Source organism: Tasmannia lanceolata, unplaced genomic scaffold, assembly GCF_043159265.1.
Source record: "Tasmannia lanceolata isolate RefF3 unplaced genomic scaffold, GAP_Taslan_0.1 ptg000012l, whole genome shotgun sequence".
NCBI classification, from domain to species: Eukaryota; Viridiplantae; Streptophyta; class Magnoliopsida; order Canellales; family Winteraceae; genus Tasmannia; species Tasmannia lanceolata.
The window spans coordinates 37,124,095-37,268,273 of record NW_027518689.1 but is presented as its reverse complement, the minus strand read 5'-3'; the positions used below and the strand labels follow the sequence as shown (position 1 = coordinate 37,268,273).

Below are 144,179 nucleotides of genomic sequence, written 5' to 3'. Positions count from 1 at the left end.
CGGCCCATTTCACAAGTCGTCCGGAGATATCTGGTCGATGGAGTACTTGCCGGAGCGGCTGGTCAGTCAAGACCTTTACAGTATGAGCTTGAAAGTACGGTCTTAATTTTCTTGCAGCCATTACCAGCGCGTAAGCCAATTTCTCGACCCGCTGGTACCTTGTTTCTGCGTCGTGAAGAACCTTGCTGACATAATAGATTGGTTTTTGCTGGCGGTGCTCCTCGCGGACGAGGACAGCTGCCAGTGCCGTGGAGCTAACGGAGAGATATAGAAATAACTCCTCACCTGGCTCCGGCTTTGTTAATAATGGCGGGGAGGACAAATACCTTTTCAGCTCGTCGAAGGCAATCTGGCATTCTTCCGTCCAGGGCGCAGTTTTGAGGCCCTTAACCGCACTGAAAAAAGGCAGGCATCTCTCCGCCGATTTGGAGATGAAGCGACCCAGCGCCGCTATCATTCCCGTGAGCCGCTGAACTTCTCTGATGGTTCTTGGGGCGGTAAGCTCTATCACAGCTCTGATCTTCTCGGGATTTGCTTCTATCCCTCGCTGACTCACCATGAATCCCAAGAACTTCCCCGAACTGACACCAAAGGTGCACTTGGTGGGGTTGAGTTTCATGTTGTGCTTCTTGAGGACCTGAAATGTTTCTCTGAGATCAGACACGTGGTCCTGTGCGCTTCGACTTTTGACCAGCATATCATCCACATACACTTCCATATTTCGGCCGATCTGGTTCTGAAAAAGTCTGTTCACCAGCCTTTGGTAAGTAGCTCCGGCGTTTTTGAGGCCGAAGGGCATGACTCGGTAGCAATAAGTCCCTTGATCTGTGACGAATGAGGTCTTTGGTATGTCCGATTCGTACATCCTGATCTGGTTATATCCGGAGAAGGCGTCCATGAAGCTCAACAGTTCATGACCCGCCGTGGCGTCGATGAGCTGATCGATCTTCGGGAGCGGATAACTGTCCTTTGGACAAGCCTTATTCAGATCAGTAAAATCGACGCAGGTTCTCCACTTTCCATTAGTCTTCTTGACTAGGACTACATTTGCTAGCCAGTCCGGATATCGAATCTCACGAATGAAGTCAGCCTTCAGAAGCCTCTCCACTTCTTCTTTTATTGCCTGTCGCCTTTCAAAAGCAAAGTGTCTCCTTTTCTGTTTCACCGGTCTGCAGGTTGAATCGACACCAAGCCTATGAGTGCTGATCTCTGGATCGATGCCGGGCATATCGGCAGGAACCCATGCAAAGACATCTGCATTGCCCTGGAGAAACTCGGTGAGTTGATGTTGAATGCTACTACTAAGGGAGGAACCGATCAGAGCGACTTTCTCACCGTCCTCCGGGCACAGTGGGATGGAGAGTAGGTCCTCAGCGGGTTGAGTACCCCTGAGTTCGTCCCTTACATCAAGCAGTTCGATTGGCAGTGATTCTACTGCGTTTTTTCCTTTCAGTGCCATTGCATAGCACTCCCTTGATTGAGGCTGATCTCCGCGAACTTCCCCCACACCATTAGGGGTTATGAATTTCATTTTTTGGTGGTAGGCTGAGGCGACTGCTCGGATCAGATTCTGGCCAGGCCGTCCCAAGATAGCATTATAGACCGAGGTGGCCTTCACTACCAGGAAGTTAACCATGGCGAACGCTTGACATGGTGAATCTCCGACAAGAACAGGGAGCTCGATCTGTCCTACCACTTTTACGACCTCTCCGGAGAAGCCGAACAAATCTGAGTTCGCCGGCCTTAGACGGTCGTCGCCTATCATCATTTTCTCGAAGGCATGGTAGTATAGAATATCCGCTGAGCTCCCGTTGTCCACAAGAATTTTCTTTACCTCCCAGTTGGCAACGAGCATGGTTAACACCAATAAATCGTCGTGGGGCAAAATAAGGCTGTCCAGATCTGCGTCTGAGAAGGAGATCTCATTCTCCGTTCTTGACTTTTTGCTGGTTGTGTGAACGGCGTTAACTTGCCGTGCATATGCTTTTCGAGCAGCAGAGGAGGTGCCCCCGGCGGCTGATCCGCCCATGATTGTATTGATAACCCCCCTTGGTTGAGATCGGGGTGCCTCAGGCTGCGCGTCGGTGACCTGAGAAGTCTTATCCTGAGGAGGGGGCTGCGGTGATCTTCGAGGGCTACGGCCCTGGGGACTCTTTCCTTTGCGCCCTTGGGTGCGGCCGTCATTCTGGATGTATTTTTTCAAATAACCCCGGCTGATCAGCTGCTCAATTTCTCCCTTGAGCTGCCAGCAATCCTCTGTGTCATGGCCGTGGTCCTTGTGGAACCGACAGTACTTTGAAGGATCTCTTCTGTTTCCTTTGGAGATCATTCTAGGCGGCCACTTCACAAACTCCTCCTCACTGATCGCTGCCAGTATGTGCTTTCTAGAGGTATTGAGAGGTGTGAAGTTCTCTTCTCTTCTCTGAGGGGGTGGAGACTTCTCTTTCCTGGGAGGTTTATCCTCCCTACGCTGTTTAGGCAGATTCTTCTCTTCAGAGGTTATCCTCCGGTTTGAATTAAGAGCTGCCAGTGTTTCTTCCACTGTTATGTACTCTTCTGCCCCGGCCATGAGATCCGCCAGTGAGTGCGGATTTTGCCGAGCCACCGCTCGACGGAAATCATCAGATCTTGCACCGGTGAGGAGTGCGTTCATAGCCGCTGAGGGATCTAAATTGGGCACCTGTAGTGCCTCCCTGTTGAAGCGGCGGACGAACACCTTCAGGGGCTCATTGTCTTCCTGTCGCAAGGCCATCAGGGAAGCTGTTGTTTTCTTTGGCCTGCGGCTGCTCATGAAGTGGCGGACGAGGTCCTCTCCAAAATCGTCGAAATTGTTGATGGAGTTTGGTTTGATCCTGGAGTACCAGTCTCTTGCCGCGCCAGTGAGCGTCGTTGGGAAGGCTCTGCAGATGAAGCCGTCGGAGGCGCCGTGGAGGAGCATCATTGTTCTAAATGTCTCCAGATGATCCACGGGATCGGTAGTGCCGTCGTACTGAGGGACGGCAGGCATCTTAAATCCTCTGGGTGCTGGAGCACTCAGGACATCCTTAGTGAATGGCGTTCTGCTTGAGAACGCTCTAGAGGCGGGCCGGCTCTGATCCTTCGCCAATTCCTCTATCCGGTGGTTCATCTCCTCCATTCTCTGTAGCAGCGGATCCGTTCTGCGGTCTGGGGACCTGATTCTTCCCACAAATGGGCTTGCCGCAGAACCGGACTGACTTTCCGGACTCCTACGACGAGGTCGAGATTTTACCGGTGGCAAACGATCTTCGTGAGGCCGGCGCCTCTGCGTGGAGCGAGACCGCGATCTTTCGCGGTGATGAGGTTCTGTCTGGGCGTGCCTCACTATGGGGCGATAAACTTGTCTAGCGGAGTGATGAGTTCTGCCCTCCCCGTGACGTGATGACTCTCCCCTGTGGACTCCTTGGGCAGATCGCGGGGCCTCTGGAGGAGGTGGAGGGGGTGCTTGAAGTAGTTGTTGGTACTGACCAACAAGGGCCGTCATCTGCTGGAAGAGGGCTTGGACTTGCTCCGAGGTGGGCACGGGATTGTGATGCTCCGAGCGAGAAAGGCTTTGGTCGGCAGAAGCCGCCACTACCATCGAGGCGATTCGACCGCTCCGGGTCCTGCGAGGTAGCGCGGCTTGGTCGTTCTGCGCAGAAGCTAATCGCGCACTCTTGCGCCCTGCCATTTTGTAAGTGAGATGTAAGAACATCTTTTAGTTCTTGTCCCACGGATGGCGCCAATCTGTTAGACCTAAAATCGGTAACAGGTACAGCAGTGGCGTAAGAGCTGAGAGCGAGCGACGAGGGAGGTTGAGTATGAGTCCTGCGGTGAGTGCTTAGTCCTGCACAAGGCAAGCGAGGTCAGAAGACCAGACCGGGTTTTACTCCGGACAGGCCCTTCGACACTCAAGTCAGTATGAGCAGGAGTGAAGGGGAGATGTCTTAAGAGTTTAGGGAGAGAAGGGATTTTCGCATTACCCATTAGTCTGAGCTTTAGTCCCCTATTTATAGGGAAGATCTGTTGAGGTGTCCTGGACAGGTGTCCAGGACAGGTGGCGGCCTGTGAGAGGCTGGATCTCACCTACTCTGAACAGGTGGCAGCCTGTGAGAGGCTGAGTCTCACCTACTCTGGGACAGGTGGCAGCCTGTGAGAGGCTGGGTCTCACCTACTTTGGGACAGGTGGCAGCCTGTGAGAGGCTGGATCTCACCAACTCTGAACAGGTGGCAGCCTGTGAGAGGCTGAGTCTCACCTACTCTGGGACAGGTGGCAGCCTGTGAGAGGCTGGTGTTTTCACACCCCATCACATGGCCTTAATGTTTCAACTTTTCATTTTTCATTTAGGGCATGTTTGGCTACAATGAATTTTTTTTTACCTAGAATATTAGCTTATCCGAAGGTGAGGGACAGTCGGAGAGAGAGGAGAGGGCAAGAAAAGCCTAAAAAAATAGGAAACAAAAAGCTCCACTCAAAATCTGATCGACTTTTTCTTTATTTTTTAGCCATATCTCACCCTCAACTCATTTGTGCCCACCCCCTGTCTTCTCCTTTTTTTTTTCAACCTTATAACGTATAGCTGCGTACAACGATAAGTAGGACCTAGGACACTCCGTTGGACCATCCAATTGGAAATGGATGGTGACCCACACTTAAAAAGTAAGATGTAAAAAAGCACTCCAAAAAGGAACCACCTAATAATTTTGACCAACACGTAGGTGGATCTATCCGAAGTGGATCCATTAACACTCCTAGACTTAGTCAAGAATTCATAATACAAAGTTTACGAAAAATCGAATTTAGAGAAAGGGACAATAATATGTTGTTTGCGACCCAACTCAACATATCATATAATATATATAAAACAGAATCCTAGACGATGTGGGTGCGCCATGTGGCACCCCTTCTATACTCAGTTTCCTTTCTCCACATATTCACGATTAGAAAAAGTAGCTATTTAGATAAGAATAAGAGGAATACGATTAGAATTAGAGACTATGTTTTGTGCTTTAACGGTTTGTTTGAGAGAGATATTAGCGATAGAGTAAAGTAATGAAGCTTTATGGGAGATAAATTGTAGGAAGTTTAGAGGCTTTTTAGGATGTTAATTGGATTGTTTTTTGAATTTAACTTCGCCTCCTATGCACCTAAGATTAGATGTTGGACGCAAGATAGGCTTGATATAGAGTTTTAAGGAAAGTTTTTAGGATGTATTATCGGTTGAAAAGTGTGGCAATGTCTAATAGGAAATTTGTATTCATAAGGTTAAAATAAGGTCAGGTCGCCCAAACATTTCCACTTTACATGAGTATTCTTAAACGACCCGTGCATCGCACGGGTAGCACGGGTATGCAACTAGTGTGAGAGTGAAAAGGAAGGCATGTAAAGGAGTGAAAAAGAAGGTGGGGGCATATAACAACCAAGTTGGGTGGGCCAAAAACCACTCTCCACCTCTGGCTATCCGCATCAAGCTCTTAAGATTCGATACCAAAAACGTCTTACTAAGAGAGTTGAATTGTCTTTTATGTTTGGTTCTAATTATCAGCCATGTACTTTGGGCCTCCACAACGGATTAAAGGGATCGGAAACGTTAAGTATCGAGCGAGAGACACCCAAAAATAAATCCTACTCTATCCCCATTGACCGGTACATAAGGCAATGTTTGCCAGCAATGAAAGTTTTTTCCATGAAATATTAATTTATCCAGTGGTGGGAGAGGGGCATGGAGGGTTGGAGAAGGAGAGAGTTGAGAGGCATGAGTAAGGAGAGGATGAGAAGTGGCTGAAAAACAGGAAAACGAAAAACTATACTAAAATAGAGTTTCTATTTTCCTTATTTTCAGCCACGCTGTGTTAAAGTATAAAAGATTAAATAACGCCATCTCCAATACCTTATGCTTTTGGAGTAATTGGATGTTTCACATGGTATGAGACCAAAGGTCCTGGGTTCAAAACTCCTTAATATTAAAAATCCATATGTAATGGCCAACCCAAGAGAGGGGCCACATGTGCCACGTGTAGGCCAACACTAAAAAGAGGGGCTACACGTGAGGGGGAGTGTAAACGTATAAAAGATTAAATAACACCATCTCCAATACCCCTCTCTCAACACTCGGTAAGTTGAAGGAAGTCTTGGATCACTAGGGGCTTAATCACATGAGTATGGAGTCTCGCTCAATCGTTCTAGAATTCTTGTGTATTCTCTCTTTTCTTGCTTATTTTAAGTTTTGATTTCCAAGGGTCTCATGTCCTTGGTTGTTATGCCCCCTTCCTTAGTCATTGTTCTAATGATTGAGGAGTTGTCTTGTTTCTTTTATGCTCTGTTTGTTGCTGGTAGTTGGGTGGGGGATCAGGAGAAGAAGAAGTCAAAGGGGAGAAGACAAGAAGATTAGATTGGGAGAAGAATAGTGGAAGATTGACCGGGTGTGTTTGGTTGCGCAGCAATCCGCGAGAAGATTAGTGAAAGATGTAGGGGTGCCATTACCAAAATGGAGGGTGGAAGAGAGAGATAAAGGGGAGAGAGAGATAAAGGGGAGAGAGAGAGAGAGAGAGAGAGAGAGAGAGAGAGAGAGGCCTCAAATTTCACATTTTTTGTGAAATTTGGGGAGAAGATTTGTGTGTGTGTGTGTGGGGGGGGGGGGGGACATCTCCTCCACGTAGGATAAAATGTAATAATGATGTCTAGAAGTTGTCTGGTGGTCAAAGTTTTAAACGGCAACCAAACATACTTTTGGGAGATCTTTGGAAGATCTCAAGCATTTGAAACTCCTACAATCCCCCAAAAATGGACATAAGGGAAATGTTATCAGCACTGCTGTATTTTGATGAGGGCACTCCTCACTTCATTAAAAATACGGTATGGCCCGCACGATAGGATGATCCAAACCGTCCATTAGATGGGCCACAGCCTAAATAGGCTGTGCCTCAAAAATTATTTCCATAGGTTGATCCTAACCCTCCGATCTGAATGTAACCCTCTAACATTCAGATCGGAGGGTTAGGATCAACCTATGGAAATTATTTTTCACTCGGTAAAAAATCATTTTACCGAGTGTGGGTGGGCGCTATCCAATTGTCTTGCTTAATAATGGGAAATGATATATTCACCCCCTTTTCTTCCCAGGCCACCCCTTGTAGTGTAAAAGGAGTAACCATAAATACACTAGAAGGCTGAAAAGGGGGCGAATATATTAGCTTACCGATAAAAAAAACACTCGGTAAGCTAATATTTCGTGAAAAAAATTCATGCTCGCCAAACATGACTCAATTGTTTAGAATCATACGGTCAATATTTCGTGAAAAAAAAATTCTTGGCTGCCAAACAGGACTCAATTGTTTAGAATCATACGGTCATTCACGCAGATATATTTTTTTTGCATGGACCCCTTGTCGGTGATAATTCACAATAAATATAAAAGTGAAATGATTTCTCCCATGCGCTCCACTTGTTTGTCGTGTAGTATTTAAAGGATGTCAGAGGATAATACGGTTCTCAAAAAGCTCTTAAAACCCTTTAAATACTACACGACAAACAAGTGAGCGCATGCTTATCAAAACATGGGAGCACTGAAATCATTTCCCATATAAAATTATGTGGCTCTATATTATATTATGTATTGAAGCCTCCATCGAAAGAAACAGTGGTGCAGCTAATCATTGCGTCATCACCCCCTAAGATACAATAGTCCAACACACCGCCAATCTTTGAAAAGATTTTATCACTTTTGAAGTTTTGATGGTCAGAGACTAAGAATAAGAACAAAAAATAGAATAAAAAACAAACCCGTTGGTATTGACACTCTTAACGTTAGGCACTTAGCACCATTATAGATTCTCTTATTTCATTTTCTATATGGGCTAACATGTTCTCATGCCTAATTTCTAAGGGTAGATATGGAGTCTCCCAATTGACATGTGAGTGTGAAACACCCCAAGTCTAAGTATGGCTCCAATCGAGAAGTATAAAATAGCTCCGATGAAGACCACAAGTTGGTGATAAGGATGGCTTTGATCCTCTTTAGACTTACCGACTTTGGAAAGAAAATGACTACCACTAGTGAGTGTGAATATCTTCCCAAAATATCATTCCACTGATAGGTTGGGGGGGGGGGAGGGGATGTTTTGTCTTAGTTGTGGGGCCTACTTAAAAACGACATTACCCAATTCTCCCATCCAATAGGTTAAATTTCAAATTATCTTGTAAGGTGTTAAATGATAATCCTAGCTTTTCTATCCAAGGCCCTTTCTCTTTTGGATTTGGAGAAACAATTTTGTGATACAACCAAACTACGCCAAGAGCTTAAGCTGTTAGAGTTGGTGTTATTTAACCATTTAAACTTCATCAGTGCGTGTGGCAGTACCTTTTTCTTTCTTTTTTTTTCTTTTTGGTTTGGCCTTACAGTTGGCACATGTAGCCCCTCTTAATTTTGGGTTGGTCTAACAAGTGGATTTCTAATATCAATGAGTTGATGGGTACGGAACACACGACCTGGATCAGGCAATAACTCTGGTGCGATGTGAAACAACCACTTGCTGTATTGAAAGATGAGGACTTCCTAGATTTTTCTGTGTAGGATGGAATCATGAAATATATGCTAAAAGACAGGAAAAAATGAACACTGTGTTTTGAATAACTAAAGTGCTTTCGAAATTTTAACACCACTCTCAGTCTCTCGCAGAACAAAATAAGATGGGATATGATGGATGTACCCTTTATTTTGATATCGGCAGTCTCTTTATTTTAGGAGAAATTATATGGTGGCAAGATTCCGAAGTAATATTGAGTCCACAAATTTAGTTATCCAAAGCATTCATTTGTTTGGCCTATATAATAGACTAGAAAAAAGCCACATGCGATGTACTAAACAAAAAAAGAAGAAAAGAATTGATGCAAGGTCCAAAAGGTCAGAAAATGATACCACCTGAGTAATGAAGAACACATATACAAAATCTATAAGGGCCCGTTGGGATACCTCATGCATTTGTATTTTGATTTGGATACAAAACACATCAGTCATCTCCTTGATCATGTTTTAAGAGAGAGCGAGGGAGGGAGGGATGTGTGGCTGCTGCCGGAGCAACGACGAGGAGCAGCGATGGTGATGGAAGTTGCCACAAACGTTGATTTCCAAATAATGTCTCGCAGAAAAGATTTGAAAATCGGAATTTTTTGCACTGTTGTAACTGATTTGGAAATTCTAAGGATCTGATCTAGTTCAAAATATCAACTAAATCTAAATCTAAATCTTGCTTGTATCCAAACGTGGCCTAATAGGTGAAAAATGGACAGATTTGTGAAGGTTTTATACACGTCCGTTTTACCTCCACAAATCATAGGGTTGGGATGATCCTATGAAGCTGATTTTTGGGCACACCCTATCTATGTGAGGGCCAATCAAATGAATGCTTTGGATCACCCAAACAATGTGGCCCCCACTGTTTTTTAAGCTAGTGTGTAGATAACTTATCTACGCTAGTGTGTAGAAACTCTTTAGCATATACATTGATTTTTATTGTCTCTTTATTTTACTAAAATTTCTAAATATCATTTTTCTCTCTTTTACTTTGGTATAAAATTAATAGTAATATACACAATGCAATGACGCATACAACACAACACACAAATTTCACATTTTTTTATTTATAATAATTTTTCATGGTTATTTTAGGGTGCTTTTTATTTATTTTTATGTCTCCTTGCTTTATTAAATTTTATTTTTTAATATGTATTTTTCTCCAATTCTTTAAAAAGTCTTGAATAATTCATAAATTCTTGTATTTTTTAATTAAATGCAAATTTCTGAACTGAACCCAAAATTTCCAAATTAAACCCCAATTTGATGAATAATTCATCAATTTCTCATAGATTAATACTTGTGATGAACTCATATGTAATCTGACAAACACATGAATTTAAACATACCTCCATGCCTTTTGTTTTGCATTTAGGAGAAATTATATTCTGTGCGCATGTGAAGTCCACCATTTTTCAAACTGTATCGTTGAGCCACTTCACAGGATGATCCAAACCGTTCATTTGTTGCCCCACAACATAAATAGGTTGTATTCATTTTCAAAGGATGATACTAACCCTCTGATCTATTGAGGGACTGCACACTATAGAAACCTTTATAGATTAAAGTGTTAGTATCTAAATGAATGGTTTGGATCACACTATGTAGTGGATCCCACTGGACTTCATGCCGCCCACACATCATATATACCAACAACAGAGAGAGGTGCGAATATCAAAAGAAAGGGATATAAATGTCTAGCTTCAACCGAAAATAACTTCCTATTTCATTTCATTTCATTTCATTTCATGCATTTTCCCGTTATTATTAGGTTCACGACAAAAGAAAAAAAGAGTATTCCACGTCAGCATCCTATATAGATTCCGTCACTACTAAACACGAGGCATTGAAACCCTTCCCCTTTCTCAACGCATCATTCATTGCACAGAACCTTATAAAAAGAAGAAGATTGGTCCTCCCTTTATAAATGCATCGCTCTTCTTCACAACTTCAGCCCATAACGCCCATTTTAATTTTTCTCGAGGGGTGTGTTTAGAACACACGCCACTGTTCGATTGGACTTGTGGAAAGAATCGTCTACCATCTCCACCTACCTCACAAAATAGAAAAAAGTAGTAGGAAAAAATTAAGAAGTGGGAGAGAAAGAGTGGAGAAGAAAAACTACCATTTCAGGGTCTTATTCCTTTGAATTATAGGTGTTGAATGTTGTACTACAAATGGGTCATTGTACTTGCAGTAGTACATGTGTAAATATCTTCAATGGAGAAAAACATGGGCAATGAGAGGATGCTATTGCAAGTTTTTTCTTTTGTTTGGTGACCATTTTTTGTGTATATAAAGTAGTACATAGAAGGGATGTGAGTGAATAGAATGACAGGGAGAAGAAGACCCTTTTGAGACTTCTAGAGTATTTATATATTCTGCACTTGTTCTGCCAAAATCAGAGGAAGATAAAAAATACCCAGGTGAGTATTTTCAATTTAGACATTGAACCATTCAAATCCCCCAAAATATTCTGTAATTCTAGTTCTAAAACTTGCAATTTCTTTCTAATTCCATTTTACTTTCAGATGGTTTTGTCAAATGAATGTAGAATAGGAAGGATCTGACAATCCAGATCATTGAGTTCAAGTCATGAACATGGAAGAGGCAAAAGAAAAGAGTGAAATTGAGAACACAGATATAGAAGATAGGCAGGGGATGCAAGAGGATGCTACGAGAATTCCGCCATGGTCGAAACAAATCACGATCAGAGGACTAGTCGCGAGCTTTATTATCGGCGTCATATTCAGCATAATTGTAATGAAGCTTAACCTCACGACTGGGCTCGTCCCTTCTCTCAACGTCTCGGCCGCCCTTTTTGCCTTCGTCTTCCTTCGAACGTGGACTAAGTTATTGCAGAAGGCCGGTATTGTATCAGCGCCTTTTACTCGCCAGGAGAATACTGTTGTTCAAACCTGTGCGGTTGCGTGTTACAGCATTGCTTTAGGAGGTTTGGAGGCTTTGATTTAGCTAATTTTGCGGAGTTTTGTTACATTTATCTTTACCATGTTTCTTATGCTTTTATTTTTGTTTTTTGTTCGGGTTAAAGGTGGATTTGGATCTTATCTAGTGGGGTTGAGTAAGAAGATATATGAACAAGCAGGGGTTGATACACCGGGTAATACTCCGGGGAGTTATAAGGATCCTGGGATTGGTTGGATGACTGGTTTTCTTTTCACTGTTAGTTTTGTTGGGCTTCTGGCTTTGGTTCCTCTCAGAAAGGTAATCTGTTTACTTCTTTAATTGTTTGCAATTGGCTAGGCAAATGTTCAGAAAATTGGGAGCAGTTTGGGGGAAAAAATAAAAAAATAAGTAAATTAAAACAAAATATATTTTAGAAGTTTCTTTCTTAAACCGACGAATTATCCCAATATTATTAAAACTTGCATTTGATTCACAAAATTTTCGAATTATTTGCCAATATGAGAAGTCTCATACAGTGCATAAAAGTCACATGATCTTTTTGAAAATTTTTCAACCAAAAGCAGAATTTTTGAGGTGGTGCTTTATTTGTTTGTTTATTTTGGGAGAGTTGATATTCTGACTGCAAAATGACAAAATTTCTACACTCGTGTTATTTTTCTAACATGTTTGTTATATTTTTTTTGAAAAGGAACATGTTTGTTATATTGCTCACGGGAATCTACTGTAAATCGAATCAGATTACTTTTTTCTTAATCATTGTTATTGTTATACTAATCAAGTTAATTTATCAAAGGGATGTGGTTCCTCATGTGGATGGGGTTTGTCTTCAAATTGTCTTGATCTACATGTTTCCTCATGCAGTACTTTAATCTAAAATCAAGTGGTTCTTTCTAGGAGTTGGTTTATTACTTTATTCTGATAATGGCAAACTTCTACGAATTTCTGAAAATAGATTATCTTTCCTTTCATGAACTTTGATATGTACAATCAATTATGACAATTCAATGTGGTATTTTCTTTACCATCTATTGATGAGTTTTTCATGGACTCTTTGTTATTTTGTAGATCATGATAATTGACTACAAGCTCACTTATCCAAGTGGCACAGCCACTGCTGTTCTCATCAATGGCTTCCATACTCCTAAGGGAGATAAAATGGCCAAGTACTCATCTTACCTGACTCGTCTTCTTCTCGAAAATCAAAACCGGATGTCAGTTGGGTCTCAAAATACTGATTTCTTTGCAGGAAACAAGTCCATGGGTTTGCGAAATTCTTTACGTTCAGTTTTGTCTGGGCGTTCTTCCAGTGGTTCTACTCTGGAGCTGGAGAAGTTACATGTGGGTTCTCACAGTTTCCAACTTTTGGGTTGAAAGCTTGGAAGCAAAAGTAATTCTCAACAAGTCTATTCAATTGAATTCAGCTTCTCCCATGTTTGATTGTTCCAATTCGCTAATTCAAGTCCGTGGGTCGCAGATTTTACTTTGATTTCAGCATGACGTACATTGGAGCAGGTATGATCTGTTCCCATTTGGTGAATCTGTCTTTGCTTCTTGGAGCAGTGATCTCATGGGGCATTATGTGGCCTCTCATAAGTAAACTCAAAGGCGATTGGTATGCCGGGAGTTTACCAGAAAGCAGTATGAGAAGTTTGCAAGGTTACAAGGTTTGTTTAGAATATACCTGAGTATTTGAAATTAGTATATTGTCTAAATCTTGGCTTGTTGTTTCTCTTTCTTGATGCTCTAAGTTTTTGAGAATAGAAATATAGATCCATCTGACATGTTTGTTGTTCTATTCTGTTTGAAGAAAGAAGTTACATTCACTTCTAGCTCTTGAAACTAATTTCTTGACTGTTAAAGAAACAAAAACCGCACTTCATTTTTCATTTCTTAGTGTTGTGGCTTTTTATTTTGGTCTACAGGTTAAAAAGTAATGGTATTCTCATGGTTTTTTGCAGGTGTTTATCGCCATTTCTCTAATCCTAGGTGATGGGCTCTACAATTTCCTCAAAGTACTTTGTTTCACCAGCAAAAGCATCCATGCCAGAATGAAACAAAAGGACCTCAGAGCAGGTAAATGAGAATCCAATACCCCACTCAAACCTGCAATACCTAAAATTTCTACTAACTAGAAATCACCTCTCCAACAGTTGCAGATCACCAGAATCAAGACCTTGACGATCTTCAGCGAAATGAAACTTTTTTGACAGAGAGCATTCCTCTATGGATGGCATGTTCAGGCTACGTCCTCTTTTCGATCATTTCTATAATAGCCATCCCCCACATGTTCCCTCAAATTAGATGGTACTATGTCCTCGTAGCTTACATCTTTGCACCAGCTCTTGGATTTTGCAATGCTTATGGCGCCGGTCTAACAGACATGAATATGGCCTATAACTATGGAAAAGTGGCCCTCTTTGTGCTTGCAGCTTGGGCTGGGAAAGATAATGGTGTTGTTGCTGGTTTAGTTGGCTGTGGTCTAATAAAATCCATAGTCTCAATCTCAGCTGATCTGATGCATGATTTCAAGACAGGCCATCTCACTCTTACGTCCCCTCGCTCCATGGTCCTGAGCCAGGCGGTTGGGACAGCCATGGGCTGTGTGATCGCTCCTCTTACTTTCTTTCTTTTCAATAAGGCCTTTGATGTGGGAAACCCAGATGGAGAATTCAAAGCTCCATATGCTTTGATCTACAGAAACATGGCAATTCTGGGTGTTGAAGGATTCTCTGCGTTGCCTCGTCATTGCTTGCAGCTCTGTTATGGTTTCTTTGTGTTTGCGGTTGGAGCGAATTTGGTGAGAGACCTATCCCCACCAAAATTTGGGAGATGGGTTCCTTTGCCTATGGCCATGGCAATCCCATTTTTAGTTGGGGCCTACTTTGCTATTGATATGTGTGTTGGGAGCTTTGTAGTTTTCGTCTGGCACAAGCTTAACAGCAAGAAAGCCAGTTTAATGGTCCCTGCAGTTGCTTCGGGTTTGATCTGCGGTGACGGGCTATGGATCCTTCCTTCCTCCATTCTTGCTCTATTGAAGGTTAATCCTCCCATCTGTATGAATTTTTTGCCTACTTAGTAAAGGAGCAACCCCAATTCTTGAAAAATTATTGCCGCGAAGTTGAAGGCTGGACTAAATGAGGAACTGTTCATGGTATGTGAGTAATTCGATTTTCAACTCCAGGACAACTTCTGATCTGCTATATTAGATGAGGATACCAAAACAAAGAGATGCTTCTGGTAAAAGAACAATGCAGTCTCAAATTTTGATCATGGGTTAATCCGATTCGCATTCCAGAAGGGGTTTAGTTGGATGCAGAGCTATTCATGACATACAGGATTGGGGATCTGATTGCCTAAGGAGTAGAAACAACATTACTATGGAATAAGGATAAAAATATGTATGAAATCCCTACTCTTTCTATTTCTACTTTATATAAACATCAGTTAAATCCACATGAGTATTTGCAAAGCTTCCAGTGTTTGGTTTTCAGTGCTCAAGTCTTAGGGGCCGTTTGGATACGTGGATTTTAGAAACCAGGTTTTTAGTTTGAAATCAGTCTAAAAGAGGGTTCATGATCAGGCTGCTGTGTGCTGTCTTGGCAGCGTTTCTTGGATTTTAAGCAAGAAAATCAGGTTTTAAAAATCTCTCCTGCAACCTGAGGTTTCTAAAACCAGGAAAATGGGAGGATCTTCTACTCTCTTGCTGATGGCAAGAAGGGAGAGAAGTCAAAATGAGTCAAAAACGACGGCTGGTCCGCTTCTTCTCTCGTCTCTAACCCTCTTTTACACTGTTTTCAAACTAAAAACCTGGTTTCTAAAATCCGCGTATCCAAACGGTCCCGTACTGTATCGAGCAATCATCAATGCATCTAATCCTCAACAGAAAAGAAATAGTTCAACTATATGTTAGGAAATTATCCTAACGGTGGATGTGGCATGTGCAAGATCAACGGCCTAGATCATTTTGTTAGTTGGTTTTGTGAAAAAGGCATTAAGTGAAAAGCCATAAAAGAAGGGGTGTAAATGTAAGAGACTTTTGGGGAGGGAACCAGCGTGATGAGGAGTTGTGTTTCTCCCCATAAATGTCTATTTATTCTCTCATCCGGTCCCTACTTGCACACAACAATTTCTACATCATTCTCTTTGCAATCCACGGCAAAAAGAGAGAGGAAGTTGGTCTCCATCACCGTCTGTTGTAGAGTGAGGAGAAATACCATAATGGAATCTTTCCAGTGATAGCAAAACGATATTCGTCTTTCGACATGTTTCCTTTACTGTTTCAATTTCAATCCATATGGTTAATTGTGATTTTCTCAAAGTTGGACCGCCAAAGATCCGTTGCCCGTGTTCCTTTTATGATGAACACTTACATGTGGTATCGGAGCCATGGTTCCGGCGAGAAAATCGCATTAAAAGTGATTGAAATAGGGTTTGTGAAAATTTGTATTTTGAGTGCCGCCATCAATTCTGGAGTCAGATTGATGATTAAATGGCACTGAAACGTTGCTTGTGTTCCCATGAATCCAACGCAACAAACGGTTCGTCGATCCGATGTCTGGATTGCGTTTGGCGGCGACTGAAAGATGAAAATTTTAACTTTGGGGAAGTTTTGGACCTCGCCGGAAAACAGTGTGCTGCCGTTTTGGAAGACCAAAGCACATAGAAACCTCATTTTGGAAGATTCTAACCACTTTAACAAGAACAGATTATTGGGTTTTTTCTTGTTTGCCCAGAGGAGTGTCATTGCCCAAACAAGGGAGTGCAAAAATCAATTCCTTTACACTTGAATTAGGTTTTTTTCCCCCTTTTCAAAGGGCTACAGACCCAACTGGTGCTTCTCTTTTGCTGGACTAGTGTTGAAAATGGAAAGTAGTGTTTATGGCCTTGGAGGAGCAGAGGTAGGATTTTATGTAGGGCTGGCAATGGGGCGGGGCCGGGCCGGATGTTGCATTCCCCGTCCTCGCCCCGTCCGGAAGGACCATTCCCTGTCCCCGCTTTGGGGATGGCGGGGAATACCTAATCCCCATCCCCCCCCCATCCCCCCCCCCCCCCACACACAAAAATTCTCACTTCAAAAAAGCTTTTTAACACCCAAAAAAAGAAAAAAACAAGCCATGTGTGTGCACTTATAATAATCTGATAGTGCCAATATCACTAGCATAAAAAAATAATTACTATTAACTTAAAAAACACTAAAAAAATACTAAAATAAGAGGATATTAATAATGGCTTGCATATTAAAACGGGTCGGGGCGGGTCCATCCCCATCCCCTCCCCGCCCCCGCTTCGGGGAATTTTTTAAGCCCCCATCCCCGCCCCGAACGGGGCGGATCCCCGTTTTAACGGGTGAAATTGCCTGCCCTAATTTTATGGAGAGTAGTGTTTTTGGCCTTAATGTGTGTGTGTGTGTTTTTTTTTCCGATTAGTAAGCTGGGGTTTGGCAAGGACCCCTACCAGTTTATTTGTTAAAGAGAAAGATGATACAATAATAGGCACAAAATCATCCCTTGGTCATTTTTTCTTTTGAACCTCCTGCCATGATTCATGTGGTTTCTTAGCTTCTGGGTTCTCCTCTACACCATTTTCCTCTTGTTCGACTGGGATCATATTGACTTGATTTCGATCATTTGCCTAGGATACTTTCTTTTTTTGAAGTTCTTTGGGACCAATTTGTTTGTTGGATCATCTTCCTTGTCATAAGAGGATTCAACGGAAGAGGAAACCGCATCAGGGTCGGAGTAGTCCTCTAAATCAGTGCCCTAATACGTGTTATTGGAAGGAAAAAAATGGCAGGCTCTTCAGAGGCCTTGTTAAAAGCCCACGTTACTTATTTATAAAAGTTATATTACTAACTGAAGTAAAGACTCCCTAGTTTCAGGTTTATCTCAAGATCCGACTTATGGAGATGCCAGAGAGAGATTTGCACTTTAGGAGAAAGCATGGATGTCCCTATGCCTCTGTGGTCCCCTCCTAATCAAGTGTTTCTGAAGCTAAACTTTGACGGATCAAGTTTAGGTAAACTAGGGCCTGTAGGTGCTGGAGGAGTCCTTACGGACGATCGGGGGTCAACCAAGTGGGCTTTCTCATGTTCCATGGTTATCAAGGTCTCTAATGAAGCGGAATTGAGATCAGTATGGCAAGGTGTTAGATTAATCGACGAGAGGAAATTAAGAAGGCTGATTGTTGAGGGAGATTCGCTCAATGTAATCAGATGGTTGGATGGCAGTCGTCCTCACCCTTAGAGATTTGATGCTATGGTAGATGAGATACAAGAGCTAGTAGCAGATTTTTATGTTCACTTCCACCATGTGTTGAGATTGGCAAACAATGATGCAGACAAATTTACTCGGGATTGTGTGGACAGAGGCTCTAGAGATTTTTTTTACTTCCTTCCCCCTTGAGGGCCTATGTGGTTTTATGCTTGCTATCCTTTCTTTTTTGTCCTTTTTTCCCTCTCTTATTGTTCTGACCACCGACGACCGTTGGTCGGTGGTCTCTCCTTATTTCTATCTTTTAATAAAGCTTTCTCCACCATTTAAAACAATATATCAATACTAGCACGCACTCCTGTTTTCAACTTACAATTTACTTTGATAATTGGTAGCAAAAAGAAATAAGGATCAATTACCAATGGGAGACAAAAATTAGGTGAAATTATCAACAAAACCCATGCTTTTCAGAAATTATCAACGGGGGACAAAATATGTCTTGTCATTAAAAGCTGGACGAAAATGCCCTTTTCATAAGCAACACGTTTTGCTTTTTCACTTTTTCCTCTTCTCCCTTCTTTCCCCCTTTTTTTTCACTTTTTCATTTTCAACTTTGTTTTTTTCTACATTACCAGTCATCTTCTTCATCATTTAGCCACCATTGGAGGTGGGAAAACTCAAAAAATTGAAACGTGAGTTCATTCCCATCTATCTTTCAATATCTAGGTTTTATTTTTCATTTATTTTAGGGTTTTGCATTTCTCCTTCTCCCTTTCAATGGAGGATGAGGAAGATGAATCGTACGGTAGAAAGAAAAAAACGTGAAAATGAACGAGTGAAAAAAAACAGGAAGTAAAAACGTGTTAATAAGGGACTTGATAAGCCCATTCGGAATTTGGTAACCCCATTTTGATACTAGATAACCCCAACTCCAGAGACTTGAAAACCCCCTTCCAAAACTCCAGTACCCTTGGGCAATTTTAAGGGACTTGATAAGCCCATTCGTAAATTGGTAACCCCATTTTGATACTGGATAACCCCAATCCCACTTACTTGAAAACCCCCTTCCAAAACTCTAGTATCCTCGGCCAATTTTCAGGGACTTGATAAGCCCATTCTGAAATTGGTAACCCCATTTTGATACCTGATAACCCCAATCCTAGAGACTTGAAAACTCCCTTCCAAAACTCCAGTACCCTCTGCCAATTTTCAAGGACTTGATAAGCCTATTCAGAAATTGGTAACCCCATTTTTATGCTAGATAACCCCAATCCCAGAGACTTGAAAACCCCCTTTTAAAACTCTAGTACGCTTGGCCAATTTTTAGGGACTTGATCACCCCATTCGGAAATTGGTGACCCCATTTTTTATACTAGATAACTCCAATCCTAGAAACTTGAAAACCCTCTTCCAAAACTTTAGTACCCTCTGCCAATTTTCAAGCACTTAATAAGCCCATTTTGATACTAGATAACCCCAATCCCAAATACTTGAAAACCCCCTTCCAAAACTCTAGTACTCTCAGCCAATTTTCAGGGACTTGATAAGCCCATTCTGAAATTGGTAACCCCATTTTGATACCTGATAACCCCAATCGTAGAGACTTGAAAACCCCCTTCCAAAGTCAAAACGTGTTGTATATGCCAAAGGGTACTTTCGTCCAGCTTTTACTGACAAGACCTCTTTTGTCCCCCATTGATAATTTTTGAAAAGCATGGGTCCTCTTGATAATTTTGCCTGATGTTTGTCCCCCATTGGTAATTGGTCCAAGAAATAAAACAATATTCAATGAGGTGTGAATTGCCATTGTCAAAATGAGGAGTAAATAAATAATTACCCTACACTAAAATAAATTGTTAACAGTATAACATAGCACATGAATAAACTATCTAAATAATTTGGTTTCTCCCCATGACAAAAAAGTTTATATCATGGATTTGCATATTTTTCCAAGTTAAAATATGAGCGAGTAGAAGTATACATGGGCCCCACTCTGTCAATGATCCAAACCGTTTATCTCTTATGTCTTGCTTTGGATGGATGGGCCGTGGATCAAAATTCACTCCCATTAAGACAATTCTAACCGTCCGACTTTGGCTGTAAATATTGATCGTTAATTCCTTGTTTTCATTATTTATTTTATGGGATTCGCTACGAACCAACACAGAAGGCATTTCGCGGAGCCGCTGTTGCACGAGAGAGCAGGCAGAGTCAGAGAGGATGAATTAAATAAATAAGACAAAAAGTGAGGCTATGTGGCTGCTCTCTGCGATGATAGATCCATAGCAAATCCCTTACTTTATTCTTGGATTACGGTTGTTCATAGGGTGGCCACGTTGGTTCATGTGGTGACTAAAATCGACCCAACGAAGGAACCGTCTAGATTATCAGATGATGTCCTCACTCACCTGTATCCCATTCCAAGCACAAGAACAGTGTGTAGAGTGACTAGAGTCTTCGATCGTTTCAGTCATTGGCTAAGAAGAAAGGCAAAAGAAGAAAAAAGATCTTTCTGGTGTTTCTCGTGGGGTTTACACTTGTCCTTGCACAAGAGAGGACCCTTGAATAATTCTCATTCTCTTATCTCTTTTTTTCCTTCTCTTATCCCTCTGCTCTGCACCTCTTCTTCACCTCTGCAAAAAAGGAAAAAAATGTCGACCACACTTGTACATCTCGGTCTCCCTCTCCCCCACAAAACCCTGCAAAATTCCACCCATTCTCCCTCCATTTTCTCTTCCAATCTCCCTCTCCCCCATAAATCTTCACTTTCCACAAAAACCCATTTCTCAAAACACCCACATCAACCCCAAATCCTCCTCGTCAAACAACTACATAAAACCATTAATCAGATGAAAATCTCTCCTCTACCAATCACAACACTTGCACTGCCCTTCTTTCTAGACCCACAGGCATGTCACTTTCCAAACTTCATTCCCTAAATTCCTCTCTCTCTCTCTCTCAATTTTGCTTGAATTGAATTGAACAGGATGCTCTTGCTGTGGGGGGCGAATTTGGGCTGTTGGAGGGCCGAACCCTGGCGCTAGTTCATCCTTTGGTGATGGCCAGTCTCTTTTTCTATACACTGTGGGCGGGTTATTTGGGGTGGCAATGGAGAAGGGTACGAACGATCCAAGATGAGATTAATGAGCTTAAGAAGCAGGTGAAGCCACCACCAGCCGTTGGATCGGAAGGCACCACAGCAACTGCAGTAGCGGTTCAGGTTTCACCTGTTGAAACTAAAATTCAGCAACTCACTGAGGTACATAATCCACTTCCAATTCAGCTTCACTTTTGTTTTTGTTTTTTGGTCTCTCCTCCCTCCCAACAATTGACGCTCAATTATTACCAATCTACGCATAAATTTTGACTCTAAAAATGGGATATGACGGTAGATGGTAGATAATATGGTAGTGGATGAAAAAGATGAAATTAGGTAAGGATATGGGGCTGAGAGTATTCCTATTGAGACTTGGTGATGCTTGGGTGGATGGTAGATAATATGATAGTGAATGAAAAAGATGGAATTAGGTAAGGCTATGGGGCGTGACGGTATTCCTATTGAGACTTGGGGATGCTTGGGTGAGGTGGGTTTGGTTTGGTTGACTATATTATTTAACAATATTTTGAAAACTACAAAGATGACTAATGAGTGGAGGATGAGTACAATAGTACCTATTTATAAGAATAAAGGCGATATCAAGAGCAATTAAGCTTATGAGTCACACCATGAAGCTTTGGGAAAGGGTAATTGAGCATAGATTAAGAAAAGAGACTAAGGTGTCTGATAATCTGTTTGGCTTCATGCTCGGACGATCGACTATGGAAGCTATCTTCTTCATTAGGCGGTTAATGAAGAGATTTAGAGAAAATATGGTTTTCATTGATTTGGAGAAAGCGTATGATTGGGTTCCCAGGAGTATTATGTGGTCAGTCCTTTAAAGGAAAAAAGTGCCTACTAAATATGTTGATATGATTATAGATATATACGATGAAGCAGTAACTAGTGTCAGAACTACGAATGTCACGTCTAGTGAGTTTCTAATTACAATAGGATTGCACCAAAGATCAGCTTTAAGCCTTTATCTTTTTACTCTAGTTATGGATGAACTTACGGAGGGTATCCAGGAGGAGATGCCGTGGTGTATGCCATTTGCAGATGACATAGTATTAATTGACGAAACCAAAGCAGGAGTTACTGCTAAGTTAGAATTATGGAGAACTACTTTGAAATTCAAAGATTTTAGACTGAGCGTGACTAAGCCAGTATATGGAGTGCAACTTTAATAATGTAAGGAGGCGGGGCGAGGATGTAGTCAATATGACTGGACAGGAGGTACTTAAGATGTATATCTTTCGCTATCTTGGTTCAATCCTACATAAGGAAAGAGAGATTGGAGAGGATGTTAACCACAGAATAAGAGTAGGTTAGTTGAAGTGGAAGCATGCTTCATGAGTTCTGTGCAATCGTAAAATACCTACCAAGTTGAAGGGAAAGTTTTATAAGACAGATGTGAGGCCAGCCATGCTGCACGGCTCAGAATGTTGGGCCACCAAGAAGCAACATGTGCATAAGATGAGTGTAGCAGAGATGCGAATGCTTAGATGGATGTGCGGCCACACAAGGTTAGATCGAATTAAAAATGAAGGCATCCATAAAAAGATGGTGGTGGCACCAATTGAGGAGAAGATGAGATTGCACCGCTTAAGATGATTTGGGTATATCCAACGTAGGCCTTTGGATGCTTCAGTGAGAAGAAGTTACCCGTGCTGAGTTGATGGAGTAAAAAGAGGTAGGGGCAGACCAAAAACAACTTGGGTGGAAATAGTGAGGAAAGACATGAGGGCTAAGAACATAACAGAGAATAGAACATGACCCTGGATAGGATAGAATGGAAGAAAATAATCCATGTACACGAACCCAATTAGTGTCAATATTAGACTTAGTCAGTTTGAGCCGGGTGGATCGTTTCACCTTCATCATGAAATTTTTCTAAAGGATTCATTAGCCAACCCCAACTAGTTTGGGACAAAGGCTTAGTTGAGTTGAGTTGAATGAGAATACTTCAAGCTTTCCTTAAGATAGTATTTGCCCCAGCACAATGAAACTTCATCTATATATTACCATTATCAGTTTATGCAGTCAACATAAATTAGAACAAAATAGAAAAAAAACACACACAAAAAAGAACAGTGCAAAAGGCACTCCGAAACTTCTAAAAATCACAATTTTGCTGTGTGCATTGGGATTTGGTTTTTAACATGGGGCTTACTGGTTTTTTATAGACGTATTGGTGACTTTTTACATTGAAAAGCACCCCTAATCACCCTTATCATTGCGGGGTGAATTTTGACTGGTAAATCGTGCCTGGTCACAACTATATGGTTCAGGTCATCTCTATATCATGTCCATTTGTGAGTCTAATCATCACAGGACTGTTAGTTGACCATTGGACCGCGATCTATCTACTATCCGGTTATATTGGACCATATCCGGTCGATCACTTGTGGTTCAGATCGCATTGGATCTTGATCGGTCTCATCCGATTACCACGAGATCACTTTTGATCAATTAGACTGACTATGATCAACCCCAATCATGATCAACATCCTAGATCTTAACGTGAAAAGGAAAATCTAAGATGCCTAATCGTGCCTCACGGCAATGCATACATGCAAAGTGCGCCAAATGCGGCTCTATTACACTACAGCTCGCGACCAAAAAATAAAATTCAAAGGTGATAGAAGATTTATATTTTCCGATCCACCTTTCCAAACTTCTTCCAATGTGAGACTAAACTTTTAGGTGATGTTCTTTAACTATTCTTGGTTGTGCTTTGCATTTTTCACTGTGGAGAGTAAAAATAACGGTAATTATCATTAAAACAAAAGAATCGTGTTTAACAAATTTGACCATTCTGACTGTTTCTGTAATTTCCGACTTCTGAGTGGAATTCAACTGTGATTTGCGATGAATTCTTGGAGCGATGAGTAGCCACTCCATGCAATTCTCTTTCGCCTGTTCCACCCAGTATAAAGCATTAGAGAATGAGAAGCATTGAAGAGCACACCCTTAGTCTCCACTCATAGCGACACAAAACGATCAAAATGTTTTCATTTCCATCCCTATTGAAACTGAAATCAAAACGACAGCTGTGCAAAAACCAAAATTATTAGTGTAATAATTGTATACTATATTAGTATGTATTACATAATTATATTTATATAAATTGCATGCAAAATGTGGTGCATGTATTATGTATAAATATTCATATCAATTACATGTGAAATTTGGTATGTACTAAATTATCAGACACAGGCAACAATATTTGTCACTAGGTGTTTGATGTTTTTAAACCATATACGGATGGTTCTCTTGCTCAAGTGATAGTTTCTAAGCGTGTATTTGTGCTTATTCTAGCATTTCTTGAAGTTTCATCTTTAAATTCTATCATTTTCATATGTTTTCATATTCTTCCTTGATTTTACAGGATTTCTATCAAAATTTCCAACCGAACCGAAACGTTTCCATTTTCATGGCAACCGAAATCGAAATTGAAAACCTTGGTCTACACAAGCTTTCTATACAATACTTTGCAAAACCCATTTTCAAAAACAAAACCTTCTTTTTTGAGAATATTTTTAGGGAAATGTTATCAGCACTATTGTATTTTGATGATCGCACTCCCCACTTTATTAAAAGAACGGTATGGCCCTCACCATAGGATGATCCAAACCGTCCATTAAATGTGCCACATCCTAAATAGATTGTGCCCCAAAAACTATTTCCATAGGTTGATCCTAACCCTCCGATCTATAGAGGGTTAGGATCAACTCTCTAACATTCAATCCCTGTACAGATCAGAGGGTTAGGATCAACCTATGAAAATGATTTTTGGGCACAACCTATTTAGGTTGTGGCCCATCTAATGGACGGTTTGGATCATCCTATGGTGCGGGCCATACCGTACTTTTAATAAAGTGAGGAGTGGCCCAATACGGAAATCCCAATTCATTGGGCCTTTCGATACAATCAAATAGATTGCCACAAGAGCGCCATATTCTATTTTTAACACTACAATATTTTCAAGGCTTTTTTTAGTGAATGCCTTCAATTTTGTGAAAATGATATCCACACTCCCTTGTTTTTGTAGTAGCACTCTTCTCCTCTCTTTGCACTTATCCGAGTCGATTTTGTTGGCTCTCCGAGAATTGCAATAACCTGTAACAGCAAGGAAAGTGCAAATCAAAGAAAGGAATGCTACTTTCAAAACAAATGGCAATAACAGTTTCCTTTTATTCATGAACATATTTGCATGTCTCCATAATACACTGGGAATATCCCCTGGGCTTACGCTGTGCGTGTGGTTTACGGGTGATTGTGCTCATCCGTAGGGAATAGTCCCGCCCTAAAAATTGGGGTCAAGAAAGAGAAAAAGAAGGAATGATTCGCATTGGATAGTCCTGATTCCTCCTTTTTTTTTTAAAAAAAAAAAAAATGGGTGTTAAGATTTTGCATGATATGTTTGTTTGTTGTATGCGTGAAGGAGAGGAAGCTGTTGCTCAAAGGGTCGTTTAGGGAGAGGCACTTCAACGCAGGGTCGATTTTGTTGGCTTTTGGAGTGTTTGAGTCTGTTGGTGGAGGAGTCAATACATGGTTTCGGACGGGAAAACTCTTCCCCGGCCCTCATTTATTCGCCGGAGCAGGTACATCAAAATAAAAAAGATGGCGAATTCTCTCTTTTCTGCTTTGTTTTCAATACTTTGTGAAGATTGAGTGATGCTTTCTATTATGCAATGGCAGCTATTACAGTGTTGTGGGCAGCAGCAGCAGGTCTGGTTCCAGCTATGCAGAAGGGAAATGAGACAGCCAGGAGTCTACACATTGCCTTGAACGCCTTGAACGTCCTGCTTTTCGTTTGGCAGATTCCAACGGGGATTGATATCGTCTTCAGAGTGTTCGAGTTCACAAATTGGCCTTAGATTTCTCTAATACGACTTCTTCTTTTTTCCCTATTTGATCCATTTCATTTGTATCATTTGGGTTCAGTTTCTGTTTAAACTTGAATTTTTCACATGATCTCTCAAAAGTGAACTACTTTTTTTTAGGGCCGGCAACGGGGCGGGTCGGGGCCGGATGTTGGGGTCCCCTAACCCTTCCCCTCTGCGGGGAATTTCCCCTTCCCCTTTGCGGGGATGGTGGGGAATCCCCCTCCCCTCCCCGCGGGGAATATCTAATCCCCTTCCCCTTCTCCTTCCCCTCCCCGCATCCTTCGGGGACAAAATCCCCTCCCCACCCCGCATCCTTCGGAAACAAAGGGAATTCTCCTGAAAGACTGTTATTGTTAAGCCTCCTGATGTTTCAACTTTCAAATCAAATATCCAATGTCAGAGACTAGCAAATGAACAATCCAGATCATCTGAAGCGAGTCATGTTCTGGGTTGTTGTTTTTTGTGATCTAATGTAGTAATGTGGTACGTGGCACACACACAAGGTGATCCGAGCTGTTGGTATGGTTTGGCAATTGGCACTTTGGGCCTTTGGCCACCGCCTGCTAGATTTGAGATTAGCTGATCCACGACTAGGGGGCAAAAAATCATCTCCCACTAATAAATTGTACATTTTTATTGTGGGGCTAAGATCGTTCAGATCAGTTTTAAGCCGTTTTTTTCGTGGGAAGGAATTAAGGAAACCCTAACTCCCTAAGTCCCTAACCAAAATAAAAATGCAATTTATTATTTTATTTTCGCCACCGATATTGGGCCTGTTGGCACTACGATTTTTTGATAATTGCATACATTCAGCGTCTCAGCTTGTCTTTATTATTTCAACATCTGTGAAAAGGTTATTATAGTTCCCAAAATGCTCTCCGAAGCTAATTAAAAGGAAAAGACAAGCTAAGTTTATGTTTGGGGGAATCTTGTAGCCGATCCACAGAGTTTCTAGTAGTTTTCCTTAAAAAAAAAAAAAACTTAAAAATTTACAAAAAAAAAAAAAATGGCATTGATTATTTGATTAGCGGGGCGGGGCGGGGACAACTCCATCCCCTTCCCCTTCCCCTCCCCGCACCGGGGAATTTTTATATTCCCCTTCCCCTCTCAAATCGGGGAATCCCCTCCCCAAACGGGGCGGGGCGGATCCCCGCCTTTTCGGGTGAAATTGCCAGCCCTACTTTTTTTCCCCTTTTGAGCTGATTAGTGAGTGAGTTTCAATTAGGCAAATAACCATGGTCAGCTAATCCAGGAACGAGAGAGTGCCAGATTTACACAATCAACTGTTCTGCTGGCTTTATGCTTTCAGTTTTATGCTTACATCTCTGTCATTAGCTGTAGTAGATAATCTGAACTATAAAGAAAGGGTGTAGAGTTCTAATTTACGACATTTTCCATAAGACACTCATTTGGCAATAATGAAAACGTCAGAAAATCCAACTTTAAGCCCCATGCCTCCATACCAAGAGTCTTGACTGGAAAGCACAGTTATCCTCAACCTCCAATAGATAGGGGCACTTACATGGTATAACTGTACATAAGCATGTAGTTTCTACATATCAAGCATTCAGGGAAAAGGGGGGCTTGAGCTTCACAATACTTCTGATTCAAAAAACAGCTCAAGTTAGACAAACCAAATTTCCTTTTTTTAAACATGTTTATAGCAATCCTTAAAAATAGCATCTTAGATTTATCAGGTATGTCCAAAAAACATAAAAATATGTCAAACCTCTGTCCTTGAACCTAAATATAGGCACCCGTTTTCATGAGATTACTGGGGTCTGGGCAAATAGTCAAAATGAAACTCCAGCTCCAGCAACACTCTAGCAAGTTTAATTCAATTTCCAGGTGATTTTACTAAGCAGGCACGCACACGTACAACTTCTCCAAGAATAGCTCTAGTGCTCTAGAACAATGCTGCTAGAGAAGGTAGTGTTAGGACAGAATAGTAAAAGCCTATGGAACCACAAATTCAATATCCAAATTCAGGCTAATAACTCTGTAAAATTCTATATATATAACCATGAGAAATTATACGATGCCCGACCGTCAAAATGTAAAGGGTGGAAGGAGACAAAACCTGCTGCCTTGGTTTTTGAACCAAGGAAAAGTAAAACACGGGGCTTTCCCTTGGATTAAAAATCAAGGGAGAGAGGGTTTGTCTCTCTCCGCCCTTTATTTTTTATTTTGAAGGTCGGGCATCATATAATTTCTCTATAACCATAATAATGCTAAAATGAACATGTTAAAAATTTTCCATCCTTCAACCCCTGGGTTTGATGGCTAGCCTCCTACTTCTGGAGGAGTTTAAATCTCGGGTGCTTATCTATTTTTTTCCTCCACCTGTAGAGAAGATTCTGCACACTTTACACAACTTTCTCATCTATTGAGGCGCTTGTCATTCCCCTTTGGATGACTTAATCAGATCCCCTCTCTTCCACACTAAATATGGGGTTTGAAGCGCTCATGAACCAATATGGTAGGGCATGGGAGATATAATTCTCATAAGAATTTGACACATAAGACTTAATATCACTTCTTTGGTTCCTCCATGATGAGACGGGCAGTGATAAATCGACTCCCCAAATGTCTCTCTCTCTCCTCTCTCTCTCTCTCTAACCTAGAGGTGAGAGAAAGACACATGGGGAGTCGATTTATCAATTTGGGGAGTCGATTTATCACTCCCCTATATCAACCACAGAAAAGCAAAGCGAGAGCTACTTGTCCTCGGCGTAGTCTATTCCCTTACTTCCTTTAATTGTGGTTCACAAGTATTGGCATTGCTTGAAGATCTGATGGAGTGTAAAGGATGCTTCCGTCCTGTCATCAGATTAAGACGCACCAAAAGTGTTGCCTTTCAAAAGAATAGAGGCAATTCTCCTTCATTTAATATAGTCTGTTTATTAAACCAAAAGAAAACTGTGAATTGTATGAAACATGATGCTATGCTTTCACACAACACTTATGGACCCCGATAGAATTAGGTCATGGATATTAATTTCACATTAACGTTGTGCATTCAAGTGGGTTATCAATGTCAATGGTGAGCTCATCACAGATTTACCCAGATGATAGAATCAAACAGGTTTAAAATTGAGTGTATATTGGCATCCAAAAGGTCTTAGGCAAATATACTCTACAATATCAGAGGAAAAATTAGTACTGGAAACTACAAGAAGAAGAACAACAGCAGCATCTCATAACCACTGAAGAAAAGCAAATAGAAAGATGGAACAAACTGTGCCTCCAGTAAAAACACAAACCCAAATACTGCAGTAGTTAATAAAGAGTTTAAGCGGAAAAGGCTACAAAAATTTCACCATTTATAAAAATAAAAGAAACCAATGAAATGTGCTAGTGGTTTTACTCTTAGTATGCTGAGTTGGTGAAGCTAAAGTTAATTTGGACAAATAAAGTTCAGCATATTTTTAACATCTGAAATCAGTCTTGAAGTAATGTTAGTTCATAAACCCAAATATCTTCACGTTTCCATCGATTCGACTGAGCCAAACAAGGAAACTGAACGACCAATTACCATACCAAGTTAGGGTTTTTGAACTTCACTCTAAAAACGCAATTTCTACAGCTAAGACTTCTCTGTAATTTCATTAGTTTGGGTAATGTAGATATAAAAAATAAACCTCAATACCTCTGGCCAGCAATGATACAGGAAAAAAGAAGAAGAAGTATAAAGCAGCATATATAGGCCCTTCCTGTATTTCCCTTTTACAAAAATTTTTACAGTAGGGCACAAGAAAATTAAAAAGCCAATTTAGATAAACCTGCCTACAGAAGAACAATGAACAGCCACACCCAAATTCAAAACTACCAAATTTTTAAACCCAACCAACTTCCCATTCAAAAATAAAAATGAACACCACTTCCTCTTCATCTCCAGTCTAATAAATACAGGGTGAGATTAACTAAACCCATGACATATTTATAGTAATTCCCCAATACATGACATAGTTCATCCAATTTAAAAAAAAACCCTGAAAATCCCAAAGCTGGAAAAAAAAACACAGAGAAGAAGAAAGTTACAGTTTCATAAGAACAATGACACCAAAAAAACAGATGGGTTTTAAATTTTAATCCAGAAAACCTGTCTTCCGCCAAACTGCATTCCGAACGCGGCGTAAATCCCTCCCTTTAAGAGTCCGTCCCACCCCTTCAAAAACAGAGAAAGTAGTCACTTGCGACCTTGCCACAATCACGTGAGGAGGAAGAAAATCTTCATCCATAAACCCATCCTCCTCATCATAAAACCCTAATTTCTCCGAATTACCCTTTGACCAGACAGGAACGTTGACCGGAGCCGATTGGGGGAAATTACCGGAATTCGGGCCGGAGAATTCCTCCGAGCTCGAACCAGACAACAACGGGACCGGAATGACATTCCGCCCCGCACTCCTGGCAGAGAAATTCATGGCCAGATTCCGCTGTACGAGCGGAGGATGATCATCGGAGAGGAGCGCCGAGAGGCCGAATTTCTCCGGCCTGAATGGATTCCGGCGATTTGAAGAAAAGTTCGAATTCACAGATTCAAGCAGGGGAATGGGATCGACGGGATTGGGATCGGAATCGGAGAAATCGGACGAAGACCAGACGATGTCGCTCTCGTCTAATTCGAGGGAATTGGGGTTGGAATCGGAATCGGGTTGTTTTAGAATGCCTAGGAATCGAATTGCAGAGGAGGAGTTAGTATTTTTGTAGTGAGAGGAGGTAGAGGGTGGGATAAAGTCCTCTTCCTCCATGGCCGTTAGGGTTTAAGAATTAGGGTTAGGGTTAGGGTTAGGATTAGGATTAGGGTTAGGTTTTAATGAGGAAGGTGAACCTTCGAGACGAACAGAGACGTGGTCATGGTCGTGTCTTTCTGCTTCTCTTTTCGTCTCAATCTTCTCTTGTCGCAGGTAGGGGAAGAGACCCTATATAGAGATACTGACACGTGGAAGGGAGGGTGACGTGGATTTTATAGTTGAATATCCCGCATTTTGCGATAGTGGGGGGTTGATTTTGATATTAACCCAGATTCTGATGTTTCTAAGGTACGCCCTGGAGTGTGGTACGCATCCTTGCTTTTTTAAGATGAAAACTCGGAAAATGATTTTACGTTCCTGACTTTGGTAGATGCACCCTTTTTTTTAATTTTAGACTATTTTCTTATTGCTTGCCAACATTATTAGTTTACTACAATGTTAACTCATTTGGAGAGGATATGTTGTAAGAGGAAAGTGAAGCTACACCGCCGGCCTAAAATACAATGGGCCCACATTGTTTTGGTGATCCAAACCATTCATTTGATTGGCCCTCACATAGATAGGGTGTCCACCAAAAATCAGCTCCATAGGATCATCCCAACCCTTCAAACTGTGGAGGAAAAAATGGACAAATTTGTGAAGGTTTTTACACGTTCATTTTTACCTCCACAAATCGTAGGGTTGGGATGATCCTATGGAGCTGATTTTTGGTGGACACCCTATCTATGTGAGGGCCAATCAAATGAATTCTTTGGATCACCAAAACAATGTGGGCCCATTGTATTTTAAGCCGGCGGTGTAGCTTCACTTTCCTCATGTTGTAAATGGTAGAAAAAAATGCATTTATTTATCTATTTAATCATGAGTGCCCCCCATTGGATCCACATCATCTAATTGTATTTACTATGATACTGAAGATCTATCCAACTCCCTTATCACTCGGATCAGTATTCTTTGGATCCTACTTTCCATATCCTCGGTCACGGTCCATTTCAAATTGGACCATCCATTAGTGTTTCTGTAGGTCCTACTTATATTTGAAATTCTCAAAAGCGGGCAAGGATGAGGGTGGCAGAGTGGGTTAGGGACTTGTTTCCGATATAATTTCAAATACTATGATAGGGATCCGAAATGTGTCCATGGATCACAGTGATGTGTCTAGATCATGTCTGTTTAAGTTTGGATTGGGATGGTTCATACGGATTTGTAGAGTCCATTGACACCCGCCCGGAAATTCAAAATTAAAAGAATAATAAATCAGTTGGCTGAGGTGTGATCAAATAGAGCTGTTGTTTTGCATGGATGCCCAGGTTAAGCGTTCCCATATATTGTGTGCCCTGTTGCACCCATGTCGTCCAACCGCATTTACATTTCCTTTGATTTTGCATTTTCCAGTGCTGTTGTAACTTGTAAATGCAATTGGGTGATGGGACGCCTAGGTTTTTGTAAGGGCAATCTTTATTAAGTTCATCATTTCTCTCTATTTCTTTCACCCCTCCCTCCATGTGTGTTTACAGTTGGGTGATGTGGATCTAATGGGACGCCCTTCAGCTAGGTTTTTGTAAGGTCACCTAGTTTTTGGAGTTAATGGGATGCCCTTCAGCTAGGTTTTTGTGGATCTCGGTTCAGTTCCGCCAATTTTTCCACCCATTACTCCTAATCATTGGAAATATTCGGTTTCGATTTCGGTTTGATCCCCAAACCAAACCAAACCGAAATTTGAATTGGTTTGGTTTAACCAAACCGAAACCGAATTTTCGGTTCGGTTTTGGTTCGGTTCCGGTTCGGTTCGGCCAATTTTGCCACCCCTAATTAGTAATCGTTCTTTATAGTAAAGTACCCTAATCATTTGATAAAATAACAAATACATCCCCATTTTGGTACACTTGGGATCATTTCTCTTCCTAAAAGCTCTCTCCCCACGTGTATATTTAACACATGAGATTGCTGAGAAAAGTTTCTCACTGGACCTCACAGCTGGGCAACCACCAAAAAAAAAACACATGCGGGATTCAATAGGAGATTATAAACCATCCAATCTCCTAAGATTCGTCGTCATTCATTTAATTGTGTATCTTTATAAACATTGTATATCTACAAGATCCGTCCCATCTAGTCTCTTGTAACCACTATCTATAAAATGAGTTTTTATATGGTGCAAGGCCTATAAAATAATTCTTCTTGTCACTCCTCTCAATGAGAGGATAAGCAAGAGAGAAAGAGAATCAAACACGTCTCATTATAGCATGAGACATAACATAAGTCTCTGTCGAAGAAACTTTCTTGGAATCCTTCCAATAAGCAAGAGGGTCAAAATGAGTGACTCTGGTCTGCATTTCTTGTTTTTTTGAGTGGTACTATCTTCTTCATAAATCAGGCACTCACTACAAGACTTTCCCTTCCCAATGTAAAATCTGTTAGAAAAATCGGTGTGCAAATCTGTAATTTAGGATTCAAGATTACCTTGTAACCTTTTAATCACGCAACTTTGGAATAAGAAATCGACGGTAGCTATTTACTGCAAGAATTAAATGTAAGGAAATAAACAAAGTCGTTAGATCGCTTATCGAGTTGAGACACGAAAGATCTTCGTTGTCCTTAAGACAAATCTTGCCCCCGCTATGACGAATCAACGGTGCAAAATGGGCTTCACGACGTATGCCTCCAGGATACAATAACTCTTGCTCTAAGGGTGTGCACTCACGCAGCCCGGATGCCTATCAAACTCGCTTATATGTGCTAGAAAGCCTTGATTGGATAATCTTGGGGAAAACCAGAAATTCCAGAAACAGAAAGAGACGTAAAGAAGAAAGAGAATCAGGAAGGTCTTTCCGCTAAGGGTACCTTTCTGTTATCTCTAAATATGATTTTATAGAAAAACAAGAGGCACGTATTAGTGAAATGTCACACCATCTAATGCGTGAGAGACGTTTCCTAAACGGCTAGTAAACCACATCGATACGGAATCTTAAACGGTAAATTATAGAAAATTTAAACCTTTAAAAGAAAAAAATAATTAAACAAACGAAAAGAAAAATCCTTGGGCCCACAAGCACGGGCAGCGCTCGCGTGTTGTAAGACCAAAAGCCTACCGTACTCAAGTGGGTGATTCGTACGCATAGGATCCCTATGACCTCTTGCTCATTCACAAGGCTAAGAGAGTGAAAGTATATATGTGGCCACTCTTATCCTCACACACTTCTCATTTAGGACTAAAATTTTCTCATGACTTTAGTCCTTTTGGAGAGAAGCCTAAAGCATAAAGCAAGTCCCAGAGAAGGACAAAACATATAATGAATAAAAACAACTCATTGTAAGTCTGAATTACAAAAAGACTTTTTTCACATAAAAAGTCAACAAAATCATATTGACGTGGGCACCGAAACAGCCACATTAGCTCTGCCAGAAAGAAAGGCCATTAGAAACCCCCTTTGTTGGCACATGAAACCACATACAATGTAACATGATTTCAATTTCAATGCATAAATGCACATTGAATGCTGCACTGCATCCGGGTCTTTTTTATTTATACTTATCTTATTATATCTTTCAATTTTTGGGGATTCTACGAATCATAATATTAGTTTAAGAGGACTGATAGAAATAAAGATTCCTCTGCTCTGAAACATGCGCAGGAAGACAGGGGAAGTGTGCTAGGAAATGACCAAATCGTTGGTCATTCTTACTTTGTCTTTATTTTCCACCGTTCGGTTTAAAAGTGTTTTCCTTATTTTTAATAGGGATTTACTACGCAACTTTGCGGAAAGTAATTTCAAAGTGTGATGGTTTAGCCTTTTTTTTTTTTTTTTTTTTTTTTTTGGGTGGGGGGTTTGATTTGGACGAGTGTGGACAAGTTTGCTGATGGTTGCAGAGCGTTTGGAAGTACTTGGAAATTAGTCGGTCTTGGGATTATTCTATACTCTCATGGGTGAGAGGGGTGAGAAGGGGTTGTTTGTCTACAATCTCCACAAGTAGGACATCAGATTCATATGCTTTTCATTCCAAGTTTTACATGAACAATATGGAGATTTTATGACAAGTTTGCAATAATAGTGAAGTAAAATCTGTCTCCTTTTTCTTTCTTTGCCTTCGACGCTTCTTTCTCAAGTTGTAAACATCGGGGCCCACAATGAATGAACCTCTTTCCTCTCCAATAATTGTGGAGTAAATGGTGGGCCCAGGATGTTGCCTCTCACTTTCATGGCTGTATCAAATACACTAGACTAGGGAAATGATATTTCCACCCCATTTTGATTATATTTTCATAAAATTGATTGAATTTTTACTTCCTTTTGTCTGACTTTGCAATGAAAGACAAACAAAAGGGGAGATAGGTTTAATCTGAAAAGTAATCTCTGTCGTTGCCGAAGTAACTATGTTAATTGTGTATCGTACAATAAACGAATGCAATTTGTGTATGTGCTCCTGGAAAACATATAAGTACTCTATCACATTCCATTGATCAAGAGTCATGAGTCATTGAAAAAGCCAGACCGGTATGGTCTCTATTCTTGGAATCCTGAATAGGGTGATATGATACCGCCGATCACTCTACATATGTCTCTCCAAAGTCTAATTTTGTTAGAAACTTATCTACTTCCCCAAAAGCTTAAGCTGTTGGAGAAGGACGATATTTAATCTTTTATACTTTAGCACTCCCCCTCATGTGTGGCCCACTTGGCAAACGCGTGGCATATGTGGTGCCACCTTGGGCTGACATTGCATGTGGATTTTTTTTTGACATCGGGGAGGTTTGAAATTCGAGACTTTGGCTCTAATACCATGTTAGAAACTTACCGACTTCTCCAAAAGCTTAGGCTGTTGGAGAAGGGTAGTATTTAATCTTTTATACTCTAACAAGTTTTTTTTTTTTTTTTTTATCTACATACACTAACTAACTCAACCCAAATTAGTAAATCACGTTGAATTGAGCCATTGATCTCTCCAGTTCATGTGTATGGCCCACAAGTGCATCAATCCTTCAATTATGAGCTGATCATGGACCCACCAAGTGCTTTAAGAGCACGTGTGCCCTCCTTCGACGTGAGCCCATATGTGACAGGTCCCACCAAAAATCAATGGCTTAAAGTCGTCTTAGACATCTATTTCATCATGCTTGATCAAAGGTCAAGAATCATTCTATTAGATTAGGACCAATAACAATATGCACGGACCAGACCCTCGTAAACTTCGCAGCAACTCCATTCATCAATGATTTTTTTTTCCTTAACAAAAACAGTGCTCGCCACAAAAGATTTTTCCACATTTGAAGGAGATTAGATTTCCACCCCCCCTTTTGCTTGTATTTTCCTACACGCAATTGCATTTCTATTACCTTTTGTTTGATTCTTCAGGAAAAGACAAACAAGAGGTGAAAATGTAGGAAAAGGGGGGGAGAGGAGTGGCGGATATCATTCTCCCTCCATTTGAATTTTAAATTGGTTTCAACCCTCATCTCAGCGTGACACTCTGACTACACGACTGTTTTTATATTTGACCTGAAATGTTAAATTAAAATAGCTAAGAAGGGAAATGATTTCTGAGCTCAAGTGTTTTTGATAAACATGCACTCCACTTGTTTGTCGTGTGGTATTAGAGGATATTACGGTTCTCAAAAAGCTCTTAAAGCCCTTTAAATACTACACGACAAACAAGTGAGCGCATGTTTATCAAAACACTGGAGCGCTGAAATCATTTTCCAAAAAAATAGAAGGGAATTGATATCCGCATTACCTCGTTTTAATAATAGCACTCCACTCTTTATTTTATACGGTTCTTATTAACTTCTGGGGCACATCTGGCAACCATGAAGAGACATATGAGGGCTCGAATGAGTAACGGGTGAGAAGCGGCTGAAAAACACAAGAAAATAATCAATCATATTTCTACTCAGTCCCTCTCGTCTTTATCCCTTTCCCACCCACCCTCACCATTGAGTAGGCTAATATTCCAGCAAAAAAAAAAAATTCATGGTTGCCAAACAGGCCCTTAAAAGCTGTTACAGTCCCCAAGATGCTATCATTAGCCAATAAGAAAAGTGTTTACAGTAGTGTGTGGTGCCACTATCAAATGGAAGTGAGGATATCATTCCCCCTCGCCCGACAAATCACCACCACCCAAAAAACTACAAAAGTCGATAAATCATTCACTGCATTTTCTCGTCCATGAAACATTTCACAATGAGTCCGAAGACACAACAGTAACACCATCCCTTCAAGCTCATTAAAGAAGCTTCATCAAGGGCAGGACAGTCTCATCAAGGGCAGGGCAGTCTTGTTTGATTTGAATCATTTCCATGTTAATCAACTCATAGCCACTGGGATAATCTTACCTAAATGTACAAATTTTTTAGTGGATGTTAGAAACAAGAGTTTTTACTGATTTTTCTTCTCTGAGTAGGCCAAAATACATATGATACCAGCATAAAAGCAGAGGCACACAAGAGCACCATAAACATTGAACCGAAAAGAGAAGCAAGTTTTCTAGTCTTTGCTGTAGCAAAGGCATCTCTCACACACGTCCAAAATCAAGAAACTGCCTGAATTTATTCGTCTACTTTAGTCACAAAGAGCAACTTCTAAGTAGCTCCGGGCAGTTCATACGTCGTCTATAATACAAAACAGGAGATGCTTCTTGAGACGAGAAAACCTGGATAATCATAAAAATCAGTAAGAGAAATAACTTCTTCCCCTTTCTAACCAGAAAATCCATTAGGTTCTCCCTTCAAAACAATTGTTGAATCGTTTATCACTTACAAGGGATCGAAGTTTGTCTACAAACTCCTGTAGTCTATAACAGTGACTTCATCTTCTGGGGCATCAAGGTCTTGATAACTGCAGCCATAGAGAAGTAGAGATCAAAAGACCAGAACAAGTAGAAAAGAAAAAGAAATAGCAATAAAGAAGTTTGCTATGATTGTTGGACCAACAACAGTTGTAAACCATCCATGAGTGATCAAACATTGATTTGAAAACTACAAAAGATTAAAAAAATCTGGAAAGGACAATCAGGGTCAAGAAACAAACTATTGAAACCACCCACATTAGCAAAAAATTAAAATAATGAAAGAAAATTGATCGAGGAGAGAAGTTGTGCAATTTTTCGTTTTATAACGAGTCATTTGGATTGTCCACACTTTTTTGTTTTGTTAATGTCAGTTTTGTATTCTATTTGCCAACATTCTCTTGCCTTCTCGATGCACAATTCAATACGGCTGATCAAGCATGACGCTTGGTAATGATTATGGGGACGATATGTCCACACTTTCTTGACAACTGGTTTCATCCAAATTTGACTTGATCAAATAATGACAAGTTCATCAATCATAAAAAGACCAAGAAGGCAATGGAAGACTTTAAATAAATTAAGAGCATGGACTCGAAAGGTCCAGCCATATTGAAATTGACCAAGCTCTGCGTCAGCCGAAACTTTTCTCAACACTATGTCAAACAGTCCATAAACAAATTTGGGTCCTTGTATAATTTTGAACAAAACTTCCTTCTTTTTTTTTTGAAATGATAAGATTCAATTAAGAGAGAACCACGCCCAAGAAGGTCATGGGATCAAAAAGTACTAATTTTGAACAAACGTTACCTACGAATATGTCGAGGATCCTGATGGAAGGCAGGTGATACTGCAAGAATTGGTGCTGGACCTCCTAGCTGAGGGCCGGATCGTCCCTTCCTACCACGTGGGCCGCCATTAGCATCATAAGGAGACGGCCCACCCTGCTCCCTCAGCATACGCATAGCAACTTCAGGCGGAGCAGGTACAAAAGGTCCCAATGGGCTGCAAATTATTCCAACTAAATAAGATAAGGTTGTAGCTAGTACACTACTTGCAGCCCAGCCCAAAAAAGGCAAATATGGAAGTGAACAAATTGTCTACATACCCAGCGCCAGGTACAGGCATCAATACTGGAGGAGGGGCTATATCTGAGGGAAAGGGAGCAGCACCACGCACTCCTTGTCCACCATAAGTATCATAAATCAGTTCATCAGAATTCCCACCTTCAGCCCCACCATTGTTGGACTGGAAATCACGAGATGGAGAGTTCTCAGCCCTAGCATGCCTTTCTTCATCATTAATTCTATCAACCCTGTCATGCTCTCTGCGGCCTCCACGATCATCTCTCAAACGGTTATTATCAGAACCTGGTCTACGCCGCTGTGACTTGTCTGTCTGAGAAAGGAAGGCAAGAATCAAAATCAGAAAATAACAAAGGCACATATGCTTCTGTATTCATTTGCTATCAAGCTTTCGAACATGATATTTTGTGTGTGGACATTTTTCATGTTCATCCTGTGAGCTTGGTGGCTGAATCTATTCATGAATGACAAAGGAGGAATGTCCCAAGAGCTTAAAGTATACCATTTATTAACAGAAAATCCCACAAATGTAAGTCATTTATAGTCAATTACTTGTAATAAAAAATTTACAAAGAAAAGAGAGCAAAACCCATAAAAACATTAAAACACTAAACCAAAGAAAGTAGAAACATAAAAAGAAAAAGGAATTAACCATTCTTGATCCTAGGCTTCATAGGAATTTCAGCAATTCTTCATATACCAAAGCTTTGTCCGATGATATCAGACCAAAGCGTTACCTTTTTAGTAACACAAAGTACTAAAACAAGTAATATAGATCAGTCCATCACACCCATAAATAGTGTTAAGGGATAGAAACCACAAATTTTGATAACAGTGTGTGTGCGTGCGCGTGTGTGCATGTGTAATATTGCTAAACACTAATAATAAGAATTGACGGTGATACAAAATCATCTTAGAATCGTATAATTCCTAGCACACTCGCCTGCGCGCTATGTTGGATGAGCACGGATACGAGCATCGGATTCGGCTAAACCTCAAAAAAAGGGTTCATGGATTCGGCTAATTTTAATTCTTTTACATGATATAGCATGGTTATACATTGAGAATTTCCACAGGTAGAGTAAATATAATATTCTATTTCCACATACAAAAACTTACTATTTTTTTTTTTGAATGGATACAAAAACTTACTATTAGGATGGATAAAACACAAAACATGTGATAATCGTAAGTTTGTTGTAGTATTTGAATAAAAAAAGATTAAAGAGATATAAAAGTGTCCCAGTGAATCCTGAAGTATTGGATTTGGATACATGTCTGACACGGGTACTTCACCGATTCAGAAGAACCCATGATGGAGACCATCCTAAGGTCATAATTTTAATTTTTTAGGTTTCTTTTAAGCCCCTTAAGTTATACGGCAGCACGATCTTTTCACACCAATATCACCAGGTTTCTTTAAGTTTTAGGCATTTAAAATGGGGCCCACAAGCGTATTAGTCATTTAACTCATTTGTAATTAATCACTGAAGTTAGTAAGTGACCTCAGGAGCCCACATTGCCACTCAAAAGAAGTATTGGTAGTCTATTTGTAGTAGGGGTGCAACTTGGGTCGGGTGGGTCGAGTTGAGGCCAACACGAACCCAACCCGGAGGTCCCTCACTTCAAACCTAATCTGACTCGAGCTCCAACCCGAAACTTAACCAGAGTCCAACCCGAACTCGACCCTAACCTGAGGTTTCTTGTAACCAGCTTGTTCAAAAAAGATAAAAAGAGCAAAAAACGATGGAGAAACAGAGAGTAAAGCCCGAACTCTACCCTAACTAGCTGTACAAAAATCTGATTCGAAGAATCGAGTTGAACCCGACAGGTTCGGGTTGAGCCCGACCCGAGTTGCACCCTAATTTGTAGTAGAAAATGTAATGGGAGTCTTAAGTCATTAGGAGTTAGACTTGAGTTAGGCGTATTATTTTAAAAAGAAAAGTAATTTATTTGTAGTAAGATTAGATAGAGTCCATGTAAAGAGGTAATTGGAGTCCTAATTATACTAGGAGAAGTTTTATAACAAGGATTAAGAGTTTTTTTTTTTTTTTTTAAATTTGTATGGCTTGCATAGCCTATACATATGAAAGGCCCACTTGGCCATGAAAATTATTGAATATGAATGAAAATTGATAATTTCTTATGTTGCTTGGGTGGAATTACTTTCTGAAGCATAGTGCTTCATATCCTAAGGTGTGATGCCCAGGACTCTAGGAGAATCCTATTGTCACTACATATCACTTTTCTGTCCTTATACTCTCTCTCTCTCTCTGTCCCTCTTTGTTTCTTTCCTTTGATCTATTCTCCCAAGTATTTGCAACCCTCGACCACCATAACCTATGCTGAATCAGTACGGATACGAGTGTCGGAATCCGACATGGGTATCAAACGTCGGATTCGGCAAACCTAGAAAAGAACGATTCGTAGATTTGCCAAAATATTTTAATCAATTCTCAAATTTTATTTTTTTACATAATAATATGGTTGGTAGCTATAATATTTTATTCGGAAAAGTGATCCTACTCGGTCGAGTAGATAAGCTTATCTACTCGGTCGGGTTAAAAACAGTGCGGGCCCACATTGTTTGGGTGATCCAAACCATTCATTTGAAAGGCCCTTACCTAGATAGGGTGTCGACAAAAAATCAGATCCATAGGATCATCTTAACCCATCCAAAAATGGAGGGGAAAATGGGAAAAAATGGACAGACATTGTTTGTCACAAATCTGAGCATTTTTTCCCTCCACTTTTGGATGGGTTAGGATGATCCTATGGGGCTGATTTTTTGTGGACAACCTATCTAGGTAAGGACCTTTCAAATGAATGGTTTGGATCACCCAAAAAATGTGGGCACCCATTGTTTTTAGCTGACCGAGTAGATAAGCTCGTCTACTCGACCGAGTACGCTCACTTTTCCCTATATTATTTCCATTTAAGAAACTTAATATTAGGATGGGCAAAATTCAAAACATATGGTAATTGTAGAGTTGTGGTAGTAGTTCTTGAAAAACTGGAATCCGAGAGGTGTCCGACGCAGATTCTTCACCCATTTAGAAGAATCTATGTAACATTGACCATAACCAACCCCTTTACCTTCCATTTTTCCCGTTTCTGCATTTTCGTTCACCTTCCCTTTTCCACCACCTCCGTTTCCTTTTCCATATCCTTTACAACTCAAACCAACCCACTATCTCTTCCCTTAGACAAATCTATAAACCAGCCAACCACTCAAGAACCAATTTTTATCAATCATTTTCTCTAATATTACCAATATTTATTGATCTCCACCCTTTCTTTACATTCTTTACCTATTCTTTATCAAATCTTTACCTTTCTTGAACCTTTCTTTAAACCCATTCAAGAACCTTTATCATTGATCAACCTTTTGTCCTACATCAATTTGGTATCGAACCTACATATCCAATTGTCTTCCCTTATCCATCATGCATCATTTTGGTATTAGAGCCGCTTCAGTCGTGATTTGTTAGTGCCCATCCTATGTCAATTGTTATCAGAGCTTAGGTTCCCAGCATGGAAACCCCTAATGATAGGGCTTATTAGCTAAGAAACACCAGTCCAGAGGTGATAGAGTTGCTCTTAAATCTAACTGACGAGGTGGATAGTATGGAAAGACAATTGACACAAATTATGAATCACAAGAGATCTTCCGCAAACATGCAAGTGCCTAATATCATTAAAAAAACATATAAGTGCCTAAGTTTCATAGAAGTGATGCTGAGCAAGCAAGTGTTAATTGGTAGACACCAGAAGAGTATTTTTTATTTTTTATTTTGAAAAATCACCAGAAGAGTATTTTGTGAACCACAACATAAAAAAATGACCAAATTATCAGAATTGCAACAATGGCTTGTGCTAGAGGATGGTGGACAACACAAGAGTTGAAACAAAACCTAATTCATTAGAACGACATAAAGGACCAAAAGGAAAGATTTGCGTTGAAGACTTTTCAATGGTAAAAAATGCTACAATTCAAAAGAAATAGAGAAGGCCAAGAAAGCCAAAGCTCGTGCAGTGAGGCAATTTGCTTGTCTGATGATCCAAAATAATTGGAGGGTGTTTCAGGCCAAGCAAGTGTACGAAAGACAAGTTACTTCATCCATTCAAATCCAGACTTGTGTGCGAGAATTGATAGCGTGAAGAATGCTCAACATAAACCAAAAAACAAGAGCAACCATCATCATTCAAAGTTGGTTTCGCTGGTATTTAGCCGGTACACACTACAAGATTAAGGAAGACGACTATCCTTATTAAGCAAACATGTAAAACAAGCCGTTCAGCAGTCACCACGATCTTCAGATGACATCAAAGGACATTGATGATGTAGTAGGCCTAAATACACGTTAATTCCACAAGCAGACGAAAAATTCGAAGTCTGTATTGAAAATGAATGCGACATTCTGATTGTGCTCATCAGATTAAACAATTGTTTGACATACTACGGTTGAAATATTTAGACCAGTTGAAAGGCCATCCCCATCTCTTATCAAAAGGCATTTGGCCTACGACAGAGGAAGCTATTGCAAGATATGGAGATGTTTTTTTTTTTTATCTATTGTGACGGCTGAAGTACAAGGAGTATGCTGAAAATGCACCTTCTAATTATATTACTTCGAATCGACGAAATGACCGCAACTTAATTCCTTGAAAAGGACAACCATATGCGATGCTTGCAAAGAATAGAGTTGAAAAACATCCACCTGGTATGCCAATCATTTTTTTTTTGAGAAACATGACGCTCTACTTTAAAAGGTTTGACTAAACTTGGGATGACGGTGGTATGCCAATCATTTATATTCGATAGGGGTCGAATCTTTTCAAGCAGGAGAGTACGATGAAGGTCATCCTAATGTCTAAATTTTCATTTTTGAGTGTTTTAAGTCCCTTAAGTTTTATGAGGGGTACCACGATCACTTCCCATCAATATAACCTGGTTTCTTTAAGTTGTAGGCGTTTAAAATGGGGCCCACGAGTGTATTACGAAAATATTAAATAATAAGGTCGTTTAACTCATTTGTAATCAACTACTTAAGTTGGAAGTAACCTCATGGGTCCACCTTGCAACTCAAAAGAAGTCCTAGGAGTCTTTGTGGTAGGAAATGTCCATGTAACCATTCTGTAACACAGAAACGCGGAAAGTCAGGGTGTGTTCGGCAACCATTCTCTTAATTCTCATTCTGAAATCAAGAATCAGAATACATTTTTTGAGTGCTTTTGGCAGTAGAATTGCGTTCGGCAAACTCATATCCAAAACTCAATTTTTCTATTTTTTTTTAAGTATAATGATGTTTGGTTGTAACAAAAACAAGAATTCTGGATTTTTAACATAGAAAATCAAGCTGGCTTCAATCAAGCTCCCACATTTTGCATACATGTCCATGATGGCATTCTCCATAAGCACATCATTTATTCTCAGTCCATTAACAATTATTGTACCCATGAATCTCTCCACCATGCATCAAGCAGCCATGTGTGAACACGCTGAAAGAATAGTCTAAATCATGATCGAATCCGGCCGAATTCCGGCACTCTGCATCCTATCATATGCTTGAAGATTTCTATTGGTCTGTGATGTTTTTGCATGTCCCAGACATGTCGATCAAAGAATTTGGACACACCAATTAATCATGACATTCCACAATACATCTCTTCCAAACACTTTGTCGAACACCCATCTCGCCTCTCTAGTAAGATTGAATTTCATGTGGAAATTTACAAAGCTCTGTTAACAAAAACGTCAAATTCAAAACCCAATTTGAGCAGATCGACGTCTATCTTCCTACGTTGATCTAATTCAGAGACAGGTGAAACAACAACATAGACGTGGATCTTTCAACTGCACCGCCGAAACCCTAACTGGTTTTTTGTCCTTGCCTGAGGGCCGAAATCTGCCAGAAACTAGGCCGGATCCTGATTTTTCGAGTGTGTAGAAGAATTGAACCATTTAGAAAACCCGATCAATGCATTGGAGTTTGCTACCCAAATCCATCAGAGAGACCTGGAAAGGAGAAGTCGGTTGAAAAATCAAGAAAAAAGAGAGTGAAATTGCTGATAAATTAAGGGATTAGAGGGACAGTGAGAAGAGGAAGATGAAGGGGGCGAGCCACGGCGACATTCGAAGGGAGAGAAGTTGGAGCTAGTTTCTACCAGGAAGACAAAAAGGGGGTAGCGACAAAATTAGGGGTTATCCTGATAAAATTGGTTTTTAGTTCCTTCAAAGCGACAATTTGTCGCTTTAAAAAATTGGGGTCAGGGATGAGTTGGCAAGAGTAAAATGAAACTAACTCTTTGCAACCGAACGCAATTCTTTCATTTTCCTGTTCTCCAACCCAGAGAAACACGAGGAACCGCTTTGACGAATGGTTGCTGAATGCGCCCTCAGTAGCCCTAGGCAAAATTTCTATCTTCAGCCAAATACTGACTGCCTTTATAAAATTGAAATGTCCACCACTTCTCCCTGATAAATAAGGAAACCTACTCCAATCAGAAAGTGTGGGCTTTTATTCCAGGTTAACAGATCCCACCAAAGACATAAAAAACAGTTTTGAACTTTTGTTACATAAAACTGTGTTAGAACTTAGAAGGTACAGAAGCCACGGAGTATTAGTGAAAAGGAACAGCTCCGAGCAAGTATACCTAGACTGGCTGAAGGAATATGCCCCACTGACTGGCCCCACTAACTGCAACCAGGAGATGACCACAAGATTCTAGAACGGTGTCTTACAATGAGGTACAAAGAGGGGTCATCAAATTGAATTATGCGGCTCAATTGTCAATTGAGTGTGTATCATGCATATGCAAAGTAAACGGACAATTAATTGAATGCAAACATGTAAAAAGCTAACTTATACATTCACAGAAAATCAATATTGGGTGTATCTGTGTGTGAATTTGAAAAAACAGAAAAAACCACATACTGTTTTCAGTAAGGTTAAACCTACCAGTACAGGTTGCTGCATGACAGGTGTGCCCCCAGGTGCATCTGGATCACTACAATTACAACACGATTAATCAGAAAACTGTCCACACACATAGTTCAAAGGATACTACCAAAAATATATACGTACTTCATGTAGTTTTCAAAATACAGATCCTCGCGCACTTTCGAAGTCAGCTCCAGGACAAGTTCCAGGTGTTTCAGTCTCAAATGCTTATGCACAAACTCAGCAGCATGGAAGAGCTTTGTGCAACCCTTGGCTCCACAGCCATACTTCCACCCATATTTTTCATCCCTTATTTTCCTGACATATGGATCTAAAGCCTCAACAGCAGCCGCATCTATCTTCTGCTTGGCAGTCATTTTTTCCAAGGGATCCTGACCATTCACTCTTCCTTGCCAGAATGAATCAAGCTTCTTCTCCCAGTCAGGCCCGCCCGCTTTTGTTTCATCGTAGCTCTTACCCTCTGCCCTCACATGTCGAAGACCCTTAGCTTCATTTGTCTCGGACATGCCATAATAATCTAAACCGTGGATGCGCCACAGGTAAGTAATGAGCGTATCCAACAGCTCAACACCTTCGAGACCTTTGACAGTGCTCAAACCTCGTACAATTATAATAGGACCCATAGACCCGCTATGAGGTTTCTCCCCCTCCAATTTGTCTTGATTGACACCACATAGGATGTTTTCCTCAATTCCCTTTTCTTTGTCAAGCTTGCGAACAAGTGCCTGAGCTTGTTCAACATCAGCTTGGATTCTTCTAGGTTCATTACTGACTGGATGAGCCTTGGGAGCAGCTGAAAGTAGATCATTTTCTTTTGCGGGTCCCCTACCATGTCTTCTTCTTTTGCCACTTATATCTGCTTCATCCTCAGAGTTTGGATCACTGCCCTGTCCTGATTTCAATGATGATGATGCGGTAACACCAGGACCGCTGCATCTCAAAAATGGAAAAGGGTTAAGAGCAAGGTTTGAAATTTCGGTTTTGGTTTCAAACTCGGCCGAAAACGAAATTCGGTGGAAATTTCGGTTTTTGTGATAATTTTCAAAAAAAAAAGGGTGTTGGTCGAAATTTGGTGTAAATCTTATAATTTCGGACGAAATTTTTAAATTTCGGTTTCGGTTTTAAATTTTGGTGCCGAAATTTAAAATTTAAAACCCCATGTTAAAGCATAAGAGCTATAAGTATCATATCTTACAGGTCTAACGTTCCACTCTGTAAATCCAGCAAAAATTCCTTTGCAATTGCCCGAGAATGTTCGTTCCTTCTGAAAAGGTGAACCATGGCACAGATACAAGTAAATAAAAGTAGACAAGAAATATGAAGTATACAAAAATAACTGGTTTCTCCATGAAAGCCCTATCTCAAAGCTAGCATTTGTGCTGCTCTGATAAAAGAGGACAAGATACAACAGGAGAATTGGTGGCATGAGTCAGAAGGACATTCACCCAACCATTTCACATAGTCCATCGACTTATTCATTGATATATTTTTTTTCATTTTTCCTCACAATATGTAACAATCAAACTGACCTTTCTATAACCGTGACCAAGTTTGTTGGATGATATTTGTCTTTCAGCCTACACGCAGAAAACAAGTCAGTTACTATAGACAGCACATGAAAAGATATGTGAATTGCAAATATAAGAGAAGAAAATAAACCGTACCACTCTTCGTCCTTGTGAGCTTCAAAAAATGCACGTTTCTGGGTTGAAATATATTCTGACCTATATTCTTGATACCTATGTAATCACATGCACGTCTTAGTCTATGCCTAACAGAATATAAGGCGGTGAGCCATTGAGGTGCTCGTTAGCGGTATTTGTAAGGGGAATTAAAGTATTTTATATTAAATACCTGCGTTCGGCTTCAGCTGGCAGTATATCATCTTCAAGCTCTTGAATGAATTGCTTATACGACATCAGGCCTTCCCTGAAAGGATTTACTCACTATCATATTGCTATACAAGTGAATATATGTTATCACTTCTATATGGTACAGATACATTAAAAATAATAAGGGAAGGCCACATAGGTATTTGCACTTCGTATTAATTCCAAAGCACACATGCACAAAAGAAAAAAGAAAAGCAAACCACTAAGTCAAAGCAGGAGACGGAATTCACAAAAAAAAATTGGCAGGTGGGAAAGTCTTAGACTCACGGAAAATGTGACCATTTAAAAGAGCAAATGAAACAAAAAGATGTTATTACATCTATTAACTAAATAGCACAGTGCATTGCATGCACAATTAGAAATACACAATAGTATTCTATATGATATTGATGTGTATGCATATGAGTCCCCAACATGCATGTATCCATGGTTTTAAATTTCGAACGAAATACAGAAATTTCAGATTTCGGCCGGGACCGACACTGTTACCGAAAGTACATAAATCCGAAATTTCTCCAAAATTTACAGGACTTCCAATGAAATTTTAAGATTTCCACTGAAATTGCCAAAATTCGGCCGAAGTCTTGTAAAATGCCTAAATTGTTTTTCCGAATTTTACATGATTTGGCCGAAACCGACACCGAAACCCACATTTAAATCCTTGCATGTATCTATGGATGTCTTTAGGGACTACTACATCATCTATGTCACAAATATTGTTCTCAGGAATTTCTCGGAAAGGGAAAATCTTGGGATATATTATTTTTTTTATTTTTCGGGTTTCTATTGGGAAAAATGGTAAAAATAAAATGATTTAGGAAACATAAAATATTATAGAGAGAGAGAGAGAGAGAAATGAAAAAGGCAGCAGAGAAAAGAAGAAGAAAAAATTAGATTAAGTGGAATTTAAGAAGAATGAATATATGTATTGCACAATTAACTGATAAAGTATCAAAATAAGAATAAAAAAAACCATTCCATAAAACTGAAAAAATTTGCAATGCATTTAACAGCAACTAGTTTGAGCCTAAAAAAATCGAGTTTCCGGGGAAGCAAGCTTCCCATCCAACTAGGAAATTTCCGATAACGTCTGGGTTGGACAACTAGGAAAATTTCCAGGGTTGGACAATTTCTGCTAAATAATTAGTGATGAAATGCTACCTTTGTGTTGCCCCTGCATTTGAAATATCACCAAAACCGGCACGCCCTGAATCAGACCAATCTGCAAAATAATAGGTATGCAATAAATCCAAGATTAAAAAAGAATGTAAGAAGAAGAAGAAACCATCACCGTACTCATTACTAGGTCAACAAAGTAGGGAAACGATGAACCCAAAGGCTACCTTAAATATCTCTCTCATAACTATCCCATCATTCCTAGAAGCCCATGCAAATTATACCACATTTGAAACATTTTTCTTTATTATTTAAAGAGGATACTAATCATTTATACATTTAATACTATACACACAAACATATGCATCAAAGCATACATGCAAATACTTATTATGGATACATAAAGACATTAATAAAATAATCCACAGGCATACCACAAATAATTTTACTGAATGGAAGGTTAGAGATGCAATAGATTATAGCTTTTTTCTTACTTCTGACGTTTCCCGGGGATCTAAGAATTTCTGTCCTTTGTAATCAATATATTGAAATTATATCTATAAACATGCATATTTGCATGCACGAAAATACATACACATGATTGTGTTAATGACTTATTGAAACGAAGCACAGAGCCACAGACCATCATTTTCTCTTTTGTATAAATAATGTTCTTGCTAATGGAAAGGAAAATACAACAACTTATTGTAGGGGCAGAGATGACCCATTACATAACTCTTGCCTAGAAATACCCCCAGCTAAAGCACACACAATCACATTCGCGTTATGTAAGGTATGACTGAATAGATGCATGGAGTGAAATATATAACATAAGCTGCATACTGACCTCTAAGGTTCCATGCTCCTCCTTGGTGCCAATTAATTGCATTTGGAGTCTCCGTCAACGTGCAATCTACTCAGATCCTTAAAAAACTTGGAGTATCCAACTATTGGATATGGATACATGAACAGGGGTAAGGAATACACCTTGATTGCTCACAATCCTTATCATATTTTACTTTCCTTTTATGAATAGAATAAGGGGGCTCGATTCGTCATGCGCAATCCTTCCTACTTAATTTATTTTATTTTATTTTAAACAATTGAACTTGTTTGTTATTTATTCTCAAGATGGTTTGGAGCACACCATATTTCTAATTCATAATTTATGTTCCAGACATGACCTTAATAAATGTTCCATCAAATAACTAAGTCAACCACACTATTTGGACTAAAACTTCACTTGCGGTTTATTGGACACCACAATGTTTATAAAAAAAAAAAAAGTGAAAAAATTGCAATTTAAATACATACAATTTGACTTTTTATTAGATCATAGAATTGTATGCTAATGTTACTCGTGCCTAATTAGATTATTTCAAAGTTTCTCCTTTGTACTTTTTATTGCATAATCATTTTTTGGGACAATATGGCGGATTAAAATCTGAAAATGGAATCAACGATAAATCTATCCATTGCATCCTACAGTTGAAGGATCCTTTTTTCGAATGGTAACTATATATGCTTCCAAAAAAAGCGGGCCAATGGCCGGGGATCGAGATTGTCGGTGCAAACAAATAAAGAAATTTAAAAATAAAAAATACTAATGCAAATACAATCTGAAACCTATCAAAGGGGAAGAAAGTCAAAAAATTCCAATGCATGTCTGTTGATTCTTGAGCAAGCCAATTGATCAGCCTCATTTTTGGTGGACCTTCAAACATGTTGAAATTTGATTGCATGACCATTGATTCTGTCAAGGATTTCTTCACTTGAATATACACGTCATTGGGGGCAATATGTTCCATTATTCATCTTGTTGATGATGATCTAGAAGTCCCCTTCCACTATGATGTGTTCCAAGTCGTTCGCATCAATCAAGTGATTGCCTGTTAGAAGGGCTTGCATCTCCACCATGGTTGTGTCTGTCTGCCCCAAAGGCCCCAAGTAGGCCCACCTCATGGTCCAATTGCGCTCACAAAGGGCACCTCCAACCCCTATTTCCCAAGATTACCCAAGCTAGATCGTGGGATGAGGTTCGATTAAGCAGAATCAATCAGAGCATCGGCCCAAGATTCCCCAAGCTAGATCCATTAAAATTCAATTTAAGGAAGCCTAGTGGTGGTGGCTGCATCCATCAGGGGTCGCTGATTCTGCTTAATCGAATCTCAACCCAAGATCTTCTTATAGTGTTTGCCGCAGCTCTCGTGAATTCCAGCAAGACAATGGGGCACCGCACCATCAGAGAAAAGATGTGTTACTGACACCTACGATGCCTTTGCAGGCTCCCTTAAACAGGCGACTATTCCTTTCTTTCAATAAGCTCCATAATACCGCCCAAAAGAGTCATTCTCCAAAGCGCTCGGCCCTCCTAGGCCAAGGGCCAAAGGACCAGCTCGCAAAAAATCCTCAATGTGGTCCAGAAGTGTCCAAACAACCCGAACAGCTGGAACAAATAGGATCAGATCAACCAAACATACCTGTAGTAAATAAACAAATTTTCTACTGACTCTCCTACCACAAGGAAAAGGGCACAATAGTTGAAAATAATCATCCTCAGACTTCTCAAATGGTCCATTGTACGAATTTTGTTGAGGCAAACAGTCTAGGCAAAAGTATGCACTCTGGGGGAGCATGGGATCTCCATACTCTACACGCTGACGGAGGCAGTTAAATCTGGCTTCAGGCACAGGTAGAAAGAGCGAACAGAAAAAGCACCACCTGCTTCCTAGACCTACACCCTCCTATCCTCCCCATTACTCTTGATAAAGATCAAATTTAGGAGGGATCTCGAAGCTTTTGATTTTCTTCCCCCCCGAGTCCAGGGAGTGGTCCTTGCTCATAATTATTTTCATTTGGTGATTCTTTATGTGTGTGCATGCTTGAAAATCTCGGTTTTTTGTTGCTCTCTTTTTATTAAACAATTTGCCACTCAAAAAAGAAAAGAATTATAGCTCAATAAATAAATTTTAAATAAATTTTAAAACAAAATTTTTTTGTATGGAAGTTTAAAACAAAATATTATGAAAATAAATAGCTTACAACCAAAAGAGGATAACATAATAAAATATTTAAAAAAAATAAGTTCGTCAAATCAAAATAACAAAAAACATATTTTGTAAAGATGAAATGATAAATAAGAAAAAGATATTAGAAAAAACATAAATCCTTAAGAAAAATATATCAATGCCTTTTTAGGCAGGTAATAAATGGCATAAAGAACAAAAATAGATTCAAGGTGAACTGTACAAGAGGATACATTAACTTTCGGGGAACCATGATACTGTTACTTTTGTTGAGCAAAGTTCAAACTTAGGTAAATGATATTGCCAACAAGTTGTTTTGGCACTCCCCCAACCATCATTTTAAATAATTATCAAAACAAGCTGATGTCAACTATAGGACACACAGAAATATATAGAAGAATCTCAAAAATGGATCATAGAATTATGAAACCTAAATTAGCATACAACATAAACACATAATGTATACAGTAATATAAATAATAATAAAAACTAAGAAATGGCGAATTGGGCCATAAAACTAGTTTCTATTGTGGCTATGTAAGCAAATGGAAGCAAACTCTGCAAACTAAGTGGATTGACATGACACGATCATGGGATGCTCTCGAGCTTGATTGTAAAATGAAGATAAGATGTCGGATCAAGGCATGCATTGAAGTAGCATCATAATTAAATAAACCCACTCAACTTCAATTTCAAGTTGATCAAATAATTACCAGAAGGCCCACTTTGATAACCACCAGGTGGGCGATTCATATACCGACCATGGGGCCTTTCATCAGCATAACCAAGTCGACCTGCCATTGGACCTCGGTCATATCCTCCAGCATGATCATAACCAAACCTGAAACCATCTTACTCATAAATTAATAGACTCAGATGGAACTACACCCAAGAGCGAAAATTCATAACACGATACTCTCCAGCTTACAAATTTGGTTGAAAAGAAAACGGATCCATGAAAGTCATAGCTGATGCACTCCAGCATATGTATAGGAAGATGAAAGCAGCAATTTGTTTCAATAGATAAAGAAAAGTCATCATAAGTGAATAAAAGCACCCGAGAAATAAAACTAAGCAAATAAATACGTTATCCATCATTTGTGCATGATAAGGAATGAGGACATTTCATTGCAATCTGTCTGATGGAACCAGAGCAGAGAGCATTCCGTTTGCAGCTTTCAGAAGCCGCACAAGGCACAATTACATACAGACATATGTATATACATTGTTACATATATGTGTGTCACACACACACACACACACACACACACACACAACATATTCCCACGCCTTCAATTCCCCACCATGTAAATGTGGATCGGCCACCACGGTTGAGCCTCAACCGTGTCACTTTGCTTCACAAATATACGATCTGGTGATCTTAACTGTCCAATCCAGATCCGTAATATGAAAAAGAATGAATCCAAAGGCACAGATTCAATGGCTAAAACAGCCATTTGAACAAACGCATGGTTAGGGTGGTTGATTTTCAGTCCGGACACAATCCAAGGTGGATCCAACCATGTGAATGGTTCATATCACCCAAGGCAGGCATCAAGTGTATGGTAGATGTATGAAGCATGCATGGGGAGCACTACATATGTGTGCATAAAAACATGCCATGTAGCCATAAAACTCTTCTACTGTGGATCATATAAATAAATCCAACAATCCTTTATTGGCATGAAGTAACTAGGCTTTGTCTCATATTGGGAGTCTGGAAAGTAAAAACCCTAAATCAGAAGTAAAAGGTTGGAAGCCAAAGCCCTTCAAATCAGTAGTAAAATGAAATAAACCCTGCAAAGTAATTGGAAGCAATCAGGGAATGTAGTGGCAATCAGGGAATGTAGTGGCCTACTATGAATGTAAACAACCCCAGATAACACACAAACTCAAGAATGTAAATGACCAACTCACATTCATTACTCTCCAAGGAGGGTCATATTTCCCAGCTAACAAACCAGTGACACAAATTGCCTTTAAATAAGTTTATTTTTCAAGCTGGGATTGAACCTCCAGCTGAGCTAAAGGCTCAACCCCAATTGGCTTTAAATAATAAGTTGGCACAAGGATGATAACCCGAACACAGAAAATACCCCGACCAACGTGCACCGACCTCCACTCTGGTACAGCCAACAATTAGATTTTGCGGGCTTGCACAGCAACAAAACTCTATCACTGTATCTATCAACATTGGCAAGAACCAGTCACCCAAATGCAAATCTCAATAGAAGAGGACAGCAAAGTCAAGATTGAATCTACTAGAAAATCTGCACCCAAACAGTAACAGATCAAAATAGTGGGTGACCATGGGAGTGAAGCTTCCCTCTGGCCATCCTAGAAGCAGGCTCCTGATGGAAGATGATACCTCGCATATTGTCCCAGCTGATAACCTATAACTATGTTCCCATAACCTCCAGCAAAGAAAGGGGAGATACTCATCAATAATCTTTCCACCACATTCTCGTAAAAAGAAGCAAAGAGTGACCACAAAGTAGAAGGTAAGATAGAAACCTCTGTAAACTGACCCAGAAATTACAAGGTAATATACGCACTCCAAAACCCAACTAGCCTTTACTACTTCAAAGTTCAATCTGTATCTTCCACACCCATCAAACCATTACTTCTGTTCTTTGATTGTAAATAGAAAAAGTAACTGTTTTTTTTATACAAATGAATCCCACTCCATCTAAATGAATTTAAGACAGACATTCGCATTCATCACTGTGGCTGTCACTTTGTCTTCGTCCATTCAAAACTTACATTCACAACACATTCCCGGCCCCCTCCAACTAAATGATACTGCTACTATTACCAGCCTAAAGTCAGTAAATTATGGTAGACTTTATGAAATGAAAACGAAATTCGAAACTAAACTCCATATGAATCAAAAATCGGAAATATGAAACCCTAATTCCCTAAAAGAACCCCATTTTATTTCAGATTCCTGCAAAGAAGATATCAAAAAAAAAAAAACTAATAATCAAAAGAGAAACACAGACCTTCTGTCATCAAAGCCTCCCCTAGGGCTTCCACGACGATTATCATAACCACCATCATCCCTCCTAGAGCGCTTGAAAGGCTGCGGCGGAGGTGACCGGCGGGGAGGTGAATTCCGGCGAAGAGGTGAATTCCGGCGGTCGCGATGTGGATAAGGAGGTGGACTAGGGCTATTACGCCGCTTGTAATCCCTCTCTCTCACGGGCGATCGGTTCCGATCGTGGTAATCTCCGCGGCGATTCGGAGGACGATCGTCTCTATCGTCTCGTCTTTCTCTCGAATCCCTATCTCTCCTCCTCGGTTGTGGTGGTGGTGGTGGTGGTTCGTCGGTGATTTTTTCTCTTCTCTCTGATTGCCGGTCTCGACGACGATCTAGAGCTTCTAAGGGCATGTCCATTACCTCTGCCATTGGAAAGGAAGAGAGGATTAGAGAGATGCGGAGTAAATTAAGATCGGGAGGGGGAAATTCGAAAGTGATGCCAAAACCCTAGAAATGTTGCGGGGAAAGACTGTAGGCTTCTTTTTACCCGTTTTTTCGCTTTTTTCTCGGTCTCTCGGTATAAATAAATGAATAATGATATTACTTGAGGAAAGTGTTCCTAAGTTTATCTAAGCTACAGCTCAAAGACACATGTGGCCCCCACATGTTTTGGGAGATCTAAAGCATTCATTTGAAAGGCCCATAGATAGGGTGTGTACCAAAAATCAAGCCTATAGGATCATCCTAACCCAATCAAAGATGAGTGGTTTCTGCCCATTTTTTTCCTCAACAGATGGCAGGGTTAGGATGATCCTCTAGGGCTGATTTTTGGTACACAACCTATCCATAGAAGGGCCTTCCAAATGAACGCTCTGGATCTCCCAAAAAATGTGGGCAAATATACGACTATAGCAGTGGGGCACGCCTACTATTTTAGCAGTGCACCGTACATTTGATTGATCCAGACCGTCCATCTGATAAGCCCTGCTCTTGGATATCTTGTAGCCCAAAAATCATTCTAATCGTTCAACCCAACAATCATTCTTCTCGTTCAATCCTAATATGCATTTTTTATTATTGAATGTGAGAGTGGTGAACAACCACAGCAAAGCAACGGACCGCATTCAAACTGCTAAAAATGCATGCAATATTGCCCAAATAAGGATGACCAAAAGTGGGGTCCACTATGTATAGTTAAAAGGGAAATGATAAATGAGCACCTTTTCTTTACATAAATTACCTGGGGCAGCCAGCTCCAGTGTACTTGGGAGTTAGGCCCCTTCATCCCTTCCCATGTGAAGTGGATCAGCCCCTCTGCAAACATAGTTACACTGCTGGTGGCTGTCCCAAGTTTAAAGAAGGGAAGGATATATGACTTCCCTTAGTTAAAACAATTCAATGTGCCCACAGGACACCGTAAAGTGTTCTAGAGGACAATTTAGAAGGTATTGATACTCCCAGTCTGGGTAAGACGAGAACACAAATCCTAGGATTAGGTTGAGTTTTTATCAAAAGACTATGAAAGCTCCAAGACAAATAGAACCCGGCTTTTCCTATAACACAAAGTACCCATATACTTGTTGTCTAATGGGATGTTTTCACCTCATCACTTCCCAGTTCTAACCCCAAACTCCCTTTTACCAATTAGCATAATCCACCTTTTCCTCTTCTCCAAGCATCAATGGTTAAGATCGGAATCAAAGGAGCTTTTCCCTCAAACTCTCTTCTCTCATTCCTTTTTACGGTTTTGCTAATAAACTCATATTAGTGTCTTTAATCATGTCAATTTCTCTTTTACATAATCAATCCTATACCAAAACTCTACTAAAAATTACAGTTTTCTAGCCAAGATTCTATTCAAACTTTACCACGAACTTTTTAAACAAAAGAAAAAAATCTCCTTTAATCTCCAAAATTACCTAATAAATGCTACACAGTCACTAGTAAAGACTGTCCTAGTGTTTCAAAATGCAGATGCAGATCAAAATGCGCTAAGTGCAAATCCTAGTGGACTCGGCATGAGATGGTCGAGTACTCGATTAACATAACGGAGTACTTGGTTGATGCGGTCATAACTTGGGAGACTCGATTGATTTTGTTAGGCAAAACGAGGACTCGAACAATAATGAGACCAAAGAAAAAAGAAATGGACTTGGGGGAGTCCATAATGACGCGGAGGAGTTTTGAAATTGCGAGTCTTATATGGGTAGCGAAAGTGCAATCTTGTGGCTTTCCTGTGTTGTAATCATGTCGTAATCTATTTCTCTTAATTTTAGGGTCTTGTCCGATTACTTTTATTTTTTGGAAAATGATGTGGAGACAGAGAGTACCACCGATGGAGAGAACAACAATGACAATGCGCCATGTGTGCAATAACATACTACTTTTTTGTTGATTTTCCTAAACACAAGGCACTAGTGATTTTTTCGCAAGAACACATTTGTTCGATGCCCTGCTCGGTGGTACCCTTGGTCTCCGTAGAATCACTCTTTATTTTTATTTTTTATTTTCTGCTATTTATTTTCCTGCAATTACATTCTTGGCCATTTACATTCATGTACTTTAGTTTATCCCTTTTGCATTTCCAACTCCGGTATATCCTAATTAGTTTAGCTTTATTTTTATCATTCACTTCAGACAACACACTTGAACTCACATTGGCTAGACATACCCTCAACCTATGTTACAACTTACAACTTGGTGGTGGTTGGCTGAGAGAGGAACCTTGGGCCCTTTTGGATGCAGCTAACATACAAGTAGAAGGGAAGTAATAGAAATTCTCATTTCTTTACTTTCCCTTTTCTCGATTTGAGAGGAAAGTAAAACAGTACAAAAGGGATTCTATTTGAAAAAATTCTAGCATATAATGTCTACTGTACTGATGCACACAAAAACTACCAAAAACGTACGGAAGAAGTCTCATATTCTTTAATTTCTATTTTCGTCATTTTATTTATAGCCAAATTTTCAGGTATCAATTCCTGTTCATTTGGAATGATTTTGGCATCATTGGAATGGTTTTTCTATTACCCATCTAACGAGCCCAAGATCAAGCGATTTGGACTTGATTTGGGGAAGTTATGGGCATTGCACAATGTAGTGCATTCCAATTATGGGATTTTTATTCTAGGGTTATTTTAGCCATGTTTTTAGTTTTTATATACGTTGCTGTTGATAAACGGTTTAGATTAATTGCTTAGGTGTCAAATTAGCTTATTTCTAATTCCTATAAGAGGAATGATAGATGCAAGGTCCCTCTTTATGCAAGGACAGGAGAAGGGCCATTAAGTGTAACCGAATTCATTTTCTCAACCGACTTTAAAAATGATGTAGATCTATTCAAGAGCCCTTCTCTAGACCTTCTTTAAAGAGGCGCCCCTTGCATTATAAATAGATGTTATCAGAGCATTATAATGGACTTCTTGAATTGTTGGATGAAAAATTGCCTTCATTCTATTAGTTCTTTGAGAACTTTTAGGTTGCTAGGATTTGACACCTGAAAATTTGGCTTCAAATAAAATGACGAAAATAGAAATTAAAGAATATGAAACTTCTTCCATATGTTTTTGGTAGTTTTCGTCCGCATCATTAGACATTATACGCTAGAATTTCTATCTTTCAAAAAAAGGTTGCTACTATTAGTCTATTACTCCTTGCAAGAGTATTTTCTAGTTTTGCTCCTAGAAACCTCAAAAATTTATTTGCATAAATAATCTTATGTGGAAATGGCTTTGAAGATAAACACGACTAATTGCAAATAATGGTTTTAGAAATGATGTAGTTAATGGCTTCCAAAGGGACCTTAATGTCACATTTGCAGAATGCGTAGAAAAAGGTCCAAAGCAAGATGTGGTGGATCTAGGTGCTACAACAACAAAAGTCCTTCGACTTTATGTTCCTCATCAGGATATAGGAGCCTCTGAAAAGATAGGAAAACCCATTGTAGAAATTGCACGTGATTTTAAGCAAGTGGAAAGCAATATTAATACAAATCATCTTCTAATGAGATACCCATTTTTTAAGGAGCCAGAGCCTCGAGTCAAGGAGGTTCAACCCTAACCCAACCTGCCGCTAAATCTTGAAACTTTAACCCAAGCTGTCTAACCCAATTTCCTAAATAGGTCGGGTTGAGTTTGGGTTAACTCAGGCAAAAAACAAAAGAAGAAATAATATAAAAGAAACCATGAACCTGATTTTTAAAATCACAATAAAATTCGGGGGGAACATGCAAACCAACCCCAGACCAAAGTTGAGTCTGGGTTGCATCCCTAGAATGAAAAGTGCTGAAGAACACGCCTTTAATTTCTTCTTCACACGGCCATACAAAGAGCTTCTTATTTGTGCTTGAAATTAGGAACTTTGGATTTTTAATACGGGAAGAAAAAAAATTCTTTTATTAATTTAGGAAATACATTTGGGGGCAAAAGCACAACTGGGGCCCACTTGTTTAATGACATACAAGACCTTACCATGGGCGAACTACAAGTCTACAACCCAAATGCCCCAGACATCAACCTGGTTAAATCAAATAACATTTTCTAATGGGAAGAAGATTTAAATAAGCACTAGATCATTGTAAATTTGCAAACATACAGTCTATTTAAACCAAAAAAAAATTCCATACCAGTCATCTATGTCGAAGAATCACGGCCAATGATTGGTAAAAAGAATGATAATCAGCCTGTGATAACTCCTGCAAGAACATCGCTTTTGCCCCGCGCATAGATGGTGTAAACAAGACGGATAGCATCCAACCATCCATCTAGGGATTCCCACGAGTCTGCAACCTGAGATAGAACATAAATTACAGATGAAACCAATGTTCTAAAGAAATTGATTATACGAAAACGATATCAAGACACCTAGGCCCCGCTTGTTTTGGATTTTGCAAAATGATTTCGACTCCAAAATTGATTATTGGACTCAATATCAGTTCTGAACTGAAAATCAAGCTCTACTAATATTGATCCGTACCAAAAAATAGGGGTATGCTTGTGATTTTATCAAAAAGATAGGGGTATTCTACTCCAAAAAAAAATCGTAGTAAGCATACTTGGACATGTAGAATAATAGGGAGGGCTGTTATGGGCATTCCTGTTTGGGGAGTGTCTTCCTGGCAGCCCTCTAAAACTAATACAGGACATTCACGCCTCTAGTTATGATATTAGCACCTCTCTATTTTAAACTACTGAAATTCGCTGTTGAGATCTTGTTGGGTTCTGTATCAGCCGGTGGGAGATGTTTAAACTAAAAAAAGGGCGGCCCATATGAAAACAGAGGGGGTGATATTCTGATAATACACTGAAAATGATAATACGCAAAAAAAGGGAGGCCCACATCCAACTTTCCATCCACAGATTGCTAAGCTAAAGCCAAATCATCACAACCAATGATAGTGCATGCCACCATAATAACTAAAATATCAAACAATAAAAAGACAACTTGCACAGGAAGGTTCCAAATATTAAACAAGTCTCATCGGCTACGATTAGGGGAGACTGGAAGTATTGAATTTTGACACCTCTTCGTCAAAATGACTTGTACCCATGCGCACCGCAGTCTCAGGCAATCCAGCCAAGTATATGGGGATTTTAGGAAGCTTATGTTCCACACATGGCGCAAATAAGAAATAAGTAAAGGGCGAAAGTGGTCTTATTAATGGTACAGGCAACAATGAACCAAACCGCAATTTTCAGCCAAGACTCGTCGCCTTTATAATACCATGGATCTTATATTTCATGAGGGAACCTCATTTTTCTGTTGTGCATGCACCCGTATTATCCATTGATGTATCCTCTGTCTCTGTGCTTTTGCATGCCCTTATGGCCATGGTTTAAAATTTTGGTTTCGGCACTGGTTTCGGACGCCTGAAATTTCAAAATTTCGGCCGAAATCCGGCAAAACAAAGAAAGGTATATTTTATTCAATATTAAATTTCGACCGAAATTTCGGTGAAATATTAAATTAATTTTAAAAAAACATGTTTTTTGGGTGAAATTTCGGAAAAATCGAAATTTCGACCGAAATTCCGAAATTTCGGCCGAAATAAAATACCGTTTCGGGTTTTCGTGATTTCGGTGTCGGTCGTCGAAATTTAAAACCATGCTTATGCCTTTTCCCATATATGATCTCGCTGTAGCTTCTGTCGTCTGCACCTTGCCCACAGGAATGCATCACTTATGTTCGCCGCTGACAGCAGACCTCTCTCATGCCTCGACCCCCTTCTTCCTTGCAAGATGCTCCTCCAGGTTTATACCTATCCTCTGCTGATATTTAAGTTCCTTCTACTGACTCACCTCGAGTTTATGACCTCGATACTCCCATTGCTTTTTGCAAGGGTGCGCAGTTGTGTTAATGCACTTTCTCTTTCCATCCATGTCTCCTATCACTCCCCCCACGCCTCCACCCCTTCTCTCTTCTCTCTTCCCTTCTTATAAGGCCTTTATTGATGAGGTCATCTCTGTTACCATTCCTTGTACTATTCATGATCCATTGAGTCATCTCGTCTGGAAGGTGGCTATTCTTGAGGGGATGGGAGCCCTTCATTTGAATCACATATGAGATCTGGTTTCTCTTCTTCCTGGGAAGAAACCTGTTGGCTAAAGATGGGTATTTGCAATAAAGAAGGTGTGCCGCTTGCACAATCCCCCTAGCTCTCCCATGGATCCTTTTTTTTTTAAAGATAATAGAAATTTTCATTGATAGTTTGCAAAATGCAGTGGGGACCAGAGGTCTCATCTAGCATTACATAGTATCAGTATTGCCTGGCCAGGAGCATACTCCTGAGCCAGGAAGGTAAAAGCAAGTAAATAAATGGAAATCTTCACGTTCCACCATTCGGCCTCGCGCCATCTTCACTAACTGGCACTGCCTTCCAAAAAGACCTTTTCAACTCCCTACTGAACTAACCTCCTCTATTACAAATTTGAAGAAATAACCAGCAGCTTCTCAACCCAAACATTCACACTCCTTTTTTAGAAAAACTAAACCTCCATCGCATCAGAAGATAAAAAAGCAACCAAGCAGGTGTGCCTCACCAAGCGAAAGACCAAGGTCTCTCAAGCCATTGAGGGTCAATTTCATTTGTTTTCCCCACCTGGAGCACTTTAGAGCACGTCATCTCGGTTTATGATGAAGTGAACATACAGGCAACCCGCCTAAGAACATACACCAAAGTAAAACAACATCTAAACCCCAGAATTCCAAAGAAAACAGAACATTACCACGCAACACCATCACTCCAAAACTCGTTAAGAAACATCAACCCTCCTCAATACTCTCTCTCTCTCTCTCTCTATACACTTGCCCCATCTAGTAGTAGGAAACAAACACTCCTTCCTACAAAAATCCAACCTACCCAGAACCTTCCAATCCCAAACTCCTCCAAACTGGCTTTTCCATTACACTACCAAAAAACTTTTTCCCAAAAGACAGACACGGCCAAAGAGCATAAAGATAAAACACAAAAACCCTAACCAAAAAGCTTTTTACATAGGGGAAATAACTTTTAATTATTGAGATAAGTAGACCCACCTTTGTCCACACCTTGACTTTTGTGTTTTTCCTCTTCCTTGCTCTTTTCCTCTACTGATTGCTCTTCAATCCCTGTCCCAAAAACATCGCCTCTTGCCAACAATTCATCTATTTCATCCGTTGTGATGACATCCTCCTCAGCTTGACAGATCCTAGACTCCTCCATACTGCCTACCTTAACCTTTTCTCTTACCTTTTGCTCAGATTCCCATCGCAATCTCCTTTCCTCTCTCTCTTCTTCTAAAGCCTTCTTAAAATGCCGGAGCTTATAGACTGGGACACAAGCTTCTTTGACATCTCTCTTTCCTGCTAGACGGAAGAATTCTTCTGCATTCTCTCTGGCGGCTGTTTTGAACTCTTTCCACTCTTGCTTTCGGATTTCCATATCTCTCTCTCTCTCTCTCTCTCTCTCTCTCTCTCTCTTTTGGTATTGGAAGACCTTCATAAGTCCTTTTCTCCTTGGCGTAAGATTTTTTTTGCTATCATCTACTAGATCTTCCCATCCTACCTTCCTTTTTCCTTTTCAGTCCTCTCCATTACCTTTACCTGATGAGTTGAGATTTTCCATAACCCTTTGAATTATTGAGGCAAACTTTTTTTTTCCCCTTCTCTTTGCTGCAAACTTTTTTTTTCCTCCTCTTTGCTAAACGGCCCTGAAGCTTCCTTTCAAAGATGGAGAGACCTCCTTTAGTAGGCCGAAGCGATGACGGTTTGAAGGAATTATTATTTCCCTCGGGTTTGATGTCACCTCGCGAGAAGGAAGCTTCTCCTTTACGTCAACTTTTGCGCTGAAGTGACACATAAGGTTATAACACTAGTCCACCTTGGCCACATATCCTTCGGTTATGACACTTGCTCTCCCATGGATCCTAAGTTATCATTTCATGAGAGTGAGGGAGAATTCCTTCGTAACCCTTACAAGTATTAGCGCCGGTAGGTCGTCTCATGATGGGGGAGGTCCTTCATAATGCTTGGGGATTACCAGTGCCCTGTAGATCGTCTCATCTACTTGATGTTTACAAGGCTAAATATCTCATTTGCACTCTGTCGCAAATATGGTTTTCGAGAATTTCCTAGCAAGGGAAAATCTCGAGATAGATTTTTTTTTCGGGTTTATATCAAGTAAAATGATAAAATAAAATAATTTAAAAATATATAAAAGTATATAAACTAAGAAAAAATTTCAAAATAAAAAATATCGTATAGCATGGTGATCCAGTTCATGCATGCTCTTCACTCTTCCCGCATGGCCGCTCTTCAACGGATACTTCGCTTCATCAAGTCCAACCCTGGCTTTGGACTTGAATATCGACCCCATGGACACTAAGACATCTCTACATACACAGACGTAGATTGAGCTAGCTTAGTTACGGATCGGCACTCCACATCAAGATATTGTGCCTTCTTGGAGGCAATCTTATTATTTGAAAGATCAAGAAGTAATCAATTGTTTCTCGTTTTAGTACATAGGCGGAATACATAGTAGCATCTCATGGTGCATGTGGTGTGAGCTTCTTCAGCTTTGGTCCCTGATCTCTGAGTTGGGTTTTGGCACTAAGGTTCCAATGCCCCTTCGTAGTGATAACCAAGCGGCTATTCACATTGCTTCTAATGTGGTTCTTCATGAGCAAACTAAGCATATTGTTGTTAATGTTCACTTTATTCAAGAGAAGGATCATTGATGGTTCTCTTCCACTTGTTTCTTTGTCTCATCACTAGAATATATCTTCACCTAGACTGTAGGACCCGCTCTTCTTCAAGATACTAGTGTCAAGCTGGGCATGTCCAATATGTATAGCCCAGCTTGAGGGAGAATGTTGTAATGTATGGTATTGTGTCCATGTATATTTAGTTATATTTAGATAGCTCATTTCCTTTTAATTATTTGCTTCCCTCCATTAAGGGAATTTCAGTCATTTGAAATAAAGCTAGTCTTCATATATGACAAGGGAGCTCATTTTCTGCTAATGCTTTTACCATAACACTTTCCTCTCTTCCATCACTTCTTCTCTCTTCTACTTCTTTATTTGCTTTCCTTATTCAATCGGCATTATTTACCCCAAATTGGTACCTACAAGAACTTTTTTCCTTCCCTTTTGGTCCTACATCAACTACACAGAGAATGGATGTATATGGGTAATATTACAAGAAGTCGTCTTTGCAAGACATAATTTACCTGATCATTGATCATTGTTTAGCTTTCTATGTTTTTTCCATTTTGCTTTACGTGAATGTAATTGTTCTTTCACACGGTCTGACATGTTTTCATTTCTGTCACAACTGAAGCACATACCAAAACCAAAACTTGAAACCTTGTTCACAGATATGCTCCATTTATTAGTCATTCTTCCTGCAGTTCCAAATTTAACATAGAAATAGAGCATGAGTTCTTTGGATTTAGGATTTTCCATTAGGTTCCCAAATTATTCTGTTTGCTGATAATGAATAGAATTTCTGTATGCAATACCAAACCACTTTGTTAGCTTGTCATTATATCAAAAGCTTCTAAGAACTTCTTAAAGAGCTCAATGGGATTCAAAACCAACATCCAGAAGCCCTGAAGCCCTGGATGTACCGAAAAATATATATGAATATAAATGTCCAACATAACTCAACTAAGCCTTTGTCCCAAACTAGTTGGGGTCGACCCAGAAGCCCTGGATGTACCAAAACATATATATGAATATAAATGATCTACTGCGCAAATGCTACAAACGGAGTAGCCTACTTGAATATACATGCATACTAGCCTGTTCAAATGCAACATCTATCAATAGTCCAAATGGACGGATATAAGACACCGCAACATCTATCAATAGACACCCCAATAACCCAGCAGATCTGACCCTACTCAATTGGTTTTCACGAAGATGAAAGGCCAGAAATAATGTTCAAGATAAAACAGTATAGTCCTGATACAGTACAGAGTTTCTAAAAATGGATGATAGGTCAATGGGGCTTGTCAGGGAAGAAAGACACAAGTAGCAGGGCACGACTGTTAGCACCCATTCCATCAGATATTTCTGAAGTAATACAAAGATTGCTTGTACAAATGCTACATCTAATTGATACTTGCATAACCAACAATAACGTATCATGCAAATCTAAGACAAATCAACATTTTTTTCTTATCTAAAGAAACATTTCTAAAAGATTTAATGAAATACTCACCAAGAAGATGGGTCCATGAATTGTATCAATACTGAGGCCTGCACCTGGTGGTAATGTAAGATCTGCACAAGCTGATACAGAAACAATATCTGGAACATCAACTTTGACCAATGACTTATCAACTGGGCCTTGTAATCTACCAGAAGGGCTTTGAGATAGTTGCTTTTGCTCAGCTTTATTGACCTGAACAATAATATTTTCAGGATTCATATCTAGGAAGGGATATTGGCCGACAATCAATTCTCAGTTCACTTGATATCGATTACTAGGTTAGGCGATTAAAGAACCATATAAATGTCCAAAAAGTGGAGTGCATCCACGGACAAAAAACGAGTACATTACATATATCATAGTTCTCTACATAAAACTTTTACCACCAGTAGGCCTGATAGATAAATATAAATTATTTGTTGCTTCAGCAGCTACGTTCAGGAACAAGAGGCTTCATTTGCAAGTTACAGAATTTTTGGAAATGCAGACTGTTGATTTTTGTTTCCAATGTTTAAGATCTTGAAATTAACACGGAATTGGACACTACTTGGTTTGAATCATCTGAGAGACAATTATCTTTGTAATTTCGAGTTCGAACAATACTCAGTGAATAACTGTTAGAAAATGATAAAATAAAAGGAAAAAATATATGAAAGTTAAAGGACCCATGTTGCTTGAGAATTGAGATTGAATCAGTAGGAAGATATGCTAAAAAACTTATACAGCTATTAGATTACTAAGTCGGGAGTGATGATAGCAGACACACCTAGGCAGATCCAGATCTTTCACTGTCACTGTGCTCCACATCTTGAGCTGGATGAGATAAGAATACCTTAGAACCATTTCGTGTAAATGAGCCCTATGGAGTTTGATATCAAGGTTGACAACTCAGATTTTGAAGGAAGGCAGCAACCAGAAGATTTTATTAATTAGTTGACATGTAGAACAAGAGGGCGAGCCTTGGCGCAACGGTAAGGTTGCTCCATTGTGACCTGGTGGTCACGAGTTCGAGTCACGGAAACAGCCTCTCTGCAAAGCAGGGATAAGGCTGCGTACATCTAGCCCTCCCCAGATCCCACAATGGCGGGAGCCTCGTGCACTGGGCCACCCATATTTTAGTTGACATGTAGATCAAGTGTTCAACTATAAGGGCATGCCGGATTGTAAGATGTAAATTGTCGCCATGACGCCGTCAAGCTAGGGAACAATGTATCGGCATGGTGGGAACAGCTCAACGCAAGGTGAGAAAGCATAGGAAAGAGGAAGATTTCATGGAAGAAGAAATTCCTGAAAAAAATTATCCTGGAAATTATTTGCAGCACTTGGATCAAAAGATGCAAAATTTGAGGCAAGAAGATCGGAGTGTGGATAAACATATGGCGGAGATCGGAAAATTACTCTGGATCACTTATTCCCTATGCTATTGTATGGAACATCTGGAAGGAGCGGAATAGGCGAATTTTTGAAGATCAGTAGAGATCGGTGGGGAGGCTAGCGACGGATATCAAGGTGGAACTGATTTCATGGGCGAGAAACAAAAGGAAGATACCATATAGAGTGGATGATCTGATAAGGAACTGGTGGGCAATAATTTGGGAAAGGACAATCCGAACCAAACCTAAACCGAAATGGATGCCTCCACCGCTAGGATGGCTCAAACTCAATTTTGACGGAAGCTCTATGGGTAATCCTGCTAGGGGAGGGATCGGAGGACTGATTAGAGATAACAATCAATCGATTAACATGTCCTATTCAGGCCCAGCGGGCCAGTGCGATGCAAATGAGGCAGAAATCAAAGCTCTACTATTCGGATTGAGGTGGGCTTATGAGAAACATTTAAAGTCCCTGATATTGGAGGGAGATTCAACGAATGTTGTTGGATGGGCCTCGAGTAGCTCCCCAGGACCGTGGCACCTTCAGAATATAATAGCAGAAGTGCTAGATCTTATAAAGGTTTTGCAAACAAGAATTGAGCATCAGAGAAGAACAGCAAATGAGGAGGCGGATGTCCAAGGAGACAATAGTTATCATGAATCTAGTTAGTAATTGCTGTTGAGAATTGTATTGTGCTCACGAATATAATCTCTGTCTATGGTGTACTCGGATTTATCCGATTCCTTTTGTATATTGGCAGGGACAACTTGTCCCAACCATTATTCAATAAAATTGTCAACTTTCAAAACAAAACAAAAAACATACGGCAGAGTTTCATCTTCTAATTGCTGAGTAATTTGACTGAAAGATAGAGAAGACCGCGACACATTATTTTGAGGGGCTGCACTTTCTTATAAAGGATGTGGTCACTCTCCACCCATATTAGTAGTAAGATTTTCCACACCTGATGCACCAAGAACAGGAACGTATGCAATCTGATTATTGATGGCGGCAGCTGTGAGGAAACAGTATCCCAACAAATGGTCTACTAACTCCAACTGAAGAAGGAGAAGCAACCTAGGCCATATAAGATTGTGTGGTCCAAGAAAGGGAATAAGGTAACAGTTTTTAAGTCTTGTCTTGTTTCATTTTCTTTCGGGCAATCCAATAAGGATGAGGTGTGCTGCAACCATTAAAAAAAAGAGGATAAGGTGTGCTGAAATGTACTGCCTATGGATGGTTGTCACTTTTGGGGCGGCCATGGCAATACAATGGTAGGACATCCATGATAGGTACAGAAATGCCTATACATTCTTTACGGATGGTGTAAAGGTTAGTTTGGGTCTGTAAAGGAAAGAGCGAAGCAAGGCAGTTTTTTACAAATTTTTTTTAGCAGACTTATTTTTTTCCAAAGATTTCAACTTCCAAGATTTCGACTTGGAATGGACCCTTTTTGGCTCTCTCTCTCTCTCTCTCTCTCTCTCTCTCTCTCTCTCTCTCTCTCTCTCTCTCTATACTATTTGATTACTAATTTGTTGTTTTCTGGATATACTCTTGCGTATATCCCATATATCTGTCCTAGATCAGTACTATGTGTGGTCTCAGGATTGTTTTAGTGTTCCACTAGTCCTTGATACAAATTACATCAGATCTAAAGTTGTTTGTACAGTTTGCGCATCATCTTGGACTGGTTAGAGTCCAAGATCTGGATCAAAATATGGGGACATACCTTGGGGGACTATCAGCTAAGGCGTGATTATGATTTATGACTAAGTTAGAGGACTATCACACTATCACTTATTGTGGAGTTCCTCCAACATATATAATAGCTGTCAGGACCACATAATCAATGAAGAAAAAACTTAACGACATTAGTTTTAGCCTTCTCCAACCATTCAAAAATAAATAAAAAAATTAGCCTTCTCCATTAGGTGAATGTATGTAAACAAATTTCCTTTGGATAAAGTCATCACAAGCATTTACCTAATTAACATTTACGTAAACCTTGTTGTTGAAAATGAGACTCAAACTAACACGGTCTTGTAACTAAATGACCAACATTGGTGTGGGAGTGTGGCCTATTTTGAGTGCCCAAGTAAAATGGCATATTCGTCAATCATGTGACTTTAAGCAACAATAATCATATGAGCAACCGTAAAGCAGTAGATAAGTTCCAATTCAAGCTAGAGACAAGTTGCACTGTTTTTGCAGTTTGTGGGAAATCAATTATAATGAAAAGGAGGCGGATTATTATGAAGCACATTTTACTAAGCTACACATAAAATTTCAAAATGCAAAATTTAAAGATTATGAGAAAATAATAAATATTTTAAATATTAATTATTTCTTTATGCTCAAAGAATTCTACAGAGAATAAAGGATAAAAATCAGATCCATGGAAAATGCTAAATGGGCATTGTAATGAAAAATAACAATGTAACCTGTTGGAGTACTTCATGATTCAACACAAATTGGGTTCGTTTCCAATCACAATGAGGTGCAATTGGACTCCCTGCGGGTGGTGCTGTCAAATATCCCACTTTGAGATAGGGCAAAGGTAGCTGTCAAGAAAGATTTTTCTCGTTTATATAGTAGAAAGATGGACAACCTTACAGCACCTGAACTAAATAATCAACAAAATCATGCATAATTTTTCCTCAGCAAGTACTAAATTCATCTAATTTTTCATTATATAGGTTTCTACTTCCCAAGCCAAAGTAAGCCATAATTCAACTAATATTACAATGAGATTATTGAAAAGGGAAGGGGAATAAAAAGAACATAGGATTCTAAGAATACTCAAGAATTGAACCTGTGAAGGAAACATTTTATCGTCGGCATCGCTTAACAATCCTTACAAGACTAGTGCAAGGATTGAAGATTCGTAATGAGATATTGGTGTAAGCCTCATCACCAAAAACAAGTTCCAGATCCCCCATAAAACCAGGTAAATAACATAAAAGTTGACGCACTCAAATACATACAATGCAACTTGGAAATCATTCGATCGATTTGGGTAAAAAATATCAAACATTTATCAGATTTAACTGCCATAGAAGCATGGCAACAAATGAATCTTAAAAAATAATAATATAAGTAGCAGAAGTGCATGTCCCCATTGCAATAACAATGTCAATCATGCAATTGTGGGATTAGGCTGCCCCAGAAGCATGCCAACAAATGAATCACTCAAATAATATCACGAGCATAAAAAAAACAAGTATCTGTCTTATATAGAGTACAAGCATGAGAAAATACAGTCTCACAAATATTCCCTGCCAATCCTCCTATTCTTCTCTCTTTATAATCTATTCTATACACTTGAACTATTAGTGGTGTTTAGTTAGGATAAAGTGATTGCAAGATCGATACACTGATAATGGTTTGTTTTTCCTCCCGTTATTTATTCTTTACTTCTTACTTGATGGGAATCTTATTCATGTTTTTGTTTTTTACATAAGGGTATTTTGTTCAATTATATCTGTAACTTAAGCAAAAGTTCATTTCGTCAAGCCGTTCTTGTTATGTTTGTCGACTGACCTAACTAACCTAATTATGACTTTTCCCCCACATTTGTGTTATCAGAGCTTTACTGCAAGGTTGCTAGGGCTTCTATCCATCCGATTTCAAACTCTACTGAGACTTTCTTCTTCAAAGCTTTCAAGAGCACGACTGCAAGTTATTCTATCCACTTTTATCTGCACTTATTACATAAGATTGAGTCTGCTTTTATTCTCACATGTTCTAGACACTTAATTCATAATGTTTCTCTTGTACCTCGATTTACAAAAAATTATTGTCCGTTTTCAAATGACATGGGACTGTTGGAGATATATTATGAGGGGTGTGGATGAGTTTCAGGCCGGGTGGGCGTGGAGACCAAACTTGACTTTGGCTTGATCTATGGTGAAAAGATGGGCCTCTTAAGGAGAAGTTCCCTTTCCTGTTCAGAGTATCTTCCAGCTGCAAAGTGAGCATTGGGGAGTCGACAAGAGATGGGAGGAGGCAAGGTGGAGTAGGATATCTGGTTATGCCGCCCTTTCTTCGATTGGGAGATGGACACTGTTGTGGCTTTTTGGAAGAGATTATAGGCAGTTTATATCAGATGCAATGCCCTAGATCTTAGGATCTGCAAGAGGAGCTCGGACAGTTTATTCTCATCAGATATTTTTCCCATCATGTGTATTGTATGGCACCTCTCCTGCTCCGGCTAGGATAGTGTGTAAGATCACAATCCATCCTCGAGTTGTTGCGTTTTGATGGACGTCGTGTAATACCGTTGATCATTTGATGGTTCACATTGGCATTGTTAAAGGTGAGGTGGGTGTTCCCTTGTCACATTAGCGAGCTGATCGAGAATTGGGCATCTATGCCTTGGCCCCAGCATGGGAAGCTTCTTTGGAGTCTTGCCTTTGCCGTGTCCCTCGGCTAGTTTGGAAAGAGAGGACTCCCAGGGTTTTCAAATGGACATTGATATCAACATATGTGGTTTGACAAGGTAGCTTTTCCACCATGGTTTGTTGAGCTACTGGTACAAAGGAGTTAAGTGCTGTGTCCAAGACATAACTCCGAGTAGCCTGGGGTGTTTACCGGGGTGGGCATTCATCTCTTGATCACCCCTCTACTGGATACTTCCCTTGCCTCCTGGATTCCGTAAGACAATCTTCGATGGTTCTAGTTTATGGAATCTTGGTCCCGCTGACATTGGAGGCATACTCATAGGTCATGATGGTGCTGTTAATTGGAAAGTACCAGATCCATTGAGATGACAGGCTATAATAAGGTAGAGCTCCTTGCACTGAAGACATTGTCCTCCTCCTTAAGCGTGATGCAATTTGTTGTGTAGATGTCTTGTATTCTGGCATTATACAGGACCCTGACGGACTAATGTGCGCGACACACACACGGGTTGCCACTAAAGGGTATTTCGGTAAATTTCTCCGCGTAGTGGCTTTGATATATAAGCCACATGTTAGGCTTACGGGATTAGGTTTTTCTTTTGTGTTTTCTTGGCCAAGAATTCTTTTGGTGTTTCGTTGCACATCGTGGTTGATCCTTGTCGAGAAGGTATTTCTCGGTTTTTCTACATTATTAGTTTGAGATCATTTGGGGGGGGGGGGGGGGGGGGGGGGGGGGTGTCCATTGAATGTCATCCAATGGGTGTGTGAGGAGAAAGGGTTGCATTTGGAGGCTTGCCGATGCTCTTGAGGAAGTATTGGATCATATTAAGGGCTCAATGATCTCTTTCCAGCATGTTTTTTGTTCAGCCAATGGTGATGCTGATGGCTTAGCTCGTGGCTGAATGTTTAGAGCCTTTGGCCATTCATGATCACTTTCATTTGCTTAGCAGGGCTGATTTTTGCTCCTTTGTTATCGTTTTTTGTTTGTCGCATTGACCATCTCGGTTGATGATTTTTCCCTTTGCTTTCTCACTAAAGATATCTTTACCATTAAAAAAAAAACAAAAAAATGACACGAGACTTCTAGTGTGGATTTACTGATTACCTATAAGGGAAAGGAATTTACTAAAGAAAATTCAAATATGAACTTAGTATCAAACTGGGTTTGAAACCCAGGTTTCTAAAACTTTTGCTGGGATGGGAAAGAAGATTTAAGAGCCAAGATGAGATTGAAAGTGGGAGACAGTTGATCTAACGGCAGGACATGAAAAGAAAGAATAAGATGATTTCTAATAGGGATAATGCAAAACTAAGTAAAGACGAATTCTAACAGAGATAATAAAAACTAAGGGGGAAAATCGCGCCTCCTAAAGCATTTTGTCAATTTTCTAATAAAAAATTAAGTCCCTTACAAGTTCTTTCACAATGTCATAAATAGGTTTCCTCAAGACGCAGCTAGTGCGCCCACTAAACATAACTTAAAGCATCTAAATATATAAGCAAATAAATAAAGAAATTGTGTTGCACTCCAATGTAGGACCATTTAGTTAATTCGACAGACTTCCCGGGCTCCTTTCAGATACCTCATGTACATCCTGGGGACTATTTACGAATTGATTTTTGTTGCACCCACCGATCCATGAACATATCAGCCATCACTTTCCAACATGATAACCATCATATGAGATTTTACAAAACAGAATATGGTTGTATCTCAAAACACAGGTCAATAAACGTGTCGCCCAATTTTTCCCTTAAATTGAAACAGTAGAAAAGAACAAATGCGTTCCACTTTCAAAGAAACTATCTCAGTCGACAAGTTTAATGATTCATAATGAATGATTATAAAATCTAAAAACACAATCCAGTAGAATTAGCACTGACCATAGAGCGGACAAGTCTCAAGGCACTGCGATAAACCTGCATGTCAGATTAAAGCATCAATTAGTTTGGAAGAATGAATGAAATGAATGTAGTGCCAAGAGCATGTCAGAAATATGAGCATAAATAGATTATAATCAACAGGATCTCAAAATCATTTGTTCTCTGGAACCCTTTCTGTGCACTCTAAATGATACTACTATAAACATAAAACCATAATGTTTTACTACCTGAAAAACTAAATTGCTAAAACAATCAAACAAAAGAGACATTCTTATATTAAATTATGGGAGATGATTTTTTAACCCCCCGCCTCCTTGCAGGATTATACGCCCCCCTTTTGACATGATTTGACATAAAAAATCGTTAACGTCTGCCACAATTCACGTTAAAAGGGGGGCACATAATCCTACACGCGGGGGGTGGGGGTGGTTGAAAAAATCGTCTCCCTAAATTATAAGATAGAAACGTTAGCAAGAAGCATGATTGCAAGTGTTGCTTATCATGTACCAAATTGCATAAAGATGATACTTGTGCAGGCACAATTATAATTTTGAGTATTTGAGTCTTATAGACCCAATTTAAAATTTATTATTAGTTTCATCTTCTAACTTCCAAGTAAAATCTAGTCAAGTTTTGTGATATTCATTTATACATGCCCTGTGACTTATCTCATGAGGTGGATACTCATATCTTATCCTAGATTTTGGAAAATACTCATTCAAATCTCCATTTTCATGCTTGCATTTGTATCCATATCTAGGTATCATCAGTTTCATCACAAAGCTCAAAGACATGTATTTAATCATGGAGTCATTTGAGATGTGTAAATCCCCCATATCCATCAAAGGCAACACAAAGGTTGATCCATTGGGAAACTTGGGAGTCAGCTTGTCTAAATTGATGTAACGGCACAATTAGCCCAGCTTTAGATTGTAGAGACCCTTTGGGGTCTCTTCTGTACTTCTCTTTTAATATAAAAGTTAGATATTAATTGTTCAAAAGAAAAAAGTAGAAAAAAAACGAACAGCAAATAAAGAGCACAAAAAATGGGCAGTGATAAATTCACCCCTTGAAAGATGAATGCACCCCCTGTATTTCTGTTAAAGGGGGTGTATTCTTCTTCAAGGGGGTGAATTTATCACTGCCCCAAAAAATCCATGGAATAAACTAAAATGACCAAACCAAAACATGCATAAACAATGTATATCTCAATAACACATTTACCTATATGAAGAAACATAGTGAAACGGAGAAAAATAACAACAATAAACTGTAGTCTCCGTTACTTGATCTCGATTTGGAATGTAAAAAAAATGATCTAGGGATAGGATGGGTCCCAATCAACTAGGACTCAGTTGCCCACCATACAAGTGGCACATATGTATCGTAATCAGGATCATTCATCTAATGGCCAATTCCTTCATGAAAGGATGATCCTAAGCCAATGATAAGGTCCTGATAAGAAAGGCTTTCAAATGAATGGTACTAATCACAAAAAACATGTCACAAGTACAAAATATGCACACCACATGCACAATGTACAATCTAAGTCTAGTTGACAGAGACATCATTGATCCCCGTAGCAGATCTCAAATGCAAAACATATTAAAATAGGACTAACTACAAAATAATGCTTAATAACTACTTTTTATGAAACTTAAACCATATGTTACCAGCTAAACCGAAGTACATGTGACCAGCTAAACTGAAGTACATGTGACTTGATTGATAGATCTTCGACTGGGATCATGTACATGAAAGATGAAACAACTAAGACTGTCCCTTTTAAGTAATTGAAAAAAAAAAAAAAAAACCCAAACTACCCAAAGAATAGATCTAAGGCAAAAAAATAAGAGATTAAGAAAGAATAAATTCACATGAACATCGTAGTACCATTTTCATTTCAAAAAAATAATAATAATAAGTTCACATGAACATCAATAAACCCCAATCAAGAGAAGATGGATGAGAATAAGAAATTCACTTCCTGGAAGGAAAATCTAGAAGATCTAGCAAAGCTCCAGTCTTAAATCAACACTTTGGAGGAGACAACCAAGATGGGGAGCTTGATGGATGAGAATAAGAGATTCACTTCCTGGAAGGAAACTAGCAAAGCTCCAGTCTTAAATCAACACTTTGGAGGAGACAACCAAGATGGGGAGCTTTCTTTCTCTTTCTTCAAAGCAAAATAAAAAAAAACTATAATTCATGGGTCTTGACTCTTGACCCCCTTTATAAAACCTTATATTAAGTGTGAAACCCCTCAGTTTGTCCCTACTTTAACATAAACCAATTCCCTTTTATGTTCAAATAAATAAACTTTTAATAGGAGAGAAGAGTAACACAACTTCAAAAAAAAATAAAAAAATAGAACCCCCCTAAAGGTTATTTAAGGGTCATGTGGGCCTTTTGCTGGCCATGGCCCTTAGTCATCCCGATCCTTGGTGGGCCATGGCTCCCACATGCATTAGTATTTCAAATTAAATTTATCAACAACCTGAGTTGATTCTAACACTACACAACCAGACCAGGTCTTGATGAGCAAGGCCAAGTTTTCAATCACCTGGCATTTATATTTCTTAGGAAACTGAGGTGATTGAATAAGTTGAGACACCTCAACTTAATCATTGTATGTGAATAGTCACATATACGATGAGGACCCAATCAGTATTTTCTAATATTGACACTTCTACATCTTAGCTTCCTTTGAAAATTAATGGTTCTAACCATCAAATTATACTATTTTTCCTAGATTGACAAGATTGTGATCTCTCTTTTTTGTTGTAACCTAAGTGTGCAGAAGATATTTCTTTTTCTGATATCAGAACTGCATGACTGTCACCGATATTCACTTCACATTAAACAAGGAGCAAAATACAATCGAGAAGTGCAGAATAATCTCTCATCAATATACACTTCACATTAAACAAACAGCAAAATACAATTAAGAAGTGCTGAATAATCTCTCATTTTATTCTTTAATAGTGGTAGCAAAATTGTCTGATAAATCTTTTTCATGAAACCAATAAGTTTCATTATTATTTTCTGTATTTTTTTACCCATTACTTCATGTACTTCTTCATAAATTGGTTCTTTTACTTGATTTTTACAAACTCACCCGAGACTGAGTCAAACCTTGAAATGTGGAAACCGGTTTACGAGCCAAGTTCAAGCATTTTTTAAACAACCACTGAATATAAAGGGAAGTTCCAATGAATGCGACTATAAGACTGTACAGACATGTGACATAAGACTTTAGTCTTATCCAAAAATAGAGAGAAGAGATAGGAGTAATTCCAGAGATAGCTACCGAGTAATTTGGTTTTAAAGCATGAGCAGCAGCAATATAGATAGCAGACTGACTGTAAAGATCATTAGGGGAAACTTCTTTTGCATTGACTGGTCTCCCAGTTCTCAATGTGTCCTCTGCTAACCCATACTGAAAAGTAATAAGAATATTAAAATCAGATAAGTTCATAAACAGATAAATTTTGCCATTCAAAAAAAAAAAGATAAATTTTAGTCATTTAGTGCAAGTTGAAAGGAATAAGAAGAGCTAACATGATTTACTTAATGTTTCTCTTTTCTTTGGAGTGATAATTTAATTTAGGTTAACTTATGACATGCTGGAAAGTAATTTCAACTCAAAAGGTTTGAGGCTGTTATCCTCAAATTGAAAGGACAAGAGCACTAGTAACCGAACCAGAACAGTGCCGAGGTTGTAAATCGCCCGATGAAAATCAAATTGCAACTGGATTGCTGCACGAAACTGCCAAAATAATTTTGATGGCATCAAATACAGATTAGACATAAAAAATAAATAAATCCCAAATGACAAATTATGAGAATCAATTTCTTGGCTGCTTTCTCGGACACACATCTTGGTAACATGATGCCTTGAAATAATTACTGTACCTTACTTATTGCAGTTCTTACAATAGTCTGCTTTTCCCGGACAGGAACTATAGCACTGAGTTCCTATGTTATAGTAAAAATAATCAGATCACCATCACCCCTCACACAATGCAAAAGATAGCTCAAAAAACAAAATTGAAAAATCAGGACATATAAGGAACATCTGTGGTATAGAACAAAAACATAAAATAAAAATAAAAAACAAAACAAAATAAGGACAATATAAAAATAAAATCAACTTATCAAACTCCAAATAGAGATCCAAGATACCTGCAGAGCAAGCCCCCAGTTGTTAAGTGCCTGTGATCAACAACACAAGATGCAGTCAAGAAAGATACTACGAATAGCAGGAGAAAAAGAACGTACTTCTGTGCCTCGAGAAGAGGAAAAAAGAACATACTTCTTAGTCAACGTACTTAGATTTTTGTTTTTGTAATGGGGATTAATAAAACCTTATCAAAATATAAAAGAAAAAGAAATAAATTTCCAGCTTATGTTCCTCAATGAATGGCACAAAGCTGCAAGTTAATTTAAGTGGCACAAGAGGACATTGGTGCTATGTGAACAGAAAACGATTTTACTAGAAGGATACGTATAAGTGTGCATATAGAAATAAGACTCTTAACTTACCAACTTCTCGAAAAGCTAAAGCTGTTGGAGAAAGGCGTTATTTAGCTTTTATACTTTAACACTCCCCCGCACGTGTGGCCCACTTGGCAAACACGTGGCACACGTGGTCCCACTTTGGACCGACCATCGCATGTTGATTTTTGCTATCCGGGAGGTTTGATCTCGAGACCTTTGGCTCTGATACCATGTTAACTTACCAACTTCTCCAAAAGCTAAAGCTGTTGGAGAAAGGCATTATTTATCTTTTATACTTTACAAAGACGTTCAATTTGGATTTTCAAGATATCAAGAGAGACATGGCCGAGCGCTGTCAGAGCAGTATTTGCATTGGTATAGTAAAAGTCATAACACGGGTATCTAATGGTTTAACAGTCAATCCAGTTGGAACCAACTAGATCCAAGGAGAAATTTTGCCAAGTGGACCAAGGCCAAGAATCAAATAGACTGTTGATCAACATATAGCAATGAAAAACAGAAAAAGCGCAGAAAAGGACACAATTCTATCAATCAAATTGGATCAACTAGAACTGCAGAATAAAGAAGTATATCATTCAGTAACTGGAATATCCTGCATAAAATAACATGCATAAAACTAAATGAAAACATATGCATGTGTGTGACAGTGAGTGATGCGGGTGGGCACATACACGACCACGACACACATACATGCGCACATCACTCATGCACACAGCTTGACATTTTCCTAGAACAAAAGAGTTGGGTTGTTGAGTCTGTCTGGCAACTGTGTGACCACCCCAACCAGTTATTACTAGTTCCAGTAGAGCATTCTCTGGACATGGTGATTTTCTCCCATATGAATTTTAAAATCACAAGTTTGGGTTAACAATGAAAAACCAAGTATAGGCGATTAAGCATGGAAACAAAAACCAAAATCATAAGAGAGATCCAATAGAGTTTGAAAATGTACTAACTCATTTGGACAACAGTAAAATCTCAAGAATAAAATGGAAAACTGGATCAGGAAGAAGAGAGAGGCAATAGAGACAGGACGTTTTGAAATGAGAAAACCAAGATTCCAAAGAAGACCAGTAAAGGGGTCCACGCTACTAATGAGTAGGATAAAAAGATGTACATAAATTACTAGTACTGAAAAGACATCTTAAGAATGAAACATGATTTTCTTTAAACACACCTGTGGACTGTTCCAGTTGAGTTGAACAGCTTTAGCATAATTATGTGTTGCCTGCAAAAGATTACTTCAATGTTACCAATTCTGTGGTTTCCTATAGAATGAAAAGAGACATTCTGAACTCATGTGGGATGCTTTAGCTAAAAACAAAGAAGTTATCAAATCAAAATTGCCAATAAGTTTCAACTTCAACTAGATATCTGCTTCAATATTCAACAACAGAGAATCAGCAAGCCATAATATAGCAGAAGCACAATGTGTGTGTGCCCATCAAATGACTGCTTTGGATCACCCAAACAATGTGGCCCCCATTGTATTTTAAGCCCAGGGAGTAGATAAGTTATATACTCTCTCTCTCTCTCTCTCTCTCTCTCTCTCTCTCTCTCTCTCTCTCTCTCTCTCTCTCTCTCTCTATATATATATATATATATATATATATATATATATATATATCTGTGTGTGTGTTTATGTGTGTGTGTGTGTGCGCGCGCGCATATATGTGTGTGTGCGCGCGCGCGCGCGCGCGCACACACACTCCATAATTCTCACATGTATGAATTGTTTGAGAATTTATTCTTGTTTCAACAACAAAATAAAAGCTTTTGCGAGCATTGCAGTATGCTGCATTGCATGTGTGAAGAGTTGAACGGGTATAAGCTTACATCAGACTTGGAGCGATCGAAAAGAAAAGAGTTTACTGTTACTAAGTTCCTTTCTAGGTTTTGACGAGAATAGCATTCCGTTAGCGGGCAGATAGTGGGTAAGCTTCCAATCTTAGTGTTGGTATATCTAAGTCCACTTTCCATCTTAATTTTGGAGAAGAATCTGCCTTGAAATCCTCGAGCGTGATGGTGGTAGAGGACATGATGATTTTGGCAGAGGACATGGTTATGAGTTTTTTTTTTTTTTTTTTGCCCACCCACAATGCGTGTACATTATAATATCATGTCCTTTACCAGTGGTTGGGATGCATTTGAAAAACCAATATAGATCAATCAAGTTTTCTAAACAGTTAATAGGGATCGTGTTTCTAAGCATGCTCCCATTGAAAATCAGCCACAATGTTTGTAATGGTGATTCAATTGTGATATCACGTGAGGATTATGAGGAGTCTACAAAAAGTACCCAACAATCAGCTAATTGTCCTCCCTCATCCATGGCCACAGTGGCCAATTCAGATAATATTTCTACCTATTTGCAGTCAATCTTCTCCTTGGGTCACTAAATCAAGAGCATTTAGTCTCATGGCAGGTAAAAGTCCTCTAATTTTCTCATCATTTAATAAGTTTGCTCTAAATTCTCTTATTACTCTAGCGGTGGCACATTAGCTTCTGTGACAGGTTAGAATCTTTTATCCCACCAATCTTTTTCTATCTTATTTTGCATGTAACAAAGTTATCATTTAATTTGTTATCTCTGCGTAAGTTGACGAAGTTTCTATAGTTTTCGATAACATTTCCCCCTTCCACTTCTGTATTTTAGGATCTACGGAAAAAGATGACTATCTGGTGGACTCTACTGTTTGGACTGTAGTCGGATGGAAGCTTCTCTTCATTATTTTGTTTTACCTTACATTGGTATTATCAGCTCGTTCACCCGCCGCTTCATAGTTTGAAGTTGTTAATCCTAGTGTTGAATCTATTTCTACATTAGACTCTGAAGCTCACACAGTTCTTTTTTATTCTAGAGAATATAATAGGAAGAACAATCCCTTTTTTGTCGTTCATTCTGATGTTGGGCAGCATCAACTTCCAAACCAGCATTTGATTGTTGGATATTGTACTTTTGTCAGAGGGAATCTAGTAACATGGAGTAGCAAGCAGTAAATGGAGTTGCCTGTTGGGTATTGAATTTTTGTCAGATGGAATCAAAGTTACTTGGAGTAGCAAAAAGCAAAACGGAGTTGCAGGTTTTAGAGCAAAGGCATAGTATCATGTGATGGCTCACATTGCATGTGAGTTGTGCAGTTGAAGACTTTAAAGAAAAGATGAGCTGTGGAGTAGTAATCCTAATCCGGTATGCCATGAGATATAAAGATCAGCACATCAAAGAAACAGGTTGCTCAATAACATTGCTAGTAATCTAATATTCCATGAGAAAACCAAATATATAGAGGCAGGTGGTCATTTTGTTCGTGAAAAGTTACAAGGGAATCAAAGTTACTCGGAGCAGAAAGGAGAACGGAGTTGCACATTCTACTGGAAAGGCATAGTATCATGTGTTGGCTCACACTGCATGTGAGTTGGTGGGGTTCAAGACTTTAAAGAAGAGATGAGTGGTGTAGTAGTAATCCTAATCCAGTATTCCAAGAGGTATAAAGATCAGCATATCAAACAAATGTATTGCTCAATAACATTGCTATTAATCCAATGTTCCATGAGAAAACCAAATATGTTGAGTTAGATTGTCATTTTGTTCATGAAAAGTTACAAGCAAATCGATAACTCCAAAGATCAGCTGGTAGAAAACGAAATATATCAAGGTAGATCGTCATTTTGTTCGCAAAAAGTTACAAGTAAATTGATAACTCTAAAGATCAACTGGTAGACATTTTTTTACGAAGGCTCTTGGTCGCATTTAGACATAAAGAGAGAGTTATGGGAGTCGTAGGGCTAGACTTCCGACCACATGAATTCCATATTTCTTTCCTTCTTTTATATTCAACATCTTGGGATGTCTTCTCCAAGAGATATTCTCCTCTTCATACTTCAACACATCCCAATAGAATGGCATCCGTGAACCACAGAATCCTCCTCATTAACTTCCACCAATGTACTTTTTTCCAGTTAATGCTTTGACCCAAGACAGCTGCAAAACAATGCAAAATAACCTCATGATGAATGGTAATAAAAAACCTCAGAAAACAGTAGAGTGTCATTCGCAAACTGAAGGTGCAGGGTCAGGAAATCTATTCTCAGAAAACAGTAGTGTCATTCGCAAACTGAAGGTGCAGGGTCAGGAAATCTATTCTATCAACCTTGAAACCTTCAATTATACCCAAACACATAGACCAATAGTACACTGCCAATCAAAGAAGAAAACAGCAGTTGAAATTCTGCATTAAGATAGAACGGTAACCAAAAGCATCACAAGGTGTCATTGATGGAATGGTAACCAAAAGCATCACAAGGTGTCATTGGAAAACTGAAGGTGCAGAGTCTGGAAATCTATTCTATCAACCTTGAAACCTTTAATTATAACCAAATAGCTAGACCAATACTACCCACCAATAAAAGAAGAAAACAGCAGTCGAACTTCTGCAATAAATTTTGGATGGTAACAATTAACTGATACTGTTACTTCTGCTACTAGAACAACAGGATATCATATGAATGTAAGATATTTGTGTATGGTACATCTAAAGATCCCAGGGACTTCTGAAGTCAAGAAACCTTTGAATTGAAACACTTTGGCGACGATGCTGATTGACCACGACATCCTAGAACAGCTTGGTGGCAAGTGAATAAGTGGGAAAAAACACCAGAAACAAAGAAACACTGCTTGGATGAATATTGTGGTCCAGATCAACCATGATTTCCATAGAATAGAAACAAATTTGCTACAAGCCTGTTTCAAGATAAAGTGAAAACAGATAATACAGGAGATGGCCCATGTACCACAGCTGGTTACGCTACATTGGCCTTGCAGATATTCGAGTAGCAGCTATATTTTAGCAGTAAGAATGCAAAAAACCTAAACTGGGAGATATAAATGACTGAGCAACACCATATTTGCAGTTTTATAACAAAAAGAATAGGGTAAAGCTTGAGAATAAAACCAGAGAAAGAGAAAATCACCAAAGAGCAAAGAATGAGCAGGGAAAATGTGAGCTATGTAATATCACAAAACAAAGTCGTTCTTATTGAAAGAATTGTGCAGAGGAACATAAAAAAGAACCATAAATTCCAATTTAGCATGATCAGCGTACCAGTGCTACAAGTATCACGGCACCAAAATCACCTAAATAGCTATGTAATACAATGTTAGATGTCTTAAAGTATACAGCAAACATCAAGACCGGACCTGTTTCCATAGTTCTTCTGCCTCCTTAGTACGACCACGCATTTTTGCCCGATCAGAGATAGCGATAGCCCAATTGTAAAACGCCTAGGATAAAATCATAAAAACTCATTAAGGTGTACAAACAAGATATATTCATTAAGATCATTCAGAAGAAAATTTGAGAAAAGACACTCTTGTAACAAAGATATATGATAAGATGCATGTAAGTAGATCAATGTCCAGTGATGACATTATTAGGGAAGTGATATATCCGCCCTTTTTTTTTTACTTGGGACAGACAGAAGCAGTGTATCTATGCAGAGGGGCTGATGTAATTCATGTGGGAAGGATTCAATGGGCCTGATTGCCACGTACACTGGAGCTGGCCGTCCCATGTAAAGAAAAGGGGCGAATTTATCATTTCCCCATTATCGATATAGATCACATTCAGGTTTAAAAGTATACATTTTCCCGACAAACAATGTAAGTACATCTATAAAAAGGTGTGCAATACTTAGAATAAAATCACACAAGAAGAACAACACCATACCGATGCAAGTAAATGAGAATGATAAATATAAAGATCATAACAATGCAAAAAATTAAGGCAAAAAATCCAAAAAAAGGGAGTTCATAACAGACTTCCTTTGCATAAAGTATTTGTGATTCCCTTGTAGTAATAGAAACGCCTGTTGTGCAGATGTCTGGTATTCTGGCATTATACATGACCCTCACGAACTAGTGTGCGCGAAGCACACATGAACCAAGCAAGTATGAAGGAGGCTTCAAATGTTCCCTTCATAGAGAAAGCTTGTAATCGCAAAAGAGTTACACCTCAATTCCATAACCTTATTATATAGAGCGTTGTGATGTACACCAGAGAGGTAAGGGAGATTGTCAAAAATGGAATTAGATAAATTAATTTATGTTTAATTGCACATGCAGGATTTTATGGTGATATATGTGGTCTAAGTGACTGGTTAGAGATAGGACATTAATGAAAAGTCCTAATACTATTATTAGTGTATGTGATTTGAACAGAAATGAAATAAATTGTTCCTTCCACTCTACACAATGAATCCATAACCAATCCTCCTAACTCCTCCCTCCCTCTCCCTATTCTCCTAATCAATTGCCATTTCTAGGCGTTCCATCTTACAGTCTAGGATTTAAGGGGTTTACTAATAAGATATCCCCAATGACATGCTGAATCTTTTCACTTCATATCACATAATGACAACCATAACTCAACCTTCTCATGAACATGCTGACTTTGAGAGACGTGTTCAATAAGGTATTTTACATTAAAGTTGTATACTGGAGATATATCACTAGATGAATTCCTAATATTACAGTTATAAGCATGCATTAAATGTGGAACAACCTATTATGATCTCTTATACTACTTAAGATTAATAAAAACATAAATTTTTATCATATCAATAATAAAATTATATATAATAAAAGTGGAGAACAAAGAAGGATGCTCTGGCGGATAACCAAACCGGGCCTCTTATAAAATATTCTAAATACTACATAAATTTAGGAAACTGGTATTTACAGCCCGTTCAAATAGATATGCCTTCTCTTTATTATAAATTCTTCTATTGGTTTTCATGATTCTCAAGGATAGTAGCCAATAAAATAAGGTTAAAACAAAGAAGGGGTGTTTCCAATGTTTTGAAAATTGGAATTGAATCGTAAATTGTAATCGGGGTTGAATCGTATCGGATTGTAAATCGTAAGATTCATTCAAAAATATTAAAAAATATGTATAATAAAAAATTATAAAAAAAATTAAAGAATAAAAAGAGCCAATTATTCATTTTTCATCCAAATTATTCGGATTGTAAATCTAATTCTCATCCAAACCCATGCATCTTGGTTAATAATATTTAAAAAAAGACACAAGATCATATCAATTCTCAAAGTCTCAAACATCAAATGACAAATATCAATCATAAAAGACGGGATCGATGTTGTCCTTATTATGGTAGTAGTCTCCACATCGACTCCCACCTCGATGTGAGTAATGCCCTCAACAAATGCCTTGTGCTCGATTGGTTCGATTCGTTCGAAGTCCTACTCCTCCTCTGTCTTCCTCCTTCTAATGAGAGGGATTTCAAAGGCTTCTTGTAATGTAGAAAGGAAATGAGGTCTTTTGAAAGAAAGACATATTTTCTTTTATACAAAACTTAATTTGGATATATCGCATAAATCGTATGAATCGTACGATTTACGATCGAATCGTAAGATTCAATAAAAAATCGTAAGATTCATACAAATTAAGATTCAATCATGGGATTCAAATCGTTTTGCCTAAGAATCGTAAATCTAACCGTAAATCGTAAGATTTTCAAAACAATGGATGTTTCTATAAATAACAAATTGGCGTAAATATCCAGCTCCCAAAATTTAAAATTGTACAAATTTTATTATAGTATAAGTCTGTCAATCCATAAAATAGAACAAATTAAAACAAGCTGCACCGAATTGAAGGCAAAAGCAAAACCTCGTCACAAATTGACGAAGGCCATGACCTTGTCAAGTCAAACTAAGCAAGTCAGACTTGAACGGTCCAAATTTTAGACCATGGTCTACAACCAAAGGGAGATAAAACTAAGCAAGATTGTTATAGTAGTCTTACCAGCATCATCCAATAGATAGAGCCCAAATAGAGAAATCTGAGAATATCCCACTTTTACAAAGAAGACAGACAAAATAAAACTTTAGTGACACAAAGTGGCAATGCATGGTAAGGATGTCATGGACTCTATACTTACAAAAGATAATTTAAAATATGATAATGCTTATAAAAATTTGAAACTTTAATCAGCGAGTGAAGCAAGGGCAGATAACCTGGTCAATAACAATCTCACAAGGTTTTCAACATGCCATTGACTACAAAGAAAACGTGTTGCTCTAAGATTACTACATGAATATGAAATCATACATCATGAAGAGTAGGGCAAAGGCGGGTAGCCTCATCATATTTTTTACAAGCCTCTTCCAGCAAAGCATCTTTTGAAGGTGAACTAGAGTCTGGACCAACATTATCTGCACTTTCCTGCATACGGAATTAATATCATATGGATGAAATAACTGTAATAACTGTATATAGATGCATTTTAAAGTTTATAGAATGTACTTAGAATCTCATATTGCTACAATATCCTTGCTTCATAAATAAGTAGAAAGAAAAACACAAGAAGATACATATTTAATGGGGAAAATAGTTAACTTCAAACATGCCCTCCAAACTTTAGTTTCAACTTTCAAGCATGAGATACAATTATAAACCATGCATAGGAAAGGAACAAAATAATGTGCAAAGGATGTAAATATCCTGTAGAGAGAGAAGTAAATAAATAGTGTGAAGACCTACAACACGAAAGTCAGCGAAGCTCAAGGAACCTAACCAGTACATGTGGAAAGTAGGACATTTTGTAACTCATGTTGTACAAGTCGTAGAGGGGTAGAATAGTCATTTTACGTTCTTTATAATTGTAATTACGTATGAACCAAACAGGAAATTGTGTAATCATATTACATTTCACTTATTATTATTATTATTATTACTATTATTATTACTACTACTATTATTATTATATATGAATGGAGAGACAAGATGTGGGACTCAACTCCAACTCATCCACTAAGACGTGAAGTTCGTTTCTCTTTTCCTCTTGTCCCTTCGTCTCTTCTCCTTTTCATCTCTTCTATAACTTGACATGGTATCAGAGCCTTAGTGCATAAGTTTCAAAGAAATTGAATGTTGATTTGTGCAGGGAAGGTTCATCCATCCATCCATCTTCACATGGAAGAAAAGGTTCACCCATCAGCCGTGGGGTTTAGACCTGGTATGTTTTCCTTTCAATCTGTGATCTAAGTCCAGAGCTACCCGCTGTGATTTTTTCTCCAATATCTGATTGTTGTGGGACTTGAGGGATTTCCTATCTCTCTTCATGAGATAGTTTTTTGAGGAAGCCTTAAGTCCTTGCATGGAAATCCTTTTTGCATGAGAGAACAGCCACCTAAGATGAATTAAATGAATAGGACAAAATCTGCTGAAAAGTGAGCCTGTGTGGCTGTTCTCACATGCAAAAGTCAGACGCGAAATGGCTTTCGGGGAAATTGCCTAGCAAACCCCTTTAATTAATCTACAGAGTCAGTCTTAAATTCTTAATAGGACTAAGGAAAGGTCTGTTTAGTGAATTTCAAGAGTTAAAATTAGATTACAATGAAGGGCTACGATTAAGGTTCTAGTGTTTTTTGAAGTCATGTCACTAGTTGTTTTGAGGCAATTTTTAAGTATTCTCTTGATACTTTTTTTTATGAAATTGAAGCTTTAGGAATTTGGCTGATCTTCATTTCCATGTTATTTGATTTTTCTCATGCTTGATTTCATTCAAGGTCCCATAATCATTGTGTCGGCAATTTCCATATCACCCATTAAAAAATTGATATCTATCATATTGAAGGGTATTGAATTAATGATTCGTAGTACCTACCAAAGGAAAAAGAAACATGCAAGTTCCATGGAAGGAGGATAACAGAAACAATTAAAGTCAAACCTGAAGAACCAATGCCCAATTGTAAAGTGCATCATGGTCTTCGGAGTTTCTCTCTATTGCACTAGCATACCTACAGGAAACAACAAAAGGATGTACATAGATATATGAGAAACAAGCTTGAAGGATAAACTGACATGTCTCACTGACATTCATTTTAATCAGACTTAATACAGTTGAAGCTCTTAAAAACATGGTGGAAAAAAACACTCAAAGTAGACATGACATAGAAATAAACTTCCATGGTACAGCCACAGTTTGCATAGGTCAATAAATGAAAAAATAAAATAAAAAGTTATGGTTGCAAAAAAATAAAATGTTGATCAATAGAATGGTAAAAGGGAACACTGTAGATTTCAAAGCACAATCCTGATTCTTTTTTGTGAATGATAAGGGAAAACAAAACAAAAAGGTTGACCTCTATCTCTTTTTTCTTTTTTTTTTGGAATGGTTTGAGCCTCTAGCTCATTAAGGCTTTGTTCTTCAACCATGAGGTACGAAATTCAATCCCAGCTTACCTATCAAAAAAAAGTGAGCAAAAAACAACAGCACAACTCCAAGTCGAGCTGCTCTCAAAAACCAAAGAAAGTTGATTTGATGCAAAGTATACTTGTCTTATTTCCATGACTTGAAAGTTAAAAGTGTTTGGGTGGTAACAAATACAGAAAGGTAGTTGCTAGTTTCGCCCATTTGGTTCAGTCCCGGAACGATTAATTCATGAGGTGCTGCCTAGTGAATCCAATTACCATTGTTTGGCTCACTGACAGTTTGTTCAGTCCATGCCATCAGTTCTGTATGTTCAGGAATGCAATTCGGTAAGTCATGAATTTAATTCTTTATGTTCATAAATATGATTCATCCAATTCATGAGTTAGATTTTTAATATTATATGTTCTTCACTGAACTATTTTCTGAATAACGAAGAATAAAACCACTTAGTCTGGAATCAGTTAGGAAGTTGAAGGCTGCAATATATACCACGACTTCTGTTTGGAATATGACAAATCAATTAGCAAACCAATGAACCAATTAGGGAATTTGTAGGAAACAGACCAGAGAATTTGGCAAACCAACCGACAAATCTCAGAAAATTCAAGCATAGAGAATTAGTGAGTTCTTTTTTCCAGTTCAGACCAAATAAAAAATTTCTTCAGACTAAACCAATGTTACCAGAAACGTTTAGGCAAAGTGGGAAACGCATTTTCACGGAAACGGAAACGATTCGTGTCTTAAAATTTGGGGAAACATCCCGGAAACGTCTCAGAAACGTCACGGAAACGTCCCGGAGCTGTTTCTACTAGAAAAATATAAAAAATCATACATTATTGCAGTAGTTTCTGTAAGAAAAAAAGGCAAACACACCTGAAAATCAGTCTAGGGCATATTCTTCCTCTCATTTTTCTTCTTGCAGGATCACGTTGGATCATCCCTTTCTCCTTCAAATAAATCTGAAAATCAGCAAAAGCCCTTCCTTCTTCTTCCCATGAAACAGAAAATCAAGGAAAACCCTTCCTCTTTCCAAAGTAGTGGCCGCCTTATCCTCTTCCCAAAACACACGCTTATAAAAGCAAGCTCTCGATTTGATTTTTAGGCTACGGGTTTCTTTAAGAAGGCTAGGGAATTTACCAAAAAACCCATGCAGGTTATAAAAATAAATGATATACTTTTATCATATTTTAAGGGAAATAATATATTCGGCCCTTTTTTTGTTGGGACAGCCCCCTCAAGCATAAAAGAGAAGTCATAAATATACTATAGGGGGCTGTCCGAAGTTTAAAGAGGGGCGGGTATCATATTTTAAGGGAATAATATATTTGGCCCTTTTTTATTGGGACAGCCTCCTGAAGTGTAAAAGGGAAGTCATAAATATATTAGAGGGGGCTGTCCCAAGTGAAAAAACAGGTGTGGATATATCACTCCCCTATTTTAATGAATATTCAAAACCCATACAACTTTTTGAAAGGCACCATCCATGGCCATTGGCCATAAAGGCACTATTCATTACCGTTTCACGTTTCCCATTTAATTTTTTTCATGCGTTTCACGTTTCGTTTCCCGTACCCGTTTCCCGACCTGGTAACTATGGACTAAACCACAAATGAGTTTGCCTGAAGCAATTTCAATCAGATAATTAAGCACCTATGATAAAAATACTCGAGTACACAATACATATATTAAACCAAGCCTCAAAATAATAAACAACTAAATTATTAGGATGAAAGCATATTATCAACCAAATTTAGCGAAAACACATTTTACTACTTAAGACATCTACCATAGGCATGAAAGTGGCTCTTGATAGGCCTAATTAATATCAAATTTAATGCAAAACATCAATAAACTCACTATTCATCGTACCAAATGCAGAACTATAAATATTACGAGTATAAATCAAGTTTGAAAATTTTCAAACCTCTCATCTCCTAAGGGCTTCCGTAAACCGGATCATATAGTTAATTGAATGATACTCAACTGACACCCTTTCACATTTTGGGACACATTCAATTGTTTTATTGAAATACTTTACGCATAATGTAGAAGCAGTAAAATCTCTCACCGCATCAACAGGTGCTTCTCACATTTCCGGGTGCCAAAACTTATAGATGTTTTTTCCACAGGTACAACTATTGGTTAGCTAATAGCAACAAATTATAAATTGGACAGACGATCAAATGCTAAAGAACTCCAAACCACTTTTGACAAAGGGTAGACAAGGTTATTCTTGCAGATTTCTCTCAACCATAAACTTCCAACGGATTACAATCAGGCACTAGCCTCCTGAGAGGGGCACCATAGGCTCTTTGCTATAAAGGTGTCAACGCCTGGTTAAATGTTACCAACTTTTGCAGCAATAACCATGTATATGTGAACCCATGTGACAGTTTCCCCACGGGTGAGCTCGCATGAACTTAAAAGTCAATCTGATAAAATGTCATCCTCCTGCCTATCTTTGTAGATACACTACCTAGGGATGTGCAACTTCCATATATTAGAGCTTTCAAATAGTCCCTATACACCCAGTTTATATGAGAAAACTTGAACCAACCTCCTATCTCAGCAACTGACATTCATTCTGCACTAAGTAAATTCTGGTTGTTCAATTAATTCAACAAAAGAAAATCGCCATCTTTAAAACGCGCTAAAATAAGCATCTCCTAAGACTTCAACTCAACTCAAGACAACAACATTCACCCTTACCTCCAACATGGCCCTTGCTCAAATACCAGACAAGATCTTTTGGTGAAATCCAAATAAAAAAGTTGTGGTTATCAAGTATTTTCACCCTAAGTGCATGAAGCAGAAGCAGAAGCAGAAGCAGATTTGGAAGCATCCTTCCGAAAGAGCAAAGAAAATTCTACAAGAGATTCAATCAAAATTCAAAAAACTCAAATGAGAATTTTTGCTACATCATGAGAATTGCATAGCAAGTAACTACACCCTACCTTGTGTATGAGGACAAGAGAATTACAATCAAGCTAATCCAAGGATTTTCACAAGCAAGTTCAAAAGCACAGTACATGGGCAAAACAATGCACAAGCAAGTTCGCAAGCACAGTACAATGGCAAGAATGATGTAATGTTCTTAAACACTTACAAGTTGGATTCATAAAAGAAATTTCAAGAGGTCAACTTACAATTCTACATGCACAGTAGGATTCACAAACAAATTTAGTAATTCATTCTTGCAGACAACACAAAGTACGAACTGTAGGTAATGGTAGTAACACATAAACAATACCTAATTTCACAAGTTCATAGCAAAGGTGACCCACTAGAACTCCAAAAGAAAAAGAATAGAAACCCTAAAAATACGGTTAAGTACCTTTTAGCAGCAAAAGCAAGAATCCGTTGGCGTGAACGACCCTCCTCATCCATGCCTGTGACACTGTTGATCAAGTCCATGGCAGCATCATTGTGGCTTATATATAGTTGTTGTGAGCTTTCTTGACTGAAGTAAAATTATAAAATAAAAAAATAGATGTTAGGTTTTCATGGAAGAGAACATAAGTAAGAATGTTCAATCCCTTATTTAGACAGTGTAGGGATAACAAACACCTACCCTTGACACCACACAACCCTTATGATCCGTAAAACACAAAACATAGTAGCCCAACATAGTACAACATGCAATACAAAATTAAATTTTTATGGAAGAGAACAGAAGTAAGAATGTTCAATCCCTTATTTAGAAGATGAAGTTTAACAAACACCTCCCCTTGAAACTAAACATCCCTTATCAATCTGTAGAACACAAAACATATTAGCCCAAAATAGTACAACATGCATTACAAAAGAAAACAGCATCGCATGAAGAAGCAACAAAGCCTAATGGTCCATTTGGTTGCATCGAAAATTGGGAAAAATCTAAGTAAAAGGGCATGTTCTCCTTTTCCAGACATTGTTTGGTTGCAATTTACTATTTACATGACAGTCCTTATTGACTGTAAATTTTCTAAACGCAGGCCCTTTTTTACTGTTTGACTTTCCTCTCATATGTTGGGTGGGGGGGTGAGGAAAGTAAAGAAATGAGAATCTAATTCCCTTTCCTTCTACTTCTATTTTAAGTGCATCCAAACGGACCCTGAGAGAAAACAGCAACTACACCCAGTGAGTGCTGGCCTAGTTCTTTCCATTTCTGGTACAAGAATTAAATGCAACAAAGAAATCATCCTAGGACAGATTAAGGGTACTGAGGAAAGAATAAGGAAAAAGGCCAACAATTTCAGATTACAGATATGGCTCCTTTTTTTGAATGGCTCCTTTTACAGAAATGGCTCCTTTGATTGACAAGACATCTCACGGACACATTTATGGAAACAAAATGGCAATGAAATTGGAAAACCAAATCGAGCTCACATCTAGAGCATAAAATTGATGATTCTTACATGATTCATAATCCATGGCATTCTCCTCAGCAAACCTTTTTTAATGGCAACAAATCTATTAAAAAAAACAGGGAACCCCCAAGACCGAGATATGAAAGAAAAAAAAAACAAAGGCGAAGCGCCAAAAACAAGAAAGCTAGGACAACGATGGATCAATGTAATACCTAGTAAAAATAACAATTATTATGCATAAAAACTATTCACATGTTACTATTCCTCTCATTTTTTCCTATAAATAGAACAGCCAGGAAGAGAAAAGGAAGAAAGAGAAAGAAAAGGAAAAGGAGAAGAGGGATTGATCTTCAAACCCTAATCTTGTTTCGAGTTAATCATCATCCTCCACTCACCTAGAAATTTGCAGACTCTCTCACAAAGTCAGCTTTGAATTCAAGGTAGGTGACGGTGCCCTAAACTTGTACTCTTAAGCAATGATTGATTCATATGCATGCAATGAAAATTCTTAGTATAAATAGAATTGTTCATGCTAATGATCTAGTTAAGATGATTGTTTGTTATTAATATGCATCTCGCTCTCCTGTTTTGTTATATTAGTAGAATGCAAATATTAAAAAATGATGCTATGTCAGTAGCTTACAAAAGATGAATGTTATGATTCCTTGTTAAATGAAAAAGAAAAATGTGGGAAGCAAGAAAATTGCTAAAAATATCTCTAAGATATTGAAAAAAGAAAGATATGGATGATATGCCTGAAGAACGGGTAAGAAACAAAGGCATTGGGAAAATAATTTGTTGGATTGGGCGGAGGTATGAGTCGTCCAGGAATAATGAAATTCCAAGCCGACCTTGGGTTTTAGCGCACCCTCTTGGCGGTAAATGCATCCTCTTAGACCATAATGTCAAGAGGCGGAGTGGCTATTAAGTACGTCATAAAATGTCCTTCATGCCCACTACCTGTAGACAAGGATAGTGGAACGTATTGGAGGCAAGGCAACAAGCTATGAGGAGCTGGATTGTCTTGGGGAGTCGTCTCATGCATTAAATTAATAATAAACATAAACCTCTTAAGTGTAAAATGTTGTATGTTTTATGAGATCAGTAGATTCACATTCAATGGATATTATGGCGTGTCTTTTATTAGTATTTCATGTTTCATGTTCACCATTGAATTGATTTGTATGCTTTTAAATTCAAGAGTTGTTTAATTGTATTTGTTTAGGTACCAAATGAGTCTACATAGTTCTTTGAACTAACACCAAAAATCCCCCACAGGTTTTGCTACAATTGATGACATTGGATGGCAAATGCTAATGAGGAAATCGAGAAAAAAAAGGGGTGTGCAAGAGCGAGGATAGAGTAATTGGTGTAGCCATGTGGCCTTGACGGAATATCCTGTCTTGATATGTCTCTCTTTTTATGTTTGATGTCAGTATAACTATTTAATTTTGATGTTTCTAGTTTATAAGTTCAAAGAGGAGAAAATAGTAGTAGTTGTTACCATGGTTTTAAATTTCGGTGGAGACCGACACCGAAATCACATAAACCCGAAATGGTATTTTATTTCGTCCGAAATTTCGAAATTTCGGTCGAAGTTTCATTTTTTCAGGCCATTTTTTCATCTCTGGCGGCTTGCTCCATTTTTCCCGGCCCGTTTTCTAGAAACGAAGAGAGAGTTGTAATTTCTCACGTAACGTAAGTCCACCTTACGTTACCCATCTCCACGTGACCTAAGTCTTGAGGTGTCACCATCAAAATAAAAGAGAGTTGTAATTTCTCATAAAGAACCCATCTCCACATGACTAAGTCTTGAGGTGTCACTATCAAAATAAAAGAGAGAGTTGTAATTCTCATAAAGAGAGGAGTGTTGTACACGTAGCTGTTGAGGTGTGACAGATGTCACAATCAAGTTATAAAAGAAGAAAGTGGGTTGTAATCTGAAAACTTTGTAATATTTTACGGAAATTTCGGTAATTTCGGTCAAAATTTTGTATAGACTAAAATAGTGTTTTCTTTGTTTCGCCGGATTTCGGCCAAAATATCGAAATTTTGGTCGAAATTTCGATTTCGGTGGGGTCCGAAACAGGTACCGAAACCGAAATTTAAAACCTTAGTTGTTACATCTAATGAGTTTTAGCTTGTTTCTTCTGGGTAGCGATCCGGGTTTCAAAAAAAAAAATTGTGTCCAAAAATCCAGGTCGTTACAGTTGGTATCAAAGCTGTATCTCCTTTAGTAGGGTGTGTTGGTCCCACACCGGAAGCGGAGAGAAAAAGTTCTTGGGCTAGAACCAGACAATATCAGAGCCACCAGATTTAGTCTGTGAGGAACCTGCTTGCACGATGATTGGGTATGTCTTGGGAAAGGGGTTATATAGATGAAACATAGACAATAGATCGAGCTTGAAATATATCTAATCCTCTGTGTGTTTGTCTTACAGTTGCAGAATGTAGCCATTGCTTGTTGTTACGATTAGGGTAGAACCATTTTCTCCTGCGAGTATGGAGAGAGGAATTTCGGGGATGAAATTCTTTTAAGGAGGGTAGAATGTAATACCCGGTAAAAATAACAGTTATTATGCATAAAAACTATTCACATGTTACTATTCCTCTCATTTTTTCCTATAAATAGAGCAGCCAGGAAGAGAAAAGGAATAAAGAGAAAGAAAAGGAAAAGGAGAAGAGGGATTGATCTTCAAACCCTAATCTTGTTTCGAGTTAATCATCATCCTCCACTCACTTAGAAATTTGCAGACTCTCTCACAAAGTCAGCTTTGAATTCAAGGTAGGTGACGGTGCCCTAAAATTGTACTCTTAAGCAATGATTGATTTATATGCATGCAATGAAAATTCTTAGTAGAAATAGAATTGTTCATGCTAATGATCTAGTTAAGATGATTGTTTCTTATTAATATGCATCTCGCTCTCGTGTTTTGTTATATTAGTAGCATGCAAATATTGAAAAATGATGTTATGTCAGTAGCTTACAAAAGATGAATGTTATGATTCCTTGTTAAATGAAAAAGGAAAATGTGGGAAGCAAGAAAATTGCTAAAAATATCTCTAAGGTATTGAAAAAAAAAGATATGGATGATATGCCTGAAGAACAGGTAAGAAACAAAGGCATTGGAAAAATAATTTAGTGGATTGGGCGGAAGTGTGAGTCGTCCAGGAATAATGAAATTCCAAGCCGGCCTTGGGTTTTAGCGCACCCCCTTGGCGGTAAATGCATCCTCTTAGACCATGATGTCAAGAGGCGGAGTGGTTATTAAGCACGTCGTAAAAAGTCCTTCATGCCACTACCTGTAGACAAGGATAGTGGAACGTATTGGAGGCAAGGCAACAAGCTATGAGGAGCTGGATTGTCTTGGGGAGTCGTCTCATGCATTAAATTAATAATAAACATAAACCTCTTAAGTGTAAAATGTTGTATGTTTTATGAGATCAGTAGATTCACATTCAATGGATATTATGGCGTGTTCTTTTTTTCTTTTTTTTAAAGGTAACGAATTTTATTTGAAATCAGGAGACAAGATGTCCCACAAGTTGAAACAGTACAGAGTGCATGGGCACCAAATGGCCCCAAAATCATACTGAATTACATCGCATTCTCATCCGCAGAAGGGTATACTACCCTTGGCTCCGTTAAGAAAACTCCCGCCTTAGCCAAAGCATCTGCGTTTGAGTTTGCAGATCGGTGCTTGTGGTTAAGCAGCGGTTTTAAAACCCGAATCAAATCTCTGATATCGTCTATAATCTGATATAGACGCCATGGACCGCCACATCTCCCTTGTGCCCATGCGATGACATTGCTACTATCGCCCTCGATCATCAGCGGCCCAAGATTGTTCATTGCAAACCACTTTAATCCAAATAGGAGGCCCTTCCCTTCAGCTTCATTTGCGTCGCAAATCCCCGCCGAACTCGCATACGTCATTATGGTTCTACCATCCGGGTCTCTGATTATCCCGCCAAAGCCCGCCAATCTCGGATTGTCTAACGAACTACCGTCGAAATTAAGCTTTACCCATCCGCAGGAGGGAGGGGACCACATAGGTTTGATACAAGAATTACTTTTTTTTTCCGACATCACCTGATTCCAGTTTCTAAGGATGATGCTAACCGGATAGGGAAGTCCACCCTTAGCCTTTATCTAAGCAATCAGTGAAAGTTTTACTTCTAACGCGATATGATAGAATCCCCTACTTTTGTTTAGGAAGATTCGGTTGTTCCTCTCCCTCCATAAGTGCCACAATACAGCTATAGGGATTGCCTTCCATAAAGATTGACCCAGACAACCATTAAGACTACCACGCCAATTCAGCACTATATCGCATATGCTTCCTTGGACCACCCAACAGCATCCGAACGATCTCATGATGGCCATCCACAATCTATAAGCATACGGGCACCAAATAAATAGATGATCGATGCATTCCTCCGCCTTATTGCATAAGACGCACCTACTCGCCATCTGGATTCCCCTTCTTTTCAATCTTTCACAAGTGTTAATACAACCAGATACCACGGTCCACGCAAATGCAGCAACTCTAGGAGGGACCGTTGTGAGCCATACATGTGCCTTCTTAGATTGATTGTCACTGCCTTCGTTCATCGTTTTAAAAAAGGAGCGAACCGAGAATACCCCATCAGCATCAGGGATCCATATCCACACGTCCTCGCGGAAAGGAGATAAGTAACATTTTGACAAGGTGCTCAGTAAACTTTCGAAATGGACGATTTTATCATCTTTTAAATTCCGACGCATTTTGATATCCCAGAATATTTTAGAGGAGCCAGTATCACGCACCACATAATCAGCAATTGCCGCATTTGGATTAACGGCCAATTGGAACAAATTCGGATATTCCTCCAATAGAAGACGTGTTCTTTTATTAGTATTTCATGTTTCATGTACCATTGAATTGATTTGTATGCTTTTAAATTCAAGAGTTGTTTAATTGTATTTGTTTAGGTACCGAATAAGTCTACATAGTTCTTTGAACTAACACCAAAAATCCCCCACAGGTTTTCCTACAATTGATGACATTGGATGGCAAATGCTAATGAGGAAATCGAGAAAAAAAAGGGGTGTGCAAGAGCGAGGATAGAGTAATTGGTGTAGCCATGTGGCCTTGACGAAATATCCTGTCTTGATCAGTGTTTAAAAACTCGTCGACTCGGCTTGGAACTCGGCCGAGTCTACGCGGAATAGCAATGGCCGCGTTCAAGAGTCACAGACTCGGCGAGTCCAAGCCGAGTCTGGCTGAGTTTGGCAAATCCATCGCTGTGAAAAAGAAGGGTTTCCTTCTGGTTCGTTTCCAAAACTTAGTTGTTTGTTTTTTGTCAGAGGTAAGAGGAAGACAATGCCTTATATCTCAACCATTCGATCATTAGATCATCTTACATTCACAACACGTGTTGTGTAGATATGAAATAGCAAAACCCTAAAACTTTGGGTGGGATTTGAAATTTTTAAATGCTGTAAAGGGCAGATAATATATTCAGTATTTTTTTTACATGGGACAGCACTCTGTTGTGTAAAAGTGTAATCATAAATATACAAGAAGGGGTTGTCCCAAGTAAAAACAAGGTGCAAATATGTCACATCATAATGCCTTCTCCTGTAAGCTAAATGTTCTCTGACTTGCTTTATAGGCCTAACATGTGTAGGAAGAATACAACCGGCATACTTTGTCCCATCCTCTCTCTCTCTCTCTCTCACCTGCCATCATTAGCCTCCATTAAATATTGGGAAGTGATATATTCACCCCCTTTTCTTTTCTAGGCCAGCCCTCTCTAAGAGCATTTATGAATGGTGCTTGGTCCCATCCTCTCTCTCTCTCTCTCTCTCTCTCTCTCTCTCTCTCTCTCTCTCTCTCTCATCTTTTAACCTCCGTTAAATATTATTGGGAAGTGATATATTGACCCCATTTTCTTTCCTGGGCCAGCCCCCTCTAGAGTATTCATGGCTATCCTTTTACACTACAAGGGGGTGGACAAAAGAAGGAAACGGGCCAAGTATAACATTTCCCAGTGATAATAACTCATTTGGTCTTTTATTAATCAACAAATGTCAAAAAGTTATTACATACTTACAGTTCCAAAAAACCTCTCCCAAGACAATTAAAAAAGAAAAGGAAAGCTTATCAAAACGGTCCATTAATTTGATAGACTTATCTTTGGGTCTCCTAACACTTGGAAATAACCCCAATCATACAATCATAATACCCAATAATGTGTAATATTTTGTGGATCAATGTTTAACATTGCCTATTTATTTTTTCACCGTTCATGAAAAAAATAGAGAAGTGATCTATCCACCCCCGTTTCTACCTTGGGCTAAACCCCTCTAGTGCATTTATGATTACTCTTTTACACTAAAAGGGGGTGGCCTGGGGAAGAAAAATGGGTGAATGTATCATTTCCCTAAATGTATTACTTTTTTGCAGAGATATATGATTTATATCACTAAAGATTTAGTTTAAGATGATAATTATAAATGTTGTTTCTTTAATACTTGTTTTTATTATTTCTATATTTTTTATTTATCTTTTATAAAAATTACGAGTCATCTGACTTGGTTCTTGGCCCCGTTCGCGCCGAGTCGACAAGGATTTTTTTCGGCCGCATTCCGCGTCATATCCGCTTTTGTAAACACTGGTCTTGATATGTCTCTCTTTTTATGTTTGATGTCAGTAGAACTATTTAATTTTGATGTTTCTAGTTTATAAGTTCAAAGGGGAGAAAATAGTAGTAGTTGTTACATCCAATGAGGTTTAGCTTGTTTCTTCTTGTTTCTTCTTGGTAGCGATCAGGGTTTAAAAAAAAAAAAAAAATTGTGTCCAAAAATCCTAGTCGTTACAATCAATGAGGGATAGTATCGAACAACTCCATATGGCCCCTTTCAACTCCTGCTCGAGTTGAGAATACTGTTGGCTTGGTTAATTTTCTTGTCAATTTATCAAGTATCCATAAGCATGATTAGAAACAGGAAGCAAAAGGGGAAATAAAGTACAAAGATCTACTTAAAAAGGGTAAAACCATACTGCTGCAACATTTTAATAAAAAGTTTCACGTATATGCAGTACGGGTAAAAGAATAACAAAAGATCCTAGGCTAACAAAGAGATGGACATGCTAGCTAAGGAATGGCTGTCGAGACCATCATTGCTTATGAGAACCCAGTTTCCAATCTATTAGCATGCTACATATTGGAAATAGTTTGGTTTTTTTTATTAAGAAATCTCATAATTGATGATTGTGACCTGGTGGTCACGGGTTCGAGTCACGGAAACAGCCTCTCTGCAAAGCAGGGATAAGGCTACGTACATCTAGCCCTCTCCAGACCCCGCAATGGCGGGAACCTCGTGCACTGGGCCACCCTTTTATAATTGATGGTGATCGTAATAATAATAAAACAACAACAAATAAAAAAACGCAATTAAGCAGAGGTAAGAATTCCCAAAAGATAAAATCATGGTCGGGGGCAGAAAATGAATCGATAGTCAAAGACGAGGCCCCACTTCTATTTTCCATGAAAAGATCTCCATCAAATTTCAAAAGGAAGAAAAACGCTCAATGTCTGATAAATGGTAGATAAAACCCTATATACCACTAAAGAGCCTGTTAACACCTACACAACCAAAGGATCTTATTCCCTAAGTCCTTGGATAAATTCTAAGAAGCCCAATTCCTAAGTTTAACTGGCAAATCCTAATCAGACATCAGGATTGGTTCTCAAAATAGGCCACTTTCACTCATGTTTTGTAACTTAGTTGCACGCAAATGTGAATGAATTTTAAAAGTTCAAACCTTGAAATTTGTATAAAAAACAAGCTAGTATCTTAGTGGCTTCAAGGGATCCGTTAAATCTTGATAAGCAGAAGGTCTAACCTTGGTGAGTTCCGGGCAACTGATTAAGGTTGCTGTTGGCAATTCCATATAAGAGTTTGAGTGTAGGTCTGGAAAACATAAAGTAGCAATCGTGCAAAAGTTGGCGAGTCACGAAAAGGTTGTGTAGTAATACATCAACGACTCCAATGTCTGGCGAGATGAGATTTCCTAAGAACTTAATACATGTAGCAATTGTGCAAAAGTTGGCGAGTCACGAAAAGGTTGTGTAGTAATACATCAACGACTCCAATGTCTGGCGAGATGAGATTTCCTAAGAACTTAATACATGCATAACACAAATCTTGGAACTTTACAGACATAATATATATATATATATATATATATATATATATATAGAGAGAGAGAGAGAGAGAGAGAGAAAACTGTTGGTGAGCTTAAGCGCACCATTTTTTTGGTGCGCTTAAGTTGTTATAACGCCTCCCATTGGTGCGCTTAAGCGGGACCCAGCGGGACCCAAACATTTAAACGAATAGGAGGCGTTATAACAACTTAAGCGCACCAAAAAAATGGTGAGCTTATATATATATATATATATATAGGATGGGTTTTTTTGAAGATTGGATTCATAGAATGGTGTCAAAATCACTCTATGACTTATGGATTTTACAGTAACTTATGTCAGACAAGAATGATTCAACATATATTCATGTTGCTCTTATGTTAATCACCAATATATAAAATGCTTACCAGTTTTTTGGTTAGGAGCTCGGGTTAGCTTCCAACATTGGTTTTAACTAAGAGTTGAGTAAGTAGAGTAATATCTGTGTTGACGATTTAGTTGGCCTATGGTTCATACTTCATACCAGGGATGAGGCCTTAACAAGAAGTCTAGTGAAAACACAGAAGTCTTTACTGAGGAAAAGTTGGACATGCACCGGCAAGAGAGTGACTTGAGAGTTTATAGTTTATACTGTATGGTTATCCTCTGATTGAATAAAACAATGAGGGAAACTTATGCCCTAATTTTGCATATATGGTTATACGATAGATCATAGGTGCTTCTGGTAGTTCCTATGAACTGATATCGGTATTTCCTTATGATCGGTATCTGATCAAACAATACTTTCCAACAATTAATAAAACCATCCATAGATCCATTTCAAGATATTCAGTTTTGAATGTTTGCAAGAATAAGAAAATGGATATGCGGAAAAATCTAACATAATTAAACAGATTTCATAGACCGACCTGTGAGATGAGCTCGCATCTCGTCTTTCACTTTCAGAATTAGCCGTACTCCTCCGGAATTCTCCGTCGAAACCCTCTTTTCCTTCTAAAGATCCCGATTTCTGCCTTGTGACCTCCTTTTCTTCCTTCAATTCATTCAACAACTCCCTCATCGTAAAAGTTCTGCTTCCTTGCCCGTTCTGGAGCTCAGATCTCTCGATTTCATTGGCTGCAGAGGGAATCTCCACGTCGCTCGATCTGATCTCATTATCTTCAACTTCAAGCTCCGGATCTGCGCTTACAGGCGCTTCTGGTTTGCCTCCGTTAGGAAATTCCGAGCTCTCCTCTTTCTTTAGCTCTGATTCCTCACCGTTTTCAGACATTTTCAGAAACTAGGGTTTCACGGAGAGAGAGAAGAAGACGAAGATCGGAGTGGAGGAGCAGAACGTTTCGAGATGGGAAACTTCGACCTCGAATGAGTTTTGTTTAGGTTAGGAAGAGTCACTATATGCCACGTGGGCCATTGTCAGGGTTCCGAGTTGAAGTAGAACTGTAGAAGGAAAGTAAAATCATGTCAATTTCCGAGGAAAGGAAACGTAGAAGCAAAGGAGAGTACAATGAAAAGTGCATTGCAACCAAACAATTACTGGGAAAGAGAAAATGACGTCATCCTTAACCTAAAAATTAACTGATGAGCGCCTAAACCTCAATTTATAGGCTGGTCTGAAAGCAAGCTTTATTCAAAAACAAAACAGTAAAGGAAGGTTAATAATCACATGAGATACTAGGGCCGTATTCTTTGCTATTTTTACTTTCAGCTGAGGTTAATTTTCAAGAGTTTGGCTAGACCTACAAGTCTACAACACATGCATTTTCAAGAGACCCACCACAACACTAAAGCAGCGCATAGGCACAATTTACCCTGCATCATCATCAACTCTGGAGAGTGACCTGTACTTGTACTCTCTTAATTACAGGAACTAACTTCTCACCACCGTTTCCCACTTGGAAACCAGCACTACTTCTAGTTTTTGTGGGAAGGTAATAATAGGAACGGTTCCGTTCAAGTTTTTGGAAAACCAAAATATAAAAGTTCTTTCTCTCAATGACCCATGCAGGCTGCAATAGAGAAGGGTTGGGGTATGTCGGCTACCTCAAGTGGTGAGGGAAAAAGACAGAGAGAGATTGGGAGTTCTCTTGGGCTTTTTCTCGAGTTATCTCTTGTGTGTACAATCTTGGTTGAAAAGCAAGGAAAGGGTCGCGGGTTTGTGGGTTTTGATTTGATCCATTGTGATCCTTTGTATGCTGTTTTTCTTATACCGGATGATTGTGTTATCGCCCATTGATGTAGTAGGCCTTTGTGCCAAACAACGTAAATCTCGTTGTTCATCTTGTGGATTGTTTTCTTATTTTATTTTTCCGTTAATTTGTGCACGAACGGGGTCGGATTTGCCTGGCGGATTTACTCAACACATTTGTTTCAAGGAATCTCTAATTTTCAGCACGACCAGAGCTTGAAAAGTCACGTGAGATTATGAACAAAATCGACTGTGTTGTGATCCGGGCAAGGTCGGATCAACCTGGCATTGATATCACGTAAATAAATGAATTATTAGTAATTAATCTTGATTAATTACAATCAACCCCAATTCATGCTTATATAAAACTTTTAGAGGATAAACACAAGAAGATAAAGATATACATAAGTAGAAAGCTAATCCTAATATATCATAGTTGCCTAATCTAATTTAACTACCTCCCTTTTTGTACCTATCTCAACAGTGAGATCTCACATACTCTATCAATTTAATATTTTGCTAGTGACACAATTCACAAAAGCGAAAGGTGAGATTTCATTACATCCACTCTTGAAAAATGTCACCAATCCCTTAATAATTATGAACAAAATGCCAAACCACCGGTATGTTCTATCTGCTTTTTTTTTAATTTTAAAAGATACTATTTATGTCTTGACAAATGAGAAATTTGTTCATAATGTCCAGTAAATTTACTGTTATCGTTTGATGGTTGTCTATTCTGTTTTAAAAAATTGCCTATTTTATATACAGATATTTCCAATTGAATCATATTATTGACAGACACTTTTAAGAAAGTTCGAGAGTTACGATCATTGTTGGGCCCACGCCCATGCATGGCATAAGCTTGATTAAAGTACGAAAGATTAAATAGCGCCTTCTCCAACAGCTTAAGCATTTGGAATAACTGGTTGTTTCACATGGTATCAAAGCCAAAGGTCCTTAGTTCAAACCTCATTGATAGCAACAATCCACCTGCAATGGCCAATCCCAAAAGAGGAACAACATGTGCCATGTGTAGGCCAACTCTGGTCGTTTCACACTACATAGAGGAGTTGGGACCCAGGACTCGTTAACAAACCCAAAATGAACCATTCTTGAACCAGCCCAAGTCAGTCCGATTCAATGGGGTGCAACATCAGTCTATTACAATATAGCGCACCCACTACAGCTTAGTGGGCACGAAATCCGAACTTTCTGCTTGATGGGCCTTGCTTTGGGTATCTAATGGCTAAAAAATCAATCTAATGAAGCAAGCACAACATCAAAGCGAGGTCCAAGAAGTGGACGATTGAGATCAATAATTTGATTTTCTCTTCTGTTTCATTAGAAAAATCTTGTTTGAATGGAAACTATATAATAACCTAAAAGTATGTTCATGTCAAGTCCAATACTGTCTCATTCGTGGACAAATTTGACCGACGTGATATATTTCGCTTTAAGAGTACAGGGAGACAAAGAGCCTTACACAATGCATGCTCCTTACTTTCTTGACTAGGCGACTAGCCCCTCCAAGCACCCCAAGACGAATACAGTATAAGGATAGGCAAATGGGAACAATGCCCACCCATACGTATTTCTGCTGGTGGTCCACTCTGACTCAGCTTGGCTTCGCCTGGCCCCACCTGTCTCGTTTTCTTACCTGGCAATAGCTTCGTTCACATCCCCAAGATGATGTTCGGGCCCACCAACTGGACTGCCTTAACGAACTTTTCACCTCAACTTGGCGGGGCCCATTTAGGCTGCCTAATCTATAACTAATTTACTACTTGTAACTCCTCTTAGTATGATTTGGGGAGAGGTACAGAGTACTTGATAATGATACGGAAACCGAATTAGGAACCTTAGTATATGAGAAATTATATGATGAATGTGACAGACACGTAAAGGTGGTGCGATGGAAGTACCACCCTTGATATTTGATCCAACATTAGATTGTTAAAATGTGACATTGCTTATTAATAAATTAAGCACAACTAAATGATAACCCATGGGGCCTATTCTGTTATTTTTGTTTAGTAATTCATAGGTTCACATATTCTTTTTCTATTTTTCACATTTTTTGAAATTTCTTCTCAACTAATTAATTTTTAAGTATTCTCTAGAACAAGTTCTGCATTATTTCAAGTTTCTCTTTGGATAGTGAATTAAGTTTCTTTAGCCTAATTATTGGCATATATATATATATATATATATATATATATATATATATATATATATTGAAATGGTGAGGATCTATTTTTTTTAAAGATTTTTTAATATCTAATTTTAGCGTTAGAGGATGAACAAATTTAAAGTATCTTTGATGTTATAGCGATACACATAGATTTTGTCGTATTGAGGCGATACGAAATGATAAAAGCGAATTTAAAACAGCAAGGGCCCGTTTGGATGCGGAGAAGATTTTGATTTGGATTTCTCACATCTGCAGCCCATTTTGCGTTGTGATTTGGATCCAAATCAAATCCTTGGATTTTCAAATCAGCTACTGACAGTAAAAAAATCAGATTTCCAAATATGTTGTGGAAAGAAGCAATTGGAAATTCACAGATCTGGCAATTTACTTCACCCTCTTTGCTCCTCAACCTCTCCCCTCTAGTAGGAAGTATCCGTTCTCTCTCTGTCTCCCTCAATATGAGCCGGTAGATCTAATCATTTTGTATTCAAAACTCAATTCCAAATCCAAATACATACTATGAGAGTATGAGGTATCCAAACAGGCCCTAAGTGTCTCTCTCCTTAAATTTATTCTTGTTAGCTGATCCTAGCCGTTGGATCAGTGCTTACACGTCTGAAACAAAAAAAAGGCATTGTCTTATTCTTCCAATAATCTAATTGCAAACCACTGATTTGATTGTTAGCATCATTTGGTTTCAGTCTAATAAGTTTACTTAACTACTTGTTTTTTATAGTTTTATGCTGTATAATTTCTTCAAAAATGCTAAAAAAACAATGGCTTGTTCCTAACATGGCCCCGCTTGTGCTACTATCCGTTGCTCTGACAGGTGACCATAATCAGGCCAAATGTCATTAGAGAACCTTCACCGTACGATCCTAGGATATTGATCCATCAAGCCTAGGATTTAACAAAGTCAAATGATATATTTGCCCCTTTTTCTTCCCCTGGACACCCCTAATAGTGTAAAAGTGTAATCATAAATGAACAGGAGGGGGCTGGCCAGAGGCAGAAAAGGGAACGAACATATCACTTTCTTTCTCAAATCAAAGTTAAGCCATTGATTTCTGTAGTTCTTTATCTTATGCACGGGGTGTCTTTTCGTGGTGGAACATAAATCACACTGGTCGCCTCATAATGTTCTACAAGATCAACAGTCTTGATTGCACATCCATGTCCTTGTGTGGCCCTGGAATTGATCGTCATCATTAATCTGGATGGTATGGTCGACCTAATTTTCCCTATTTAACCATTTTCTTTTCTCTGTTCAAAGGATGTTGTTCTTCAACACAGACCATTTCTGCACTTTTCTTATATTTCCAACTCCCAAGGGGATTTTTTTGTGAATTGCGACCAATTCTTGGAACAAAGCGAGTTGCCCCAAGTGATTCTATCCGCCTCTTTCGGATGACAAGTGCTTAAGAACACGGCCTTTTCTCTTGTGTTTGTGAATTTGACTTTTTTTTTTTAAATGGTAATATTATAAATGACGGAAAAACAGGAGACCGAGATGGAACTCCCATATTTACAATAGAATACAGGAAGACATAAGAACCAAAAGATACAATCAATGGCACACCACTCTTCAAGGAAGAAGATGGTCAAATCACATAATAGGACCACTAGATACAACGCGCTTGGCAAGCACATCCACATTATCATTTGCCGATCTTCTGACATGATGATAGCCGATAGCAGACCCAGAAGTTATATCACCAATCTCATAAAATATGGAAAGAAATCTCCACGGAGGAGCCGCCCCACCTTTCAGCCAACGAATCACATTTAACGAATCCCCTTCAACAATGGTCTGATCCATCAAACTTCTATCAATACGCAAAATGCCAAAATGTGCAGCCCTCACTTTAGCTTCTGAGGCATCATAAACACCTATAGAGCCATAGTATGCTCACACTACTCCCCCGTCTTCGTTGTGACACACCCCTCCCACTCCAGCTAGACCCGGATTGCCAAAGCTCACTCCGTCAAAATTAACCTTAAGCATGTTTTGAGGAGGCGACTCCAACATTTACGAAACAAGAGATCTCCGATCAACACTAAAACAAACCTCCCTCCATCATTCCCAAAGATCAAAAGCCGATACAAACCAGAAGGAAGGAAGGCATGTCACCCAAGATATAACCAAAGTGATAATGTTCAAGTAGAATGAGGGTTCTTAGCTTTTCCCTCAAAGATCCTAGAATTCCTCTCCTTCCAAATAGACCACCATATAGCGAGTAAACAAAAATTCCACAAAGTTTTTCCTTTTTCCTTCCAAGGAACCCCTCCCAAATGATGCAATAGCAACGGAATAAACTTTGGAAAAACCCAACAAATCCCAAATCTCATGAAAATGACTTTGGAAAAACCCAACAAATCCCAAATCTCATGCAAATGAACCGCCAAATGAGCCGAGTAAAAGAACAATGAATAAACAAATGATCCACAGATTCCTCATCTTGCAGGCATAGGGGCAATGATCGATAAGCCACATACCACGGTTTCTCAGAAAACTAATAATTTGTATTCTATCACGACAAACAGCCCAACCAAAGATACAAACTCTAGGTGGGCATTGAAATTTCTATACCTTTGCCGAATATGAAGGATTAGAAGTGGGCAATAAACTCAATAGAAAGATTTGACTGAGAAAGACCCAGAAGGCTGCTCAATCCAAAGCCTTTTATCCTCTCCATTCCTCTTAATATAACATCCCTCAAGAAGGACCCGCAGGCTAGAGGCCAATTCCACCTCCCACTAAAAAAATGATCTTATAAATCTCGGATTCCACACAAGGACAACATCATTACAATCAAAGCAATCGCAAACAAAGGCCTCCATATTAGAAGCCATGCTAAATAATCTCGGGAATCTATATTTAAAGGACACATCCCCCGCGCACCACACATCATGCCAGAATAAAATTCTATCACCCCTATAGACTCTAAATCTAACCTTTAACTTGAAAACAGATAACATTTTTAAGATATCTCTCCAAACCGACAGTCCTTTTTTGGATTCCCATCCACCCTTATCGCACGCACACTTGCTACTAATGACCTTAACCCACCACCGATATGCTCATCCCCAAATCTCCATAACCATCTTTCTACTGGTACGCGCATTCAGGCCATATTTCTTGTGCCAATCAATTTATGCTTTGGTCAAAATACAAACGTGACCGGGTCCATTTTAAATCCATAGTTTCTTCCCTTACTACCCATTTTAAATGCAACCAAATTGAGTGGATCGGATTGTCCCATATCTTCTCTAATTGCAATTTCCCTTAAACTGCCAATAACTATCCAATGAAGTTTAAAATACTAAAGAGGGATCTATGAATTAATTAGCAAATAAAGTGGGCTTTTCTTCTCGAGAAAATAATACTCTACATTATACCCATCTTAAACTAAATTATCCTTTTAGTAAATCTCACTAAAAAAAAATATCTTTGAAAGAAAAGATATTTTTTGTGCCTGATTGTGTGTAACAATGGAAAAATCGTTGGAATGTGAAACTCCTTATAGCCATTCTTGGCTCGGGAGACTATATTTATAAGCTATCCAATAGACTATTACGAAGATGTATAATACAAGGAATGATATTAAATTACATACGTAACTGCTACATTGAGAGATTTGTATATCTCTTATTTTTTACAACACACTTCCATTTTCAGCCTTGACTGTCATTTTGAGAGACGTGCAATACTTGCATATTTCTTTGTTTAAAATCTTGCTACTTACAACTTTGGTTGTTGTTCTGGGAGATGAGCAAATCTTGCAGATTTCTATCTTTAAAACTCCCTCAAGGTGGAGCATGGGAATTTACCATGCCCACCTTTGCGATAATTAGCTCAAAATTCTCTTGCCCAAATCTTTGGTGAAGACGTCAGACAATTGATGTTTTGATGGAATACAGCTTCGTTGTATCAACCTTTTCTCTATCTTCTCTGTGACAAGGCGACAATCAAGTTCAATATGTTTGGTCCGTTCATGAAAAACTAAATTAGTTACAATATAATGTGAAGAACTGCTTGATTGTCACATTATAAGGTGATTGATTGGTGCTGTAAAATACCAAGGTTGTTGAGCAAGTATTGTAGCCACTGAACTTCACAGGTTACCATACCCATGGAACAATATTCCGACTCTATTGAAGAACGGGACACTGTGCTTTGCCTTTTCATTTCAAAGAAATGGTTGATTGGCCTAGCATGATGCAATATCTTGACGTGGACCTCCTAGTCATAGGCCAACTGGCCTAATCTGAGTCACAATAGGCAACCAGTTGTAGAGAGCTAGAGGAGGGTAAGAAGAAGCCTTATCCTATGCTTTTGAGATAACTCTGAAAATACCCTCCAAAAGCTTAAGTTGTTAGATTTGGTGGTACTTAAATCATTTATATTTCAACACAACTCCTCACTTGTGCCCCACTTTTGTGTTGCCCTTGTTTTTTAATATGAAGGAGTTTACCTGTCATGAGGCAAGCATGGATACCATGAGAAACTAGAAAAATCGTTGGCATGTGAAGCACCTCGTGGCCATTCTTAGTTGACCTGGGAGACTGTATTTATAAACAATCCAAAAGCCTATTATGGAAATACATAATATATAGAAGAAGGGGAGTGATAGAGTGGATGGCTCCCATGGAGTCTATCATTCCTCGTACAAGAATGAGATTAAATCACATACACAGCTGCTGTATCAACACACTTCCATCTTCAAACTTGAATGTTGTTTTGAGATTTGTGCAGTATTTGTACCTTTCTATCTTTAAAATCACCTCTATTAAAACGGCTTTGGTTGTTGTTTTGGGAGATGTGCAAAACTCGCACATTTCCATCTTTAGGAAAACACTTCTAAAACGGGATCATGTTTATAAAATACAAAGGTGGTGACATTGACTGATGATTTGGTCATTTTTATATTAATTAATTCTGTGTAGTGATATTCCCACCCACCCCAAACAACAAATCACTTCTAAAACGGGATCATGTTTATAAAATACAAAGATGGTGAAATTGACTGATGATTTGGTCATTTTTATATAAATTAATTTTGCTCAGTGATATTCAACCCCCCACCCCCCCCCCCCCCCCAACAAATATCGTTAGGAAATACTAAGGGGTGGTGGAGCCACTGTTAAACTCCAAAAGGCGTAAAAGCTAACGACATCTGTTGGGGGGGTATCCATCGCGGGGAGGGGAATATCACTACCTTTAATTTTTTACATTTGTGGGGATTCGTGCCCCTTTCTTTGTCTTGTTGTGCACGTGTCATGAGAGGACACTTTCGCCTTTTTATTTACATTTCCCGTTTTGCTAGTAACTCTTTCTTTTTTTCAATTCCCGGTTTTTGGTAATTTGCTAGGGACCGTCTAGAAGGCATTTCACAGCTGGGCTGTTGCATATGAGAGAAGCCACAATCTGAGCCTGTGTGGGCGCTCTCACATGCAACAGCTCAGCCGCTAAATGCCTACTGTGATGGCCCTAGCAAATCCCTTTTGATATTGTGGGTCATAAGTAAACTTTGGAATCTAACCGTTCATTCTGGTGGGCCTCACCATGAATCAGCCATGCCTTTAAACGTCCAATCGTTTAAGATGGAAGCGAATCAAATGTGCCTCGTCAGTAGATTCTCTAAAAAAACGGTTCTTTAATCTCTACAAATCTAAGGGGAAGAAATGTTTTTGGGGTATCTCGATGAATAAACAATCACAAGGTGACAAATTGGGTCAAGTTCCATGCCGAAAAGAGATCTCAATCGCAATTTTATGGCATGCAAAATCAACGGCAGATCTTAAAGGTCCACTAGATCTTAAAGGTCCACTAGATCTTAATGATCCATCTAGATGAGGTCCACTAGATGAACGTTCTAGATTTTCGTTCACTGAAAGATAGGTCCCACCAGTGCAGTTACATTTTTTAAAAATAAAAACATACGGATAGAACGACCAACATGCCCCGATCTATTTTCTCCTAGTGATCGAGTGGACAGGAATTAGACAAGTACCATTCATGGAAGTCAAGAGAAGGGTATATAGAATTTTCGCAGTTTCGATCATTCCACCGAGAGCGAACGTCGCGGCGCGAGAGTAGCGAAAGTAAAGGAGCTGCAAGGGGGCTAGTATAGCCTGTAATGGGCCCACTTCTTTATGACAGGTGTCACAGTATAAGGCATCCAAGAGGAGGTCCTGCTATTATTGGATCTCCTTCTCAACTGCCACCCCCCCTCTTCTCTCTCCTCTCCCCATCACTCTCTCTCTCTCTCTCTCTCACCCACTACCACTTTCTGAATTCTTTCTTTCTCCACTTCAGAGAAAAAAAATGAAGGTGATAGAGATCTCTAGACTATTAAAACTGAAAATATTTTAATTTCTTCCTTTCTCTATGCATTCTTTCAATCTATCTCTCATTAATTAATTGTCATTTTTGTTTCTGCTAACAGATCTTCAATTGGATGCACCGGAAGTTACATCAGAATGTAGATTACTGCATGGTTTCTTGTAAAAAAGGTGCAAATCTCACTCATTATCAGTACCTCTACCAATTTTCTTAAGTGAATGTTCTTCCCTAATCCCTACTTCTTTTGTTATAAAGCCTACTTTATTGAATTGCTGCACCACCACTTCCACAAGAAAAAGAACAAGACGTATAATGTAATTAGGCAACCATGAACTTTGTTTTCATGGAATATTGGCTTACCAAGTGTTGACAGAGGAACAGGGAGAGTGGGAGAAGGAGGAGAGAATTGAGAGGGCATGAGTGAGGAGACTGTGCCAAGTGGCTGAAAAATAAGGAAAACCACTTCTCATCTAGTCATGCCCTCTGAATTGGCTCCCTGTCCCACTACTTGATAAATTAATATTCCATGAAAAAAACTTCCATGGCTGCCAAACATGGCCTTAATTTTAAAAAAGAAAGAAAGAAAAGAAACCCCGGTTCCTGTCCTTAAAACTTCGGCTCCATTTTTTAAATAACGAACTCCACTCTTCATTCCATAAATAGCTAATAAACGCTGTTAAAATTCTAAAACAGCAATCAACAGCCAATTAAAAAAGTGTTTAATTAACAAGAAGAGGAATACCGCCACCTTTTCCCTTTATAGCTTTTAGTAATTAAAATAATTAATTTTTAATACTACATTTTTTTTTTCTCTTTTCGTAGATGTGTTTGCCGAAGATGGAAAGGAAGAAGAGAAAATCACGTGCGATGGAGATACGGAGTCGTTACTGCTCCACGATCACGTGACTCTCGTCAACGTGCTTGACGGTTGGCCGGATGGCATTCTAAAAATCGGCACGTTTGGTCTCGATTTCTTCCAGCCGCAGGAAGAATATTCCGTCCAAGGAGAGGAATATTCCGTCCAGATAGAAGATGAAGAGGAAGAATTGAATCCGTTAGCTGTTGAAGCCATTAATCAGGAACTGGAAAAAATATTCGCTTCGAGTCACGATGGGGGCCACGTCACGGAGAATGAGATTTCTAAGCCCTGTCCCACACCAACCAACATATCTGATAATCTCACCCGTCGATTAACCCAGATTCATGAATCTAACGACTACATGGAGAAAAAGAAGGGAAAGAGAACAACGCTTGCCGATCTGTTCTTAGCTGACGTGGCTGCCGGTGCCGGAGTTTCCATTGCCGAGAATTATAAATCCGGCGGAACCGCACCGGAATCGGATAAAAAACCGGCGTTCCGTACTAAAAAGCACGTGACCTCCCTCGCAAAAAAGCTTGTGCCTTGGAAGGGAGAGGATTCCCCTCCATCCAGAAAACTACACCGAGTAAATCCTCTCTCTCTCTCTCTCTCTTCCTTTTTTTTTTTTTTTTAGAGTTTTTATATGGTGTAAGCCCTTATAGTCCCTTATTTTTCAAAAAGTACTGTAGGGACAATATCATAGGATGATCCAAACCGTCCATGTGATGGAACACTACGTAGATAGGTTGTTCCCCAAAAATCATCTCCATAGGATGATCCTAGCCCTCCGATCTTTAGAAGTTTCCATAATATCCAGGAATTCCTGTATAGATCGGAGGATTGAGATCATCCTATGGAAATGATGTTTTGGGTACACCCTATTTATTTACATTGTAGGCTTGTAGCCCATCATATGGACGGTTTGGATCATCCTATGATGTTGTCCATATAGTACTTTTTTTAAAAAATAAAGGATTATAAGGGCTTACACCATATAAAATCTCTCTTCTTTTTTTTTTTAATTTACCTTTTTTTCTCTAATTTTTTTTCTCTCGTTTCTATGCCATTTTAGTCCGAAGTTCATGAATCGCGTAATTCGCCGTGAAATGTGCTTCTGGCTTAGGCTTTAGGAGGCCGCTGATATTATTTTGCCCTAGATTGAAAGAGACTTGTGTACCTGTGTTCTTACTTTTAATTAATTAAATTATCTTGTTTTAATCAGGTTTAGGGATTCTCATTAAGGACTTAATACTAGATTGAAACAGACTTGCATTCTTAATTACTTTTAATTAATTAACTTATCTTGTTTTGATCATGTTTAGGGATTCTCATCACGGACATAATAGTATTATATTGTTCTTTTTATCTACTGAATTTTTATTTACATTGAGCAGCTGATAAGGAGGATCTTAAAGAGGAAGATCCATCCAGAGTTCGGACATGAGATTCATGGTGGAGTGAGTCCCATCGATCCCTCGAAGATCCCACTCGTCATTGGCAAGCCAGGGTTTGAGTATAATTCCAGCGGTACCAAATTTGGAAATTAATCTGTTTCCTCTTCTTCTCATTATTATTAGGGAAATGATTTAACACAAATATGTTTTGATACATGACGCTCATGTTTCTTGTCTTTTATTTTGATAGAGCACTTACGTGACAATTAAATTCTAAAAGACTAGATATATGATCGCATGTATAAAAGCATAGTTGTGCTGAAATTATTTCCCTATTATTATTAGGTAAATGATATCAGCCTCCAATGCTTTGATATAGAAGCGCAAGTTTCTTGTCTTTTAGTATTTAAAGGGCTTGTGAGAGCACCCGGGGAACTGTAATAACCTTTTTGAGAGCCTTTTAAATACTAAAAGACAAGAAACTTGAGCGTGAATATAATCTAAGCTATAGCTGAAAAACACATGTGCCCCATATTTTTTGGGGATCCAAAGCATTCATATGGAAGGCCCTTCCATGGATAGGGTATGTACCAAAAATCAGCCCTATAAGATCATCCTAACCCTGCCATCTGTTGAGGGAAAAAAATGGGCAGAAACATGGACGTAGACACATTGTTTGTCCATTTTCCACTCCACCTTTGATTGGGTTAGGATGATCCTCTAGGGCTGATTTTTGGTACACATCCTATCCATGGAAGGACCTTCCAAATGAATGCTTTGGATCCCCCAAAAAATGTGGGGCCACATGTGTTTTTGAGCTATAGCTAGCTTAGGAACACTTTCCTCTTATTATTATTATTATTATTATTATTATTAAAGTTATTACTATTAGAAAATGACATTTTCACCCCCTTTTCCAGCATTTCCGGCCTCTTCTGCTTGTTTTTATCCTATGAATAATTGAATTTCCTCTCCCTTTAGTTTGCTTTTCAGGAAAGGACGAACAAAAGTGGATGAAAATGATTGCAAAAGGGCCTGGAAATATTATTTATCTTAATATTGTTATCAGTATTTTCTATTATCTCTGTCATCATCAACAATGATCTATTCTAATACTGGGTCTACTATGTTTTTTTTGTAGATGCTGCATTGGAGTTGTGAATTTCATGTGATGAAAACCCTGTTGCAATGGATGCTTTAAAATGAGAGGACCTTAGCCATTTAGTTTTCATGTGAATGTAATGTGTGTTGTTTTCTACTGTTTCCTAATCTTTTATGATGATTGATCCATTCAGATCGAGACTTTGATGAGAAATATTTTGGAATGTTTACATTGGATTTTAGTGCGTGTAAGAGATTTGAAAGAAATACCAAAATCCGAAATTTGAATACCCAATCTCTTGAAGACACGTACGTAGGAAGTTGTTTAAGGTGTCAGTCTCTAACAGAGTTTACGTATATTTGTCTTTCATAATCCCACTCGCTTATGTTTAATACACAGGATAGTGAAACCGGTTTGACACTTAAAAGTGGCTTTTGTATCCTTGATTGGGAAAAGAAAAAACAAAAGGAGATTATTGTTAAACAGACCATTTGATCATGAAGAAAATTGGTCTTTGGTTTGGCAGGGTGACTTGACATTGTTCGTTACACGGGAAACATACTAAGAATTTTGGGTCTAGTATAAACGTACTATACATTGAATTAGACAGACCGGATTATTTGTGACAATTAATTTTGAGCCCCATATAGGGACATCCCATATGTAACATAGATTAATACTACAAAAATCATCTGTTTAGCCTTTTCTTGGAGGGTTGCCCCCCTTGGATTAAGATGTAACGAAACAAAGAGAAGGTGTTTTAGTTTATATAAGAGAAGAGAAAGTAGAGTGAATAGACCTTTGGACATAAAAGCAAGTTATAAAAGCGTACTTCATCCTTTCTAAACCTGAGCATATCATATCTCCATCCAGAACCTGTTAAGATCAGACGTAGAATAAAATTTGAAGGAGGAGGGGAGGGCACTAACCCAAGATGTTGTACAGAATGTAATCTGTGTAAATGACTATAGGGCCTTTAGTGATGCCTTGCACAAACTCAGCTTATCTATTCTATTTTAATCTGCTTCTCAGTGCTTTCTGGGAATTGTAATAACCTTTTACATCTGTCTACATAGTAAAAGACAAATGATCTAGTGCAATTATCAAAACATGGAAGTGCAAACAACAACGGTGAAAAATATGATCGTAAGCATTGGATTGTACCACATAGCTATTGGGTCCGGCAAGGCTTCTCATCCTCTACAGAGAAATCGGGTGTAAATGGATTGATGAGATTGTCTGGAGCGACTCCGTGTAGCTCGTGGTGAAGGGATAGAAACGGGCTTTGCGGGGTCATATTGCCAAACACCCTTTATGGGTTTAGAATTGCATTTTAGTCTGTTAGGGCCCAGTAAACTTTGGTGTCAACTATTGTGTATTATTCTAATCATATGATCATTAACATGAAAATAGGTGGTTGAAACTTGAAACAAAATAACTTTTAATTTTCATTTAAACCCCCCCCCCCCAAAAAAAACCCTTTCTTAATTTGATTTGATGTCAGAAAGCGTTAAAGTTGCCCCCAAAAGCGTTAAAGTTGCCCCCTGCCTTAATTTGATTTGATGTCAAAAAGCGTTAAAGTTGCTCACAATCACATTAAAAGTGGGGCACATAATCCTATTTTAGTTGTTGGGGTGGGGGGGGGAGGGGGGAGGGGATCATCTCCCTTCATTCAAATGCCAAAATTCCTTCCATTAGGACAATGATAGTAGCCACCCCCAGCTTTCCTACCAAAAAAAAATGATTGTCACCATCCTTCACTCATTTTAAATAGCATTTACTTTCCTTAAATTAAGTATCATATCAAAATAAAAAAAATCAATAGGGAACTTGTTTAGAAACCTTCATCTAGAGAAATAACTCAAATGAAACAAATTATCTTGTTTGACTCGACTCATAAAAAAAACCCAATCAAAGCAACCATATCCTACGATTCCTTTTTCAACGATCATCTGTTCTGTACACAAGAAATCGTACCCACCTCCGGTAGAAGTGACTATTCTTTCTAAGGCCTTATTTTTGTAGATTTTGAGAGTCCAAAACTAATTTTTTGACCCAAATTTACATTTAATTTTGAGCCAATAATCAGTTTTGTTTTGGACTCGCAATCAGTTCTCCAAATCCCAAACTAACAGGGTCTGAAACTTAATAAAAAGAACTGCCATCAGAATTAACACAAACCTAACCAAACCCAACAAACTTATTTAATAAAAAAGCATTATGTGATGTTCATACTCCATTCTTTGAAAAGAAATTTCTTATAGTCAGTTACTCTCGCCCTTGACCATGTTGTTGAAACTTTATTTTTAGATTTTTTTTTTTAAAGTTTATAAAATAATGCATACATGAACATGAATATTCAAATTAGTTAAAAAAACAGAAACAGGACACACCCGCCCCCACCCACGCACCCAGCCCCCCGGCGAGAATTCACCGGTTGAAGTCTCTCTTCATTACTTTTGGAAGGTAAACTCTACGAATTTTTCAATATGATGGCTCTCGAAAAACTCCTCTCCTTTAGCCATTGGTTGTTTTGGATTTTGAGAAACGATTGTGACTCCAGAACAGATTATTAGACTCAAATTTACATTTAATTTTGAGTATAAAAATCAGTTCTGGACTGACAATCGGTTCTCAAGATCCAAAACAGACAAGCTCTAGCTTTAGTATGGGTTCCGGTTGCAACTCTTCAGTTTGTTAGCTGTTGTTAGCTGGGAATCACATTCCCCATGACCTCCTTTTAATTAAATAATTACTAAAATTTTATTAATTATGATTTCTGCAAGAGGAGAGAGATAGACACATGGGGAGTCGATTTATCAATTTGGGGAGTCGATTTATCACTGCCCTTTCTGCAATTATATATCTCCATCAAAATAATATAATTAATCTGCAATATCTACAGAATTAGGACTGTGTCCTTCATACAGGAAATTACCAGAATACCATTTTCCTTCAAAAATATCAATTCCCTGCAATAAAGGCAATGCTGAATCCAATTGCGTGATTAGGATTTCAACTTAAGCAACTCCAGACCTAACATTCCTTTCAGGATTTTACGGAGGACTACATGATCAAAGGCTCGCATAAATGTCCGGTTCTAGGTCGCAACCCTCCCCGGTTTTAAAACGTGCCTACACAGGGAAAGAAGGGGTCTACATATATAGCCCAGGAACTTACTCTCCCTTTCCAATGTGGGATTCTACAATAATAATAGCCGCTTGTAGCATAACTTGCGTCTGGCCGTCTTGGTTCTATCCGTCATGACCCTAGCATTCTCACATGGCATCCTACTACCACTTTTCGTTGTTAAAATGTTAAGCAAAGGGCGATGATAAATTCGCACCCTTTGCGCACCCATTTAAAGGAGAGTATGTGGCAGACTAACACTTTTTAACATCGATTCACAATAAAGGGGTGCGAATTATCCTAAGGCCCTGTTTGGTTGCAAAAAATGTGGAAGATGCCTGGGTATTTTGTGGAATATGAAACCCCGGAAGCCGTTTGGTTGCCAAATTTGAGCTCATTCTCCATTTCACTACCAAACATCAAGGAAACATCGTGATTGTATTTTTTCCAATGTGGCGCTTATCTGGCAGGCTTGTTCCCTCATTTAATCTTCCAATGGAAAAACTCCATTTTGGTGGTTTTTTGCAAGAAGATGAGTAGAATATGTCATGTCTTGTATAAGGGATTTGCTAGCGTCCACCGCAAAAGGGTTTTCGCGGTTGGTCTGTCGCACGTCAGACCAGCCACCTCGTGAGTGGAGACAATTCACGAGGTGGTCTGTCTCCACTCACGAGGTGGCTGGTCTGACGTACGACAGACCAGCCGCGAAAACCCTTTTGCGGTGGACGCTAGCAATTCCCCTTGTATAATCATTACCTTTCTCTGTCTTTCTCTCTCTTCCCTTTCACTCTCTTCCACTCCCTTTTTTACAATGGCACCCCTACACTTTCCACATGCCTTCTATGCGCAACCAAACACTATTGCCGTCCTTTCCCTTTGACTACGGTTGTTTCCCTAGACAACTCTACACATCTTCCATGCTTGTCACCCCCTTTTGACTTCTTCTTCCACTACTATCCTTGGCGACCAAATAGGGCGCCCTGCTCGTTTGGTTGCTAGCAAAACATAGATTCCATTGGAATTTTGTGAAAAAAGGGAGGAGACAAGGGAGGGGATAAGCATTTATTAGATAAGAGTGTCATTATGAGTGGAGAGAGAGAGAGGGGGAATAGGGAGAGAGAGGAGAAAAGTACGGAATGTGGGCTGATGTTTGGAGTAATTACGAATTTCGGGCACCTTTTAAAACAAGAACAAAAAATGGGCTAATCTTCAAAATCGGGTTGAAAAAAGACCATGATAGCCTTCTCACATCGACAGAAACGTCATTCAACTTCCTTTTTCATTACTGCCTATTAAATTGGCACGCTTCACGAGGCTTCTTTTGGTTCGTTTGAATGCATAATTGAACCGAAAAACCTGGGGTTCGTTTCTATCTTGGCCGTCGGAAATAACTAGAGACGGGTGGATGCTTGACACGTGTTGAAATTTTTTTTGGAACGCTGATAACCCAAAGTCAATCATTATCTTTTCTCACTTCTGTTTTGGCTTAGCGCGGTAACGTTATTGAATACGTCTCTTTTGGCTTTTGGTTCGCTTCTATCTTTTCACTTCTCTTTTGGTCCTCATTTCTGTTTCGGTTTATAATGGTGACGTTATTGAATACGCCTTTTTTGGCTTAGAAGGGCGACGTTATTGAATATTTTATTATTTCTCATGTCCCTTTTGGCTGAGACGCCGCCAGATTCAGGAGTACATCACCGGAATATTAAGGGGTACGCCAACGGAAATAGAGTGTACGCCGGCAAAAAGTGTAAATAATGGGGTAAGCAGGCGTAAATAATGAGGACCAAAAGAGAAGGGAGAAGATTCTAAGCCAAAAGAGAAATAATGGGTACGCTGGCGTAAATAATGGGGTATGCCGGCGGAAATAGGGTGTACACCGGCGAAATTCATGGGTACACCGGCGTAAATAATGAAGACCAACAGAGAAGGGAAAAGATTCTAAGCGAAAAGAGAAATAATGGGTAAGACGGCGAAAAGTGTAAATAATGGGGTAAGACAGTGGAAATAATGAGGACCAAAAGATAAGGGAAAAGATTCTAAGCTAAAAGAGAAATAATGGGTACACCGGCGTAAATAATGGGGTATACCGACGTAATTAATGGAGACCAACAGAGAAGGAAAAAGATTCTAAGCCAAAAGAGAAATAATGGGTACGCCGGCGGAAAGCGTAAATAAGGGGGTAAGCCGGCGTAATTAATGAGGACCAAAAGAAAAGAAAAAAGATTCTAAGTGAAAAGATAAATATAGGTACGCCGGCGTAAATAACGGAGTACGTCGGCGGAATTCATGGAGACCGGCAGATAAGGGAAAAGATTATAAGCCAAAAAGAGAAATAATGGGTACGCCGGCGGAAATAATGAGGTACGCCGGCAGAAAACGTAAATAATGGGGTGAGATGGTGTAAATAATGAGGACCAAAAGTGAAGGGAAAAGATTCTAAGCCAAAAGAGAAATAATGGGTACGCCGGTGTAAATAATGGGGATCAACAGAGAAGGAAAAATATTCTAAGCCAAAAGAGATGCATTCAATAATGTTATCTTTCTAAGCCCAAAGAGAAGTGAGAAAAGATAACGCTGCTCACTAAAGTATTCAATAATGTTAGCGTTCCAAAAAGTTTAAGTTTTCCAACACGTGTCAAGCATTCATCCATCTCTAGTTATTTCCGACGGCCAAGATAGAAACGAACCCAAGGTTCTTTCGGTTCAAATACCCATTCAAACGAACCAAAAGAATCCTCGTGAATCGTGCCAATTTAATAGGCAGTAATGAAAAAGGAGGACTCTCTTGATGTCAGAAGGGTATCAGGGGTTTTTGACCACCTGATTTTGAAGATTAGCGTGTGTTTCGTTCTTGTTTTAGAAGATGCCCCTAATCCGTAATTTTCCCAAACATCAATCCCACTCCGTACTGTTCTCGAGATTGAGATAAAGCACAATTCCGTAGAAAAGTAGCTTGAGTAGGATTTGTTGGTACACAGGTGGAGCTTATTCTTCGGCCTCAAGCCCTTTCACATCTTTTCACATCATAAAACTTCTTCCTTTCCACATCTGTTCACACATGACAAAACGGTTGTGACGTGGGATCATTGCTTTTGCGTGGAACCTCCATCTTTTCTAGTCACTTAATCAGCTTTTAAAGTTTGTTACAACTCACAAACTTACAGTTTGGATAATGCTCAGTAGTCTAAATAAAGTGAAGGAAGATGATAAATTCAAGTGAAGGGAGATGATAAATTCGCACCCCTGTTAGATAATTCACACCATTTTTAACCTGACACATTTCACTTGTCCAGGGGTGTGAATTATCCAATAGGGGGTGCGAATTTATCATCACCCAAAGTAAATAAATGAGAAGCCTGCCATTATTGAAACAAGGGAGTGATAATGGAGCGAAATCATGTGTCACATGTTCGGTGGGCCCGAGTGTAGAATTTGGAGCTTTTTTTTTTTTTTTTTAAGTATGACGGACCAACATAAAGATTCACTTCATTTTCCTCCCCGGGACACCCCCTTAGTTTATTTTTGGGTAGAACTAGAAGGGGTGGCCCAGGCCACAAAAGGAAGATATCTTTGCTCATATAAAAATCAAGCAATGCTTCTGCTATGATCGAAATAGGAGGGCTTTGAATCTCGAAGGGCAATGATATTTTCACTCCCCCTCCGGTACGCATTCGCTCCCCTTGTTAAGCTTTTTGACGTCAAATCACGTTAACAGTGGAGCGAATGCGTACTGAAGGGGGAGTGAAAATATCCTTGCCCTTGAAAAAAATGTATTAAAATTTGAAAAAGACTCCAATGGGCGTGTCACGTGTGTGAGACGGGTTCAAGATTCCGTGGTCTTGCCCACTATCTTACAACCTCCTAAATTACATAAGTAGCCTCGTTTTTAGCATCTGTTTGGATGGAAGTAAAATAATATTTGGAAATCCCTAAAATAAATAAATAAATAATATTCGGAATTTTTTTTTCCATGAAAAATAAATTTTTAAGTGTTTGGTAAACTCATTACTCATCTTCTATAGAAATATATTTTTTTCTAAAATAAAAAATTTCCTTATTTGTACAAAATATTATTTTTTAACAATTTTTTTTTTCTAATGCAGAGGGTATTTTAGTACTTTCAAATTTTGTAATGTAAAATACCTAACATGGAGGCTTTTGATTGTTAGCAATAAAACCGGCGGTTGCCATAAACCAGTGATCTGAGCAGAAGAAGAATTGCTTATTCTCTATCAGTCATCATTCTGGTAACGATTTTTCTTTTCTTTTATTCGTTAATTCTAGTATTGATTTCAATTTGATTTTGATTTTGATTTGTGATGGTTGTGGTGAGAGCAGAGATGGGTTCCGATTCCAAGATCCATTTATTTGAGGAGGTCGCGAAGCACAACAAAACCAAAGATTGCTGGATTATAATATCTGGAAAGGTCCGTTTTCGATCCATTTCTAAGTCATCCATGTACTATTTTTCATCTGTTGCTTTTGAATCTTTCTGAATATTCTTTTTTTCTCTGTTTGGGATAAATAGTCTACGGTGGGGCCCTTTGAGATTGGTGATCGGTGATGAGTGTTTATGATTCTATGATGGGATGGCAGAGGAATTTCTTTTTCATAACTAGAAATCCATAAGGGCCCGTTTGGATGCCTCATAGATCTGGCAGCTCATGTTGAGGGAAGGGGGTACTTCCTACTGGAGGGGAGAGGTTGAGGAGCAAAGAGGGTGATGGAAAGTGCCAGATCTATGGATTTCCAATTACTTATTTCCACATCATATTTCGAAATCTGATTTTTTTCACTGTCAGTCGCTGATTTGGAAATCCAAGGATTTGATCCTGATCCAAATCACAACACAAAATGGGCTGCAAATGTGAGAAATCCAAATCCAAATCCTCTTGGCATCCAAATGGGCCCTAAGATTTTTTATTTTTTATTTTTTTTTCTCTGGGAGGGTTAGGGTTTGATAAAAGATGGTCGCAAGTAAGAGCTCCTATTGATTTCTTTAGCCCAATAAAACTTTCCAGAGGTTGGTGTGATTGAGTATATGAAATAAGATCGGAAGTTTACTTTTCATTTGGTATTTCTCCTCTTTTGGTTGTTTAGTTGGTGATATACAAAACCACTGGTTCTATTTCATTCTTGAAGTGGGTCCCACTTGGCCCTTTTAAGTGGGATGTGTTTTCTCTCTATACATAGGGTTATTATATGAAAGAGAGTATTTGAACAAGAAGCAAAAATGTAGAGAGGAGAGGAGAAAAGGCTTGGGCAAGGCAAGAGGGTTTTCTCTTGGGAGCCCTAGGAGGGCTTTTGTGATGGAGCAAAAGCAAGTTTCTTCTTCTTGAGGTGGAAGCTAGGGCAAGGCAACATGGGTTTTCTATTGGGGGCTCTAGTGTGGTGAAGCAAAAGCAAGGTTCATCTACTCAAGGTTGAGAAGGTTTAGGGCAAAAGATGGGTGTTCTCTTGGGCTCTTGGAAGGCCCTTTTTTTTTTTTGGTGAAGCAAAAATGGGTTTTCCTCTTCTTGTTTATCAAGGTGTATTCTTCTTCTTCCATTCTTCTACTCCATAGAGTTTTCTTCTTTGCAAAAGAGGCATTGTATTGGAGGGTTTTCCAAAGGGGTTTTCCTCATACTCGGTGTAGAGATTTGAGGGTTAACTTTGTGGTTGTATAGAAGGTTGGAGAGAAGGGTTTTATTGGTGGATTGTACCGGTGGAGGTAACATTGTACTATTTTGGTTATAAATAGTGGATTAAGTGTTGCCTTGTCCGTGGAGTAGCCCATTGTGGTGAACCACGTATATTCTTGTCTTCTTCTGGTTGCTTGTGATTTGCTCCCTTGTGGTTATGGTTTGTTGGCATATATTTTCTCCATCTTGTAGTGCAAGATCTTGGGAATTTCCGTGTGTTCGCCGGTGGTAGATTGGCGGATGTTATTGGTGGTGGGTTTTGGCCGCTAACATTGGTGATTGTCCACGCCTTTAGATATTAATGAAAAGTACTTGTTCTCTTTTGTTACCTAGGTATGGGTTCAAGTGTTAAAAGCGATCTGCAATTTCTTTCCAATATTTGATAGGCCGATCTCCTAGTATGAGCAATTCTTTAGAAGAGTAACTAATTGAAATAATCCAAAAATGCATGAATGTTTTTTTTATACTAACTAGTAGAGTATAACAGTGTCATTTAGCTCTAACATCCATCCATATTTATATATATTTAAGGTTGGCTCATCAGCTGCTTATCATGATAAGTAAAAAGCAAACATTCTCTGGTAAGAAAGTAAAAGATACATTATACACTACAAAATTGTCATTGGGAGATATCTTTTCTTTGTTTTTTTTTTTTTTTTGAATGGTGTCATTGTAAGCTTTCTTGTCTCCAGAAATTAAAAGCAAAATTGGACCAGCAAAGAATTATTCGAAACCATATAACCAGAAAGGTTGTGATTGTTATTAGTGATGTGACGAAATGAAGGTATCCATTTTAGACCAGGTAAAGGGTGTGTAAGGTGACTTGGAAGTGCCAATATCCAATATGCGCTAGACATAAAAAACTGTAGTAGTGTTATGGTCCAACTTTATTGATCTCTTCCTTGGTTTGGGAATCTATGTCCTTTACCACTGCAATTCAAAAACATTACTCTGCTATCCCCTGGTTAAATTTGAAAGGGGAAGATCCAATGTTTACCAACTTAACTGAAAACTTGTTTTGCCTTTGTGTTGTGTATGTTACTTATAAGGCAGAGTCATTGCTCTACTTCTTCCTTCAATTATATTTTGAAACGAATAATTATTTACTTGCTGCCTATGCTTGTCTTTTAACCCTAAACTCCTTGACATGGTGTCACTGTTGCTTTCACTCATATTTGAAAAATTAAAAGTTTATGAAATCCACCGACATAAGATCATTGCTATTGTATTTGGAGATTGTTGTTCCTCTCCATTCATATTCTTGTTTCAGTTGTTCTCTTCCATCACGTCTTTGTCTCCATAATGAACCTGAACCTCTTGTAAAATCAGATCTAAAGATATCGTGTAGGAGAGAGAAAGGGAGGAAATAGATGAATACAACCACATGTGGGGAGAGAATGATTTCACTTAAATTAAAAAATAAGAGTACATTGGGATGTTCGACGTGGGATACCCTAACCCAGGTTATCTGTAGTAAATCTTCTCCTTTTCTTCTTCAAATCTACAACCCTTGCAATTTGTTCCTGTTTGTTCTTGATTTCCTTCAATTAGAACTATGTTGTCATCTTCTTAGATACTTCCTCATTCATTTGATCTCGTCCCATTGAACAAATAGTCCGACTCATATGAAACTCTAGGTTCCTCTCTAGACACTAGACAATCATGATAGCCAAAATCCAACATGATCCAACAGTTAGATAATTCCTTGTGATTAGGTCCAGTCTTACGCTTTGTTGTTGTTACACCATAGGGTGTGTTATTAGCCATTGAATTGCAACGGTCTTGGATAATGGATATTATATAAGCTAATCCCTTTTTTTGCCCTCTGCCACTGTAGCCCAAGAAATTGATTTTTGGAATCAGATTATTGCTCTCTCCTCTCCTTTCATCCCCTGCATTCATTTGATCATCACTGCATCATCGTATCTTCTCCGCATTTGGTTTTTCAGTTGCTTTATGCAGAATTGATAAAAGCACCCAGATCAGAGGTTTATTTATCTGCACTGTCAAATTGGTATTAGATTCCAATTGGTGTTTTCTCACCACATATCCAAATTTCTTGAAGATCCAACAGTCGGATCATTCCCAATCTCATGGGGCAACTGCAAACTTTAGCATCCCTTTTCTAATCCGATAATTTCTTTCTTGCCTCCAATTGGATCTTTTGAACTGGATTCTATCTAGTTGATTTAACAAGGACACTTGTTAAATCAATTACAAATTAGTGATCTAATTGAGAATTCCATCAGAACCTGATGTAAATGGCTGCACTGATTTGTAAAAAAAAAAAAACTCAACAAATGACACCAGATCTGCATCCTTGGAACTTTCCACTAAATTCTTCTATTGAATTGAAGCTTAGCTCAGATGAGGTGACGCCGGACTGCTCAATTACAACAACAAACCTTGCTTGCAACAAGGTGTAATGAACAGAGGCAAAGAGAAAGGCAAAAGATCTTGCCAGCAACTCATTCACTCCATGAAAATGTAATAGAATTTTTGTTTCAAAGAACAGAATTCCCTACCCTTCAAAACAACCAGATCTAGATTCAAATTCAAATGCCAAACTAAAATGAAAATGAGTATAGAAGGCTTTATATAGGGAGCCTTTTACAACAGAAACACAATATAACTGTCTTAAGTTTGCACGTGATTCTCACATGCTCACTTGTTGGTTCATTTGTCACTCAAGCCTTGCTTATGCACTTCTCCAAGCCGTTGGGTCAGCCTAGGATAGCCCAGCTCCTTCGGATGATAAATGACTATCTCTCGGATCTAAGCTTCTTCGGGGGATGCACTGCCTCAGGGACCCTCCCTTTGATTATGGGAGAGTTAAGTTTCCTAGTTGGTCTAGGGTTAGGTCTAGGATAGGATTCCTAGGTGGTTCCTACTTTGATTAGAAGAGAGAGAGACTTAACTTTAGCATTGAATACCTTGGAAGTGAGTGAGAAAAAACACACGACCAATTGTGGAGGTGAGAGAAAAAAGTGTTTCTTCTTGGGAATTTCTTGGGTGGTGAGAAATTGACGGGGTTTTATCTTTGTTTTGTTGTACAAGATATGAAAATGGTTACAGTTTGTGGGTTTTTGGCGAATCTCGTTGTAATTTTTGTTTATCTTTTTTCTCATAGTAAAAGATCATGTTCTCACCCGTAGACGTAGGCATCTTTGTCGAACCAAGTATGCATATATCTCGTGCTTGTGTATCTTTGCTTATATATATTATCTCTCACGATCGATTGGATTTTGCCCGGATTTCTCAACATCAACCATTATTGATTAATAGTTCATGAATTATAATCTCAGGTGTATGATGTAACCCCCTTTATGGATGAGCATCCCGGAGGCGACGAGGTTTTGCTAGCAGTAACTGGTAAAGATTTTAATCATAGATTATTCTTTTTTGAATGGCTTTAATCATAGATTTCTAAAAACCTATTTGTTGGCATTCTCCTTGATATTATTTTTGCTTCACCTAGGGTTCCTTTTGTTGTTTGAAAAGAAATTAAGTAAGACACCAAACAACAGAAAGCTTGACCTGGGTTTTGTTATCAACTGAGCCATCATTTGAGCCATTAATTTCATACGTCTCATTTTTCATCTTATATTTTGCAGGAAAAGATGCAACAGATGACTTTGAAGATGTTGGCCATAGCACTTCTGCAAGAGAAATGATGGCAGACTACTGCATCGGCGAAATTGAGGCTTCAACTATTCCCACAAAACGTACCTACATTCCTCCCCAAACAGTGTCTCACAATCCTGAAAGTAACGATTTTGCGATAAAGATTTTACAGTTTCTTGTACCCCTCCTGATTTTGGGCCTAGCATTTGCTGTTCGACACTGGACCAAAACAGACTAGATGAAGCAATGGGCACACCATGTTCTTCTTTCCCATTAGGAAGTCCATGGCAGCTTTCTGCAATAGTAGCTTAGATGCTTTGAAAGAGGTCAGGTGCCAGAGAACCATTTCTTCATATCTGTGAAAGTGTTAGTAACTCCCCATATTTCATAAACTTCCCTGTATTGTTGTTTTGTCTGATGAGTAAAACTTTAGTCTGGTTTGTGGTCTTTTAGGTTTTCTTGTTTCAAGGCAGAGATATTTGTAATGTCTGAATGAAAATAAGCATTTGGGGCAGAGATGTTTGTAATATCTGAATGGAACTGATCATTTGGGGGCAGACAAGGTACGAAGGTGTTGTTTTTGTAGAGGCAGGCCCTGTTTGTTTTGGATTACGAGAACAGATTGCGAGTCCAAAACTGATTATTAGACTCACAATTGGTTCTCATAATCCAACACAAACAGGGCCTCAGTTGCTGCAATGTCCATTTGGCAATGGGACGTGGATCATGTGGGTTGCAAGATGATGTTCCACTGGATAAACAGTTCTGATTGCACACACGTCCCAGATCGGTAGGGGATTGATCCAAACAGTGATCATTTGCATAGCTGAACTCCTTATAATCAGAAAGGGTTTCCTTTTCCACCCTCAAACATGCTTGGTCAGTTGGTCTTGACTCTTGACACAGGATAGCAAATAGCCTTGGCAATATTTTATAAATCACTTAAATGAGCATCCCTCTCATTTCTACAAGACATTAATATCCGTAAAAATGAATGGTCTGGATAGGGGCATTAATTTTCAGGACAATAATCAGTTTTGGACTCACAATTGATTCTCAAAATCCAAAATAAACCAGGCCTTATTGCCGCTAAGACCCTGGTTATTTTGGTTTGGATTTTGAGATTGTGTCCAAAACTGATTCTGAGACTCAAAATTTCGTTACCAGATCAAAGAGAATTTTGGAAAGGTTTAGGAGCCATTAAGATGGGTTAGTGTCGATGAAAAATGGTGTTAATACCTACACGGTATGCAAGCAAAACATAATTCCACTAATAAATAGACTAGAAATTGGATTTTTTCCATTACTTTTTGGCTTTTTCTTCGCACCACTATGAGCATTTGGAATTAGTGATATCCAGATAACTATTACAACATTTAGTTGGAAACTTGGAATTGCTTCTTCAGAAGCAATGCTCTACCAAGCTAAGTAGAAACTTAGTGGGAAGAAAACCCAAATGGAGATTAAAAAGAAAGAAAAACAATAATCAGGAAAAAAGAAAGAAATAGCACTCCCAAAAGAAGTGAAATGAAACTCAGCTCTGTACTTTGTCATGGAGGGTCACTACCAGGGAATGGGCATCATCTAGAAGCTTCCAGACGTCCAATTGCCCAGCCATACTATTGCATTCCCTTATGATCTCATCCATACTACTATACTTCTCAATAATCAGTTTCCTCTTCTGCAAGACACAGGCCGCAATTGCATACAACAACAGATCGTCCGTTGGTGGGGCCCGCTGCCTAATCCTACCCCACGCCGACTTGCTTATCCCGACCCTGACTGCCGCCTGGTCCGCCCACATCACCTCCCACAAACACAAAGTCTGCTCAAAACTTAGCTCTCTCCTGAACAAAACCACCACCATCCTATAGACAAAGAAACAGTCCTCAGCTTGGAGCTTCTCCAAGTGTTTGTAGAGATGGGAGTCCTTGGACTTTATGATCTTGGACACTGTGTTTAGCTGCCTCCTAATACCCACCTCATCAAGCCTAAAGTTGTGCCTTGCTTTCCTCATGAAACCCACAAAGCACCAAAAAGCTTCATGGTCTTCCTCCAACACTGCGATTATGGGAGAAAGCAAATCACTCATCCCTTGACAGTACCCAATTTCTGAGTCATACATTGCGTAAGCTTCAAGGATGGCCACCAAACGAGCTGCATGATATATCCTACACGGCTCCAAGTGGTCGTAGTCTTTTAGTCCAACAGCCTTGGCCGAGCGCCGTGCCCTGCTCTCCTGAACTGCGGCTTGGGTTGGGGAATAAGGAATCCATTCCGCATTGGCACGTACTGCATCAAGGCGAATAATTCTCTGCCATGTGGCAAAGTCCTCGGCTGACTGGGCTTTGGTGCTTTTCATCTTGAGAGACTCTATCTTGGTAAGCTTGGGATCATTCTCTTCGCTCCCTTCGTTAATGGGGCCCATCTGAATGCTTTTGGATTCCTCCATTGATGATTCGCTGTCCGAAGAGTCTGTATCTACTAAGGGAGGATCAACACTAGTGACACCACTATTTTCTTCTTCTACAAATGACTTGGAGTGAGAGGCTTCCTCATCATCATCGGCACTCCCTATGTCGGTGGATAGTGACTGCCTCGCACTAACCACATCTTCAGAACCAGGAGAATCTATGCTCTGATTAAAACTAGTGCACTCTCCATAGCTACTGTCACCTATTTCCTTTGACTTCTTAAGACTCTCGTCACTACGCTTTAAAATACGCCGGCATTGTCTTCTCAGGTTCTCGTATTCTTTTCTGTATCACAAGAACATAGAAACCAGAATATTTGACATTTTCATAAATAGTAATTAATGGAATAAAGCTTCTGATCTCTCTCTTAACATCAATGCAGGAGAGATTCTAAGATTATAAGAAAAAAATACTGACCCATCAATCAGACCAATCAAGAGGAATATTTGCATGCAAGTTCCCTTTAGACATATTTCAAGTAGAATTGAAGAAAACAGGTAGTTTTGGAAAAAAAACACAAGAAGGGACTTGGTGTAAATACCTTTTCTGTGTTCTAACGGTATTTCTTTCTTCCTTTGAACTGTTTATATCATACCTGTGTACAACAGAAGGTGATTTAGTCAAAACTAATGAAAATAGCCTTGGTAAGTCCAGTTGGTAAAGTAACACCATAGGCATCATGGGTGACCAACAATTTTGGTATGGTATCATGACAGATTAATCGGGTGATTGTATGAATGCAAAATAAGCTTTCAATAAAAGAACACAGGAGTCACTCATTTCACCTGGACTGTCTAGGCTCTGAATTAAATAAATTCTTGGAAATTAAGATTAAATGCAATACTAAATTTTGTTATAAGTTCTGTAAACTAAATAAGAAAAGTAAACCCTGGGCTACATTGGTGCAGAAAATACTAGCACTGACAGCCACCACCAGAATTAAAAATTTAAAGAGAACTCGAAATTTAACAAAAAAAAAAAAAAAACAAGAGAACTACATATATGCAAACAGAAAAATGAGAATAATGTCCAATCTCTTGTTCACGTTCAAATAGATTTACCCATCTCGATTTACTCAGAAAAAGAGCCTTGGTCAGACACTAATTTGCATAATTTGTAGACAGAAGCTAATCCACCAACAAAGCCGGAATATAGAAAATTCTTTAGAAATGGGGGATTCACAATGAGGACAGGAGTCAACTCAGCATATGCCCCAAGGCCACGAACCACCACCAAGAAAAAGAAAGTAGGATCCAACTCAGTCAGTACTCGGAGAAATTTCTTTGGGATGATTAGGTAGATAACCAAAAATGACCCAGTTTTCGGATTTCAGCCAATTTCTCTTACATATGAGGGAGAGAATGGGTTTCCTTGGCATTATGCATCCACCCTGCCGAGTTCCCTGCTTTTCTTCCTCAAAAAATCAGAATAAAGTTCTCCATTTCTTCCTCAATCATAACATATTTTGCTACTTCATTTCACAAGGTCGAGAATTTAGGTTCTTTGACTGGTATATTTCCTTTCACAGCTAAGGGAATTTATGATGTCATAACATAGGACATAATATAGGGGAACATGAATAACATAGGAAATAATATACAGGCAACGTTATGGACATACTCCCTAAGACAGCACGAGTACTTGACATTTTGTGGTGTAGGTTACGCGTGGAGGGCGTGTGACTCAAAATACGATTGCTTGGGGCTGCAAGTCGCCAAGTCATAGTCTAGCAATGGATACTTGCTCATATTATTCATGAAATCAATGATTACAAAACGTAGTTATGTCAAATTTAACCATATTGTAAAAGAGGCCAATGAGTACTTAATTTGTAGGTGAGGACATGATTTTAAATTTCGGTTGTAATACCGAAATTTCGGATTTCAGCAGGGACCAAAATTTAAAGCCGAAACCGAAATTTAAAATTTTCAGCTGAAATTACGAAATTATAAGATTTTACCGAAATTTCCACCGAAACCAAAATTGCCACTGAAATTTCGGTGGCCAAAATTTCAAAATTAAAGTTTAACCATATTGTAAGAGAGGCCAATGATTACTTAATTTGTAGGTAAGGACATGGTTTTAAATTTCGGTCGTAATACTGAAATTTCGGATTTCGGCAGGGACCGAAATTTAAAACTGAAACCGAAATCTAAAAATTTTGACTGAAATTATAAGATTTTACCGACATTTCCTTCGAAACCAAAATTGCCACCAAAGTTTCGGTGGCCGAAATTTCAAACCTTGGGTGAGGATGGGTGTACGTAGGTCTGATCTAAGAATGATGTAAATGCTGCTCCTGTTATTAAACTTCTCTTCTTCTTCTTTTTTTCCCCTCTCATTCGATAAAATTCTAAATACCATTAAAAAAAGGGATATTGTTATAAGATTTGCCCTTGTTATTAAACTTCTCTTCTTTGTTTCTCTCTTTCGATAAAATTATAATTACCATTGTTATAAGATTTAGAACACATGAAAGGACCATCATACAAACTGACGGATGAAAGAGTATGAAAATGAAAGAACTAGAACAAATGAAAGGATTATTAGACATATCAACAGCTTCTTCCACTGAATTTTCTCTGCCATTTCAAAAAAAATAAAATCAACAGCTTCTTCCACTCACCCAACTTAGAAAATTGGTATTTTTTGTGATATTGGAAGCCTCCTAAGTTTTTCATCTTTGTTGAAAGTCATTTGATTTCAAAATTATGGATTTCAAGGTTCCAAGTCACATTGTAGCCAACTAGTCATCAAGCAGCAGTACAGTTATCCTCCCCATAAATGGGAGAAAGACTTCCACTCTATCCTTCTTTAAGGGTGCAATTGGGTGGTATGCAGATGCAAGCAAAGTTCATGAACAAGCCTCAATAGCATCATTTATATAATGGAAGTTTTCTGTAGACACTTCACTAATATTACAAAGCATGAAATATATTACATATTGGATTGTATATTATATGCAATATATACAAATTGCTATCCTATTTCATGCATAATATATAAACATATATCATTTTTTTATGGCTGTATATCATATACTATGTATAAAATTCATATATTATGTACTATTAATAGTGCATACTATGTAGGACAATTGCATTATTTTGTTTTGCTTATTGATGTAAAGAACAATTAAAGTAAGGTATTGTCTTTTCTATTTAATTAACAGATTATAAAGAATGAACAGTTTACCATAATTCTGAGAACAGTTTATCCTAATTCTGACTCTAACTGAACACTGTTCTGGTTGGACTAGAATAATCTGCTTGAAGTGTTTAACTGCAATGTGAGAGAAATTTACTGTCTCAATAGCATAGAATAATTCATAACAAGGTCATGAATTTTTTTCAAGGGTCGTAAATTAAATGTACAGTTTATCCTATTGGAAAATCCATCGGAATAGAAGATTGGACGTGACAGTTTTTTATTAAGAGATTCCATGTGAATTTACAGAGAAAATTTTGCTAATAACAATATCATACAAGTGTTCCGGACCGCTAAAGCAAGTTTATTCATGTAGTGGTGTTGAGAGAGGCATTTTTGAGGGTTTTTTTATCATCTCTCTCCTTGAAGGGTTGTTTAATGTTTTGCTGTTGTTTAGGTGTTCTTGACCCTCTTAGTCGAGGGTTTTCTTTTCTCTTTTTAATAAATTTTCACCATGCAAAAAAAAAAAAGTTTATTCAAGAAATATTATATCTTAGACATCCCTCTATGTTCAACTCCTAGGGCATCTTTCCATTTTACATGTTATTCTTTCAGGAGATGAGATTAGAAAATTAAACGGAGTGGTATCGTATTGAAGAGAATCGGAATAACAAACATAAATTTAAGTGGCATAGAGACTATTAAAAAAGAAATAGCGGACTAGCATGCAGCCAGATATCAATCTAACTGAAAGCACTTCTTTTGAAACTGCAAAATATCTACAATTTAGCCGACACTTTGAATTTATTGTTGACACACTTGTCGTGTACGACACGACACCCATGTCCACACGTGTCGACACTCCTTTAGACACTGTTAAATGTATTGCTAGAAAGTGTCAATAACTTTAAATGTATGTACGTGTACGAGTATACCCCTATTTCTAGATGTTTAGGGGTTACATGTCAGATGCCTTATATCCGTGTTGAAACTCGTCACATGAATCCGTGTCCACAAATCATGATTATACGTACTTCGTATTTTAGCCGTGTCCATGTCCACAAATCATAGCAAAATATAAAATCCGCAAGCTTATAATCTAATACACATGGCAATGATTCAAAAAACTAAAGGCTTGAATCTTACACTCCAAGGAGAAATGGCCAAACCTCTGACCTAATGCTTGGATCAACACCCTGCACCAGAAATAGGAACAATGAGAGTACAACTCCAACAGTAACACATACAGACAGAATGAGAGACCTGGGAAAACACAATGTAAATAATCCAATGCTATAACAGAAAAGAGCAAACCAATAAGCGAAGTGTGATAACTCACCCCACTGCGAACTTTTTTCAAAAATTTCACTTCATCTTGGAGTTTACCATCGGGTGAAAATAGACTTTTCCATTGTCGAGGTAGAAGGGCATGCTTTCTTCTCCTTCGTGACCATGGTGATTTAAGACTACCCCTGAAAGTTATGGCAGCAACATCAGAACCAAAAAATAAGTCATCAAAAAAGAATAATCAGTAGGTACAAAACACAATATCCAGAAATAAGTAAAGATTAAAGAGATCACGGGAAAAACGGGACAGATTCACAGTTGGAGAAAATGAGATCTAGACATCAGAATATCTAATTCCAAAGTACAAACATCCATGCAAAACCAGTGTTAAAGAAATCCCAATACAACCACACAGAGTACACAAAAAAGGATTAAAATCTTCTTTGGCGTACTCTATGGAGCTTGTTTAATGCAATCTTTTTCTTTTTTAAGAAAAAAAGAAAGGTGACACTCATTTGAATTGCGGTCCAGCGCATATAGGGCCTCAACAGCTATCTGCCCACTTAAACACTAAATTTTGCAATAGTGCAGAGAACCAAGATGATTGTTCAATATTCCATGCTTCATTACATCATTCCCTCAATGTGTATTCCTGACTATTATCCTAAAGGCAATGTACACTCATCATTACCTTTTTTTTTTAATGGTATGTAAACTCATCATTACTATCGATACAAAATAACCAAATCATGCAATCAAACTCTCCACAGAACTCACTTGATGAACACTCCAGAATTCCACTTCACAGCAAAGGTACACACATAAACTGAATAGTTGTTCAATAAATGTAATTATATGTAGATGTACTACAATCTAGAAAACAAAGGTGACAATACACTTTCTGATACCACCTTGAAAGAAGCTCTATGCATGGTTTTAAATTTCCACAGAAAGCGACGCATAACGATAGAAATGTTTCTGTTTCCATCTCTATAGAAACATATACCGAAACCGAAACCTCGGAGAATAGTGGCAAGTAGTGTTTGGTAGTGCGGCATAGACCAAGAGAGGAGGGGAAAAAGTAGGGTGTCCATTACCTATATATATAGTGTTTGGTAGTGCGGCATAGACCCAGAGAGGAGGGGAAAAAAGTAGGGTGTCCATTACCTATATATATATATATATATATATATATATATATATATATATATATATATATATATAGAGAGAGAGAGAGAGAGAGAGAGAGAGAACACCATTCCTAAGAAATTTCAAGCAAAATTCCACCTTTTGTGAATTTTGGCTTGGATGTTATGAGGGGACACGAATGCCACATAAGCAGACATGCAATAATCACCCAGGAGACATCCCAGGGAGTTCAATGCTATATTGGCAACCAAACGGGGAATTTTGCTGATGTGGCACCCAAATGCCAAGCAAAATCCCTAAGCCTCCCTGGCTTTTTGTGCAACGAAACACACCCTAAGTGTATAGATTACATTATTTAGGTTGTAACTTGGAAAAATGTTATTTTTAGTTTGAAATTTCAATGGAAATCCAATAGAACTACGAAAATGTTTGGAAACATATGTAAATGATAGAAATTTAAGATGAAACTTCGGCAAATGCTAGAAAATATTTATTTTATTTAAAAATAAGAAAAACAATTAATTTCTTGTAAAAATTAATAATAAATAATATTTAAAATTATAAGAAAGTACAACATATGATCATTAAAAAAAAATTATTTTCATTTAGAGTATTAGACTATACGAGTAAGTGCTACATAATTATACTTATATGAATTGCAGGCGAACTGTGGTGCTTGGATAATGTATAAATATTTATATGAATTATAAGTAAAATGTGATATGTATTGAATTATCAGACATGCACGATAGTGTATGCCATTAGGTGTTCGATGTTGTTTAACCGTTACGAATAGCTTTTTTACTAATTTGACGGTTTTTTAGTGTGTATTTGTGCTTATTCTAGCACTCCCTGAAGTTTCATCTTAAATCTTCGTCATTTGCATGTGTTTTCACACTTTTCCGTGATTTTACAGAATTTCCACCAAACTTTCCATCCAAAACCGACATATTTCCATTTCCGACACAACTAAAATGCATACCGAAACCGAAACATGAAACCTTGGCCCTACAACATCTACTAATTGTGTTGCATGACCAGCAATAGATCTACAAATATCATCTCATTGCTAGCCATACTCCATACATCACCTCTAGCAACAAATTAATGATGATTTGGACATTTTATGAGCATTTCTAGCACTATCTCAAAACTTTTTGTCCCAATTGTCAACTCGCCCCAGTTGACTCCCTTTTACCTTGGCTGAATTCTTGTCTGTGTCTGCATTTTTCCTACCTAGACAATCAAAAACTCCTTTAACTCTCTCGAGTTATGACAGTGTCAACCAAGTACTTGGTCGCACAGGGTCAAATTGACTAGAATTTGCATTGGCTGTGTTTTGGCCCGCATCCACATTTTGAAACACTGCTTTCTAGAAGACAATTCAATAACATTTTATTCATTCCATTAGGATAACAAGAGATCTTATAATCTTGAAATTTCAGCAGTCAATGCAAAGATATCAATTATAAGAACTCCTAAGTGTGCCCAAACTGACTCCTATAAGAAAAGGATAGAGCTTCATGATGTATTCACTCAATGATCAGTCCCCTTGTTTGAGTTTTTTAACAAATTTGATGAAGATCCCTTGCATAATTGATGAGAAGAAATGTCCATCGCAGCTTTGACTTCATCTTATCCCATGGATTAATTTTATCCTTCCACGAAGAAGATGATTTTTTTTTTCTGGGAAATGATATCAGCACAACCATGTTTTGTTATTTGCGCTAATGCATCTTGTCTTTTAGTGTTTCAAGAGCTGTCAAAAGGTTATTACAGTTCCTAAAAAGCTCTTACAAGCCATTTTAAAAAGAAAAGATAAACTAGGACCATGCAGTTACTAAAACATGGTTGTGCTGATATCATTTCCCTTTCGTTTTGAATGGTTTCGACGAAGAAGATGATCAGCTTGAACATTGCCCCACAACACAAATGCATGTCCCAAGAGCTTGGTTGCCGCCAATTTCTCCAATTGGTCAATTAAGTATTTATATTAAAAAATATTCCGCACTTTACTCAACCAATCCAAAAACCATCAACAAGTGAATTTCCATGAAATTTCAAGATGTACCTGGCTTACCTCCACTTCTGATTCCCACTTCTCCTAAAAATCGTAGTCAAAATTTTAGATATTCATTAGCAGTGGCTGCCAACCCGAACGGGGTTGGCACGTCGGCTAGCATCGTGGGTTTGCTCCACATAGACGCTAATTAGAGTCCCCTCGGAGTTACACGATGCACGTGGTTTACGGGTGATTGCGTGCATCCATAGGGATTAGTCCCACCCTAAAATGGGGTGGGGATACCCTATGTCATAAAAAAAATGGCGGGGGCCGCCGTTATTGGTTTGGGACACCGTGCGGATAAAGTTCACCACCAATGTATCATTGATCTCCAACTCCAACCTCTGAAATCCTTCAATGCTGGAAAGTTATATGCTATTCTCTAGCAAATGAAGTTGTCTCTTCCCGTACCTTCCTAAAAATCTCCGGTGAATGAAGCACTTCTCTTCCCGTTCTATTTTCTTCTCCGTCAAACAAGTTATTTTAGGGGTTGAACCCAAATTTTCTTGAATCAGACCCTAATTTGGCCGAACCTAAATTTTCGTAGTCGAACCCTAATTAATCTAGAAGAACCCAAATTAAACCAGTCAAACGCAAACTAAACTAGTCGAACTCAAATTAACCCAGTCGAACCCAAATTAAACTACTTGAACCCAAAGTTTTCAGTCGAACCCAAATTGACCACGTCTAACCCAAGCTAACCCTACTCAAAACCAAATTTACCTGGTTGAACCCAAATTAAGCCTAATTGAACCCAAATTGACCAAGTCGAACCCAAATTTTCTAGTCCCATGGAAATGTTGGGTTTGACTTGGGAAATTTTGGGTTTGACTAAATTAAATTGGGTTTGGAAAATTTTGGGTTCGACTAGGTTAATTTGGGTTCGACTACATTAATTTGAGTTCGAATTGTGTTGGGAAAAATTTGGGTACGCCAAGGTTAATTTGAGTTCATCTAGGTTAATTTGGGTTCAGCTAGGGAAATTTGGGTTCAACACCTAAAATAACCTGGTTGAATCCAAATGTTAAGCTCGCCGACAAGGAAGTTGCCTTCGAGAACCAAAAGAAGCGGGAAAAGGTTGAAATGTTGGGAAGCCAAACCTTCAGATGATTCAGCTGGAAGTGGTGTGAAGGCAACGGTTGAACGGCCGGAGAACCAGAATATGCCGGATACAAACGATGCTAAAGCAATCCCGGAGGGCTTTGTTCTCGGAGATTTTTGGAAAGGTATGGGAAGAGACGACTTCCGGCGCCGGAGAAGGTACTCATTCACTAGAGAATAGCAAAGAATCGGGGGAGACGGTCTTCGTTCGCAGAAGAATAGCATAGAACCGTAGGAGGTCTTTGTTCACTGGAGAATAGCACAAAACAAGAGGTCTTCGTTCGGCGGAGAATAGCACAAAACCGAAGAGAAGCTCTTCGTTCGCCGGAGACTTTTCGATTCAACTATGTTAACTGTTTGGGTTCTTCTAAAATATGTAAAAGGAGGAAAAGTTACGAAGGGACATTTTAGTCTTTTTCTTCGGTTTTTTTGGTACGGCAACATTTACACATGTTTTGTAAACAAGTGTCATTACGATGTGAAATCCTCAACTTTTCAAAAAAAATTGTCCTTTTATCCTAATATTATCCATCAACTGGATAATATTATGCACGAGAAATTGTCCTTCTCGTGCATAACTTGCACGAGAAGATAATGACAGGTACAATTAAGTGCCTCCATCAAGATTTTCATATCTCAGCTCATCTTCATGGACTTGATCTTCATATCCCAGCTCTTCTCCATGGACTTGGTCCAGATAGATGCCTCAAGAATACAGTAAAATATACTACTTATATACTTCAATTTAAGTAAGGTCTCCGTAGCTTCAGGAGTTTTCTCGAGTGAACCATGTGATCACAAATTCATTGTATCCCATAACCATTGCCATTGCAAGGATGACTAAGTCGACAACTTCTCACACTCATGGTGGTTGATGTTGTCACAAATTAATTGTATCCCATAAACATTGCCATTGCAAGGATGACTAAGTTGACAACTTCTCACAATCATGGTGCCTGATGTTGAGCTCCTAACATGAAGAAAAATGATGTTGCTTTGTATCACCTTAGAGATCACTGGTTCCTTGTCCTTAATCGCTTGATCTACTTCCAAATAAAAATGAACCCAGCCTCCTAAAGACGGTAATTTCACTTTAATAATATGATTGAGACACAGCGAAAAACCCTTGCCTGCAACTTCCTGGAATGGCATACGTTTGCACATTCCCGGCATACGTCTGCATATTCCCAGCATGCGGCCCTTCTAAACCTAGCCTAAACCTAGTAGGAATATCCTTGTTAATCAAATCACATATTTTAGGATCCAAAACACTAATTTCCACTCATCTTTTTCACCCTTAACATCCCTTCCATAGGTCCGTCCTACATCGGTTTTGTATAATAGCGAAGTATTAGTCCTTCCTTCAATCGTCCTACGTTAGAGGCAAAGGTCTCCGTTAGTATTATAACACTCTTAAAGGGAGGCTCAATGCCAATTAGCCCCTCACGACTGACTTGGAGATCCAGTGAAAACAAAGATAATTATTTCAAGTGGCCAAATTTCTGTCTGGATTGTATTCTGACTGCCACGCAGCACAGAGGCATGGCCAGAAGATCGATACACAATGAGCTTCTTCATTGTAATGGCAGACCACATACACATAGAGGACTACGCATCCAGACACAGGCATTTGTATATAAAGAAGAAGTCCCAAAAAATAAAAAAGATAGCCTCTGAATCCCTAGACTTGAGAGGAGGCAAGAAGGACTGTTTTAATCTTGCATACAGAAATAATATAAGAAATGGAAGGTTCTACGGAAGATTGAATTGCTGCATGTACCACCAGAACCAAGAAATATGTCATACATAAGTTTCTAATAGTCTTAGGCTTAGTCATGTACCAATAGATGTCAAAGATTACCATTCAAAGAAAAAAATGTCAAAAATTACCAAGTCCGGCATCAGATGAAAGGTTTTTTTTATAATCAAGACATTCCCTAGGCTTGAAAAATACAAAGAAACTGACACCAGCTAAATCAAATTTTCTGAAATCAGCTCCCGAAGGAAAGCCCTGCGGATTTCAATATTCAAACGTCTAACATGAGACAAACATGAGTAACTGGCAGAAAACAGACATTTGGGATTCTTTCTGGACATTTTGGCCTATAGTTTAGTATCCCAATTTGGATTTTGACTCCAAAACTGAATATTGGACTCAAAATGACTCAAAATCCAAATCGAAAATTGCCTAACCGGTTAATTCGTCTATCTTCATTGATGGAGATCATCATCTTTAACTTGATACCACGCCAATAAAAATAAAATAAGAAGAAACAAAGAAAGAAAGAAGAAGATGCTGAAATATTTGGACAAAACCACACAACCCAGTTCATTCTTAACACTAATGTCATTCAACAGCATGAAAAACATAGACTTGATTGAATCGAGACAAAAGACCCACCCCAAAACAGTACACAAAATCGCTTAACAAGGATTTCACAAGGAAACCGTGTCTAAAATCTTAAATAAATAAGAAAAATAACAGTAAAACAGCCCACACACACACACCATCATTTAAAAAAAAAAACCCACAAACTATATCTACAGACGCATAAGCAAATTCACATAAAAAATAAAAACAATAATCATGTCATCAAACTATTTCCAAACCAAATCCCATCTCAAAAAAGTAAAAAAAAGAAGAAGAAGTAAAACACTCCAAACACACCAAATTTATAACAACAAAAATTTATAACAAGGAAAGGATCAGCAAAAAAGGGGATCAAGATCTCAACCCAAAACTGAAAAGAGAGAGAGAGAGAGAGTGCAAAGGCAAGATATGGAGAAGTAGGAGATGGGATCTGACTGGGAAAAGTCTTCAAAATAAGTTTGACAGAAGATCAAAACAAAAAAAGGGGAAATAAAAAGACTCACCGATCAGGAACAGGATAGGAGGATGAGGTGACAACATAAAGAACCGATCGTAAATGAATCCATGACGAAGAGGAAGGCGAGGTTTGGGTTCGTCTGAGGGCTCTCATTTAGTTAAAGGGGGTGTGTATTTGGTAAGAAGGGGGGTGTTATTATTAATTTTTACCTACGGGAGTAGACGAGAGTGGCGGCCAGGGCAAGCCCAGCCATGGCCGTCACGCCGATCGCTATTCCGTTCACATTCCAATTCGCCCAAAATCCGGTACCACCGCCGATAAAGCTTCCGCTCTTCCCGCCGGTACCTTCAACAACGACGATGACTCCATCATTACCGGAATTCGTGAATAACATGAGACTCTCAATAATTTTACTAAAACCTAGCACGCGAAATCCCCCTTCCACCATCACCTGACCCAACAACACTCTTTCTATCTCTCTCCCTCTGCTTTACCCTTTCTTTTTCCCCCTTTTTCCCTCTCTCCCTCCCTCTCTCCCTCTCTCTCTCTAGAGGACCGACGACTTTAGAAAATGCCTATATCTGTAGACTTTATTTAGTGAGCTTCTTTCACAGCGAGAATCCCATCTCTGTCCTTATGCCGTATGGTATGGGGAGGGGTAGTTTTGGCATTTTCTATGAAAAAAAAGGCCAGAAATCAAGGGAAAGATTTTTCCAATGTGTTGAGAGGATATTAGTTCGGTTATACTCTTCTTTTACCATTTCAGTGTTCAGGAGTTTATTTTTAAAATCGTGCAATCCTTTTTAAAAAAATACAGTATATGGGCCCACATGAATGCATGATCTCAAGCATTCATTTTTGGGTCCCAGCCATAGGTAGGCTGATCCAAAAATGAGGGTTGTAGTGTGTGAGAGATATTCGTTGGATGACCCAATTTCTTGAAAAATATGTGCATCCATCATATAGTTAGGCAATTTCGGAGAAAGCCAGTTCGTGGCTCACTTTTGCAGGAGACAACAGCCACGTAGCCTCACTTCTTAATAGATTTTGTCTTATTCCTCTAATTCATGTGATGTGGCTGTTGTCTCTTGCAAGTTGCAAAAGTGAGCTTTCCACAAATTTGACTAGCAAATCTCTTATCAGGGATGGCTCATTCATCACTATCTAATCTCATTGGACAATCTTAACCTTCCAATTTGTGGTGCATTAGATGAATGGTGTAGATCATCGTACACATGGAACAGATCAAATCACTAGCACGGAAAAGAAGAAAACAAAGTTTCTAGGCACCGTTAACTTTTTCTTGGTTTGTAACACATGTTTTCATGGTGTTGGGAAAAAGTAAAAGATAGAATTTAGGAAAAATTACATTTACACCCCCTCTAGTTTCTGACATATCTACTTCCACCCCTATAGTTTAAAACATGATAAATACACCCCTGTAGTTTCAATTTGTATAAGGTAGCCCCCCTCAGTTGACGGTCCGTCCACAGATTGAAGGGTTAGGATGATCTGATGGAGCTGATTTTTTGGGCACACCCTATCTATGTCCAGGACCCATACCCAAATCTAAATACTACCAAAAAATCATCCAAATAATGTGAGCCCACATTGTTTGGATGATTCAAAGCGTTCATTTGATGGGCCCTGACATAGATAGGGTGTGCCCAAAGAATCAGCTCCATCGGATCATCCTAGTCCTTCAATCTATGGATGAACCTTCAGCTAAGGGGGCCTACCTTAAACAAATTGAAACTACAGGGGTGTATTTGTCACTTTTTAAACTAGAGGGGTGGAAGTGGTGTGTCAGTAACTAGAGGGGGGTGTAAATGTAATTTTCCCTAGAATTTATAAATGAGTTGTGATCTGCTCTAAACTCTTACGCGGATAGAAGTGAGACTTTAATACAGAGTCAAATCATCTTCCCGCAAATAATATAATAAACTTTTGTATGTCGGTGTTTGGCAGAAAAAAAAGAAAAAAAAAACATTCTGTTCCAACCACTTGTACTAAATCTATCCGACTACCCTTATCTACTGAGCTGATTCAAAATCCGCGTTAGTCTCTTTAGACCGCTTCATATCTACATGTGAGAGCTGCTACGAAGACGCACCCTTACCAGGGCTGTTACTAACAATTCTCTCGATTGCACCGCGTGTTCAATTAATAACCAATCTTTCATGACAAGAAAATCTTTGTTTTCTTAATAGAATGACAATAATACGGATCTTGACACGCGGCAACATTGCAAGGGATGCTTGTAAATACCTTCACACAGGTGTGTCTTTATATCGTTTTCTATACTGTAACTCACATCGATCAAATAATTTAATTTTTATTTGGGATTTTCCCCGGCTGTGATAACACTTGTTGGGACCTAGTTAGAACTCACCCTTAAAAGCTAGCCACTAGAGCCTCAGAGGGAGGGTGCCCGTTCCTTTATAACCCATCCCCATTCATTTTTTATCCGATGTGGGTCTATTTGCTTTTGTGTGGAACCTCAGAATACGGGCTCAAGGTAAGCTAGGATTGAACCTCTGACCTCTAGGTTAAAGAACAAAGCCTTAGTCCATTGAGCTGGAAGCTCAATGGTCCTCAGTAGGGTCCTGAGAGTTTCAGATAGTATGATACTTGAGATTTTCAGACCAAGGAACATCGACAGTAGGGTCCTCGATTTCTAGTTCATGTACAATTCAAAAAAAAAAAAAAAACAACCGCATTTTCTAGAAAATTAATCAAAGATACATTTAGCTAAGCTGAGAATTTTGTGGGAAATAAAATTTTCACTTGAAAACTGTGTTTTAGTAAAAAAAATTATGAGAAAAAGAAAAACACGTCTACATCATGGAACATGGGCTGTTATTATCTACTTCTTTCGACGAAAATTTTTCACATGAAAAAACTTTTACCAAATAAATGGGTTACCTCAAATAGACCATTTAGATTTTACAGAAAAATATGTTCGGAAAAGATCTTGAGTGAAGTCAAGCATGCCTTGGTAAATGTGTATTTGTTTGACAACATCTATAGGAAAAAATATTCAGATTTTGCAAACCTTGACATAGTTGAATTGACTTAGTCACTCCAATTGAATGTTTTATCCAAAAAATCACTCCAATTGAACATTTCCAACCCTTGAAACCTTGAGTCTATACCATAGCTCATTTTTTTTATCTACCTTTCATGTGAATTTCTGCTGATTAGTTGAAAGATTGGTTAGAGCCTTAGGAAAGGCATAGACCCTTTTCCTCTGGCTCTATTCCTTCCGTGTAAAATGGGTGGAAAACAAATTTTACACCCTGTTTTTAAGTGTAACGATGCATACGTTTCCTCCTCTGCCTCTATTTCTTGTTTAAATTATGACACTTCTTTGATTTATACTTTTCTAATCAGCTGGTACAATTCCTAAAAAGCGATCACGATCTCTTCAAAAAGTGTAAAAATAAAGAGAAAAGTATCATTATGAAAACAAAACAAGGGAGTGTGGATATCAATTCTAAAAAAATGTTTAACAAAAAATTGAAACTATTAAAGGTAGGTCCGTTTCTATTATTTTGTAAGAAAATAAAGGGTAAAGAACAGCCTTTCCTAGGATTTATGCTTCTCTCCAATTACATGCATTGATAAGCTTTATTCAAAGTTACTGAAATACCCCTAGC

General features: G+C 38.7%; 8 protein-coding genes and 1 long non-coding RNA gene across 12 annotated transcripts; 4 read left to right on the top strand and 5 right to left on the bottom strand.

Moving 5' to 3' along the window:
- Positions 1-10,426: 10,426 nt before the first annotated feature.
- On the top strand, positions 10,427-14,951 carry YSL1 (YELLOW STRIPE like 1). Its single transcript, XM_077392359.1, has 8 exons — positions 10,427-10,996; positions 11,102-11,523; positions 11,623-11,795; positions 12,564-12,661; positions 12,745-12,885; positions 12,973-13,162; positions 13,457-13,571; positions 13,649-14,951. Exons 2-8 carry the CDS (start codon positions 11,166-11,168, stop codon positions 14,572-14,574), a joined length of 2,001 nt encoding a protein of 666 aa, XP_077248474.1. The 5' UTR covers positions 10,427-10,996; positions 11,102-11,165; the 3' UTR covers positions 14,575-14,951.
- A 5,174-nt stretch (positions 14,952-20,125) lies between these two features.
- Positions 20,126-25,810, top strand: LOC143888066 (plant/protein). Its single transcript, XM_077392358.1, has 4 exons — positions 20,126-20,616; positions 20,694-20,966; positions 25,252-25,411; positions 25,509-25,810. The coding sequence occupies exons 1-4, from the start codon at positions 20,359-20,361 to the stop codon at positions 25,685-25,687; spliced, it is 870 nt and encodes a 289-aa protein (XP_077248473.1). The 5' UTR covers positions 20,126-20,358; the 3' UTR covers positions 25,688-25,810.
- Positions 24,642-27,835, bottom strand: LOC143888067 (uncharacterized). Its single transcript, XR_013254473.1, has 3 exons — positions 27,426-27,835; positions 27,219-27,298; positions 24,642-24,926 (listed from the first exon to the last, which is right to left on the bottom strand). It is a non-coding gene; the product is annotated as an uncharacterized LOC143888067 (long non-coding RNA).
- Positions 27,836-29,529: 1,694 nt separating this feature from the next.
- Positions 29,530-30,608, bottom strand: LOC143887291 (uncharacterized). The gene has a single exon (XM_077391402.1). The coding sequence runs from the start codon at positions 30,448-30,450 to the stop codon at positions 29,785-29,787; it is 666 nt and encodes a 221-aa protein (XP_077247517.1). The 5' UTR covers positions 30,451-30,608; the 3' UTR covers positions 29,530-29,784.
- Positions 30,609-36,780: 6,172 nt separating this feature from the next.
- Positions 36,781-54,878, bottom strand: LOC143888065 (serrate RNA effector molecule-like). Its single transcript, XM_077392357.1, has 13 exons — positions 54,323-54,878; positions 52,034-52,161; positions 48,340-48,400; positions 47,141-47,215; positions 46,951-47,025; positions 46,816-46,863; positions 46,482-46,550; positions 45,410-46,216; positions 45,284-45,332; positions 38,345-38,634; positions 38,047-38,241; positions 37,209-37,286; positions 36,781-37,101 (listed from the first exon to the last, which is right to left on the bottom strand). Exons 1-12 carry the CDS (start codon positions 54,727-54,729, stop codon positions 37,226-37,228), a joined length of 2,265 nt encoding a protein of 754 aa, XP_077248472.1. The 5' UTR covers positions 54,730-54,878; the 3' UTR covers positions 36,781-37,101; positions 37,209-37,225.
- Positions 54,879-58,664: 3,786 nt separating this feature from the next.
- LOC143888064 (Tetratricopeptide repeat (TPR)-like superfamily protein) lies at positions 58,665-101,318 on the bottom strand. Of its 2 annotated transcripts, XR_013254472.1 has the most exons (15): positions 100,864-101,318; positions 90,745-90,870; positions 86,925-86,994; positions 85,304-85,417; positions 82,372-82,455; positions 78,352-78,402; positions 76,839-76,868; positions 76,569-76,631; positions 76,357-76,422; positions 75,964-76,092; positions 72,654-72,689; positions 68,811-68,930; positions 65,005-65,187; positions 58,925-59,087; positions 58,665-58,815 (listed from the first exon to the last, which is right to left on the bottom strand). XR_013254472.1 is itself a non-coding variant. In XM_077392356.1 (14 exons), the coding sequence occupies exons 1-14, from the start codon at positions 101,223-101,225 to the stop codon at positions 58,977-58,979; spliced, it is 1,545 nt and encodes a 514-aa protein (XP_077248471.1). In that variant the 5' UTR covers positions 101,226-101,318; the 3' UTR covers positions 58,665-58,976. The 2 variants fall into 2 exon arrangements, 1 of the variants encoding a protein (XP_077248471.1); XM_077392356.1 differs by having other exon boundaries at positions 58,665-59,087.
- Positions 101,319-110,553: 9,235 nt separating this feature from the next.
- Positions 110,554-114,324, top strand: LOC143887290 (NAD-dependent protein deacetylase HST1-like protein). 2 transcript variants are annotated; one of them, XM_077391399.1, is made up of 5 exons: positions 110,554-110,668; positions 110,784-110,850; positions 111,503-112,125; positions 112,934-113,052; positions 114,075-114,324. In XM_077391399.1, the coding sequence occupies exons 1-5, from the start codon at positions 110,663-110,665 to the stop codon at positions 114,103-114,105; spliced, it is 846 nt and encodes a 281-aa protein (XP_077247514.1). In that variant the 5' UTR covers positions 110,554-110,662; the 3' UTR covers positions 114,106-114,324. The 2 variants fall into 2 exon arrangements, with proteins under 2 accessions (XP_077247514.1, XP_077247515.1); XM_077391400.1 differs by having other exon boundaries at positions 110,582-110,668; positions 112,934-113,066.
- Positions 114,325-121,462: 7,138 nt separating this feature from the next.
- Positions 121,463-126,986, top strand: LOC143888061 (cytochrome b5-like). The gene is made up of 3 exons (XM_077392352.1): positions 121,463-121,594; positions 126,154-126,220; positions 126,463-126,986. Exons 1-3 carry the CDS (start codon positions 121,487-121,489, stop codon positions 126,708-126,710), a joined length of 423 nt encoding a protein of 140 aa, XP_077248467.1. The 5' UTR covers positions 121,463-121,486; the 3' UTR covers positions 126,711-126,986.
- Positions 126,987-127,750: 764 nt separating this feature from the next.
- LOC143888059 (rab GTPase-activating protein 22-like) lies at positions 127,751-141,078 on the bottom strand. Of its 2 annotated transcripts, none has more exons than XM_077392350.1 (5): positions 140,730-141,078; positions 133,433-133,565; positions 133,240-133,289; positions 129,488-129,541; positions 127,751-129,231 (listed from the first exon to the last, which is right to left on the bottom strand). In XM_077392350.1, the coding sequence occupies exons 1-5, from the start codon at positions 140,966-140,968 to the stop codon at positions 128,007-128,009; spliced, it is 1,701 nt and encodes a 566-aa protein (XP_077248465.1). In that variant the 5' UTR covers positions 140,969-141,078; the 3' UTR covers positions 127,751-128,006. The 2 variants fall into 2 exon arrangements, with proteins under 2 accessions (XP_077248465.1, XP_077248466.1); XM_077392351.1 differs by having other exon boundaries at positions 140,567-140,872.
- Between the last annotated feature and the right edge of the window lie 3,101 nt (positions 141,079-144,179).

Excerpts from the sequence above, each read along its gene's own strand:
- LOC143887290 (XM_077391400.1), top strand. Across the intron at positions 110,851-111,502 it reads CATGGTTTCTTGTAAAAAAG|ATGTGTTTGCCGAAGATGGA; the intron begins GTGCAAATCTCA and ends CTCTTTTCGTAG. Across the intron at positions 113,067-114,074 it reads GTTTGAGTATAATTCCAGCG|ATGCTGCATTGGAGTTGTGA; the intron begins GTACCAAATTTG and ends TTTTTTTTGTAG.
- LOC143887291 (XM_077391402.1), bottom strand. The coding sequence starts at position 30,450 with ATGGAGGAAGAGGACTTTATCCCACCCTCTACCTCCTCTCACTACAAA.
- LOC143888061 (XM_077392352.1), top strand. The coding sequence starts at position 121,487 with ATGGTTGTGGTGAGAGCAGAGATGGGTTCCGATTCCAAGATCCATTTA. Across the intron at positions 121,595-126,153 it reads GGATTATAATATCTGGAAAG|GTGTATGATGTAACCCCCTT; the intron begins GTCCGTTTTCGA and ends TTATAATCTCAG. Across the intron at positions 126,221-126,462 it reads GGTTTTGCTAGCAGTAACTG|GAAAAGATGCAACAGATGAC; the intron begins GTAAAGATTTTA and ends TATATTTTGCAG.
- LOC143888059 (XM_077392350.1), bottom strand. The coding sequence starts at position 140,968 with ATGGTGGAAGGGGGATTTCGCGTGCTAGGTTTTAGTAAAATTATTGAG. Across the intron at positions 133,566-140,729 it reads ACTCTCGTCTACTCCCGTAG|GGGTAGTCTTAAATCACCAT; the intron begins GTAAAAATTAAT and ends CATAACTTTCAG. Across the intron at positions 133,290-133,432 it reads TGAAAAAAGTTCGCAGTGGG|GGTGTTGATCCAAGCATTAG; the intron begins GTGAGTTATCAC and ends TTTCTGGTGCAG.
- LOC143888065 (XM_077392357.1), bottom strand. The coding sequence starts at position 54,729 with ATGGCAGAGGTAATGGACATGCCCTTAGAAGCTCTAGATCGTCGTCGA. Across the intron at positions 52,162-54,322 it reads GGAGGCTTTGATGACAGAAG|GTTTGGTTATGATCATGCTG; the intron begins GTCTGTGTTTCT and ends AGATGGTTTCAG. Across the intron at positions 46,864-46,950 it reads GCTCACAAGGACGAAGAGTG|GCTGAAAGACAAATATCATC; the intron begins GTACGGTTTATT and ends TTCTGCGTGTAG.
- LOC143888066 (XM_077392358.1), top strand. The coding sequence starts at position 20,359 with ATGTCGACCACACTTGTACATCTCGGTCTCCCTCTCCCCCACAAAACC. Across the intron at positions 20,617-20,693 it reads CCTTCTTTCTAGACCCACAG|GATGCTCTTGCTGTGGGGGG; the intron begins GCATGTCACTTT and ends TGAATTGAACAG. Across the intron at positions 20,967-25,251 it reads AAATTCAGCAACTCACTGAG|GAGAGGAAGCTGTTGCTCAA; the intron begins GTACATAATCCA and ends GTATGCGTGAAG.
- LOC143888064 (XM_077392356.1), bottom strand. The coding sequence starts at position 101,225 with ATGTCTGAAAACGGTGAGGAATCAGAGCTAAAGAAAGAGGAGAGCTCG. Across the intron at positions 86,995-90,744 it reads CTTGCTTTTGCTGCTAAAAG|GTATGCTAGTGCAATAGAGA; the intron begins GTACTTAACCGT and ends TGTTTCCTGTAG. Across the intron at positions 76,869-78,351 it reads TCAACTGGAACAGTCCACAG|GCACTTAACAACTGGGGGCT; the intron begins GTGTGTTTAAAG and ends TGTTGATCACAG.
- YSL1 (XM_077392359.1), top strand. The coding sequence starts at position 11,166 with ATGAACATGGAAGAGGCAAAAGAAAAGAGTGAAATTGAGAACACAGAT. Across the intron at positions 11,796-12,563 it reads CTTTGGTTCCTCTCAGAAAG|ATCATGATAATTGACTACAA; the intron begins GTAATCTGTTTA and ends GTTATTTTGTAG. Across the intron at positions 13,163-13,456 it reads GAAGTTTGCAAGGTTACAAG|GTGTTTATCGCCATTTCTCT; the intron begins GTTTGTTTAGAA and ends GGTTTTTTGCAG.